At 44.2% G+C, this 138,487-nt stretch overlaps 1 protein-coding gene across 2 annotated transcripts; it reads right to left on the minus strand.

The window, feature by feature from the left end:
• Positions 1 to 5,728: 5,728 nt before the first annotated feature.
• On the minus strand, positions 5,729 to 80,781 carry LOC147627193 (succinate dehydrogenase subunit 7B, mitochondrial-like). 2 transcript variants are annotated; one of them, XM_086815817.1, is made up of 3 exons: positions 80,570 to 80,781; positions 6,315 to 6,417; positions 5,729 to 6,080 (listed from the first exon to the last, which is right to left on the minus strand). In XM_086815817.1, exons 1-3 carry the CDS (start codon positions 80,687 to 80,689, stop codon positions 6,073 to 6,075), a joined length of 231 nt encoding a protein of 76 aa, XP_086671943.1. In that variant the 5' UTR covers positions 80,690 to 80,781; the 3' UTR covers positions 5,729 to 6,072. The 2 variants fall into 2 exon arrangements, with proteins under 2 accessions (XP_086671943.1, XP_086671942.1); XM_086815816.1 differs by having other exon boundaries at positions 5,729 to 6,094; positions 80,570 to 80,779.
• Positions 80,782 to 138,487: the final 57,706 nt, after the last annotated feature.

Raw genomic sequence — 138,487 nt, forward strand, 5'->3', positions numbered from 1 at the left:
AGAGATATCCTCTGTGCGAAAACAATGAGATTGGTCCCGCACATCTCTCTTTTTCTATTTGGATCTGTTGCATCGCTTCCTGCGCTTCGTTTTAGCCTCGAGATCTCCTCTCCTGGGTTAAGGTATTCTTGTAGTTTCTTTAGAAGGGTTTCGTCATATTTAGGTCTTGGCTTGTAACATCCTTTCCACTGCTACCTTCTTGGACATTTCCAAGAGTAAATCAGTTCTATCCATCAGGATTAATCCATCTCAATGCTTTTTGTACTCGTCGTTCCTTGTCAAGAGTGTTTCAAATTGGAGGTTTTGAAATGGCTTCAATTTCGATGTAACTCAAATCATCACTTGGGTCCTTGGTTTGCTGCATATCACTATGACCTTGTGAAGATTTATGGGCTTTCTCCCTAAGTTCTTCACTTATGTCTATTAGGATTGGCCTATCGAGGTTATAGTGATTTGAGTGGAGGAATCTAAACATCCTCGATCTTAAAATACCTCGGAAGAACCTTTGGATGCTTCTCTTTTGTTTCTTCTCTCCCTTGGGACTTTGAGAAGTCCTTGATTTGATTAGTTTAATTAGTTCAATTGGGGGCTCAATTGGAAACGATGTTGCCTTCCCTTTGCTACGATCCCTATTTCTTCTTTTCCATTTTTTCCTATTAGAAGATTCTGATGTTGAAGATTTCACGGACAAGGTTGTCCAATCTTGTAATTGCTTTGGCACGACCTTCAAACTAAACTTTCTTTTATTTTTCCAAAGAAGATGACAGAAAAGTAACACTAATAATTCCCAACCCTATGGTGGCGGGTGATGATATATTCATTATAGGATAAGGACATAAAAACTTAGAAGCTCCATGTGCTCTGGTCATTAAAATAATGAATGCATCCCTTTTTATAGACTTGTATTGTTTTATTTCCAAATTGGATAGATCTTTATTTCATTTATTGACGTATAAGAAGAACCCCTCGTTTTCTTGAGAGTCTCAAGAAAATCTTGATAGATCTTATTGACCTATAGTCTCAAGTCTTGCCTCAACAATAATATATTATGGGAAGGCCATTTCCAACAACTTTTTAGGCCATTTCTAGCTCATTTCATTGCATAAATTGGCATTTCTTTCTAATATGCTACACTTTTACTTAATACCAACTAATGTTGCCATCACTTCAGCTTGCACTACCTGATTTACTTAGACCAACTAATGATGACAGAGTGATGACATTACTTAAGCTTCCATAGACTTTATGGACCTCATGGATATCCTCACTTTGCTCTTTACCTTCTTTTTGGAACATGTCTATAGGCATGAGTGGACACGTTTCATTTCAATTATAGATTAGCATCGTGGTACCTAGTCTATTGGCATTTTTCACTCATTTGAATTTGTGGAATATTTTTTCTGCTCCATGTATAGACTCTTTTATCTGGCCACAAAGTAGATTTAGTTTAACCCGACTCATGTACTTATTTGTATCCAACCCTTCCTAGATTGATTCCCTACCTTAATATGTACACCTGGCCTTCCCTCCCCCCCACCTAGAGGTGTTTCCATCTACATGTATGTGCTACTTCACCCAGTAGGAAGGTTGGTACCTAAGAAGGAGGGGCTCAAGATCATGTTAGAAAACTAAGTCATGCCACCTTTTAAGATGCATTTCACATGCTCCTAGCATGGTTTTTGGGGGGCCTAGTATAAATCAATATAAAGAAAGGAAAGAAGAGAATTCTTGGTGGGTGCCTTGAATTAGTGGACTAGTTAATCCTTGTTACCTTGAATTAGTGAACTATGGAGGAAAATACATCACTAGAAGTCGAAAGAATGCTTAATAACTGGATGATCATTCCGAATGGGAGGCTGGCTCCTGCAGAGAGCGGAAGCCCAACTAGGTCATTCTGTTTCAATAAGCTAAACGGGCGCCCAAACGAATATTTTTCAGAGAGCCGACAAGAAGTTCCTTTAATAACTGGCCGTTTCGATTCGGGGATGCAGTACCGCCACTCGGCACTCACCCAGACAATACCCGGAGTTTCATTCCCAATCAAACATAATTTTAAAGAGAGGAAGACCTATATAAACAATCAAGCATGATTTTAAGGATAGGAAGACCTATATAAACAATCAATCATGATTTTAAAGAGAGAGAGAGAGAGAGAGAGAGAGAGAGAGAAAAGAGTCATGTAGCTTGGAGTGGAAGAATTATATGAGGGATGGTACAAGGAGCACAAATAATTTTTGATTGTAACACCGCTAGTTGAGTAGGACATGCCAACTATAGCAAAGCTCGGCCAAAGTGGCAATCATGCAATTATCACCTACAACATTAGTCCTGATAATGATTGGAAGAAGTCACACTAGTAATCTAAGATATTGAAGGGCACAATAATTATGGATTATGTAGGAGCTCACCCTGACATAAGTGAAGCAAAAAAGGACTAAGCATTAGTGCTAATAATGATTGGAGGAAGTCGCTAGTAATCTAAGATATTGAAGGGCACAATAATTATGGATTATGTAGGAGCTCACCCTAGCACAAGTGAAGCAAAAAAAGCACTAAACTAGCTAAAGTTTGAGCAGCTTGGAAAGAAGAAAAATGGGCACAATAATTATGGATTATGTAGGAGATCACCCTTGACACAAGTGAAGCAAAAAAGCACCAAACTAGCTAAAGTTTGAGCAGCTTGGAAAGACGACCGGCACAAGACTCATGTTTCGCAAAGATGCAAAGCTGTAGCAAAGGGATTAAGGACAAAGGTGTTGGGTGATTAATGTGGACAGGCACCCAAGAGGTGTACACACTACAAAAGGTGTTGGGTGATTAATGTGGTGGTTCAAGCTAGATTACAAGGCTGCATCAACAAAAAATGTGTTCTCAACCCCCCAAGGATGGCATAAAGGGAAGCCTTTTTTGGCTCGAAGCTTCATTAAAACGGGTCTTTGAAATGTTAGATACTCGAGATGGCATTGCAGTATGCCCAAAGGTTGTGCGTATGCCCATATTTGTTGTATTCAAAGTTAAAAATAAGGCGTTAGAGGATAGAGTAAGTTATAAATGGGTTACAGGCTATGGACAAGTGTTGCACGGCCATAACTTAACTTACTTATGGACAAGTGTTGCACGGCCATAACTTATGGGCATGTATATAACTCGATTTCTCTAATTTAATGGACCTTGACATGATCTTGTGAGGTACATTTTCCCTCTTTCCTTTGTGTGGATGCTTCATGCACTTCTTTTATTGTATTTTTTCTCTCACTACATAATGCTTGTGAGTATGTGGGTCTTGTTTGTGACTTTCGCTAAGAGGAAGAGGTTTATATGAGTGTGGAAAGCTTGTGTAAAGTGCCCTTGAGCGGGTGAGCACTCCTTGGCCTAAAACACATAGTTGAGTGGAGTGTTGCCTAGGTATTGAAAGTAAATGGAGCTACAGACATGAAAGGAAGGAGTGCATAAGAGAGGAAGAGGAAATAGCAAAAAGAAGTGGGGAGTAGAGGAGGGTGAAGGTTGTGAATGTTGTCACACGGTAGAGCAATTTTGCATGGTGCTTACTTTTGAGTAGATTTTTATATGAGTATCATGTCCCATGAGAGAGAAGGAAGAAGGAGTTGGACAATAACAAGCTTGAGTGAACAGACTATCTCACACAGCATTTCCCACTTCTCACGTCCTATTTTCCACCACCTATTTCCCACTGCCCACTTTCCATTTTGCGCTTCTCATTACCCATTCCCCACTTCCCAATATACCCACTATACACTACTTACTTCCTACTCACTTCTAACCACATCACCTCACCTCTGAAGACAAGAACGTGCAGCTTGAACCCTGGATTCACCCTAAAGACACGAGGACTTGAGTTGGAAGACCAATTGGAAGACTTCAAGCAAGCATATTAAAAGACTAGCCAAGATATCCTCCATTGTTCATATAATCAAACTTTTAGAGAAATTCTCTTTGGTGACGGTTTTGTGGCATAACACACGAGCCAAGGTTAGACACCGGATCAAAAAAAGTGATTCTAATAGCTCAATTCACACCAAAGCACACTAACTTTCACCAAGCATATGGAGAAAATATAGAGGGCATGTAGATGCACTTAACTACCAACAACATTTTGAACCCTTCCTTTTTCACTTTGTTTTTTAAACAAGGTTACTTAAGATGATTATCATTATCGACCTTCTGCACTCTCATATACAGCACACGTCCCTCTGTAGGATACATTCTATCACTCCAAAGCTTCCAACATTTTAGATTTGACCTAGTGGCAGGCTTCTCAAGTTGAGAACCAGCATGGACTATTGTTGCTACTCGTGCATAGTTCGCATTGAATGTGTAACCTTCTAGGATTCGTATCTATATGTGTGTGACATATAATTTTCACAGAAATAGTAGTTCAATTGCTAGCAATTGAGTGCTCTCTTGGCGACGGAGAAATGCCATGAATTCCAAATCTCAATCGAGATAGTTCAAGATTTTGGTGATTTCATCATTTTCAATGAAGAAAAATTGGAGCATTACTCCGAAGGCATGTAGAAAAGAGAAGAAACCTCTTTTGAAAGGCCTACATGAAGACTTGGAGAGAGAGAGAGAGAGAGAGAGAGAGATATTAAGCGTCTACTAAAGACCCAATGGGCCTATGAGACCAAAGTGATACAATAATCTCCATGGCATATCTCATCATGGAATGGAAAATAAAACAAAAAGAAAACATAAATATAGCTATCTCAATGGGGTGATACAAAACTGTCCATGGAAACTCGTCATAGAATACTAAGAACATAAAAACATGGGAGCAAGGTATACCACTCACCAAAATGTCAAGCATGGGGCTGACAAGTATGACCAAGAGGTCTCCCTCAGCTATGTCACGTTGAATGTGAGTGAGAGAGAGAGAGAGAGAGAGAGAGAGAGAGAGCTTAATTACAAGTGTAGCACAAAACACCAGTTGAAAGTGACAACAGTCTCTTAATCTCTCTTGGTAGTATGCAAACATGTTGCAAACATTTAGGGAAGTTGACTAAAACTTACCCCGTCTTAGTTCTGCACAAAGGGCAGAGTAAGAAGGTTCATGCTCAGCTCTCAGCTTACGCTTTCAGCATTTGTCTTGTATGTTTTTTCTCATATCAAAAGAGGCAATGACTCCAAAGAGGAAAGGAGAGGGAGGAGGCTGGAGATTGAGACATAGTTATAGGAGAGAGATGAGACAGTGTGTTAGGACAGTCCTCTTGTCACTTTTGTGACTGTTCTTCTCAGTATTTAGAACTTCTATTTCTGTCTAAATGACTGAGAACATAGCATCTTGATGGAGTACTAAATGCTTCCACCCTCGTACCTGATATGTTTGTTCTTGCTATTACTTGCCCTTCAGAGTGCAAAAATGAAAATGCATGCATACAGTTGCTTTTTGGGGTGCCTTCGAGAAGCGTCCACATATCAAGCAAGTTGCTTTTGGAGGGCTGCAGATATGTTGAGCTGTCTTGGATGGGTGATGGCTTTACACACTTCCCTGGACATTGTTAAAACATGCTAAGGTTTGAAACACTTTGACCTTCCAAATAATTTTCCCTTCATCAATACATGCATCACAATGGAGAGTCCAAGGAATCTACACAAAAAAGAAAAAGGAACTTTGACATCATAGGTTCTATCAAGAAAGTATCTAGATGCCCACCATTAACTTTATCTTCAAAGACCATCAATTTCATCAAGTGTAACAACTGTCAACTTTATCTTCAAATACCCTCGATTTCATCATCACGTAAGTGGTTAGACTGCAACCCTAATCATGTCAGTCCCAAAGTATATCACTATTAAAACAAGTGCATGAAAGAACAACAAAACAAGTGCACATCTTATGGCTTCCTGTTAAACAAGTGCAGGATAGAATAATAAAAAAGTGCACATCTTATGGCCTCCTGCTCGAATTCCTTTATCAATGCCTACTGATGAAAGTGTACTGAGCCGCCATTGGAAGTCCAGAAGAGCCTACATTTCATGGCATCCACAGTGCACACTGGCCCCTAATCCTGCCTGTTGTCTAGCCTTTCAGCTCTCCGTTTCTGAGTCACATCATATATCTGGTAGATACAGCCTACAAAATCCAAAAAAATCCCTTATCATGCAGATAATTTTATGTGATGAAGCATCAAAAGCGTTTCAGACAAATGACTCCTAACGACTTGTAACACCCAGAGATCTTTTAAGTCCACATAACCACCACCTCATCCAAGTCCCTGCATATGAGTCATTTGATTGCGATCACAGTTCTTTGAAGTGCAGATATTAACAACTGCAAAACACTCTATGCTTACCAGCACTGACGATAATGACAAGTACGTCTCCAAACCTCTTGACTAGACGTGCAGTATCCTTGCTTGACTTGTAATGTTTTAAAGCAGGATCTTCCTCTAGAAGCTGCATAAAAAACCTTGATTTCAATGATCTGTTACCTCTTCTTAGAAAAAATTAGATGTTACTAACCAGGCAACAATGAAAGAAGCCTCTCTCTCTCTCTCTCTCTCTCTCTCTCTCTCTCTCTCTCCACAATGGCCTACATAGATGCATGATCCTCTGGCTCCACGTACATGGAGTGTCACAAGCAAGCATGTCCTCATCTCTCCACCCGGCAGCTACAGTTCCAAGATATCCTTCAACGATATGGTAAGTTCCGTCACAAAGGGGGGATCCTTTAGCTGCTTTGCGTTCTATTCTGGAGGAGGATGGTATAAGTGTATGATCACGCATTGTCATCATGTAGCATCACACGGATACTTTAGCTTATGTAGCTAGTTTCACAGTCTCTTTCTCTTTTCCATGGTTCAGTATTTATCATGCATACACTGTACTACCTTTTCGGTCTCATAGATGGGGATCGATCTTTTGAAGACGTTAATATCTCTTTCCTTGTTTGTTTCTCAGGATTGCAAAGGATTAACCGCAATGCAACTGAAGCAAAAGAATGTAAGGTCAGAGCAGCTCTGAAAGAAAGCAAGCAGGCAGTTTATTGCGAGGGAAAAGCTCTCATTGAAGATTTTTGCGAATCCAAACCAAAACCCAAAACAGAAACCAAACCTAGATGACTAGTGATTGTACTTGATACTTGGCATCGTAAATCAACTATAGAAAGAAAAAAAAAATGTATTCAGATGGCCAAAAATGGCCTATGAGACCAAATACACTATGAAGACAATGGTGGTCTTAAGCCAAATATCTTGTCCAACAAAAGAAAAAAAAAGTCCTCCTAATCATCTAATAAAGCTATGATGCCAGCCATCAAATACATTCACCTCAACTCAAAGTTGGGTCTAATTTTTGGGTTTGGTTTGGATTTATGGAAATCTTCAATAATGGCTCTACCCTCGCGGTAGACTGCCCACTTTCCTTCTTTGCGAGCTGCTTGAATATTGGTTAATTCTATAGGCTCCTGCTTGAGTTGCATTGGGGTCATTTCTTTTGTGATCCATATCTTGATGTGTGTAAGTGGGGTTTGATGGTTTGGGATTCTCAATCTTCTCAAGTTTGGAACGCCATTTGACTATTGCATAATAGCTTTGTCGTTGTAGGCATATGCTCACTTATGGTAGTGCTATGTGTGAACAGGGCTTAACCAAGGGCACTTTTTCCCATGTGGTTTTTCCACTTGGACATCAAGTGTGAAAGGACACTCTAACATATAATATTTTGTACTTCTATATTATATGGATGTGGCACACATGCAAGGGTTGACTTGCATTTTGTGGATACCACACTTTTGGCTCTGCCTCTCTCTCTCTCTCATTTCTGTGTGTGAGCTTCTCTACCCTGCACCTAACCCTAATGTGCAGGTTTGTGTGTGTGGGTGTGTGAGTCCAACACCCAACAATTGGTATCAGAGCTGGGAGCTGGCCCTGAAATTATGCTGCTGGAAGAAAACCCGGCGAAATTCCGACCATTTCTGAGCTCTGGGGCGTTCACTGGTTTTCGCCGCCCAGCTCCGCCGCTTTCGCTCCTCTACTCGCCGTCGCCGCCAGCCGCGCCAACGCTTCTACTGCATAGGGAGCCGCCAGCACCCAGCCCAGCCGGCGGCAGTAGTGCGCATGCGACCACCTCCGCCCCTGCCTCGGCGGCGCTACTGCTCCCGTCGCCACCGCCGCCCCTCCCAACCGGCGCCTCTGCTGGTCCGCCACCACCCAGAGCCGGCATCCGCCTGCCTCGTCAGCTGCGTGCGCTCTCCTGGACACCTGCAGCTCTAGCAACCTCTGCACACCTCCACCTGGCTGCCACGTACATGCACCCGCCTGCAGCTCCAAGTGGTACCTAAGCCCCGTATGCAGCTTTGTGCTCCTCCTCGACAACATCTGCACGCCTGGCTGCAGGCCCCTCAACTGTGTGCAACTACGAGGTATTCCTAGTACACATTTTTTGTCAAACCCAAATACAAAATTTGCAACCATTTCAGTGCAGGTCATATGCAGATTTTGCACACACTTCTGTGCAAGTCAGATTCAAAGGAAAATTACAGGTGCAATTTGGGGGATTTCTCAATTTGAGGCAAAATTGAAAATTGCAATTTGGGGGTTTTTAAAATTGAGGTGAAAATCAGCAAATTGAACCTCTTTCATTTGCAGAAATTTGGGGCTTTTGTGAAAATTGGCCAATTAGATGCACATTGAAGCGATTGGAGTGCATAAAAATTGGGGATTTTCAGATTGGAGCATGTAATTGGACATTACAGCTGCGATTTGTCGCGTATGTATACACATTGTGTGTAATTGGACAATTTGGTGCAGGTTTACACTTGCTTTGGTTTGCAGGCATATATTTGCACAGGACATTTGGTTGCCTCGCAGTGCACATTGGTGCTTGGTTTGCTTGCACGTATATTTTGTTGACATGGCACAGAATGCTACAAATGTATTTGGTGTGCTCACCCAGGAGGATAAGCTGGATGGATCTAACTACTCCCTCTAGAGTTTCATGATCCGTAATTTGCTAGTAGCCAAAGGGCTTTGGGGCATCGTGTGTGGTGATGACACACGCCCACTTACCATACAGCCAGCCACGCCTCAAAGGGGAGGTGCTCAAAGACCTCCTGATGTAGAACCTGCTCTCACACGAGCAGAAGAGATGGGACTCTAGAGATGCACAGGCCATGTCATTGATAGCCCTTTCAGTGAAAAGAACTATTATTCCGCACATTCGTTCTTGCAAGACATCGAAGCTTGCATGGGACACATTGGAAGCAATGTATCAAGTACGCAACGAGGCAAGAGTTGCCTACTTGAAAAGGCAATTGGATCTTCTTTCTATGGATGAGGGTGACTCCATGGCAGATCATCTCACCAAAGTGAAAGATTTGCAGGAACAATTGCTCAACATTGATGAGGTTATCCCAGACAGACAGATGGTCACCAACACTCTTCATTCTTTACCGCCTTCCTACTTGGGCTTTCACACCTCTCTCAACCTCTCAATGAGAGGAGGTGCTGATCCCGTCACTTTTGAAGAGCTCGTGGGTTTACTCTTGCAGGAAGAGCAAACAAGAGCAAACTTATCGAGCAATCGTGGTGGAGACAAGGCATTTACAGCCAAGGATAAGGGTAAAGCAAAGAGCTTTAGGCATGGGGAACAACAGTCTAGCAAGGCTGGTCATGGACAGCCCTCTTCTGGTGGTGAAAAGTCTGACAAAGGAGATGCAAACAAGCCCAAAAAGAAGGGCAAATGTCACTACTGCCATAAGCCTGGACACTACATCAGTGAATGTAGGAAGCGGATTGCAAAAGAGAAAAGGAAAGCAGCAGGTAATGCAGTAGCAGACTCTTCTGATGACAAAGCACAGCAATCAGCTAATGTAATCCAGGAAGAGTACACTTTTTTGGTCACATGCACTAGTGACACACCAAGTGCTTCAGACACTGATATGTCTTGCATTGCATCTGACAGACAAAATGCATCATGGTATTTTGATAGTGGTGCTTCGAGCCACATCACTTCATGCAAAGATGTATTTCAGCACTTGGTTTATGCTTCAAATGGCCGCACTGTATCATGTGCAGATCATAACACATATCCAGTAAAGGGAATTGGCAATGTCATACTTATTGCAGCCAATGGTGCCAATATATGTATGAAAAATGTATTGTATGTTCCAGGGATAAAGAAAAATCTGCTCTCCGTCTCAGCCATAAACGACCAAGGTTTAAAGGTTGAATTTGAAGATGGGAAGTGTTTGGTAAAAGACCCATCAAAGGAAATAGTCACTTCTGGAACACGATACAAAGGCTTGTATAAGCTGGACAGCTATGACAAGCGTACTTATGATGCAAATACAGTGGCTGCCCACACTCCTGCTATGCATGATGCAGAGCTATGGGCATGCTCGTTTTGGGCATGTAAATTTTCAGAGTTCGATGCTTTTGCAGAAGCATCATATGGTTGATAATATGCCGCCTCTTGAGTCTCCACCAAGACATGTATGTGAGGGCTGTATTTTGGGAAAGATGCAACGAAAACCATTTCCCAAAGATGGAGCTGTTAGAGCTGAAAGTAAATTACAGCTCATACATAGTGATGTATGTGGTCCAATGCGGACACCATCCATAGGGGAGCATCTTTACTTCGTCACATTCATTGATGACTACTCCAGGTTTGCTTGGACTTACCCCTTGAAAGCGAAAGCAGATGTGTTTACATGCTTTCGACACTTTGTAGCAATGGCTGAAAATATGTGTGGATGTAAAGTCCAAACACTCCGCTCAGATTATATGCTTCAAAAGGGCATCAAACACCAATGTACTGTGCCTTATACACCGCAGCAGAATGGTGTAGCTGAAAGGAAAAATAGATCTCTCATGGAGATGGCAAGATGCATGGTGAAAGCACAAAAGTTGCCTCGCAAATTTTGGATGGAAGCTATAATGTGTGAAACTCATGTGTTGAACAGGTGTCCAACAAAAGCTTTGAAAACCATAACACCATTTGAGGCTTGGTATAGCCGAAAGCCAACAGTGGATTATATGCGTACATTTGGGTGTGTGGCATATGCCATTCAGCCCCCTTCTATGGAAGAAGTGGAAGATCTTGTCAGGGAAGAGCAAACAGCCATAGACACAGCCAAGTCAGTGCCAAGATGGTTGCTGAAAACTTTGCAAGAAAGCAAACTTGCAGCTCCACTCACAGGTAGAACAAGGGCTAGTTCCAGCCATGCTTTGAATATACATCGTGGGGAGTCTGCATTAGCAATGGGTGGTCTCTTTGATTCAGAAGAGCCTTCTTCTTACGAAGAAGCACATGAGAATGAGCATTGGTTGCAAGCTATGCAAGCTGAAATTTCTTCTATCATGAAGAACAATACATGGGATCTTGTGGAATTGCCTAAAGGCAAGCATGTAATTGGAACAAAGTGGGTGTACAAAGTCAAAAGAAAGTCTGATGGTACTATTGACAAGTACAAAGCAAGACTTGTGGCTAAAGGCTACTCCCAGAAAAAGGGAATAGATTATGAAGAGACTTTTGCTCCTACTTCGAGAATGACCACAATAAGATCAGTGATTGCATTGGCTGCACATAAAGGATGGAAAGTGCATCAATTGGACATCAAAACTGCATTCTTAAATGGGGATTTATAGGAGGAAGTATATGTAAATCAGCCCATTGGTTTCGTCCAAGAGCTTGGTATGACGCTCATCTAACCAGCCAAGGTTATGAGAATAGTCCAGCTGAAAGCACATTGTATGTGAAGAAAACCGATGCCGATATTCTCATAGTCATCTTGTATGTAGATGACATGCTCATTACACGTACTAGCAAAGCACAAATTTCAGATTTCAAAGCTAATTTGAAAGCTGAATTTGATATGTCAAATTTGGGGCCTTTACACTACTATCTCGGCATACATTTTATGCATACAGATGATGGCATTGTTATGCAACAAACTAAGTACATAAAAAGTTTGCTAAAAAGGTTTCACATGGATGAATGAAAGCCCATTTCTACTCCGGTAGAACCAGGTGTACGGCTTACTATGCATGATATTGGAGAACCTTTTGAGGCCGGCATTTACAGCCAGGCAGTGGGATGCCTCATTTACTTGTGTAACACAAGGCCACACATATCTTTTGGGGTGTCACACTTCCACTACAGGGGGGATTTGTAGGTAGTGCTATGTGTGAACAGGGCTTAACCAAGGGCACTTTTTCCCATGTGTGAACAGGGCTTAACCAAGGGCACTTTTTCCCATGTGGTTTTTCACCTTGGACATCAAGTGTAAAAGGACACTCTAACATATAATATTTTGTACTTCTATATTATATGGATGTGGCACACATGCAAGGGTTGACTTGCATTTTGTGGATACCACACTTTTGGCTCTCCCTCTCTCTCTCTCATTTCTGTGTGTGAGCTTCTCTACCCTGCACCTAACCCTAATGTGCAGGTTTGTGTGTGTGAGCGTGTGAGTCCAACACCCAACAGTCGTGAAACTTTAGCATAAAAGTGATTCCAGTGTATCATTGGCATGGCTTCCGCTACTTGCTGATCTAAAAATCCCTCCTCTCCATCCATATGCCATCCTTGAGGTAAACCGCCCACGCGGATCTGAGGGGCCTTTTGACTGCCTTAGTTGCTTTTCCTCGAGTACAGCTGTGACTTCTGATTTGGGGTGCTCTTACAAATCTTCTTGGATTCCCATCTTGATGTTTCTCACCGTCTCTTGAGGGTCTTCCTTCATCTCTTCCTTTACTTTGGTGATGATTTCTTCTTGTGTTTCAATTTCTAGTCTTGAATAGTTCTCCATGGTTGGGAGGCGAACGTATATACCCTTGGACCTCTTGCAGACATTTAATCTCTCTCTCTCTCAAAATAGATGCCGCCTCCCACGATTGGCTCTAGATAATTGACACACGAGAGTCATTACAATTGGCTTTGAGATGGGACCCCCCCCCCCCCCCCCAAAAAAAAAAAACACCTCCCACCTTTGCATGCAGCCTGGACTCCCCCTTTCTTGATCTCTCACAATAGGAAATCAATCACATCATCACTTTGGATTTGACTCAACTTTGTACAGAACGGACATGGATATCCACGGTCGAGCTTTCCTCGATGCTCCAATCCTACAAAGAGCATTTCTTGAGGATCAGTAGGGATGGATTCATTAAGAGGCCCACTTATCTCCATAGACACTACTGCGTACCTAACACTAATCCAACAAGGTTAGATGAGCCCTAGGATTAGGAAAAGCAAGTGGATTCAGGTGGCTAAGTTTCAGATTTAATAAATCCAAGGTTATTGGGTATTTATGATTGGACTATTATTTATAGGAACAATAAGCACTATATAAGTGAGTCTTGGGTTATTATTGATTCATTGTGGGTATTTATTGGGTCATTGTTATTTATTGGGTATTTATGATTGCATTGTTATTTATAGCAACAATAAGCACTATATAAGCGAGTCTTTGGTCATTATTGATTCATTGTCGTCTGGACCTAGACCGAGAGGTTTACTTCTTCCATGGAGTCTTGCCGAGGGCCCCTCTAGGTAAGCACTCGTGGTATGGGACGCCAAGACTAACTGGCATGGACTCGTGGGAGTAGAACCTTAGCCCCTAGCTTGGGGGAGGTTTGCGTATGCGAACGCTTGCTTGCACCCTTCTTTGTTTGTACTAATCTTGTTTATGCCTATGTATTAGGTGATCCTTGGGAGGAGTCCCTTATAAACACATGGCTCACGCCATGACGATTGCAATTGGTCAGCTGAGGGTGTTGTCACACCCCATAATTACGGCATAGGCAGTGCCGCTTGGCACATGGGCCTGTACATGCTATCCTTTGTGTAGTAACAAGGCACGACAATCCTAGCTCGGGGGAGGTTTGCGTACGCGAACCTATGGTTGGGTGGTGAGCTTGCTTGCACCCTTCTTTGTTTGTACTAATCTTGTTTATCCCTATGTATTAGGTGATCCTTGGGAGGAGTCCCTTATAAACACATGGCTCACGCCATGAGGATTGCAATTGTTCAGCTGAGGGTGTTGTCACACCCCATAATTACAGCATAGGTAGTGCCGCTTGGCACATGGGCCTGTACATGCTATCCTTTGTGTGGTAACAAAGGCAAGACAATCCGTTCGTTGATCAAAGTCTTGAGCAATTGGGGGGTTCAACTGAAATTTCGCTTGAACTGGGAGACACCTAAAGGGCAATCATACAAAAATAGTTCACATCAAAACAGTTTCAAGCGCGCAAACATGTGTGCACGTGCAACTTTGCCATGGAAAACCCTCCCTTTCATGGAACTTGTAAAGCACAAGCATTTCATGGCACAAATCGGGCTCTCCAGAAAGCACGAGTCGTGGATCCCGAGCACTTGCATCCACACACTCACCACTTGCATCCACACACTCACCACAATACGAGTGGCACGAGCCATGCGTAGCCTCCCATAAACGAGAGAGGAACATTGGGTGGTCAAATGGTGACATTGGGCTACTCGCCTATCTCTTGGCTTAGCAAGAAACAACCCATTGTGGCTACATCCTCATGTGAAGCTAAGTACATGGCAGTCTTCACAACCACCGTAGAATGCATATGGTTGAGGAGAATGTTCGCATACATGGAGAATAGGCATGTAACATGCCGAAGTTTACACACACGATTATACTTTGTTTGATAATGAATATTCGGCACCTTGGTTCATGACGATTGCACAATGTAGCGGAGATAAGAGTGTAAGAGAGGGGGGGAGAGAGAGAGAGTGCGAGTGCTCCCTGGGTTCCTTGCATCTGGCTACAAGCCTATCAATGCCCGAAACACCTGTGTCATCGTTCCAAAGGGTGAATCATACATAGTATGGACTAGCACTCCTCCATGTGCGGGACTTGCTCTCTTCTCTCATCTCTCTCTCCCTCTCTCTTGCACTCTCATCTCCGCTACATTGTGCAATCGTCAGGAACCAAGATGCTAAATATTCAATATCTAAAGATAATCCTGTTCTGTAAGCTTCCACATGTTACACTTGTCCATAAGCTTCTGTGTGTTACACTTGTAACCCACAAGGGGTCATTTGAATCCGTTGCCTCCGAGTCTTGACACCTTTAAGCAGATTAGTGAGAGCTGCCGAGACGTCAAAAAGCTTGTCGATGAGGGTGGAATAAACTTGGCAAATGCCCACAAATAACCGAATGTCATCAGTAGTTTCTGAAATCTCTGAATTAAGGAATTTTGCCACTTATCGGATGCCTTCGGCACTGATTATATATCCGAAGTAATGAACCTCGTAGAGATAAAAGTCCAATTTTTTCTCATTGACAAAAAGCTCATTGCTTTCTAGCAATTTCATTACTTTTTCTACCTCAATGTCGTGCTGCTCTTCTATAGCTAAAAAAATCAGTATGTCATCCAAAAAGATGAAGACACACTTGTTGATCAAGTCCCTGAAAACCACATCATCATATGCGGTTAAATGTAGCTGGGATGTTTGTTAGATTGAAGGGCATGACCACGGACTCGTAGTGGGCCCATGACGAAGTGCCAAACAATGAAAGAGAACTGAAGTTCACAAATACAAGATGCCCAGGAACTGAAGGAAGATCATATACACCAAAAGGTGGTTACAAAGCTAGAGTAGGCAGCACGAGGCACACCGTAGGTGTAGCCAATATCCAGAATATGCGAAAAAATGAGATGATACAACTGAGGGCAAAGCCCATGCTTATATAGCACCTAGAGAGCCCAGTCGGCTAGCATAAAGCACGCCAATTGGGCCATAATGTGGAATATACCAGAAAAGGTGCCAAAAAATGTGGAAAAAGATCCAAAAAAATATGGGAAAATTTCCCAAGCTGGGGGGAGGTCCTCCAGAGGTGCAGGAACAACGGGGAAGCACCAAGAACAGTGGAGATGACCCCTCCAAGACCTCCTCTTCAGCTCCACTAAAGAGGACTGATACCAGCGCGTGGAAGTAAGTGATCCAAAGTTCATCTAGAAAGCGCCTTGGTGAAGATGTCCGCCACATTGTCCCTGGTAAGACAGTACTCCAGTGTTAAGGTACCGAGCGCCAAGTAGTCACGAACCATATGACAATGAATGGCAATGTGCTTGGACTTCAAATAGAAGACCGGGTTCCGTGCAAGAGCCATGGAACTCTGACGGTCGGAGTAGAGAACGGTAGGCATCAAAGGAGGGACATGAAGATGATCAAGCAGCTGATGAAGCCACGAAAGCTAGAAGCTGTTTGACTGAGATGTAAAACTGAGTACAACAAAGGCAGCCAAGAGAATAAACCTGTATGTCCAATCTAGCAGCCCTCAAGACCTCTTAGCACAGAGGATTCAAACACAGATCTGTGTCCCACAAAAGCAACACACTGTGCTTCCCTCTGATCAACCAAGACCATTCAGCAGGGCAGCCTTGAGCACACATCTGGCATATTCCATGAGCATGGTTCCACAACTCAATTCACATATACATCCACTGTCCAGTCTCTGTTTCCACCCTTCAAACTGCCATAACCCTCCTCTCACAAGGGGCCAGTTAACACAACTCTGCAGAGCAGACATAAGCCAGTGGAAAGAAAGAAAGATGGACAAGTTCAGAGCTTACCAATTCAATGCGTGGTTCTGCACCCGTGGAATTGAATGTACCAATCTGTATTGAAGATGTCCACACATCATTCCCTTTGTCCGGGCACCCCAAATATGAATCATTTAATATTTATTTTGCTCAGCAACCACCATGCCCACACTTGTGCTGTTCCATTTTCACACGGTCATGACATACCCCCCTCTTGAAAAATGGCAAGCGTCCTCGATTGCAATCTGGTGATATAACAAAATATCCAAAGTGAAATATACAATATGTCAAGATCAGCGTCCCAATCTCTCTAAGCCATGCACATGTAACAACATTCACTGCAAACTAATGGCGTAGTGGTAGTCCAAGTTGTATACCACTGTGAACCATACACAACCACAACATCCAATGTGACTAGTACACATATATCATAGAAGTCCCATAAACAGCTCAGCCATCAGTACCTTCGGGTGAGACAAAAACTGCACCAAGCGACCTCTAGATGTCATCTAAGCCTGTCTGTATCAAGGGAGTGGAGGTGCTACCCCCCTCTTGAGCATCAGGCAATGCTCCAAACCCATGCTCTGCTGAACCTGAATGAGCCGTAACAAGAGTCGGCTCCAACTCAAAGGCATCGAGATAAAGTTGCAAAACTTGAGGTGAATCTGTTAAGTCACCTTCCTCCATCCACTTCGCATCCATCGGTGAATAGTTCTTGAACTTCACAGGATAGCGACGGGAAACTTTACCTCGTACCTTTCTTTCCTTATGTGCCAGTATTTGCTCTGGAATAAGAACCTCATCAAGTTCCTCAACTTCCGGCTGAGCCTCATCTGATACATCCTCAGGCACATCCCCACGGAAAGGTCTTGAACTTCACAAGATAGCGACAGGAAACTTTACCTCGTACCTTTCTTTCCTTATGTGCCAGTATCTGCTCTGGAATAAGAACCTCATCAAGTTCCTCAACTTCCGGCTGAGCCTCATCTGATACATCCTCAGGCACATCCCCACGGAAAGGTTTAGCTAAGGAGACTCACATGAAATGCATTGTGAATCCTCCAGTGATCTGGTAGCTTCAAACGATAGGCCACCTCACCAATCTTTTCCAGTACCTGAAAAGGCCCATAATAGCGCATGCTCAACTTCGGGAATAAGCGCTCTTTACCCTTCATCTTCTTAAGCCTAGCCTTTTCAAATCGCAAAAGAACCCAATCACCCAATGCAAACTCTAAAGCACGTCTGTGACGGTCTGCTGCTTTCTTTTGCTTTTGCTGAGATTTCTGGAGTGCCAACTTAACTCTCCGATAAGCTTCATCCATATTCTCCACATACTGATCAGCCTCAAAGATCTTATCCTTTGTGTGCAAAATGGGTGGTACCTTCTTCCCCCCTTCCACAATCTCAAAAGGCGCCTTGCCCGTCGAGGTATGGACAGTGTTGTTATATGCAAACTCCACCAAAGGAAGATACTTTTCCCATTGTTGCTTGTGCTCTGACACATAACACTTAAGAAGATCTAACACTGTAGAGTTAGCCTCTTCCGATTGACCATCTGTTTGTGGATGAAATGAAGATGAAAACTTAAGAGTTGTACCCATGTTGTAACACTTAAGAAGATCGAACACTGTAGAGTTAGCCTCTTCCGATTGACCATCTGTTTGTGGATGAAATGAAGATGAAAACTTAAGAGTTGTACCCATGTTGTCAAACAACCCTCTCTAGAATAAACTCGTCATCCGTGGATCACGGTCACTAATGATAGACGTAGGCAAGCCATGATACTTGAAGATGTTCGCCATGAACAACTTCACCATATGATCAACTTTGATCGTCTTACGCACGGGAATAAAATGAGCCTGCTTAATGAACCTGCATATGATAGTCCAAATGCCGTCATTCCCCGTTTGTGTACGTGGAAGATCAAGTATAAAATCCATGGCAATGCTCTCCCAAGGTCTATCTGGAATAGGTAAAGGCTGTAGTAACCCTGGTGTCTTTTGACGGTCAAACTTTACCTTCTGACATACGATGCATTGCCTAACAAAAGCATCAACATCTCTTCTCAAGGTTGGCCAATAAAAGAAAGTCTCCACTGCTTTTACCGTGGCGTCAATACCTCTATGACCTGCATACGGTGGACCATGACTTTCAATCATAACCTTGAGGCGCAATTGCCTGGTAACACACAGTCTACCATGCATCATCAAAAACCCATCTCTCAGAGTATAATGCTCATGCCGCTGACCCTCAGACATCTAATCATACAACCTTTCAAAGTCCTCATCATGGGCATACTGCTCTTTCATTTCATCAAGCTCATGATGATAAGCAAGTGAAACTGCTGAGACATGTGGCTTGCGTGACAAAGCATATGCCACAACATTCTTTTTGCCTTCCACATGTACAATCTGGAACTGGAACATAGACAAAAAGTTTGCCCATCGCATATGCTTCTCTGAAAGCTTAGTTTGCGTGAGGAAATAACGCAAGGTCTGATGATCTGTCTGCACAGTAAAATCAGCCCCAAGCAAATAGTGTTTCCATGAAGAAAGAGCATGAATTACAGCCAACATCTCTTTCTCATAAACCTGTAAATGCTTCTCGGCATCCTGCAATATTCTACTCTCATAGGCTATCACATGTCCTTCCTGCATGAGAACTGCCCCAATGCTGTTTCCACATGCATCACACTGGACAATAAAAGCCTTTCGGAGGTCCGGTAATACCAATACTGGATCCGAAGTAAGCTTTTCTTTAAGCTTTTTAAAGGCTATAATTTCCTGATCAACCCATCTAAACGGAGTTGCCTTCTTTGTTAAGGCATGAAGGGGCGAAGCAATTTCAGCAAAATACCGTATGTACCGCCTGTAATAGGAACATAATCCCAAAAAGCTGCGTACATCATGCATGGTCCTCAAATCTAGCCAATTAAGAATTGCTTCCACCTTCGATGGATCCATACGAACTCCATGCTTAGACACAATATGTCCCAAGAAGTGTATCTCTTGCAAGAAGAACTCACTCTTCTTGCCATTAATAACCAGCCTATGGTTCCGAAGTTCTGCAAACACAATGGCCAAATGTCTTCTATGCTTCTCCTCAGTGTATGAATGCACAATCATATCATGAAAGAATGTGCCCATAAACGCTCTCTGAGGCCGGAAAATCATGTCCATCATTCTGTTAAATGTGGCAGGTGCATTTGTCAAACCAAAGGGCATAACCAAAAACTCATATAACCCAAACGTGGTTCGAAATGCTGTCTTATGCACATCCTCGGGTCTAATACGTATCTGATGATACCAGCTTTTCAAGTCAATCCGACTAAAGACTGTGGAGTCCTGTAAGCGGTCCAAAATGTCATCGATCCCCGGAATGGGGAATCGATTCTTGATGGTATTCTTGTTCAGCGCCCTATAATCAATACACATGCGCCAAGAACCATCCTTCTTTTGCACTAAGAGTACAGGTGAGCAAAAGGGTGATGAGCTAGGCTATATCAACCCTTTATTCAAAAGCTCCTATACCTGACTCATAATTTCTTCTTGTTGGGCTGCACTAACACGGTACGACGGTCTATTTGGTGGAGTACTACCCGGAATTAGATCAATGGCATGATCTTCTGGCCTCTCCGGAGGAAGTTCTCCTGGCAATGACTCGGAAAAACAATCTTGGAACTCACATAAGAAATCAGTCCTGTCCTTATCTAACATAGACAAATTAGACTTAGACTCATCATCTGTTGCATCCTTTACATAAATCAAGTACGCGGAAAGATGCTTTTTCATTACTGATGAAATTTCCGAAGCTGATACAATAGGAACACATTCCCCTTTAAGTTTTACATCCAAAACATGTTCTTTCCCTCTATGAGTCAAAGTGATCTTCCTATTGTATGTATCCACCACCGCATGTACTCTGTGGCGCCATGGCATTCCCAACAAAACATCACATCCATCAAGTGGCATGATGAAAAACTCTTCGCTGTCCACATAACCCTGCAAATGAAGCCTGAGCTTCCCAATAATAGGAGTGACGAGTTCTGCATACCCAGGACAAGCCATGTTAGCGTCATGTAAAGGCCCCATCTCCTCTGCACGGATCCCCAATCGGCCACTCCCGTGAAATAAAGTTGGCTCTAGCACCTGTGTCAAAGAATATCAAGGCATTTTGATCTCTCACTTTGTCCCATGCCCTACACAATGTTGGGTTTTATGCTGTGTATGCACCCAGAGGAGTGCTAGTGATCATCAGTAGGTTACCGGGGCACTTTTTACTTCAGTTAGTGGAGGTTTTTTCCCCCAGTTTTAACTTAGTTCCACTTATAATAGTTTATAAGTGATTTGGTCCACCTGGCACACTTTATGGCCGGACCATGTGAACACACCTTTTAGGTCACTTCTTTATGTGGCTATTGTACTTCATTTTATTACTACTGAATACAAGAGAAGTCGTGTTCCTCTCTCTGTCACTCACGTTTCTTGCTGAAGTACCTTCCCAACCCTAACCCTAACAGCTGAGCTCCTTCATTTGGTATCAGAGCTCCCAAGTTGGCCTGCCCTGCCCATACTGCTCCACGCGCCCTGCCCGTACTGCTCCACGCCAACAGTGTCCGTACAGATAGTCGCCTTCAGTTGCAGCCGCGTACAGACAGTCGCCTTCAGCCGTACACTCCGTACAGGCGCCTGTCCTGTTCCGTACATTGGTTGACCAGCCTGCCAATTCGTCGACTAGCTGTCCGTACTAGTCCCCGCCACCAGCTGCACCAAACGTACAGGCTCTTCGCCTGTTCTATACTGTACCCGTCAGCTGCACGTACAGTCCCTCTACTCCGTACAGGCGCCTGATTTGCTTCGTACACAGTCGCCCAGCCCCGTACAGTACCTGCAGGCGACCTACACTCGCCGTCAGCTGTTCGCCCAGTTCCGTACAGCACCCTGTTCTGTACAGTAGCCGTACAATCAACTGTACCTGCTCCGTACAGCAAACTTGTACCTGTTGCGCCTGCTTCGAACTGTTGTTTCATATAGCAAACAGTCTTCTTGTAGGTACCTGCAAAGTCACATTTGTGGTAAGCTTTACAAGCTTTGAAATTTGGGCATTTTCTCTATGAAAATTTTCTAACATATACAGGCAGATTTTCTAGCAAAGAAATCTCTACAGGTTTTTTGCAAGGTCTTGGGTGCAGTAACTTTGGGCATTTTTGGGCATTTTGATACTGTGTAAGCCATTTTTGCTACTCTACTCAGTCAGTGGTGCATTGTGTTGCACATTCAGAGGATTGAGAGTGCAGGCATATTTGGGTTAGCTGTATTCAGTGGAGTACAGTTGCTTTCAGGGTTGTTGCTATTGGGTTTTTTGATACACAGGTACAACATTGTGCATTGGCATAATGGCAAATCAACAGCAGAGTGATGTATTCACGTATTTGTCTAAGGAAGACAAGTTGGACGGCATGAACTACTCCTTGTGGAGTTTTATGCTGAGAAATGTGCTCGCGGCCAAAGGTCTTTGGGATTTTGTTAGTGGTGATGAACCGCGTCCAGGTCCATTGGCTCCAGAGACTCCTCCCCAAGGGGCGCTCGTGGACGAGGAGGACAAGTACAGGCACCAGGTCAGTCATTGCTTGTTCAAAGAACAAAAGCTTTTTAAAGGCTGTAATTTCCTGATCAACCCATCTAAACGGAGTTGCCTTCTTTGTTAAGGCATGAAGGGACGAAGCAATTTCAGCAAAATACCGTATGTACCATCTGTAATAGGAACATAATCCCAAAAAGCTACGTACATCATGCATGGTCCTCAAATCTAGCCAATTAAGAATTGCTTCCACCTTCGATGGATCCATACTGACTCCATGCTTACACACAATATGTCCCAAGAAGTGTATCTCTTGCAAGAAGAACTCACTCTTCTTGCCATTAATAACCAGCCTATGGTTCCGGAGTTCTGCAAACACAATGGCCAAATGCCTTCTATGCTCCTCCTCAGTGTGTGAATGCACAATCATATCATCAAAGAATGTGCCCATAAACGCTCTCTGAGGCCGGAAAATCATGACCATCATTCTGTTAAATGTGGCAGGTGCATTTGTCAAACCAAAGGGCATAACCAAAAACTCATATAACCCAAACGTGGTTCGAAATGCTGTCTTATGCACATCCTCGGGTCTAATACGTATCTGATGATACCCGCTTTTCAAGTCAATCCGACTAAAGACTGTGGAGCCCTGTAAGCAGGCCAAAATGTCATCGATCCTCGGAATGGGGAATCGATTCTTGATGGTATTCTTGTTCAGCGCCCTGTAATCAATACACATGCGCCAAGAACCATCCTTCTTTTGCACTAAGAGTACAGGTGAGCAAAAGGGTGATGAGCTAGGCTGTATCAACCCTTTATTCAAAAGCTCCTATACCTGACTCATAATTTCTTCTTGTTGGGCTGCACTAACACGGTACGGCGGTCTATTTGGTGGAGTTTTACCCGGAATTAGATCAATGGCATGATCTTCTGGCCTCTCCGGAGGAAGTTCTCCTGGCAATGACTCGGAAAAACAATCTTGGAACTCACATAAGAAATCAGTCTTGTCCTTATCTAACATAGACAAATTAGACTTAGACTCATCATCTGTTGCATCCTTTACATAAATCAAGTACGCGGAAAGATGCTTTTTCATTACTGATGAAATTGCCGAAGCTGATACAATAGGAACACATTCCCCTTTAAGTTTTACATCCAAAACATGTTCTTTCCCTCTATGAGTCAAAGTGATCTTCCTATTGTATGTATCCACCACCGCATGTACTCTGTGGCACCATGGCATTCCCAACAAAACATCACATCCATCAAGTGGCATGATGAAAAACTCTTCGCTGTCCACATAACCCTGCAAATGAAGCCTGAGCTTCCCAATAATAGGAGTGACGGGTTCTGCATACCCAGGACAAGCCATGTTAGCCTCATATAAAGGCCCCATCTCCTCTGCATGGATCCCCAATCGGCCACTCCCGTGAAATAAAGTTGGCTCTAGCACCTGTGTCAAAGAATATCAAGGCATTTTGATCTCTCACTTTGCCCCATGCCCTGCACAATGTTGAGTTTTATGCTGTGTATGCACCCAGAGGAGTGCTAGTGATCATCAGTAGGTTACTGGGGCACTTTTTACTTCAGCTAGTGGAGGTTTTTTCCCCCAGTTTTAACTTAGTTCCACTTATAATAGTTTATAAGTGATTTGGTCCACCTGGCACACTTTATGGCCGGACCATGTGAACACACCTTTTAGGTCACTTCTTTATGTGGCTATTGTACTTCATTTTATTACTACTGAATACAAGAGAAGTCGTGTTCCTCTCTCTGTCACTCACGTTTCTTGCTGAAGTACCTTCCAAACCCTAACCCTAACAGCTGAGCTCCTTCATTTGGTATCAGAGCTCCCAAGTTGGCCTGCCCTGCCCATACTGCTCCACGCGTCCTGCCCGTACTGCTCCACGCCAACAGTGTCCGTACATATAGTCGCCTTCAGTTGCAGCCGCGTACAGACAGTCGCCTTCAGCCGTACACTCCGTACAGGCGCCTGTCCTGTTCCGTACTCTGCTCCGTACATTGGTTGACCAGCCTGCCAGTTCGTCGACTAGCTGTCCGTACTGGTGCCCGCCACCAGCTGCACCAAACGTACTGGTCCCCGCCACCAGCTGCACCAAACGTACAGGCTCTTCGCCTGTTCTATACTGTACCCGTCAGCTGCACGTACAGTCCCTCTACTCCGTACAGGCGCCTGCTTTGCTTCGTACACAGTCGCCCAGCCCCATACAGTACCTGCAGGCGACCTACACTCGCCGTCAGCTGTTCGCCCAGTTCCGTACAGCACCCTGTTCTGTAGAGTAGCCGTACAATCGACTGTACCTGCTCCGTACAGCAAACTTGTACCTGCTGCGCCTGCTTCGAACTGTTGTTTCATACAGCAAACAGTCGACTTGTATCTGCAAAGTCACATTTGTGGTAAGCTTTACAAGCTTTGAAATTTGGGCATTTTCTCTATGAAAATTTTCTAACATATACAGGCAGATTTTCTTGCAAAGAAATCTCTACAGGTTTTTTGCAAGGTCTTGGGTGCAGTAACTTTGGGCATTTTTGGGCATTTTGGCACTGTGTAAGCCATTTTTGCTGCTCTACTCAGTCAGTGGTGCATTGTGTTGCACATTCAGAGGATTGAGAGTGCAGGCATATTTAGGTTAGCTGTATTCAGTGGAGTACAGTTGCTTTCAGGGTTGTTGCTATTGGGTTTTTTGATACACAGGTACAACATTGTGCATTGGCATAATGGCAAATCAACAGCAAAGTGATGTATTCACGTATTTGTCTAAGGAAGACAAGTTGGACGGCATGAACTACTCCTTGTGGAGTTTTATGCTGAGAAATGTGCTCGTGGCAAAAGGTCTTTGGGATTTTGTTAGTGGTGATGAACCACGTCCAGGTCCATTGGCTCCAGAGACTCCTCCCCAAGGGGCGCTCGTGGACGAGGAGGACAAGTACAGGCACCAGGTCAGCCATTGCCTGTTCAAAGAACAAATGCTCAGAAGACATGGGATGCCAGAGATGCACAAGCCTTGTCACATATTGCATTGTCAGTACAGAGGTCTATTATACCTCATATTCGTTCAGCTGGCTCTTCACGGAATGCATGGGTGACTTTAGAGCAGATGTATGCTGCTTGTAATGAGGCTCGGATCTCGTTTTTGAAAAGAGAGCTGGATAATCAGAAAATGCATGAAGGAGATGATATGTCTAGCCACTTGAACAAGCTGCAGGATTTGAGAGCGCAACTCATCAATGTGGATGAGATTATTCCTGAGACACAGCTTGTGTCCACCATCTTGAACTCTTTGCCAAGATCTTACTTGGCTTTTCATACCTCTTTGAACCTCAGCATGAGGAATGCTGTTGAACCCCTTAAGTATCAGGAACTTGTTGCTCTCTTGCTACAAGAAGAGCAAATCAGGAAGAACGTGAATATGAACACAAGTGCTGAACAAGCATTTATTACAGGTCAAAAAGGTAAAGGCAAATCTCAGCCAAAGCCCCACTTGTTATTGTACCGGATCTTGTGTATATAGCATAGTTTATACAGCTTCTCTCTCTCTCTCTCTCTCTCTCTCTCTCTCTCTACACTCCTGCGTTTTCTTCTCACAACAGTTGTCTCATTTTCCGATATGCATTCCGACAATTTTGTCATATGCCATGACTCCTTTGTGGGCCCCAGTCCAAGACATGTCAGGCATGAGCTACGTAGGTCAGTCTCCCAACCATAGAGGTCAATGTCAAGTCAGTCCTTAACCCACTGTGGAGAATTCAGCAAGTGTTCATCATATAGGTGCATGTAGATGTCAGCCATAGCAGTAGTAAGCATCATAGAAGCATTCAGTTGCATGCAAGTAGTGGGGCCAGCCCCAAGGCAGCCCTAACCATGGGCAAGCCTTGCAAGGGGTAGCTGACACCCTAGCCACTCAATAAGACCAGGCAGCAGCCCTTATGGACTGTACTTGCAGTCGGCCAAGACCTTTAAGGCCTGGACAGCAGTCAGCCAGTGCTAGACTGCTGTCGGCCAGGTCATGCAGCCAGCCGGCCAGCAACCGACCAGCCCACCCAGCCGACCAGCATTAAATGCTGCAAATAAACAAGTCATGGGCATTATCTGCAGGCCGATAGGCTATTCAGGCAGCCTACTAGCACCCTGGCATCATATAAAAAGACAAGACTCTTTCAGTCCCAAAAATCATCAGATAAAATCAAAGATTATCAAGCAAAGTCAGTCAAGCATGTGTGCATAGGCTCCAGCCTTTGCATACTACAGCCACTCTTGTGCTTTCAGCCCAAGGCAAAGAAGCTCAACCTCTTCAAGAGTATTTAGCACACCAACCCTCAGTCTCGTGCCGGTCTATCCTCTCGAAGATAGCTTCACAGTCGCCTACAGCTTATGCACACTTCTACCCAACGTTTGGTCGCCTTGTCCTTGCGTTTGGTGGTCAATAAGTCAGTTTGTCTGCTCAGTCTTGTGGACACAGTTCAGCTTGTATACAGTTCTCCAGAAGAAGAAATAAAGCAAATACTCTTGCTTGCGGGGGGGAAGGGGGGAGGGGCGGGCAAGCTTCAGTGGGTAATTCAAGACCCCATCTGGTGTCGTCTCTACTACATCTCTTTCAGATCCATGTATGCTGTTTTAAAGGATTGCTAAACACTCACTAAACTCAGGTTTAAAGAAGGCTTCGTTGTTACCCGGTCCTAGCTCGGTGTAACACGCGGAAGCTCTGAGAGTCTTCTCTCAGCCTAACCACCACTTAGAACATGCTGATGCAAAAACGCAGACAGAAGGGAGAGAGAGAGAGAGAGAGAGAGAGAGAGAGAGAGATGGAAATTCAATATATTCATATGGTACAAAAAAGGTACCCTAAGTCTACAGCCATAGGCTCCCTCCATGAAATGGTGTATTCACCCCAAAACAGTCCTACACTAAGGACCCACTCCATAAGGGAGTGAATCACTAAATCATTGGAATGCTGGTCGGCCAGCCGACTGGCATTATTCTCCATAAACATTGATGTGCTTGCAGCCGCCTCCTATCTGGTTAAGCCGACAGCCCCCTGTGTGCAGCCGACAGCACCCCTTCCTTGTCTTCCATGCCCTGCTCCAAGTCCAACACTGCCACTTCTGCACTTCATGCTCCAAGTCTTGGTTCTAATCATCTTTTCCTTGGCTGCCCCTTCTAGACTAGCTCCAAAGAATGTCCATGGCAATTCTTGTACATGACATCCCCCTCTGCTAAACTTGATGACGGGATTCCAACCTGTTCTTGGATGACTGCCATCATCCCATTCTATTCCCGAAGTCCCCATGTCATCCATCCATCTCTGGCAACCCTTTTCACTGAAAACCCGGCCCGGTCTCCAAAACCACTCTGACTCTGAATAAAATCTATGCATCTGTTCCATCCAGTCCCCAATCCGTTCCTACCCTGACTCTGAACACTGTCTTGGTCTTCATTCCTAAGAAAGAGTCTGTCCTTGTTTTCCATGCCCTGCTTCAAGTCGAACACTGCCACTTCTGCACTTTATGCTCCAAGTCTTGGTTCTAATCATCTTTTCCTTAGCTTCCCCTTCTGGACTAGCTCCAGAGAATGTCCATGGCAATTCTTGCACATGACACTCGGCGCATGCTACAAGAGAATAAAACAACGTGTAGACAGTAGACTGCACATGATCAAGAACCTGAATACGATTGAAGGTACAACACGAGGGAGGCCTGTGAGTGCTAGTATGTACAAATCAGGGCTAAAAAGGGAGATAATAATGAAGAGGACTAAGGATCCTATTATATAGGTCCTCTAGAGCTGGTCTGCGAGGTCCTCCTGGCCAACCAGGACAAAAGACAATAAAATGCTTTAAAAAAGGCTCCCAAAAATGGTGCAAAAATAGCAAAAAAAATATGCAGTGCAAGGCCTTATAAGTGGGCCAGACACAAGCATGCAAGGAGTCCATCTGGGGATGAACAATATTTCCAACACTTGACTCTTGACCTTCAAGTTCACCTTGCTTGGGTTCTCCTGTGGTGGCTGTCCTTTGGCCCTCAGATACCTTCAGCACTTTGTGAATTATGAGATGGTGAAAACCTAGACAAGCCTATGCTTTTATAGTTCCCAAAAGGGCTGGTCGGTTTGCTGAAAGGGAGTCGGCCTCTTTAATCAAACTCCACGACTTGTTTATTCAACCAAGCTAGCGCCTTTTTCATACGTGGCCACTCAAGTGCTGGTCGCCTTGCTGCCCAAGCTTGGTAGGGCTGGCCAACTGGCTGTGTTGGCCCTTCATGGGTTGGGTAACAGCCTGCCCATGCCCCTAGGGACTGGCCAACTGGGCCCTTGCCCAAAAAATAGGCATAAATGCCATAAAATAGGGTGGGCAGCCCACAACAAAGGCCTAAAAATAGGGAAAAAATATGGGAAAATATGGGAAAAATATGGGGGATACCTGAGCACGAAAAGGACCACCATAGACACCAAAATAGCCACCAACAAGAGATGATATATGCTAACACCCCCTCTCGGTCCTAGGGGTGGCCCAAGACTCAAGGAGCTGCCATGAAAGACGATAGCTGACTGAGATAATCCTTTGGTGAATAAGTCTGCAATGTTGTCCTGAGTAGAACAATATTCAAGGATAATGTCTCCCGCCAAGATCTACTCACTCAAAGTGGTACTAGATCTCTATATGCTTGGTCCGCGCATGAAATACCGGATTCTTAGCAATAGCCAAGAAACTCTCGTTGTCGCCTGAGATAAGGGTAGGCTCTTGCTACTATCAAAAACCAATATCCTCACGTAGCCGCCGCAACCAAATCACCTCACAAGCAACCGAACAGGCCGCTCGATACTCCGCCTCATTTGATGAAAGCGCCACCATAGGCTATGTGAAATTGCTCTAGATCCAAGAGTAAAGCAATAACCTGTAGTAGATTGTCAAGAATCCGCATCTCTAGCCCAGTCGGAATTGCTCAAGCCACTTATATTTTCCCCCTCTCCATAGAAAATGCCAAAATCCTTCCTACCTTTCAAGTACCGCAACACGCAAAGAAGTGTATCTTCCCACCGTTGGATCCGATCCAGAAAAGGAGAGTTTGATGCCAAGATCCATGGGGGAAGTGATGGGCTTACAATCTGTCATCCTCAAGGCCTCTAGCAGCTCTGTAACATACCGCTGCTAAGAAATGAATATGCCATCTGAGCGCTGAAAAAATCTCCAATCCAAGAAAAAAGTGAAGCAATCCAAGATCTAGCATCTCAAATTCCTTATTGAGGGCAACCTTTGGTTGAGCAATGTGCATTGTATGGCTGCCTGTAATAATCAAGTCATTTGAGCAATGTGCATTGTATAGCTGCATGTGATAATCAAGTCGTCCACATAGCGAATGATGAAGAGTATACAACCCTTTCTCAAGATAGATGTAGATATTTGGATCAACTGCCGATCACTTGAAACCCTTTTGTTGAAAGAACGCATCAATCTTCTCATACTAAGCCTTGGGGACTTGTCTCAAACCACATAAGGCCTTTTTCAGCCTGTAGACCATACCTTTGGAGCCAAGAACCTGAAATCCCAGGGACTATTCCACATAAACTTCCTTATTTAGTTTTCCGTTGAGGAATGCCGACTTGACATCCATCTGAAAAATGGGCCAATAAGAGTGTGCAACAAGAGCAAGAACTGTGTGTATCATCGCCATCTAAGCAGTCTCAATGCAAAGGTATCATCAATCCAAGTCAACTTTCTGACAATAGCTTGCCTGGCCTTGTGCTTATCCAGAGTCTCATCCAATTTGTATCTTGGTCTTATTATAAGACCCATTTGACACCAATCACCTTCCGCTTTGCCGGTCTAGGAACCAGCTCCTAAGTCTGATTCCATTCAATACAATCAAGCTCTGCTTCCATGGCCTACTTCCACGTCGGTTTCGAAAGAGCCCCCCAATAAGAGTAGGTTCTGAGTCCTTCCGGATGTGAGACATCAGTGCATAATTAATGCACATGTTCTCTTGAGATGATGTCGTGGTACGCAACCACTCCGATCGATAGGGAACCCTGCTAGAGGTGAAGGCAACCGTTTGAGTCTCACAATGCCTTGTACACCTACAGGTTCTTGCATGTACAAAATTTCAAATATATACTGTATAAAATATGTAAAAATAACACTAAATGCATAGAATACATGGAAACATCAATTTGAAGCCTATAGTCTTTGAATCACAAATAACAAAAATCATATAATCATCCATCATTCCATGCCACAAAAAAAAAAACCATACATGACACTACATAAAAAACTTTGTCAAAAGAGTCGCACAAATTTCAACGTTAGATTTGGGGCAAAAAAAAAAGGTTAAAAATTTTGCTTGAAAAAAACGTGTTTCCTACAAGGAAATGTTTTGGAAACGTTTCCAAGTTTCCTTCCCTATAGGAAATGCGTTTCCTAACTACTATGAGTCCGATACTCCCTATCCAGTGGGCTTTTCCTTCTTGTTCCCACTGTCCTCATTGGATTTTGGGCAACGGTGCCACATGGCACATGACTTATCGCAAGGATTGGCTTGATGAACTGCAACAACACCACGGCAGAGTTGCCATAGGAGATAACACTACTGTCCCCATTCTTGGCGAGGGACACTGCCCTATTACAAGTCATCTCCTGTCTAGTTTTATACACCAGGGCCTTTGTTGTGGGTGTGCCCGCCTTATGAGGTGTTTTCTCATTTTTCCCCACTCTCCGTATTTTTCCCCTATTTTTCCCATTTTTTCTGTGGCTTGGGAGGCAACCCTGAGTTGCCAAGAGGATCCATTTGCTGGCCGAATGCATCAGCATGTGTGTACTGCAGCTGGCCGACTGTACTAGACAAGTCGTGGACCCTCAGTGCTGGCCGACTGGCTGCATATGCTGGTCGTGGAGATTCAGGACCAGTCGGCTGCCTGTAGCACAGGCCGACTGGTATATGGGGCATATATATAGGCCCCCAGCCCCCATACCACTTTTGTATCATACTCCGGGATCTTCTTATGTATATAGAGCAGAGTTACACGCCTATATCTCTCTCTCTTGTGCTGTATTTTTTTCTGCATGCGTTTTGCTCGTGTTTCCAAATCTGGTCATCATCTCCGCTGCGTATTCTGACATGGTATCAGAGCCTAGGCTCTAGATAGTTCTTAGGATTTGTGTGAGCAAGAGGGGGACTGTTGTGTGGTTGATTGGTGGACTGTTTTGGACTGTTCGGGAAGAGGAGAAGCAAGAGGACAGCGGGCTGATTTGCTGGACAGCCACTTGCAGGTATTAGTTCTTCTTTGTTCCCACCCACCCACCGTTTTCAGAGTACATCCCCGCAATGGCAGATTTGTTTGAGATGGCTGAGAGGCATGTGAAGATCCCGACACTCCCCACGTTCCCGGTGGACCGTCAGTTGGACGGGAGCAACTACGGCATATGGAAGGTTATGATGGAATCTATTATGGAGTCTTACGACCTCACTGATTTCGTCGTTGTTGGGGTTCCACGGTCGGAAGTAGAGGAAGGGGAGTTACCGTCGATCCGTAAGGACCGGGAGGCTCAGACACAGATGTGGGATCATGTCAACGCCAAGGTCCGTTCGTTTATCTTTCTCAATTGCACACCGCAGGTAATCAATCATGTAAAGCATATGACGCTGGCCAGAGGTATATGGCAGCATTTGGCCTCTCTTTACAACAGGGTATCACCCATAAAGAGGATTTCCTTGGAAGTACAGATGCGGGTTATGAGCCCTGCAAAGTCGTCAACGATGCGGGAGCATATTAACAAGCTGCAGGCTCTTCAGCAGGAAGTTCTTCAGGCTGGGAAGGAGATATCGTCAGAGGACATGGCCATAACGTTGCTATCACACTTGCCTTCTCAATACTCAACATTTTACTCGTCTTTGATTACCAGTGGTAGGCTCAGCACCATCACGTGGGAGGAGCTTGTGCCCATGGTCCTGGACCAAGAGGAACGATTCACGAACCCTCCTCAGGGTGGAGGTTCGGAGACCTTAACTGGCCAACGATCAAAAGGCCGTAACACGGGCAAAGGGAAGGCTTCGTCGGAGAAGTCTTCTGAGAAGAAGTCCGTTACTGACCGTGAGAAACTAAAGGCAGAGAGGACCTGTAATGATTGTGGCGAGAAAGGCCACTATTGGAGGCAGTGTCCCAAGCGGAAGACCGAGAAGGGTGAAGATTCCTCAGCAGCCATCATGAAGACTCCGGCCTTTGTGCACCTGGAGGTGGTGGACACCGCTGTTTCATTTTCTTCAGGCAGGGAGAAGATCGGAGGACTCTCCGCAACGGATACCCGGGAGTGGATTCTAGATAGTGGTGCTTCCAAGCACATGACTCCTTCCTGTTCCGGTTTACAGGATCTCTGCAGGCTTTCTGGTCACATTCTTACTGGGGATACATCCACTATCCCAGTTCACAGTGAGGGCAGGATGGAGATCGTTCCCGATGGCAGAGGGGGGAAGCATTCCTCCCAAGTGTTGTATGTTCCGGCACTTGGTTTTCATCTGTTGTCAGTGCATCAGGTTTGCAAGACTGGCGTACGGGTGGAGTTTGATGAGCATTTTGTTGCTCTCCGGGACAAAGCAACAGGCCAAGTGGTTTGGGAAGGCGGAGTGGAGAATGGAGTTTACAAGCTTTCAGCACTCTCTCTCCCAGGTCCTCAGGTTTGTGATAAGTGGCAGTCTGGTAATGGCCACTTAAGTGTGGATACTCTGCAGGTGCAGGCTTTCCGGGACCAGATGGTGGATAGCTTGCCAGTAGATGGCAGCAGTTGGCAGGAACTCTCCAGTACTCATGTTGGTAGTTCTTGTGTTCGTCAGTCAGAGGAAACTGAACAGGTAACTTATGCTCTGATGTCTCGTAGCATTCGGGACAAAGAACCTCCAGTAGTTGAGGATGTTCTTTCCACGGGGACCTTTCGGAAAGCCAAGCAGGTGGCAGTTGATTACTTGCAGAAGGAGGTGCATAGTCCAGGCTTTGTGGTTCCGGATTCAGAGGGGGTGGTTGACAGATTTCAGAAGGCCTTGCGTGGTCTTCAGCAGGTTTCCAGGACTTGTTTTTGCATCGTAACATGTGTTGATCCTTGTGAGCAGTGTGATGCCTCTTTGACTCAGAAGCAGAATGGTTCATTGATATGGTTGATGGACACCAGATTGGACGTGAGCTTCCTGATGAGGCAGTTGAGCTCATGGTTGCGGATGACTCTTTGGGAGGCAGGATTGCGTTTCCTGTGGTTTCTGCAGCATGCGAAGGATCATGGACTCTTGTACACAGGAGGGGGATTGTTGGATGGAGTCCGACTCCATGGTTGGAGTGACTCAGTTTGGGGAGGAGATCTACTTCAGGCCCAGGAGCAGTTTTACGGAGCAGTAAGAAGCAGTCATCTTTTGTCTTGTCGATGACAGAGGCAAAGTACCGGGCTGCTTGTGATGCTGCTTGTGAGGTGGTGAGGATGCAGAGGTTGCATTGCAGGTTTGGGCTTCCACTGGAGGAACCCATGGTCATCCAGAGGCACTTTGTTCGGGAACAGATCGTTGCTGATGACATCTTGCTAGAGTTCTGTTCGACGGAGGACAGTACGGTGGACCTCTTCACGAAGTCGCTATCTCAGGATTTGCTTAGGCGGCACCCCAGCTCCATGTGGTTGGTTTCACAGCCAAGAACTGAGAGGGGGTGTTAGAAGTCATCTCCTGTCTAGTTTTATACACCAGGGCCTTTGTTGTGGGTGTGCCCGCCCGTATGAGGTGTTTTCTCATTTTTCCCCACTCTCCGTATTTTTCCCATTTTTTCTGTGGCTTGGGAGGCAACCCTGAGTTGCCAGGAGGATCCATTTGCTGGCCGACTGCATCAGCATGTGTGTACTGGAGCTGGCCGACTGTACTAGACAAGTCGTGGACACTCAATGCTGGCCGACTGGCTGCATATGCTGGTCGTGGAGATTCAGGACCAGTCGGCTGCCTGTAGCACAGGCCGACTGGTATATGGGGCATATATATAGGCCCCCAGCCCCCATACCACTTTTGTATCATACTCCGGGATCTTCTTGTGTATATAGAGCAGAGTTACACGCCTATATCTCTCTCTCTTGTGCTGTATTCTTTTCCGCATGCGTTTTGCTCGTGTTCCCAGATCTGGTCATCGTCTCCACTGCGTATTCTGACAGCCCCTCATTCCGGATGGCAATGGAGAAAAGTACACCTCGAGAGTGCTATATGTGCCAGATTTAGGATTTTATCTCCTTTCTTTTTTTTTCCGAGAAAAGATCCTTTCATTAGTTATATAATAAAAAACGCCCGTAGGGCTACAACAGATCTCTCCTGCTCATAAGAGAAACAGAGCAGTGAATACAGCATGGCAGCCCGGGAGACTCTCCCTAGGTGCTGCAAAATACAAGCATCAGTACAAAGGACTGAGAGGCTAAATCATACAATAGGGGGGGGGAAGAGCCAAACAGGTGGCCTGTAGTGCCAACGGGGGGATCCCGTGTGTAAGGTGTAGAAGGGGCCACAACGCCAAGTAGTGTGAAAGGCCTGGCGCCGCAAGATCGCCTCATCCGAGTCTCCCCGGATGCGGTCGTGCTGTCCTCGCAGGGTGTGGATCAACTCCTGCCAAATCCCCCGTACAGTCTCTGCTAGTGGCTCCAATCTCCCCTCAAAGGCCGTAAAGCACCGGGCCCTCCAGGTGAACCAGATGGTGAGGCTGCTGAGTAGCTCCCATCGTAAATCCCGCTCCTGTGTCCAACTGGCGGACGAGAAATCCGGTGCCGGAACCAGGCGAGGCTGGCCCCTAATAAATCTGATGGCCTGACTGCCCTGCTCCATCTCATAGCCCATAGCACGCCCTGACGAAGTCGACCAAGCAGCGGCACCCCACGTAAACATACCCTCTGGAGAGAGGGGAGCCAGAATACGCAGCATCCGCAGCCAGATCTGCTGCGCCTGAGGGCAATCCCAAAGGCAATGTCTCTATGTCTCCATAGGGTGGCCGCATCGGACGCAGGCCGCCGGAAGACCGCTGTAAACAAGCCAAGTGCCAACTACTGAGCCCCTGTGGACGACCAGCCACTGAAAAGTCGAGATCCTGCGGGCCTGTCGACTAGCCCAGAGCCGAGCCCAAAAATCCTCCAGGAACTCCTGTGAGAGCCCCTGTAGCCGCCAATGCCCCGCTGCCACTGGAGAGACCGTCCTCCTCGCCGTCAAAATATGCCGCCCCAGCCGAACAGTATACTGGAAAAGGGTAATCTCTGTGGCCTCGAGGGATGCATAAGGATCGTGCCACTCGTACTCCCCGGGGTCCCACTGTAGCCGGGCCAAGGGACGCGCTGCATATGCCCATATACGCCAATCCGGGAGCACATCAGCAAGATCGGGGTCTATATGCCACTTCCGAGAAGCGGCGGCCACTACCCTAATCCTCTGAAAGGTGCACTCTGCAACCAAAGGCGACTCCACATCCACTCGCTGGAGTTTGCCCTCATCCTGAATCTCATAGTAGAGGCAACTGCCATCCTCAGTGCAAGCTCTGACAGCAATCAGGATCTCCAACTGTGTAAAGGCTCCCATCCACCGTGGGGTCACTGGCTCGAGAGGCGTGAACCACTCCTCTGTGAGTGCCTCCTGAATATCACCTCTCATAATCAACCCCCCTCTGAAGTGACTCAGCCTCTCCACCTGGATCTCCTCTGGGAGACTGCAAAAGGCCTGCCAGTCTCCAAAACTACGAGTTGGGCCTGCCGCTAGAGGCCCCCAGGCTAAACGAGGCCGAGAACCCAGCATATGACCCTGCTCTGTGCGAACCGCTGGGCTCCAGATGAGCGGCTGTCTGGCCCGCTCCTCAACACAAGAAGGAGGTCGCTGAGAGAGCCCCGGTCTCAGCAGCTCCCAAGCTCTCAAGATACTCAAAGCAAATCTGCCCTCCCATCCTCTACTGAGGCCTGTCCTCCTCATCTCTATGAAGATCCAGCGAATCTCTGGTGCCCAAGTGCCCCCTGCTAGGGGCGCCCGAGCCTGCAGCAGCCGCTGCAAAGGGAGCTCTTTCCAAGGCTCTGCGCCTGGAAGCAGCCCCCGAACAATAAGCTTCCCCAATAAGGCTCTGCTCTGATCGACTGGATCTATAATGCCCAAACCTCCCTGAGCCAGCGGAAGTGAAATAACTGCCCATGCAACCTTTGCCCGAGCTGGCTGACCGTCCCGCCCAGACCACAGAAAGTTCCTGATCAGCCTCTGTACCTGGCTGATGCAAGAGCTCGAGAAGATCCAGCAAGACGTAATGTACCACATGGTCGCTAACAGCACCTGATTTGCCACCACCACCCTCCCAGCCAAGGATAGTCGAGCTGTACTCCAATACAAAAGCTTCTTCCGAATGCTCAGAAGAAGCGGGGCAATCTGCTGCTCAGGTGACAAATCTAGTCCAATCTGGCATCCCAAATACCGCACTGCTGTGCCTGGAGGAATCCATCTAAAACTGGGGTCCATACATGAGATTTGCAAATTGGGCACTAAGGTTGAATTTATGGAGAACCTCGTGATCATTCGGGACCCTCTTGTTAGACATCATCTTCTTGTTGCTGGCTTCCTATTTGGTGTCCTATTTTAGCCTCTAGGACTGACCATGTTAGCTAGAGGGACTGGTCACCCCTCACATATGTTTTCCCATATTATTCCCTATTTTATGGAGTCTTGGGCTTTTTTCCCTAGTCGTGGAGGACCTTTTTCCCTAGTCGGCTGCCTTCATATGGGCATATATATAGCTGGCTTGCCTCCCTCATTCTTCACTGCTTGCTTAGCATTGTCTGTTGTAGTCCCTCACATACGAGGTTTTCTCCCCTCTTGCTCGAGACATGTATTCCTTTGGATGATGATATTGAGAGCAAGTTCTCACCTGTGTTTCCTCTCCATCTCTCTCTCTCACTCTCTCTCCTGTGTTTCCACTTTCCCTTCTTCCGCTGCACATTCTATCGCGCTGGTGATGATCAGTGTTGGTTGTAGTCCCTCACATACGAGGTTCTCCCCTCTTGCTCGAGACATGTATTCCTTTGGATGATGATATTGAGAGCAAGTTCTCACCTGTGTTTCCTCTCCAACTCTCTCTCTCACTCTCTCTCTTGTGTTTCCACTTTCCCTTCTTCCGCTGCACATTCTATCGCGCTGGTGATGATCAGTGTTGGATGCTCCCTCCTCTCCCTCCTCAGGTGGTCAGATCTGCATTTTTCTGCAGATGGACAGATCTGCGTTTTTTCTTTTCAGGTTTGCTGCTAGTCGCCTGCCTCTTCCAGGCGCTTCTCCATTGCAGCCCGAGGTCATCCTTTACAGGTTTGACCCCTAAGATCCCTTCTTCACCTGTCCGCTGCTCTGTTTTCAGGGCAGCAGCACCTAGAGTGCTGCGTTTTTCTACAGGTAGTTGTCTACAGCAGTTTTGCAGCAAGTCTTCAGTACTCAGCAGCATCTACCCCCCCTAAGTGCTGGCCGCCTATTCTGTGCAGGACAGCAGCAGCCTACATATTGCGTTTTTTCTCCTACAGGTTTTCTGATGCTGATTTGCTGATCTGAGGCTTGGGTGTACCCATTTCTTCTGCGTTTCCAGAGTTTGCCCTTTCTACTGCCCCGAATACCTCTGCGTTTTCAGATTTGCCGCCATGGTTGCTGCGTTTTTCTGAACTGATCTTGCTGGTAGCTCTACCTTCACCTGGGCTTCATTTGTTGGACCCGAAGGTACCTTCTCTTCAGCGTTTTTCCTCATAGGAGGTGTGGACACTGGTTGGCCTGAATTTTCAGGCTGCGTTTTCTTCTCTAGTGGACTCCAATCACTTGGAGGGGGGGTTTCTTGTTTGGATTGTGGCTTTGGAGGCAGTTTGGTACTTGAGGAGGATACTGAATTTCTGATTTCAGTCAGCGTTTTGCTGATTTTGGAGCATCTATACCTGTGTTTTGTTCCTGGCCTACACAATTTCCGGGTTTCTTCATGTTCCTTGCCTTTTGTTGGCGGTGAAGTGCTGTTCCTTGCTAGACAGCAGTGTTTTTCGTTGCGTTTTGCTTCCCAAAGGAGTTTTCTACACTCAGAGGGGGCCTATCTCCAGCTACTTCACTTGAGGATCAGTTTCGAGAGCTGTTTTGATTCTATGGAGACTTTCTTCTATGACAGGAGTTTATAGATTTTGGAGGAGAGTACTTGAGGCAATTTGGTATTTGAGAAGGATACTGAATTTTTTATTTCAGTCAATATTTTGCTGATTTTGGAGCATCTATACCTGTGTTTTGTTCTTGGCCTACACAGTTTTCAGGTTTCTTCATGTTCCTTGCCTTTTGTTGGCGGTGAAGTGCTGTTCTTTGCTAGACAGCAGTGTTTTTCGTTGCATTTTGCTTCCCACAGGAGTTTTCTACACTCAGAGGGGGCCTATCTCCAGCTACTTCAGTTGAGGATCAGTTTCGGGAGCTGTTTTGATTCTATGGAGACTTTCTTCTATGACAGGAGTTTATAGATTTTGGAGGAGAGTACTTGAGGCAATTTGGTACTTGAGAAGGATAATGAATTTTTTATTTCAGTCAATATTTTGCTGATTTTGGAGCATCTATACCTGTGTTTTGTTCTTGGCCTACACAGTTTCCAGGTTTCTTCATGTTCCTCGCCTTCTGTTGGCGGTGGAGTGCTGTTCTTTGCTGGACAGCAGTGTTTTGGCTGCGTTTTGCTTCCCACATGAGTTTTCTACACTCAAAGGGGGCCTATCTCCAGCCACTTCACTTGAGGATCAGTTTCGAGAGCTGTTTTGTTTCTGCGGAGGGTGACAGGAGTTTACAAATTTTGGAGGAGAGTAGTGATCTTTTCAGAGATCTTGAGCAGAGTTTATTTTGTCCGAGCCTATGTTCTTTGCAGTGTTTGCAGAACAAGGAAGGTGTTTTGCCTGTGAGGTCTGGAACCATTATTTGGAGTGTAATGTGCGGAAGCTATAGGAGTCTTCTTTCAGCCCTAAACACTCTTGGAACCCATTTGATGCAAAACGCAGATATAGAGAGAGAGAGAGAGATATGTTGGAAATTCAGTATATTGCTTTAGTACAAAAAGGTACTCTTACACATAGCCCTAGGCTGCCTTGAAGAAAAGGTGATAACACCCAAAATTCTGTCCCCTATGGGACATCCTAGTGACCCAAACCCCTAGAGGGTTGAATGAATCCAACAATGAGCCTCCTAGCCTATTTATAGACTTATTTATTCCTTGGAGAACTGGCCGACCAGCAGTCCTGGCATTAAATCCATAAAACGCAGATCCCCTCTTGGTTGGTCAACCGCCTTGTCTTCTTGATGCGCTTCAGTCCCTTGCTCTCTGGAATCAGCCGACAGCTCCTAGAACCAGCCGACGGCTCCTCTTTCATGACCTCCATGCCTTGCTCCAAGTCCACACCAGTTTCTGTACCTGAGACTCCTAAATTCTGGTCCTATTGATCTTTTACTCGCTGCCCCCTTCTGGATTAGCCCTGAGAAGGTACATGGCATTGATCATGCACATGACAGTGAGGGACTGTAGCAAACAATGCTAAGCAAGCAGTGAAGAATGAGGGAGGCAAGCCATATATATGCCCATATGTAGGCAGTCGACTAGGGAAAAAAGTCCTCCACGACTAGGGAAAAAAGCCCAAGACTCCATAAAATGTGGAATAATATGGGAAAACATGTGAGGGGTGACCAACCCCTCTAGCTAACATGGTCAGCCCTAGAGGCTAAAATAGGATACCAAACAGGAAGCCAGCAACAAGGAGATGATGTCTAACACCCCCTCTCAGCACCGGATGCTGAGTGAACTCCAAGAAGCCAAAGGCGCCGTCCTCGATCATAGATGAAAGATTGCAGAAACAGGTACCAGGAAAGCTCCACAGGCAACCTCCTCAGCAACTTAGCTACAAAAGCAACCGAACAAGCTGCTAGGTACACCACTCCTCTGGAGGAAAAACGGCTAGAAAAGGATTGTTTGTAATCTAAGGATTAAGAAATTGTCCAATTGTGAATTGACACGTATACAAAAGTATGGCACTCTTGTCTCCTCTAAATGTCTTCTTAACGGTTCTATTTTAGTGACGAACGGCTAAAACGGCTTAATTTAGACGTTTACGATGGCTAACATTAAAGTTTGGGTCCAAAATAGTGACATCTTGTTTCATTTTATATTTCAAAAAATCAAGCAGAAAGATACGAAATCTTCTCTTTTCAGGCCTTGAAAACAACGCTATTAATGACAAATCACCAAATTTTTTCAAACGTCTACTTTCCACCTTCTCTCCATTTTGGTATGGCTCATTCCCTTTTCCACCTTCCCTCCATTTTGGCATATGGCTTATTCTCCTTTCTTTGCATTTTCAAAAGACTCGCTATTTTTCTCTCATCTGTGAGCTTCTATGGCGTTCTCACGTCGTCCTTCTCATAATATAACTTCTTGTGATTTTCATAACACCAGAAAGGATGGTGTTTGGAAACCCATGTCTTTTCGTGTGAATGATTGGGTAACAATGCTTCCCTCTTGCAAAGGTGCCCACAGGGTGAAAAGAACCAAGCGAAATGAAGTGAAATCCCATTGGAAAGATCGCGTTCTTGCCTTCAAAGTGACCGACAATGGCTGGCTTGCAAAAGTTCAACATGTCTACATGGCCAAAGACATGGTGTTGAACTTGGATGAACATCCAATTCTCCATTCTTACTGTAATTTAACAAAACTTTATCTATTTGATACAACACAATATTTCTCCTTCTGATATATTTGTTGTTTGTTTAATTTCAGTTATCTTTCCATCAACAGCTGTGGAGTGATAGCCTGTTGAGAGCTTAAGTGGCACATTCAAAGCAATTCACAAGGAGATTGCAGATGTAATGTATGCAGACAAACCACCTTCATTTTACAAATCAGTGGATATATTTGTGTATTTTACAGAATACAGGGTTCCATCAAGAGAAGGTGTTCATGGAGAATTATATGACATACCTATTCTCACATTAATGTCACTCGAATGGGAAGTTCCTGATCCAAATACCATAACAAGCTTCAAATCCAAAATCAAAGATGATATTCTTAAGGCTATGTCTCCTGGAAGGATTTCAAGAAGGATAAAAATTCAATGGTTCTTGCCTATACATGTCTTTGTGGCATGTTTCAATGCAATGGAATTGGAGAGGACAAGAACGATGTGGCTTAATAGAAGACTATCTACAACTGATCTAGACACTGTACTTGGAGAAGGATGGAGTACCAAGGAAACTTTTCATATTGGCGACAATATCAGTTGTAGAGTAAGCCCAAATTCTATGTCTATCTCATACCAACTATGGCGTCAATCCCTAGTTTTGGGCTATGACTATAGGAGATGGAAAAGCAAGCTTGGTAGTTGGGTCCCTTTGGATTCTGAAGAGAATTGTCCAGAGTTTGAATTTAACATCATAGTCCATCCATTCATAGATCCTAGGAACCTTATAGTAACATCAAACTGGAGACTACAACATGTAAGAGAGTCGCTTGAGTTTCTGGACGAAACATCACCTGAATATAGATTCAAAGTAGATGATATTGTTGTCAGTACAAGGATGGAGAGTGTAACCTCATGCATCACATGTCTTCTCCCAAAAAAAGTTGTATTTGAGCCACTTGCAAGGGCAAGTTTGTTAAGCTGAAAAGGATTTCTCCAATAATGTAATCAATATATTCTACTAAATTTCGTCTTGACTTCTTCACAAAAATGGTCAACATATTGTTCGCAACACAAAATAAGGTTTAACAGTTGAATATCAAATTGTTGATACTGAATTTAAGTACAGAATATAGTCCCAAAAAGAGTGTGTTCATATGGACAAAATGAACAAAACAAAAGCCAATTTGTGGAATCACTCAACAAAATCAACTTTTCTTTTGGCATGGGATGACCCTGGATCTTTAGAGAATCTTTCTCTCTTCTGTTTGCTTCGATCAAATTTGGCTGATTGAGGTTCAAGTTCCGGTGTTTTGAGCTCTTGAGGTGTTGGAAAGGAAGACTTTGCAGTGGATTCCTCAACTGGTGGTAAGTTTGACAAAGCTTTGGAACCCATTCCAAGTCAAGATATGAGAGCTTTTGAAATTCTAAATATTCCTCCAGCAAGACAACCCAAACAATCAGTTGTTATTGAAGATGTTTCGCATACTTATAGTACAAGAAAAGCTCACGATATTAAAGAAGAAGTGGAGAAAGAGAGAGAGCAGGAGAAGAACATTCTTTCTCAGCAAGCTGAAATTCTTCATGCATCCAATTCAGAACTTTATCAGAATGTTACAGGTCAAATGGTAGTAGATGTCTCCATGCATGGAGAGGATGAGGTTTATTGTGACATTGCCCCTGAAGACACAAGTAGGCTTGTGAATCACAATATTGAGATATGTGACACAGTCCTCTTTATCTGTCTAAGGTTTGTGTGGATTTTCTTTTGCTTTCTTGATGAATTTCTCAGATTCCATATTTTATTGATATGTTTTGTTTATGTCTCCAGATGTCTTATGAGGGATCTTCCTGACTCAATGGCTATGCAAGTGACCATTCTTGATTCCCTTGTTACACAGTGTCTTTTCAATCAATTGTTTGGTTGACCCTCAATATTTTATGCTTGCAGTGCTGTCAAACTTATCTTGAGTTTCCTAGGTTCCACCTATGAAGACTACAAACTTGAAGATTTTAAGTACTACAATCAGAAAGTTCCTTTGCAGAAAGACTCAACATCTTGTGGATGGATGGTGCTTGCTAATGCTTGGAGATATCTTGAGTCAAGATTTAGAATGACAACACTTACTGTAAGTTCATGTAATGATAGCATTGATTGATTGGGTCAATACATTTAGTGACTTTCTCATATTAAGAAATTTTATCATTTTCTTTTGTCTTAGTTGCATGAATATCCAGATTCTTGGGTAAGTTGGGTAAGGGAGAAGGCAGTGTCTATGGTTTTGGAAAGATCTATCAATCCAGTTGATCCTGATTCCCCCCTTTCCACCTGAGAAAGAAGCTAAGGGTACAACTTCAAAGAAAAGAAAAAAGGAGGAGAAGAAAAGCCATGTCAAGGATGACTCATCCAAAAAGAAAAAGACCTCTGCCAAAGAGAAGAAGGAAAGAAAGAAGAGCCCTACTAAGAGCAGATCTTCCAAGGGGAAAAGAGCACTACTAAGGAGAAGACCCATTCTAAAGGGAAGTTCCCTCAGGCTACAGAGAAGAGCCCTAGCCCTCCTGCTAAAGAGAAGACCCCTAGCCCTCCTGCTAGAGAGAAGAGCTCTTCACCAGCTCAAGAGAAGACTCTTTGATTGGGGTCTTCTCTTTGATTGGGGTCTTCTCTTGAGCTAGTGAAGAGCTCTTCTCTTTAGCAGGAGGGCTAGGGCTCTTCTCTTTAGCAGGAGGGCTAGGGTCTTCTCTTTAGTAGTGCTCTTTTTTCCCTTGGAAGATCTACTCTTAGTAGGGCTCTTCTTTCTTTCCTTCTTCTCTTTGGCAAAGGTCTTTCTCCACTTCTTCTTTAATATCGTGAGCTTTTCTTGTACTATAAGTATGCGAAACATCTTCAATAACAACTGATTGTTTGGGTTGTCTTGCTGGAGGAATATTTAGAATTTCAAAAGCCCTCATATCTTGACTTGGAATGGGTTCCAAAGCTTTGTCAAACTTACCACCAGTTGAGGAATCCACTGCAAAGTCTTCCTTTCCAACACCTCAAGAGCTCAAAACACCGGAACTTGAACCTCAATCAGCCAAATTTGATCGAAGCAAACAGAAGAGAGAAAGATTCTCTAAAGATCCAGGGTCATCCCATGCCAAAAGAAAAGTTGATTTTGTTGAGTGATTCCACAAATTGGCTTTTGTTTTGTTCATTTTGTCCATATGAACACACTCTTTTTGGGACTATATTCTGTACTTAAATTCAGTATCAACAATTTGATATTCAACTGTTAAACCTTATTTTGTGTTGCGAACAATATGTTGACCATTTTTGTGAAGAAGTCAAGACGAAATTTAGCAGAATATATTGATTACATTATTGGAGAAATCCTTTTCAGCTTAACAAACTTGCCCTTGCAAGTGGCTCAAATACAACTTTTTTTGGGAGAAGACATGTGATGCATGAGGTTACACTCTCCATCCTTGTACTGACAACAATATCATCTACTTTGAATCTATATTCAGGTGATGTTTCGTCCAGAAACTCAAGCGACTCTCTTACATGTTGTAGTCTCCAGTTTGATGTTACTATAAGGTTCCTAGGATCTATGAATGGATGGACTATGATGTTAAATTCAAACTCTGGACAATTCTCTTCAGAATCCAAAGGGACCCAACTACCAAGCTTGCTTTTCCATCTCCTATAGTCATAGCCCAAAACTAGGGATTGACGCCATAGTTGGTATGAGATAGACATAGAATTTGGGCTTACTCTACAACTGATATTGTCGCCAATATGAAAAGTTTCCTTGGTACTCCATCCTTCTCCAAGTACAGTGTCCAAATCAGTCGTAGATAGTCTTCTATTAAGCCACATCGTTCTTGTCCTCTCCAATTCCATTGTATTGAAACATGCCACAAAGACATGTATAGGCAAGAACCATTGAATTTTTATCCTTCTTGAAATCCTTCCAAGAGACATAGCCTTAAGAATATCATCTTTGATTTTGGATTTGAAGCTTGTTATGGTATTTGGATCAGGAACTTCCCATTCGAGTGACATTAATGTGAGAATAGGTATGTCATATAATTCTCCATGAACACCTTCTCTTGATGGAACCCTGTATTCTGTAAAATACACAAATATATCCACTGATTTGTAAAATGAAGGTGGTTTGTCTGCATACATTACATCTGCAATCTCCTTGTGAATTGCTTTGAATGTGCCACTTAAGCTCTCAACAGGCTGCCACTCCACAGCTGTTGATGGAAAGATAACTGAAATTAAACAAACAACAAATATATCAGAAGGAGAAATATTGTGTTGTATCAAATAGATAAAGTTTTGTTAAATTACAGTAAGAATGGAGAATTGGATGTTCATCCAAGTTCAACACCATGTCTTTGGCCATGTAGACATGTTGAACTTTTGCAAGCCAACCATTGTCGATCACTTTGAAGGCAAGAACGCGACCTTTCCAATGGGATTTCACTTCATTTCGCTTGGTTCTTTTCACCCTGTGGGCACCTTTGCAAGAGGGAAGCATTGTTACCTAATCATTCACACGAAAAGACATGGGTTTCCAAACACCATCCTCTCTGGTGTTATGAAAATCACAAGAAGTTATATTATGAGAAGGACGACGTGAGGACGCCATAGAAGCTCACAGATGAGAGAAAAATAGTGAGTCTTTTGAAAATGCAAAGAAAGGAGAATAAGCCATATGCCAAAATGGAGGGAAGGTGGAAAAGGAAATGAGCCATACCAAAATGGAGAGAAGGTGGAAAGTAGACGTTTGAAAAAATTTGGTGATTTGTCATTAATAGCGTTGTTTTCAGAGCCTGAAAAGAGAAGATTTCGTATCTTCTTGCTTGATTTTTTGAAATATAAAATGGAACAAGATGTCACTATTTTGGACCCAAACTTTAATGTTAGCCATCGTAAACGTCTAAATTAAGCCGTTTTAGCCGTTCGCCACTAAAATAGAACCGTTAAGAAGACATTTAGAGGAGACAAGAATGCCATACTTTTGTATACATGTCAATTCACAATTGGACAATTTCTTAATCCTTGGATTAACAAACAGCCCTTTTCTAGCCGTTTTTGACCCTAATGCTATGTAATGATATAACAAAATATCCAAAGTGAAATATACAATATAGCAAGATCAGCGTCCCAATCTCTCTAAGCCATGCACATGTAACAACATTCACTGCAAACTAATGGCGTAGTAGTAGTCCAAGTTGTATACCACTGTGAACCATACACAACCACAACATCCAATGTGACTAGTACACATATATCATAGAAGTCCCATAAACAGATGTACTGTCAGCCGGCTATCAGTACCTTCGGGTGAGACAAAAACTGCACCAAGCGACCTCTAAATGTCATCTGAGCCTGTCTGTATCAAGGGAGTGGAGGTGCTACCCCCCTCTTGAGCATCAGGCAATGCTCCAAACCCATGCTCTGCTGAACCTGAATGAGCCGTAACAAGAGTCGGCTCCAACTCAAAGGCATCGAGATAAAGCTGCAAAACCTGAGGTAAATCTGTTAAGTCACCTTCTGTAAACCGGCCTTCAGAAAGCAAAGGGCGGTGAAACAAACACTCTCACATAAAACACTTCAACACCATTGAGGACCTAGAAAAGGAAAACAAACAGGGGGAGCTAGAGTGCTCCTGCAAACAGTACACGGACACCGATTGGCCCCAAATCGCAGTGGCGCCCCTTGCGGTATTTCTTTAATTGAATATAAGAGCTTTGATTACAATATAAGGCTGGTAATTCAGCCGTCCCAGTAGAACTCCTGAAGCCTGCAAAGAACCTGCATCTGGCTTCTTGTCCACACGGCATCCACAAATAAATCCACCCATTGTTCATATCAAAAGACTCTCTCACATTGAGTCTGCATACAGAAGCTTTCTCCCATGATCAAGGCTGCCACAACCATCCATAGCCTCTCACACTATGAACAGCATCACACCCTGACACATCCAGTGCTTCTGCATCACAACACAGACTCCCAAACTCTCTCAAAAGAGTATCACAGCACAGCATACCATACAGTCGACACACCTGTACAAACCCTCTCTACCTTCCAAGGGTACTATCCATCTCTGTCATGGATTCCCTGTCCCCTGTCCTATCAGTAGCAAGGTTGTACCAAACATGTGTCCACTCCTGTACCTTCTGCCTGCATGTGACCTATCTCTTGGAGAAACCCAAAAACATGTTTCTTTGAGAAAACCTACGACCTGTTTCCACAAGAAACCCTTAGGCCTGTTTCCCTTTGAAACTTCTGTCCTGTTTCCCATACATCTAGTTACCTGTTCCCACATGAAACATCTGGCAACATAGAGATGCCCATAACTGTAGGTCCCACTGTTCCTTTCTAGCAGGAAGAAAACAATCTGCTCCATGAGCACGCAGCCATGCGAGCTTGCTTCACTTCCATGCCAAGAAACATAACCACAAGACCTGTACTTGCAGTCAAAAACCCAAGCACATTGCTGAATTTGCAACCAAGCAAAAACAGCCCATAAACTGTTCCCAAAACAGTCCTGAACCCAAAGCAAAGAGAAGCGGGAAGTTCCTTCAGATGAACGCCATCGATGAGATGCCATGCGAGCTTGCTTCACTTCCATGCCAAGAAACATAACCACAAGACCTGTACTTGTGGTCAAAAACCCAAGCACATTGCTGAATTTGCAACCAAGCAAAAACAGCCCATAAACTGTTCCCAAAACAATCCCGAACCCAAAGCAAAGAGAAGCGGGAAGTTCCTTCAGATGAACGCCATCGATGAGATGTCTATGTTCATGAAAAACCAGCCCCTCCTTTCTGTATCAGCTGTCGTACAGTAGCCGTCTATATCAGCTGTACCCGTCCGTACAAATATGCCTGCAGCAACTCTGTTCAAGGCAACTTCTGTCAGCCCTGTCCGTACGCTGTACGGCTGTCGTACAGGGCTGTACGGCCTGTACTTGGACCTGCAGCCACCTGTTAGCTCTGCGCCACCTGTACTTAGCAATACCTGCAGTCGTACAGCACTGTACGGCTGCTGTACGGCCTGTTACAGCACTCAGCTTACAGAAAACAGCCACAACCAGTCTTCAGCAGCAACCGCCAGTAGCCTCTGTATCTCTTGCCCCGCCCTTCACACGAGCATGAGAGAGGATGCTCAGCGTGCAGCTCTGTGCGCCCAGCCAAGAAGCCCGCTTTCCAACGAAAAAGCCAGCCCATGGGTCTACAGGCGACCAGCCCTTCTCCGCGAAAAAGCACAGCCCTCCACAAGAGTTAGGCGCCTCCTTTGCCTGGCAGCCCCTCCTTTCCCCAAAAAGCACACGTGGCCCCAAAATAGCATAAGGGCCACGTTTTTCTTTAATGAAGGGCTTTTTAAAACTTTTGAAGGTTTTTAAACCTTTTAAGCTAAAATCTCTTTGCCCCCTTTCACACATGGGGTTATCCACACATGGGCTTCCATCTTCACTCCCACTTGATGCCATTCACACTGTCCACCATGTCCCCGTGCACATCTGCATCTTGTCTAGAGAAAAACACAGGGTCATGACATACCCCCCTCTTGAAAAATGGCAAGCGTCCTCGATTGCACTCAATGGCACAGTAAAGCATCTTATGAGCAAAGACTCCCCATATGACAAAAGCAATGGCCCTCCAATGCATCTGAGTGATAAAACAATCATCCTGCACAATAGGCCACACTGTCACGCCAAAGTGACAAACACCTCTTGCTTGTTCCTTCAGAACCTACAGCAAAAGTCTAAAACCAAATGGAAAGAAGTTAACTGTGTTAGCCAAAAACAAAACCATGCATCATTCTACATATGGCACACATATGCATGACACACATATGCATTCGCAAACAATACCTACTCCAAAGTAACAGTCTAAGGGCTGCTCGCAAGCCTTACGCCCATGGGCATCCCGCACGACCCACGACTGATGGTACAACATGAGCATATGAAAGCACTTCAATGCATCCAAACACTACATCTACCAAGTACTTTCCCACATATGTCTCATGGCCATCCCGCAAGAGTCACATCCATGAACATAATAAAGCACTTGATGTATCATACCAACATACATGCAGCACATGACACAATGCAGAGTATTTCCCAATGTATTCTCAATGGTACCAAGATCCAATGGCACCAGAATACAAAAATACCTCTACCTCAAAAAGTGTATGCATACATGCACAAATAGAGTTCGATCCATATTTCCATGAACCAAACCAACTCTAGGACTGCTCGCAAGACTTATGCCCTCCATAGAGTTATCCATAGTTGCAGTTAGAGTTCCAGGTGCGCGCGACTGTGAACCATACCCAGCTTTACCATCATCTCATGTGTCTAGAACACAAAATCATAGAAGTCCCATAAGCAGATGTATCGTCAGCCTCAGTACCTTCGGGTGAATACAAAGATGTCACCAAGCGACTCCTAGATAACAAATGAGCCTGTCTGTAACAAGGGAGCGGAGGTGCTACCCCCCTCTTGAGCATCAGGCAATGCTCCAGACCTATGCTCTGCTGAACCTGAATGAGCCGTAACAAGAGTCGACTCCAACTCATAGGCATCAAGATAAAGCTGCAACTCCTGAGGTGAATCTGCTAAGTCACCCTCCTCCATCCATTTCGCATCCATCAGTGAACCTCCTCCATTCACTTCGCATCCATCAGTGAACAGCTCTTGAACTTCACAGGATAGCGAGGGGAAACCTTATCCTGTACCTTTCTTTCCTTTATGTGCCAGTATATGCTCAGGAATAAGAACCTCGTCAAGTTCCTCCACTTCCATCTGAGCCTCATCTGATACATCCTCAGGCACCCAAAACCTGCTTGCACTCCACCCAAGTGATAAGCACAAGTCCTCGATGAAGCATAGTAGATCACCACTACTAAACATAGAAAGAAACTGTCTTCCGAACCCATGAAGCCTCTATGAAGATACCACCGGTGACAAACTGTCGAAAGCCATAGCCTTCAACGCATCTCCTGCACCATAACACTTCAACTGCTTCTTGTTCCTGGCCGACTACTTCTTGTCCTTGGTGTCTTTTCTCCTGAGCTTCATCTTCAGCTCTTGCTCTTCACCTCATATAGGCAAAGACACAAAATCCTGTACTGTGTCCTGCACTTCCTTTTCACTTTCCTCATGTTGAAGCTTTTGATGTGACTCTCATGAGACAACCACGAGCTCGCCCCCTTAGGAAAGTTGGCGATTGTCCCGACCAAAGCAACCACGGACTCGCCTCCTTGAGAAAGTCGACGATGTGTCCCGGCAAACGGAACCTTGTAAACCGGCCTTCAGAAAGCAAAGGGCGGTGAAACAAACACTCGCACATAAAACACTTCAACACCATTGAGGACCTAGAAAAGGAAAACAAACAGGGGGAGCTAGAGTGCTCCTGCAAACAGTACACGGACACCGATTGGCCCCAAATCGCAGTGGCGCCCCTTGCGGTATTTCTTTAATTGAATATAAGAGCTTTGATTACAATATAAGGCTGGTAATTCAGCCGTCCCAGTAGAACTCCTGAAGCCTGCAAAGAACCTGCATCTGGCTTCTTGTCCACACGGCATCCACAAATAAATCCAACCATTGTTCATATCAAAAGACTCTCTCACATTGAGTCTGCATACAGAAGCTTTCTCCCATGATCAAGGCTGCCACAACCATCCATAGCCTCTCACACTATGAACAGCATCACACCCTGACACATCCAGTGCTTCTGCATCACAACACAGACTCCCAAACTGTCTCTCAAAAGAGTATCACAGCACAGCATACCATACAGTCGACACACCTGTACAAACCCTCTCTACCTTCCAAGGGTACTATCCATCTCTGTCATGGATTCCCCGTCCCCTGTCCTATCAGTAGCAAGGCTGTACCAAACATGTGTCCACTCCTGTACCTTCTGCCTGCATGTGACCTATCTCTTGGAGAAACCCAAAAACATGTTTCTTTGAGAAAACCTACGACCTGTTTCCACAAGAGACCCTTAGGCCTGTTTCCCTTTGAAACTTCTGTCCTGTTTCCCATACATCTAGTTACCTGTTCCCACATGAAACATCTGGCAACATAGAGATGCCCATAACTGTAGGTCCCACTGTTCCTTTCTAGCAGGAAGAAAACAATCAGCTCCATGAGCACGCAGCCATGCGAGCTTGCTTCACTTCCATGCCAAGAAACATAACCACAAGACCTGTACTTGCAGTCAAAAACCCAAGCACATTGCTGAATTTGCAACCAAGCAAAAACAGCCCATAAACTGTTCACAAAACAGTCCCGAACCCAAAGCAAAGAGAAGCGGGAAGTTCCTTCAGATGAAGGCCATCGATGAGATGTCTATGTTCATGAAAAACCAGCCCCTCCTTTCTGTATCAGCTGTCGTACAGTAGCCGTCTATATCAGCTGTACCCGTCCGTACAAATATGCCTGCAGCAACTCTGTTCAAGGCAACTTCTGTCAGCCCTGTCCGTACACTGTACGGCTGTCGTACAGGGCTGTACGGCCTGTACCTGGACCTGCAGCCACCTGTTGACAGTCGCCTGCTATGGCTGCCTCTGTCCCACAGCTCTGCGCCACCTGTACTCAGCAATACCTGCAGTCGTACAGCACTGTACGGCTGCTGTACGGCCTGTTACAGCACTCAGCTTACAGAAAACAGCCACAACCAGTCTTCAGCAGCAACCGCCAGTAGCCTCTGTATCTCCTGCCCCGCCCTTCACATGAGCATGAGAGAGGATGCTCAGCGTGCAGCTCTGTGCGCCCAGCCAAGCAGCCCGCTTTCCAACGAAAAAGCCAGCCCATGGGTCTACAGGCGACCAGCCCTTCTCCGCGAAAAAGCACAGCCCTCCACAAGAGTTAGGCGCCTCCTTTGCCTGGCAGCCCCTCCTTTTCCCCAAAAAGCACACGTGGCCCCAAAATAGCATAAGGGCCACGTTTTTCTTTAATGAAGGGCTTTTTAAAACTTTTGAAGGTTTTTAAACCTTTTAAGCTAAAATCTCTTTGCCCCCTTTCACACATGGGGTTATCCACACATGGGCTTCCATCTTCACTCCCACCTGATGCCATTCACACTGTCCACCATGTCCCCGTGCACATCTGCATCTTGTCCAGAGAAAAACACAGGGTCATGACACCTTCCTCCACTTCGCATCCATCAGTGAATAGTTCTTGAACTTCACAAGATAGCGACGGGAAACTTTACCTCGTACCTTTCTTTCCTTATGTGCCAGTATCTGCTCTGGAATAAGAACCTCATCAAGTTCCTCAACTTCCGGCTGAGCCTCATCTGATACATCCTCAGGCACATCCCCACGGAAAGGTCTAAGGAGACTCACATGAAAGAAATTGTGAATCCTCCAGTGATCTGGTAGCTTCAAACGATAGGCCACCTCACCAATCTTTTCCAGTATCTGAAAAGGCCCATAAAAGCGCATGCTCAACTTCGGGAATAAGCGCTCTTTACCCTTCATCTTCTTGAGCCTAGCCTTTTCAAATCGCAAAAGAACCCAATCACCCAATGCAAACTCTAAAGCACGTCTGTGACGGTCTGCTGCTTTCTTTTGCTTTTGCTGAGTTTTCTGGAGTGCCAACTTAACTCTCCGATAAACTTCATCCATATTCTCCACATACTGATCAGCCTCAAAGATCTTATCCTTTGTGTGCAAAATGGGTGGTACCTTCTGTCCCCCTTCCACAATCTCAAAAGGCGCCTTGCCCGTCGAGGTATGGACAGTGTTGTTATATGCAAACTCCACCAAAGGAAGATACTTTTCCCATTGTTGCTTGTGCTCTGACACATAACACTTAAGAAGATCTAACACTGTAGAGTTAGCCTCTTCCGATTGACCATCTGTTTGTGGATGAAATGAAGATGAAAACTTAAGAGTTGTACCCATGTTGTCAAACAACCCTCTCTAGAATAAACTCGTCATCCGTGGATCACGGTCACTAATGATAGACGTAGGCAAGCCATGATACTTGAAGATGTTCGCCATGAACAACTTCACCATATGATCAACTTTGATCGTCTTACGCACGGGAATAAAATGAGCCTACTTACTGAACCTGCATATGATAGTCCAAATGCCGTCATTCCCCGTTTGTGTACGTGGAAGATCAAGTATAAAATCCATGGCAATGCTCTCCCAAGGTCTATCTGGAATAGGTAAAGGCTATAGTAATCCTGGTGTCTTTTGACGGTCAAACTTTACCTTCTGACATACGATGCATTGCCTAACAAAAGCATCAACATCTTTTCTCAAGGTTGGCCAATAAAAGAAAGTCTCCACTGCTTTTACCCTGGCGTCAATACCTCTATGACCTGCATACGGTGGAGCATGACTTTCAATCATAACCTTGAGGCGCAATTGCCTGGTAACACACAGTCTACCATGCATCATCAAAAACCCATCTCTCAGAGTATAATGCTCATGCCGCTGACCCTCAGACATCTGATCATACAACCTTTCAAAGTCCTCATCATGGGCATACTGCTCTTTCATTTCATCAAGCTCATGATGATAAGCAAGTGAAACTGCTGAGACCTGTGGCTTGCATGACAAAGCATATGCCACAACATTCTTTTTGCCTTCCACATGTATAATCTAAAAGTGGAACATAGACAAAAAGTTTGCCCATCGCATATGCTTCTTTGAAAGCTTAGTTTGCGTGAGGAAATAACGCAAGGTCTGATGATCTGTCTGCACAGTAAAATCAGCCCCAAGCAAATAGTGTTTCCATGTAGAAAGAGCATGAATTACAGCCAACATCTCTTTCTCATAAACCTGTAAATGCTTCTCGGCATCCTGCAATATTCTACTCTCATAGGCTATCACATGTCCTTCCTGCATGAGAACTGCCCCAATGCTGTTTCCACATGCATCACACTGGACAACAAAAGCCTTTCGGAGGTCCGGTAATATCAATACTGGATCCGAAGTAAGCTTTTCTTTAAACTTTTTAAAGGCTGTAATTTCCTGATCAACAACCCATCTAAACGGAGTTGCCTTCTTTGTTAAGGCATGAAGGGACGAAGCAATTTCAGCAAAATATCGTATGTACCGTCTGTAATAGGAACATAATCCCAAAAAGCTGCGTACATCATTCATGGTCCTCAAATCTAGCCAATTAAGAATTGCTTCCACCTTCGATGGATCCATACGGACTCCATGCTTACACACAATATGTCCCAAAAAGTGTATCTCTTGCAAGAAGAACTCACTCTTCTTGCCATTAATAACCAGCCTATGGTTCCGCAGTTCTGCAAACACAATGGCCAAATGCCTTCTATGCTCCTCCTCAGTGTGTGAATGCACAATCATATCATCAAAGAATGTGCCCATAAACGCTCTCTGAGGCCGGAAAATCATGTCCATCATTCTGTTAAATGTGGCAGGTGCATTTGTCAAACCAAAGGGCATAACCAAAAACTCATATAACCCAAACGTGGTTCGAAATGCTGTCTTATGCACATCCTCGGGTCTAATACGTATCTGATGATACCCGCTTTTCAAGTCAATCCGACTAAAGACTGTGGAGCCCTGTAAGCGGTCCAAAATGTCATCGATCCTCGGAATGGGGAATCGATTCTTGATGGTATTCTTGTTCAGCGCCCTGTAATCAATACACATGCGCCAAGAACCATCCTTCTTTTGCACTAAGAGTACAGGTGAGCAAAAGGGTGATGAGCTAGGCTGTATCAACCCTTTATTCAAAAGCTCCTATACCTGACTCATAATTTCTTCTTGTTGGGCTGCACTAACACGGTACGGCGGTCTATTTGGTGGAGTTCTACCCGGAATTAGATCAATGGCATGATCTTCTGGCCTCTCCGGAGGAAGTTCTCCTGGCAATGACTCGGAAAAACAATCTTGGAACTCACATAAGAAATCGGTCTTGTCCTTATCTAACATAGACAAATTAGACTTAGACTCATCATTTGTTGCATCCTTTACATAAATCAAGTACGCGGAAAGATGCTTTTTCATTACTGATGAAATTGCCGAAGCTGATACAATAGGAACACATTCCCCTTTAAGTTTTACATCCAAAACATGTTCTTTCCCTCTATGAGTCAAAGTGATCTTCCTATTGTATGTATCCACCACCGCATGTACTCTGTGGCACCATGGCATTCCCAACAAAACATCACATCCATCAAGTGGCATGATGAAAAACTCTTCGCTGTCCACATAACCCTGCAAATGAAGCCTGAGCTTCCCAATAATAGGAGTGACGGGTTCTGCATACCCAGGACAAGCCATGTTAGCCTCATATAAAGGCCCCATCTCCTCTGCATGGATCCCCAATCGGCCACTCCCGTGAAATAAAGTTGGCTCTAGCACCTATGTCAAAGAATATCAAGGCATTTTGATCTCTCACTTTGCCCCATGCCCTACACAATGTTGGGTTTTATGCTGTGTATGCACCCAGAGGAGTGCTAGTGATCATCAGTAGGTTACTGGGGCACTTTTTACTTCAGCTAGTGGAGGTTTTTTTCCCCAGTTTTAACTTAGTTCCACTTATAATAGTTTATAAGTGATTTGGTCCACCTGGCACACTTTATGGCCGGACCATGTGAACACACCTTTTAGGTCACTTCTTTATGTGGCTATTGTACTTCATTTTATTACTACTGAATACAAGAGAAGTCGTGTTCCTCTCTCTGTCACTCACGTTTCTTGCTGAAGTACCTTCCAAATCCTAACCCTAACAGCTGAGCTCCTTCATTTGGTATCAGAGCTCCCAGGTTGGCCTGCCCTGCCCATACTGCTCCACGCGTCCTGCCCGTACTGCTCCACGCCAACAGTGTCCGTACATATAGTCGCCTTCAGTTGCAGCCGCGTACAGACAGTCGCCTTCAGCCGTACACTCCGTACAGGCGCCTGTCCTGTTCCGTACTCTGCTCCGTACATTGGTTGACCAGCCTGCCAGTTCGTCGACTAGCTGTCCGTACTGGTCCCCGCCACCAGCTGCACCAAACGTACTGGTCCCCGCCACCAACTGCACCAAACGTACAGGCTCTTCGCCTGTTCTATACTGTACCCGTCAGCTGCACGTACAGTCCCTCTACTCCGTACAGGCGCCTGCTTTGCTTCGTACACAGTCGCCCAGCCCCATACAGTACCTGCAGGCGACCTACACTCGCCGCGTCAGCTGTTCGCCCAGTTCCGTACAGCACCCTGTTCTGTAGAGTAGCCGTACAATCGACTGTACCTGCTCCGTACAGCAAACTTGTACCTGCTGCGCTTGCTTCGAACTGTTGTTTCATACAGCAAACAGTCGACTTGTACCTGCAAAGTCACATTTGTGGTAAGCTTTACAAGCTTTGAAATTTGGGCATTTTCTCTATGAAAATTTTCTAACATATACAGGCAGATTTTCTTGCAAAGAAATCTCTACAGGTTTTTTGCAAGGTCTTGGGTGCAGTAACTCTGGGCATTTTTGGGCATTTTGATACTGTGTAAGCCATTTTTGCTGCTCTACTCAGTCAGTGGTGCATTGTGTTGCACATTCAGAGGATTGAGAGTGCAGGCATATTTAGGTTAGCTGTATTCAGTGGAGTACAGTTGCTTTCAGGGTTGTTGCTATTGGGTTTTTTGATACACAGGTACAACATTGTGCATTGGCATAATGGCAAATCAACAGCAGAGTGATGTATTCACGTATTTGTCTAAGGAAGACAAGTTGGACGGCATGAACTACTCCTTGTGGAGTTTTATGCTGAGAAATGTGCTCGTGGCAAAAGGTCTTTGGGATTTTGTTAGTGGTGATGAACCGCGTCCAAGTCCATTGGCTCCAGAGACTCCTCCCCAAGGCGCGCTCGTGGACGAGGACAACAAGTACAGGCACCAGGTCAGCCATTGCCTGTTCAAAGAACAAATGCTCAGAAGACATGGGATGCCAGAGATGCACAAGCCTTGTCACTTATTGCATTGTCAGTACAGAGGTCTATTATACCTCATATTCGTTCAGCTGGCTCTTCACGGAATGCATGGGTGACTTTGGAGCAGATGTATGTTGCTCGTAATGAGGCTCGGATCTCGTTTTTGAAAAGAGAGCTGGATAATCAGAAAATGCATGAAGGAGATGATATGTCTAGCCACTTGAACAAGCTGCAGGATTTGAGAGAGCAACTCATCAATGTGGATGAGATTATTCCCGAGACACAGCTTGTGTCCACCATCTTTTTTCTTTTCCGAGAAAAGATCCTTTCATTAGTTATATAAAAACGCCCGTAGGGCTACAAAAGATCTCTCCTGCTCCTAAGAGAGAGAAGAGCAGCGAATACATCATGGCAGCACGGGAGACTCTCCCTAGGTGCTGCAAAATACAAGCATCAGTATAAAGAACTGAGCGGCTAAATCATACAATAGGGGGGGGAAAGAGCCAAACACGTGGCCTGTAGTGCCAACGGGGGGATCCCGTGTGTAAGGTGTAGAACGGGCCACAGCGCCAGGTGGTGTGAAAGGCCTGGCGCCGTAAGATCGCCTCATCCGAGTCTCCCCGGATGCGGTCGTACTGTCCTCGCAGGGTGTGGATCAACTCCTGCCAAATCCCCCGTACAGTCTCTGCCGGTGGCTCCAATCTCCCCTCAAAGGCCGTAAAGCACCGGGCCCTCCAGGTGAACCAGATGGTGACGCTGCTGAGGAGCTCCCATCGTAAATCCCTCTCCTGTGTCCAGCTGGCGAACGAGAAATCCGGTGCCGGAACCAGGCGAGGCTGGCCCCTAATAAATCTGATGGCCTGACTGCCCTGCTCCATCTCATAGCCCATAGCAGGCCCTGACGAAGTCGACCAAGCAGCGGCACCCCACGTAAACATACCCTCTGAAGAGAGGGGGGCCAGAATACGCAGCATCCGCAGCCAAATCTGTTGTGCCTGAGGGCAGTCCTAAAGGCAATGTCTTTGTGTCTCCATAGGGTGGCCGCATCGGACGCAGACCGCCGGAAGACCGCTGTAAACAAGCCAAGTGCCAACTGCTGAGCCCTTGTGGGCGACCAGCCCCACTGAAAAGCCGAGATCCTGCGGGCCTGCCGACTAGCCCAGAGCCGAGCCCAGAAATGTCCCTGCAATCGCCAATGCCCCGCTACCGCTGGAGAAACCGTCCTCCTCGCCGTCAAAATATGCCGTCCCAGCCGAACAGTATACTGGAAAAAGGTGATCTCTGTGGCCTCAAGGGATGCATAAGGATCATGCCACTCGTACTCCCCGGGGTCCCACTGTAGCCGGGCCAAGGGGCACGCTGCATATGCCCATATGCGCCAATCCGGGAGCACATCAGCAGGGTCGGGGTCAATATGCCACTTCCGAGAAGCGGCAGCCACTACCGGAATCCTCTGAAAGGTGCACTCTGCAACCAAAGGCGACTCCACCTCCACTCTCTGGAGTCTGCCCTCATCCTGAATCTCATAGTAGAGGCATCTGCCATCCTCAGTGCTAGCTCTGACAGCAATCAGGATCTCCAACTGTGTAAAGGCTCCCATCCACCGTGGGGCCACTGGCTCGAGAGGTGTGAACCACTCCTCTATGAGTGCCTCCTGTATATCATCCCTCATAATCAACCCCCCTCTGAAGTGACTCAGCCTCTCCACCTGGATCTCCTCTGGTAGACTGCAGAAAGCCTGCCAGTCTCCAAAACTACGAGCTGGGCCTGCCGCTAAAGGTCCCCAGGCTAGACGAGGCCGAGAACCCAGCATATGACCCTGCTCCGTACGAACCGCTGGGCTCCAGATGAGCGGCTACCTGGCCCGCTCCTCAACACAAGAAGGAGGCCGCTGAGAGAGCCCCGGTCTCAGCAGCTCCCAAGCTCTCAGGATACTCAAAGCAAATCTGTCCTCCCATCCTCTACTAAGGCCTGTCCTCCTCATCTCTATGAAGATCCAGCGAATCTCTGGTGCCCAAGCACCCCCTGCAGGGGGCGCCCGAGCCTGCAGTCGCTGCAAGAGGAGCTCTTTCCAAGGCTCAGCGCCTGGAAGCAACCCCCGAACAATAAGCTTTCCCAATAAGGCTCTACTCTGATCGACTGGATCTATAATGCCCAAACCGCCCTGAGCCAGCGGAAGTGTAATAACTGCCCATGCAACCTTTGCTCGAGCTGGCTGACCGTCCCGCCCAGACCACAGAAAGTTCCTGATCAGCCTCTGTACTTGGCTGATGCAAGAGCTCGAGAAGATCCAGCAAGACGTAATGTACCACATGGTCGCTAACAGCACCTGATTTGCCACCACCACCCTCCCAGCCAAGGATAGTCGAGCTGTACTCCAATACAATAGCTTCTTCCGAATGCTCAGAAGAAGCGGGGCAATCTGCTGCTCAGCACCTGGCTGCGAGCTGTGGAATACAGAGCTGCCACCCCTCTGATCCATCCTGGCTCAAAGCCCAGGCGAAGCATAGTGCCCTCTAAGAATCCCCAATCAACTCTATCGTATGCCTTCTCAAAATCGAGAAGCATAAGTCCTCTCCAAGAAATCTGGCTCGGGCCGTCGCCTCCCAGAAAGTAAAGATGTTGTCAAGGATACTGCGCTCCTTGACAAATCCTGTCTGAGTAGCATGAATCAACTCCCCCAGGAAGGGCTGGATCCTCAAACTCAAGGCCTTTGCCAAGACCTTGTAGACAGTATTGAGGATCGTAATAGGCCTCCAATGCCGAATGTCATCTGATACTCCCTCCCCCTTGGGGATAAGATAGATCAAGCCCTCTGAAAAGCTCTGCGGCATCACCCCAGTGTCCAAAACATGCTGAAAGCCCCTGCGGAGGCCTGGCCCCAAAAGGTCCCAATAGCGCATAAAAAAGGCCGGCGTCAGTCCGTCCTCCCCTGGGCAACTATGTCGCGGCAGGACCCTCAAGGCCTCGGCAAGCTCAATCTCTGACAGAGGCGCACCTAGAACTGTACGCATATGGTCTGTGACCCTCCTCTGCACATGGGCCCACACAGTCTGTCTGCAAACATCTCGATCCTCAGTGGCAAGCTCCGCTGAAAGTAGGTCACTATAAAATGCAGTGGCAATGGCTCTGATCTCCCCGAGCTCAGTAGCTACCGATCCATCCGGTCTACCAAGCTGGCGGACTCCTGCTCGCGCATGACGGGGTCCAGTGATCTCAAAAAACTCCCCAGTCACTCTATCACCAAGCTGCGTCCACTGAGAGGCCTGACGACGATAGTAAAACTCATGTCTCTGCTCCTCTACCTCTCTAACCTCCTGGCGTGCCTGGCTCAGCTGGGACGCCACCCACTCACATGCAGGCTGCTGCTCCTGAAGGCGCTGTAGCGAAGCAAGGCTGCGTCTCAGCCGTTGCTCCCGCTCGCGAATCTCTCCCAGTCGTGTCAAAGCTGCAGCGTGTAGAAAAGAGCTAAGATCAATGAGTCCCTGGGCACACTGGCCCGCTGCATCCTGGTCAGAGCACTGACTATCATGCCAGATCCTCTCAATGTCCTCAGCGAGACTGGGATCTGCAAGTACCCTCTCTGGGATCCTCAACTGCAAGCTGGGCTCCCGTGTCCCCTCCTCCAATGTCAATATAACTGGCGCATGATCTGAAAATGAGGTGCCAGCGAGAATGCCGACGGAGCCCCCTCGCTCCCCTAACCAGTCGCCCACATAAAAAAGATCAATCCGTGATAGATTAGTCTCTCCCTGCCGGCGATCCGACCGAGAGAAACTAAGACTGTCCTGAGACCGGGAGAAAGCCCCATGCTGCCATGCATCAGTGATCCTCAATGACATGCAAAACCGGTCCCAAGCTGCAAGCTCCGTGCCGTGCACTGTAACATGACTGCCTCCCACCCTATCTGCCGGGTCCTCAAGCATGTTGAAGTCTCCCCCAACACACCAATGTGCGGCCTCTGGCAATGCATCTGTAACCTGAGTCCAGAACTCTGCTCTGGCACTAGCATGATTGGGCGCATAGATGTTGAGCACACCCAATAGCTCATCATGCATCCTCAGAATGACATACTGTGCTCTACCAGGCACAATGATCCCTCAATCCACAATGGCCTGCCGCCATACATCTGCAATAACCATGCATACTCCTCCCTGTCCACCCAAAGGACCAAACCCTGCAGACCAAAAAGTGTCCCATCTACCAGGCATCACCGAACCATATCTCCGGATCCTGCTCTCACCCAAGTGGTGCTCCTGCATCATCAAAATGTCAATGCTGCCACCAACCAGGCATCTCTGAAGCTCCTGCCTCAAGCAACCTCGATAGCGTATAAAGTGTGCTCCGCCAAGGCCCTGTACATTCCATGAGATGATCCTCATGGATGCCCTGCTGAGGTGGATGCTGTCTCAGCCGTACGGCGGGCCTTCGCAAGCGGCTTGGATGGAGAGTAGTCCCCATCCGAACGGCTGCGAATCTGCCCACCCGGTGTACTGCAAGAATCCCGGATCAGGCGCCAGTGGCTGTGGCCCATGGCGACTGCCTCCTGCTCTGACAGAGAAACCTCGTGTATACTCACATATCCAGGGTCGCGTGCCAAGTCTGCCACTATGCGCACGACCAAATGCCGAATCCCTGAGGTATCCACACTCCCGGGATCCAAGAAAAAATGAGCCAACTCCCAAAGTCGGCCTATCACATCTGTCACCTCCAGATCGCTGTGGTGAGAAAACTCAACTGCCTGAGTCTTCAAAGTGCTGAGAGCGAGCTCAAGAGTCTACTCCCGATCACAAGGTCCACAAAGAGGGAACGAGAAGGCCACCGCTGAGTCTAGTGCCTCCTCCCCGCGGGCCGGAGGTATCACTACATGAACTCGAATGGGTGCTGGCTCATGGGGACCCTCTGCTCCAAAAAACCGTGTGAAGGTATAATCAAAGGCCTCCGAGCGCTGTCTAATGCCAAGGCAACTCAGCCGACTGCGGATAGATGAAATCCGTGAGGCCCTAATCGGCATAGGTCTCCTCTGTGATGCTCGAGCGAGGTCAGTGCTCAGCGCTCTCCGGACTGCAGGTGAGCGCCAGGGAACTGCCAGGGTCTCCCGGGAAGGTGAGGCGGGCGGAGGGGGAGGAGGGGGAGGTGGAGAGGGAGCCGCTGCCGAAACCGGAGCGGGGGCGGAAGGAGGCGATGGTGGAAGCGAGGCGGTGGGAGGGGACGGGGGTGGGGGGGGTGAAGGAGGGGGAGCTGGCATCTCCTGGTCCTCGGTCGCTGCAGGGGTCTCCTCCTGAAGGGGAGCAAAGCTGTTCCTCACGGGAACCCAGTGAGGCTGAGACTGTGGCTGCTGCTGCAGCGGTCTCTGGGCGTGCTGCTGTGGCTGTCTCCCTCGGCGGCGCCCCTGTCCAGGCTGCCACTCCGAGGTCTCTGTGGCCTGAGCAGGTGTCCCTGAGGCAGCCTGCCGAGCCGAATCTGTGGGCGGGCCATCAGTGGCCTGCTGCTGAGGTGAGGGTCGAGGTCTCCTGCGAGGGCAGGCCTTGGCCAGATGACCGACCTGCCTGCAAATGAAGCACTAGTTCGGGAGCCCCGAGAACTCCACTCTCTGATCTATCCACCCCCCCCCTATCCTAGGTAGCTGAATGACCTTAGGAAGGGAGGAGATGTCAGACACCAACACTCTGACCGAAGGTAGCCCAGCTGCTCTGGCCACCACTGAAGCTGCTGAGGGGCCCGTCTCTAGTACCGAGCCCACCAATGCTACGAGCCCGGAGAGGAGCGGAAGATACTCCCGGCGGAGACCAGGGAAAAAAACTGTAATATGGAAGAGGCGCTCTCCCTGCTCCGCCGCTGCTGGGTCAAATCCATGCTGCCAAGGTCTGAAGAAAGCCCGAGCACCCCTGATGTCCAGAGGATTCATGGCAAGGACCTTGGCAACACTCTGGGCGGCCTCGAACTCGATCTGATAATGGCATCGGCCCAGGAGCTGTACATCCAGGATCTTGCCCACATCTGCAAGAAGGCGAGCCTGAAGAAGATCCCTGATCTCCCCTCTGCTGGGGCGAGTGCCGACTATACGGCAGATGGTGGAATAAGCTTGGAGGCGTTCCACCTCTGCGGTGAGGCTCGCTTCCTCTTCCGGCGAAAGAGAAAGCCTGATGGGGATGTCCTCGGGGGCGGGCGAGGGAGCTGCGGATGAGTCCCTCTGAGGCGAGGCGGGAGGAGTCTCCATCAGAGTCTGAAGCTCAGGCGAAGGCGAGGCGAAAGCGGAAAACCTGCAAGAAACGGGCTGCACACAAAGAGGTGGAAGACCGGATGAAAATGAAGAAAAAAACAAAAGGTACTCAACCAATACATACATGGGTTCTCTATAGTGTGAACCCAACTAAATGAGCTGGCCCTCTGGGGGTGAAAATCAGCACGAAAGAGGAGGGAGGGGGCGAAAAAAGAAGGAGAAGCCCTGAGGGGGGGGCGGCAACAATGCGAAAGGGAGGGGGGGCGGGGCGCTGATGAGGGGAGGCGGGCGCGAACAGGAGAAGAGGTGGGGGGGCGAACAGGCGACAAAGGGAGGGGGGGCGAACAGGCGAAGAGGGGGGGGGGGGGAGCGAACAGACGAAGAGGCTAGGCGGGGGGGACGAGATGGCGAGGAGGAGGGAGGCGCAGCAGCGAGGAAGGAGGGGGCGCAACGGCGAGCAGAAGGGAGCGATGGCAGGCCGGGGGTGGAAGGAAGGGACGCGCAGTTCAAGGTGGAGGCGGGAGCTTCAGCGAGCTACGAAAAACAGCTATTTGTGTCCACCATCTTGAACTCTTTGCCAAGATCTTACTTGGCTTTTCATACCTCTTTGAACCTCAACATGAGGAATGCTGTTGAACCCCTTAAGTATCAGGAACTTGTTGCTCTCATGCTACAAGAAAAGCAAATCAGGAAGAACATGAATATGAACACAAGTGCTGAACAAGCATTTACTACAGGTCAAAAAGGTAAAGGCAAATCTCAGCCAAAGCCCCACTTGTTATTGTACCGGATCTTGTGTATATAGCATAGTTTATACAGCTTCTCTCTCTCTCTCTCTCTCTCTCTCTCTCTCTCTCTCTCTCTCTACACTCCTGCGTTTTCTTTCTCACAATAGTTGTCTCATTTTCCGCTCTGCATTCCGACAATTTTGTCATATGCCATGACTCCTTTGTGGGCCCCAGTCCAAGACATGTCAGGCACAAGCTACGTAGGTTAGACTCCCAACCATAGAGGTCAATGTCAAGTCAGTCTTCTTAACCCACTGTGGAGAATTCAGCAAGTGTTCATCATATAGGTGCATGTAGATGTCAGCCATAGCAGTAGTAAGCATCATAGAAGCATTCAGTTGCATGCAAGTAGTGGGGCCAGCCCCAAGGCAGCCCTAACCATGGGCAAGCCTTGCAAGGGGTAGCTGACACCCTAGCCACTCAATAAGACCAGGCAGCAGCCCTTATGGACTGTACTTGCAGTCGGCCAAGACCTTTAAGGCCTGGACAGCAGTCAGCCAGTGCTAGACTGCTGTCGGCCAGGTCATGCAGCCAGCCGGCCAGCAACCGACCAGCCCACCCAGCCGACCAGCATTAAATGCTGCAAATAAACAAGTCATGGGCATTATCTGCAGGCCGATAGGCTATTCAGGCAGCCTACTAGCACCCTGGCATCATATAAAAAGACAAGACTCTTTCAGTCCCAAAAATCATCAGATAAAATCAAAGATTATCAAGCAAAGTCAGTCAAGCATGTGTGCATAGGCTCCAGCCTTTGCATACTACAGCCACTCTTGTGCTTTCAGCCCAAGGCAAAGAAGCTCAACCTCTTCAAGAGTATTTAGCACACCAACCCTCAGTCTCGTGCCGGTCTAGCCTCTCGAAGATAGCTTCACAGTCGCCTACAGCTTATGCACACTTCTACCCAACGTTTGGTCGCCTTGTCCTTGCGTTTGGTGGTCAATAAGTCAGTTTGTCTGCTCAGTCTTGTGGACACAGTTCAGCTTGTATACAGTTCTCCAGAAGAAGAAATAAAGCAAATACTCTTGCTTGCGGGGGGGAAGGGGGGAGGGGGGGGCAAGCTTCAGTGGGTAATTCAAGACCCCATCTGGTGTCGTCTCTACTACATCTCTTTCAGATTCATGTATGCTGTTTTAAAGGATTGCTAAACACTCACTAAACTCAAGTTTAAAGAAGGCTTCGTTGTTACACGGTCCTAGCTCGGTGTAACACGCGGAAGCTCTGAGAGTCTTCTTTCAGCCCTAAACACCACTTAGAACATGCTGATGCATAAACGCAGACAGAAGGGAGAGTAGAGAGAGAGAGAGAGCTGGAAATTCAATATATTCATATGGTACAAAAAAGGTACCCTAAGTCTACAGCCATAGGCTCCCTCCATGAAATGGTGTATTCACCCCAAAACAGTCCTACACTAAGGACCCACTCCATAAGGGAGTGAATCACTAACTCAATGAGCACATGTGCCTTTTATAGGCCTCTTAAATCATTGGAGTGCTAGTCGGCCAGCCGACTGGCATTATTCTCCATAAACATTGATGTGCCTGCAGCCGCCTTCTATCTGGTTAAGCCGACAGCCCCCTGTGTGCAGCCGACAGCACCCCTTCCTTGTCTTCCATGCCCTGCTCCAAGTCCAACACTGCCACTTCTGCACTTCATGCTCCAAGTCTTGATTCTAATCATCTTTTCCTTGGCTGCCCCTTCTAGACTAGCTCCAAAGAATGTCCATGGCAATTCTTGTACATGACATCCCCCTCTGCTAAACTTGATGACGGGATTCCAACCTGTTCTTGGATGACTGCCATCATCCCATTCTATTCCCGAAGTCCCCATGTCATCCATCCATCTCTGGCAACCCTTTTCACTGAAAACCCGGCCCGGTCTCCAAAACCACTCTGACTCTCAATAAAATCTATGCATCTGTTCCATCCAGTCCCCAATCCGTTCCTACCCTGACTCTGAACACTGTCTTGGTCTTCATTCCTAAGAAAGAGTCTGTCCTTGTTTTCCATGCCCTGCTTCAAGTCGAACACTGCCACTTCTGCACTTTATGCTCCAAGTCTTGGTTCTAATCATCTTTTCCTTAGCTTCCCCTTCTGGACTAGCTCCAGAGAATGTCCATGGCAATTCTTGCACATGACACTCGGCGCATGCTACAAGAGAATAAAACAACGTGTAGACAGTAGACTGCACATGATCAAGAACCTGAATACGATTGAAGGTACAACACGAGGGAGGCCTGTGAGTGCTAGTATGTACAAATCAGGGCTAAAAAGGGAGATAATAATGAAGAGGACTAAGGATCCTACTATATAGGTCCTCTAAAGCTGGTCTGCGAGGTCCTCCTGGCCAACCAGGACAAAAGACAATAAAATGCTTTAAAAAAGGCTCCCAAAAATGGTGCAAAAATAGCAAAAAAAATATGCAGTGCAAGGCCTTATAAGTGGGCCAGACACAAGCATGCAAGGAGTCCATCTGGGGATGAACAATATTTCCAACACTTGACTCTTGACCTTCAAGTTCACCTTGCTTGGGTTCTCCTGTGGTGGCTGTCCTTTAGCCCTCAGATACCTTCAGCACTTTGTGAATTATGAGATGGTGAAAACCTAGACAAGCCTATGCTTTTATAGTTCCCAAAAGGGCTGGTCGGTTTGCTGAAAGCTGGTCGGTTTGCTGAAAGGGAGTCGGCCTCTTTAATCAAACTCCACGACTTGTTTATTCAACCAAGCTAGCGCCTTTTTCATACGTGGCCACTCAAGTGCTGGTCGCCTTGCTGCCCAAGCTTGGTAGGGCTGGCCAACTGGCTGTGTTGGCCCTTCATGGGTTGGGTAACAGCCTGCCCATGCCCCTAGGGACTGGCCAACTGGGCCCTTGCCCAAAAAATAGGCATAAATGCCATAAAATAGGGTGGGCAGCCCACAACAAAGGCCTAAAAATAGGGAAAAAATATGGGAAAATATGGGAAAAAATATGGGGGATACCTGAGCACGAAAAGGACCACCATAGACACCAAAATAGCCACCAACAAGAGATGATATATGCTAACACCCCCTCTCGGTCCTAGGGGTGGCCCAAGACTCAAGGAGCTGCCATGAAAGACGATAGCTGACTGAGATAATCCTTTGGTGAATAAGTCTGCAATGTTGTCCTGAGTAGAACAATATTCAAGGATAATGTCTCCCGCCAAGATCTACTCTCACTCAAAGTGGTACTAGATCTCTATATGCTTGGTCCGCGCATGAAATACCAGATTCTTAGCAATAGCCAAGAAACACTGGTTGTCGCCTGAGATAAGGGTAGGCTCTTGCTACTATCAAAAACCAATATCCTCACGTAGCCGCCGCAACCAAATCACCTCACAAGCAACCGAACAGGCCACTCGATACTCCGCCTCATTTGATGAAAGCGCCACCATAGGCTATGTGAAATTGCTTTAGATCCAAGAGTAAAGCAATAACCTGTAGTAGATTGTCAGGAATCCGCATCTCTAGCCCAGTCGGAATTGCTCAAGCCACGTAAAGTGACCCCCTCTCCATAGAAAATGCCAAAATCCTTCCTACCTTTCAAGTACCGCAACACGCAAAGAAGTGTATCTTCCCACCGTTGGATCCGATCCAGAAAAGGAGAGTTTGATGCCAAGATCCATGGGGGAAGTGATGGGCTTACAATCTGTCATCCTCAAGGCCTCTAGCAGCTCTGTAACATACCGCTGCTCAGAAATGAATATGCCATCTGAGCGCTGAAAAAATCTCCAATCCAAGAAAAAAGTGAAGCAATCCAAGATCTAGCATCTCAAATTCCTTATTGAGGGCAACCTTTGGTTGAGCAATGTGCATTGTATGGCTGCCTGTAATAATCAAGTCATTTGAGCAATGTGCATTGTATAGCTGCATGTGATAATCAAGTCGTCCACATAGCGAATGATGAAGAGTATACAACCCTTTCTCAAGATAGATGTAGAGATTTGGATCAACTGCCGATCGCTTGAAACCCTTTTGTTGAAAGAACGCATCAATCTTCTCATACTAAGCCTTGGGGACTTGTCTCAAACCACATAAGGCCTTTTTCAGCCTGTAGACCATACCTTTGGAGCCAAGAACCTGAAATCCCAGGGACTATTCCACATAAACTTCCTTATTTAGTTTTTCGTTGAGGAATGCCGACTTGACATCCATTTGAAAAATGGGCCAATAAGAGTGTGCAACAAGAGCAAGAACTGTCTATATCGTCACCATCTAAGCAGTCTCAATGCAAAGGTATCATCAAAATCCAAGTCAACTTTCTGACAATAGCCTGCCTGGCCTTGTGCTTATCCAGAGTCTCATCCAATTTGTATCTTGGTCTTATTATAAGACCCATTTGACACCAATCACCTTCCGCTTTGCCGGTCTAGGAACCAGCTCCCAAGTCTGATTCCATTCAATACAATCAAGCTCTGCTTCCATGGCCTACTTCCACATCGGTTTCGAAAGAGCCCCCCAATAAGAGTAAGGTTCTGAGTCCTTCCGGATGTGAGACATCAGTGCATAATTAATGCACATGTTCTCTTGAGATGATATCGTGGTACGCAACCACTCCGATCGATAGGGAACCCTGCTAGAGGTGAAGGCAACCGTTTGAGTCTCACAATGCCTTGTACACCTACAAGTTCTTGCATGTACAAAATTTCAAATATATACTATATAAAATATGTAAAAATAACACTAAATGCATAGAATACATGGAAACATCAATTTGAAGCCTATAGTCTTTGAATCACAAATAACAAAAATCATATAATCATCCATCATTCCATGCCACAAAAAAAAAACCATACATGACACTACATAAAAAACTTTGTCAAAAGAGTCGCACAAATTTCAACGTTAGATTTGGGGCAAAAAAAAAAGGTTAAAATTTTTGCTTGAAAAAAACGTGTTTCCTACAAGGAAATGTTTTGGAAACGTTTCCAAGTTTCCTTCCCTATAGGAAATGCATTTCCTAACTACTATGAGTCCGATACTCCCTATCCAGTGGGCTTTTCCTTCTTGTTCCCACTGTCCTCATTGGAATTTGGGCAACGGTGCCACATGGCACATGACTTATCGCAAGGACTGGCTTGATGAACTGCAACAACACCACGGCAGAGTTGCCATAGGAGATAACACTACTGTCCCCATTCTTGGCGAGGGACACTGCCCTATTAGAAGTCATCTCCTGTCTAGTTTTATACACCAGGGCCTTTGTTGTGGGTGTGCCCGCCCTTATGAGGTGTTTTCTCATTTTTCCCCACTCTCCGTATTTTTCCCCTATTTTTCTCATTTTTCCTGTGGCTTGGGAGGCAACCCTGAGTTGCCAAGAGGATCCATTTGCTGGCCGACTGCATCAGCATGTGTGTACTGCAGCTGGCCGACTGTACTAGACAAGTCGTGGACCCTCAGTGCTGGCCGACTGGCTGCATATGCAGGTCGTGGAGATTCAGGACCAGTCGGCTGCCTCCTGTGGCACAGGCCGACTGGTATATGGGGCATATATATAGGCCCCCAGCCCCCATACCACTTTTCTATCATACTCCGGGATCTTCTTGTGTATATAGAGCAGAGTTACACGCCTATATCTCTCTCTCTTGTGCTGTATTTTTTTCTGCATGCGTTTTGCTCTTGTGTTCCCAAATCTGGTCATCATCTCCGCTGCGTATTCTGACATGGTATCAGAGCCTAGGCTCTAGATAGTTCCTGGGATTTGTGTGAGCAAGAGGGGGGCTGTTGTGTGGCTGATTGGTGGACTGTTTTGGACTGTTCGGGAAGAGGAGAAGCAAGAGGACAGCGGGCTGATTTGCTGGACAGCCACTTGCAGGTATTAGTTCTTCTTTGTTCCCACCCACCCACCCTTTTCAAAGTACATCCCCGCAATGGCAGATCTGTTTGAGATGGCTGAGAGGCATGTGAAGATCCCGACACTCCCCACGTTCCCGGTGGACCGTCAGTTGGACGGGAGCAACTACGGCATATGGAAGGTTATGATGGAATCTGTTATGGAGTCTTACGACCTCGCTGATTTCGTCGTTGTTGGGATTCCACGGCCGGAAGTAGAGGAAGGGGAGTTACCGTCGATCCGTAAGGACCGGGAGGCTCAGACACAGATGTGGGATCGTGTCAACGCCAAGGTCCGTTCGTTTATCTTTCTCAATTGCACACCGCAGGTAATCAATCATGTAAAGCATATGACGCTGGCCAGAGGTATATGGCAGCATTTGGCCTCTCTTTACAACAGGGTATCGCCCATAAAGAGGATTTCCTTGGAAGTACAGATGCGGGTTATGAGCCCTGCAAAGTCGTCAACGATGCGGGAGCATATTAACAAGCTGAAGGCTCTTCAGCAGGAACTTCTTCAGGCTGGGAAGGAGATATCGTCAGAGGACATGGCCATAACGTTGCTGTCACACTTGCCTTCTCAGTACTCAGCATTTTACTCGTCTTTGATTACCAGTGGTAGGCTCAGCACCATCACGTGGGAGGAGCTTGTGCCCATGGTCCTGGACCAGGAGGAACGATTCACGAACCCTCCTCAGGGTGGAGGTTCGGAGGCCTTAACTGGCCAACGGTCAAAAGGCCGTAACACGGGCAAAGGGAAGGCTTCGTCGGAGAAGTCTTCTGAGAAGAAGTCCGTTACTGACCGCGAGAAACTAAAGGCAGAGAGGACCTGTAATGATTGTGGCGAGAAAGGCCACTATTGGAGGCAGTGTCCCAAGCGGAAGACCGAGAAGGGTGAAGATTCCTCTGCAGCAATCATGAAGACTCCGGCTTTTGTGCACCTGGAGGTGGTGGACACCGCTGTTTCATTTTCTTCAGGCAGGGAGGAGATTGGAGGACTCTCCGCAACGGATACTCGGGAGTGGATTCTAGATAGTGTATAAGCCCATACTTGGGCAACATGTCCAAGCCATATAGCCTGTGTAACAATAAAATGCCATGAGGAGATCTCACCACCTTTATGCCCAAGAAATACCACAGGAGCCCACCCAAATCCTTCATCTCAAACTTACACTTCAAAAGCCTCCTGATAGCCTGTATGCTAGTATCACTATCACTAGTGATAATCAAGTCATACACATAAATGACTAATAACATGATCCCTTTATCTGTCATTTTTACATAAAGTGAAAAATTTGCATTGGATATTTGAAAATCAAACTCCCTGATCTTGTTTGACCATGCTCTAGGCGCCTGCTTCAAGCCATACAAGGCTTTACAAAACCTACACACAAAATTTGGGTATGTATCACTCTCATAACCCGATGGCTACATCATGTATACTTCTTCTTGCAAATCACTATGCAAGAAAGGATTATTTACATGCATCTGATATAAAGAATGCTTCTTTACATCCATCTGATGTTAAGACTAACCCCTTGCTATAACCATAGCAATGATAGCTCTTGCGTTGCCATTCTTACAATCGGGCTAAATGTCTCCACATAGTCAATGCCATTGGTATGTGCATAACCCTTGGCATAACCAATCTTTCCTTATACCTACTCATCATTGATCCATTTGACTTATGCTTTACTTTATATACCCACTTACATCTAATTGTCTTCTTTTCCTTAGGCAAAGGCAAGCACATGACTCCTTCCTGTTCCGGTTTACAGGATCTCTGCAAGCTTTCTGGTCACATTCTTACTGGGGATACATCCACTAGCCCAGTTCACAGTGAGGGCAGGATGGAGATCGTTCCCGATGGCAGAGGGGGGAAGCATTCCTCCCAGGTGTTGTATGTTCCGGCACTTGGTTTTCATCTGTTGTCAGTGCATCAGGTTTGCAAGACTGGCGTACGGGTGGAGTTTGATGAGCATTTTGTTGCTCTCCGAGACAAAGCAACAGGCCAAGTGGTTTGGGAAGGCGGAGTGGAGAATGGAGTTTACAAGCTTTCAGCACTCTCTCTCCCAGGTCCTCAGGTTTGTGATAAGTGGCAGTCTGGTAATGGCCACTTAAGTGTGGATACTCTGCAGGTGCAGGCTTTCCGGGACCAGATGGTGGATAGCTTGCCAGTAGATGGCAGCAGTTGGCAGGAACTCTCCAGTACTCATGTTGGTAGTTCTTGTGTTCGTCAATCAGAGGAAACTGAACAGGTAACTTATGCTCTGATGTCTCGTAGCATTCGGGACAAAGAACCTCCAGTAGTTGAGGATGTTCTTTCCACGGGGACCTTTCGGAAAGCCAAGCAGGTGGCAGTTGATTACTTGCAGAAGGAGGTGCATACTCCAGGCTTTGTGGTTTCGGATTCAGAGGGGGTGGTTGACAGGTTTCAGAAGGCCTTGCGTGGTCTTCAGCAGGTTTCCAGGACTTGTTTTTGCATCGTAACATGTGTTGATCCTTGTGAGCAGTGTGATGCCTCTTTGACTCAGAAGCAGAATGGTTCATTGATCTAGTTGATGGACACCAGATTGGACGTGAGCTTCCTGATGAGGCAGTTGAGCTCATGGTTGCGGATGACTCTTTGGGAGGCAGGATTGCGTTTCCTGTGGTTTCTGCGGCATGCGAAGGATCATGGACTCTTGTACACAGGAGGGGGATTGTTGGATGGAGTCCGACTCCACGGTTGGAGTGACTCAGTTTGGGGAGGATATCTACTTCAGGCCCAGGAGCAGTTTTACGGAGCAGTAAGAAGCAGTCATTTTTTGTCTTGTCGATGACAGAGGCAAAGTACCGGGCTGCTTGTGATGCTGCTTGTGAGGTGGTGAGGATGCAGAGGTTGCATTGCAGGTTTGGGCTTCCACTGGAGGAACCCATGGTCATCCAGAGGCACTTTGTTCGGGAACAGATCGTTGCTGATGACATCTTGCTAGAGTTCTGTTCGACGGAGGACAGTACGGTGGACCTCTTCACGAAGTCGCTATCTCAGGATTTGCTCAAGCGGCACCCCAGCTCCATGTGGTTGGTTTCACAGCCAGGAACTGAGAGGGGGTGTTAGAAGTCATCTCTTGTCTAGTTTTATACACCAGGGCCTTTGTTGTGGGTGTGCCCGCCCGTATGAGGTGTTTTCTCATTTTTCCCCACTCTCCGTATTTTTTCCATTTTTTCTGTGGCTTGGGAGGCAACCCTGAGTTGCCAGGAGGATCCATTTGCTGGCCAACTGCATTAGCATGTGTGTACTGGAGCTGGCCGACTGTACTAGACAAGTCGTGGACACTCAATGTTGGCCGACTGGCTGCATATGCTGGTCGTGGAGATTCAGGACCAGTCGGCTGCCTGTAGCACAGGCCGACTAGTATATGGGGCATATATATAGGCCCCCAGCCCCCATACCACTTTTGTATCATACTCCGGGATCTTCTTGTGTATATAGAGCAGAGTTACACGCCTATATCTCTCTCTCTTGTGCTGTTTTTTTTTGCATGCGTTTTGCTCGTGTTCCCAGATCTGGTCATCATCTCCACTGCGTATTCTGACAGCCTCTCATTCCGGATGGCAATGGAGAAAAGTACACCTCGAGAGTGCTATATGTGCCAGATTTAGGATTTGCAAATTGGGCACTAAGGTTGAATTTATGGAGAACCTCGTGATCATTCGGGACCCTCTTGTTAGACATCATCTCCTTGTTGCTGGCTTCCTGTTTGGTGTCCTATTTTAGCCTCTAGGACTGACCATGTTAGCTAGAGGGGCTGGTCACCCCTCACATATGTTTTCCCATATTATTCCCTATTTTATGGAGTCTTGGGCTTTTTTCCCTAGTCGGATGCCTTCATATGGGCATATATATAGCTGGCTTGCCTCCCTCATTCTTCACTGCTTGCTTAGCATTGTTTGTTGTAGTCCCTCACATACGAGGTTTTCTCCCCTCTTGCTCGAGACATGTATTCCTTTGGATGATGATATTGAGAGCAAGTTCTCGCCTGTGTTTCCTCTCCATCTCTCTCTCTCTCTCTCTCTCTCTCTCTCTCTCTCTCTCTCTCTCCTGTGTTTCCACTTTCCCTTCTTCCGCTGCACATTCTATCGCGCTGGTGATGATCAGTGTTGGATGCTCCCTCCTCTCCCTCCTCAGGTGGTCAGATCTGAATTTTTCTGCAGATGGACAGATCTGCGTTTTTTCTTTTCAGGTTTGCTCCTAGTCGCCTGCCTCTTCCAGGCGCTTCTCCATTGCAGCCCGAGGTCATCCTTTACAGGTTTGACCCCTAAGATCCCTTCTTCACCTGTCCACTGCACTGTTTTCAGGGCAGCAGCACCTAGACTGCTGTGTTTTTCTACAGGTAGTTGTCTACAGTAGTTTTGCAACAGCAAGTTTTCAGTACTCAGCAGCATCTACCCCCCCTAAGTGCTGGCCGCCTATTCTGTGCAGGACAGCAGCAGCCTACATATTGCGTTTTTTCTCCTACAAGTTTTCTGATGCTGATTTGCTGATCTGAGGCTTGGGTGTACCCATTTCTTCTGCGTTTCCAGAGTTTGCCCTTTCTACTGCCCCGAATACCTCTGCGTTTTCAGATTTGCCGCCATGGTTGCTGCGTTTTTCTGAACTGATCTTGCTGGTAGCTCTAACTTCACCTGGGCTTCATCTGTTGGACCCGAAGGTACCTAGGTTCTCTTCAGCGTTTTTCCTCATAGGAGGTGTGGACACTGGTTGGCCTGAATTTTCAGGCTGCGTTTTCTTCTCTAGTGGACTCCAATCACTTGGAGGGGGGGTTTCTTGTTTGGATTGTGGCTTTGGAGGCAGTTTGGTACTTGAGGAGGATACTGAATTTCTGATTTCAGTCAGCGTTTTGCTGATTTTGGAGCATCTATACCTGTGTTTTGTTCCTGGCCTACACAATTTCCCGGTTTCTTCATGTTCCTTGCCTTTTGTTGGCGGTGAAGTGCTATTCTTTGCTAGACAGCAGTGTTTTTCGTTGCGTTTTGCTTCCCACAGGAGTTTTCTACACTCAGAGGGGGCCTATCTCCAGCTACTTCACTTGAGGATCAGTTTCGGGAGCTGTTTTGATTCTATGGAGACTTTCTTCTATGACAGGAGTTTATAGATTTTGGAGGAGAGTACTTGAGGCAATTTGGTACTTGAGAAGGATACTGAATTTTTTATTTCAGTCAATATTTTGCTGATTTTGGAGCATCTATACCTGTGTTTTGTTCTTGGCCTACACAGTTTCCAGGTTTCTTCGTGTTCCTCGCCTTCTGTTGGCGGTGGAGTGCTGTTCTTTGCTGGACAGCAATGTTTTGGCTGCGTTTTGCTTCCCACATGAGTTTTCTACACTCAAAGAGGGCCTATCTCCAGCTACTTCACTTGAGGATCAATTTCGAGAGCTGTTTTGTTTCTGCGGAGGGTGACAGGAGTTTACAAATTTTGGAGGAGAGTAGTGATCTTTTCAGAGATCTTGAGCAGAGTTTATTTTGTCTGAGCCTATGTTCTTTGCAGTGTTTGCAGAACAAGGAAGGTGTTTTGCCTGTGAGGTCTGGAACCATTATTTGGAGTGTAATGTGCGGAAGCTATAGGAGTCTTCTTTCAGCCCTAAACACTCTTGGAAACCATTTGATGCAAAACGCAGATATAGAGAGAGAGATATGTTGGAAATTCAATATATTGCTATAGTACAAAAAGGTACTCTTACACATAGCCCTAGGCTGCCTTGAAGAAAAGGTGATAACACCCAAAATTCTGTCCCCTATGGGACATCCTGGTGACCCAAACCCCTAGAGGGTTGAATGAATCCAACAATGAGCCTCCTAGCCTATTTATAGGCTTATTTATTCCTTGGAGAACTGGTCGACCAGCAGTCCTGGCATTAAATCCATAAAACGCAGATCCCCTCTTGGTTGGTCAGCCGCCTTGTCTTCTTGATGCGCTTCAGTCCCTTGCTCTCTGGAATCAGCCGACAGCTCCTAGAACCAGCCGACAGCTCCTCTTTCATGACCTCCATGCCTTGCTCCAAGTCCACACCAGTTTCTGTACCTGAGGCTCCTAAATTCTGGTCCTATTGATCTTTTACTGGCTGCCCCCTTCTGGATTAGCCCTGAGAAGGTACATGGCATTGATCATGCACATGACAGTGAGGGACTGTAGCAAACAATGCTAAGCAAGCAGTGAAGAATGAGGGAGGCAAGCCATATATATGCCCATATGAAGGCAGCCAACTAGGGAAAAAGGTCCTCCACGACTAGGGAAAAAAGCCCAAGACTCCATAAAATGTGGAATAATATGGGAAAACATGTGAGGGGTGACCAGCCCCTCTAGCTAACATGGTCAGCCCTAGAGGCTAAAATAGGATACCAAACAGGAAGCCAACAACAAGGAGATGATGTCTAACACCCCCTCTCAGCACCGGATGCTGAGTGAACTCCAAGAAGCCAAAGGCACCGTCCTCGATCATAGATGAAAGATTGCAGAAACAAGTACCAGGAAAGCTCCACAGGCAATCTCCTCAGCAACTTAGCTACAAAAGCAACAGAACAAGCTGCCAAGTACACACCACTCCTCTGGAGGAAAACAACCAATTATTTGGAGCAGCATATCGCAGCCTAATTGGTTGTTTTCCTCCAGAGGAGTGGTGTACCTAGCAGCTTGTTCTGTTGCTTTTGTAGCTAAGTTGCTGAGGAGATTGCCTGTGGAGCTTTCCTGGTACCTGTTTCTGCAATCTTTCATCTATGATCGAGGACGGCGCCTTTGGCTTCTTGGAGTTCACTCAGCATCCGGTGCTGAGAGGGGGTGTTAGACATCATCTCCTTGTTGCTGGCTTCCTGTTTGGTATCCTATTTTAGCCTCTAGGGCTGACCATGTTAGCTAGAGGGGCTGGTCACCCCTCACATGTTTTCCCATATTATTCCACATTTTATGGAGTCTTGGGCTTTTTTCCCTGGTCGTGGAGGACCTTTTTCCCTAGTCGGCTACCTTCATATGGGCATATATATGGCTTGCCTCCCTCATTCTTCACTGCTTGCTTAGCATTGTTTGCTACAGTCCCTCACTGTCATGTGCATGATCAATGCCATGTACCTTCTCAGGGCTAATCCAGAAGGGGGCAGCCAGTAAAAGATCAATAGGACCAGAATTTAGGAGCCTCAGGTACAGAAACTGGTGTGGACTTGGAGCAAGGCATGGAGGTCATGAAAGAGGAGCTGTCGGCTGGTTCTAGGAGCTGTCGGCTGATTCCAGAGAGCAAGGGACTGAAGCGCATCAAGAAGACAAGGCGGCTGACCAACCAAGAGGGGATCTGCGTTTTATGGATTTAATGCCAGGACTGCTTGTCGGCCAGTTCTCCAAGGAATAAGTAAGCCTATAAATAGGCTAGGAGGCTCATTGTTGGATTCATTCAACCCTCTAGGGGTTTGGGTCACTAGGATGTCCCATAGGGGACAGAATTTTGGGTGTTATCACCTTTTCTTCAAGGCAGCCTAGGGCTATGTGTAAGAGTACCTTTTTGTACTATAGCAATATACTGAATTTTCAACATCTCTCTCTCTCTCTCTACTCTCTCTCTATATCTGCGGGAATGACTCCAGTTTGTTGATGTGATCCCGCATGGAAGTAGAATCAATAGGTGAAAGCTTCAACATTTGAAGCTCTAGGGAAACTCTCTTCATGGGTGTCTTCCAATCGTAGATGTCAGGGAGTCTCTTTTTCCAGGCAACATGTGCATAGGTATCCCATTTGATGTGAGCGATGACTGAGAGTTGAGAGTTCGAAAGGATGGATGACCAAGCACGGGCATTAAGCCGATCCCATACAGCAGCTTCGTACGTAAGGGCATCCCTCGTATCCTCATCCTCTACGGTGTCGAGGTTAGGCCAGAGGACCGGTCAAGTGATGAACTCCAAAAGATCGGAAATCTCCAAGATTGCTTCCACCATGACTTTCCAGATATCGTAGTTTGTGCCATCCAACTTGGCATCCGAAGGAAAAGTCGGAAGAGTGGGTATTTGAACCGCCCGAGGTTGGATGAGTGCCATGATGTACCTCCTTTTTGAAAAACGCACCCACCACAACCACCCAACAGCTGCTCTCTACACTTGTAGGGAGGGTGGGCAAAGCAATTGGTTGTTGCAAAACTAGCAAGAAGTCGGGCCTCCTCACTTGAAACCATATATATATATACCTAAATGAATCCAGGAACATGTCCAAATTCACCTTTTAGGAACGTGCATGTTATCCAGCAAGTGCCTCTTCATGTATGCCCACAATGGGTAATTAGTCCCATCCAATTCGTCCTTAGTTGTAAGCATGCCGAATACGTCCATTTTAACCTGCAAAAGACTCTGACCCACTCCAAACTGCACTTCACCAATACACTACAAAGGCAATGTCCACTGAATGCAACCTGTATGGCTACGAGGCGGCCCATTGGTGGTTGTAAACCTGCAAATGTAATGAAAATACGCATATAGGGATAGAGATTCCTGGTCAAATGTCAAAAATTGAGTTTTTGGTGGCTGATTTTTCGAAAAGCCCAAATTGTACGCATCAATGGCAATTCAATTGTTCAATTTTTTCCAAAATTCACAAAAGCCCCAAATTGATTTTTGTTGCCGTAAAGTCCAATTTGTGCAGTTTCTCTAAAATTTTGAAAAGCCCCAATTTGTTGTTAGATGCAGAATGTGGACGGCAACTTGGAGACTACAAGAGCTACATGAGCAACGGGAAGCGTTGTTGTGCAAAGTAGTTGGCCGTGCCAAGCGACGCTAGCGGCAATTGCTGTTGTAGCAAGCGGGTGGCGCGAGTGGATGCTAGCCGCTCTGGTCAAGCTACGTCCGCTAAGCCAATGGGCTAGGCGAAGTGGCTGGCAGTGGCCGGAGCAATAAAGCGTGCTGCAACAGTTGCAAAAGAGCAACCCGACAATAATGAAGACAGCACAGCTGGGCTGCTATACAAAATGGGCGCCGAAAAACCTGCTTTGTACAAAAGGACGAACGTCGCCCTACTTTGATACCAAAATTTGGGATTAGTGTTAGGGTTTGCAGCAATGCACACACACACACAATGATGCAGTCATGAGGAATAGAGGCACAATAATCGATCATCATTGAGTGTACCACAATGCTAGTACAAAAATGATGAGTGAGAGTGCCCTAAAGTACAAAAGTCACTTCTTCACACTCTCCCAAAAGTGAGATAGAGTGTGTTCCATTGCATGGGAAAAAACCTTCTAGACTGCCCATGACATAGATGTGTCTATAGCTACAAGTGATGACGTTGTCACACATGATTGGCAATAAGCCATCAATACCACATGATATTATACATACAGAGTTTGAGATGGCCTCATTGGTTACCGATGCTCTCTTTCAAACCATCACTTACATTCAGCATGTATACACTCTTGACAAAGACCACCTCCCATGCCTAGCACTAAAGCCTTCTATGTAGTTACATCAAGAGAGGGAGAGGAAACCGATCAAACCGGCTGAATTAGCCCTCCTCCTCATTGACAAGACCAACCACCACCATTACCTACACGTGCATGGCATTCGGAGGTAGTTCAATGGTTTCATGCACATGGCATAGAGATTGAACAATCTCACCACATTTTAGCACACCCTAGATTCCCCCTACCTCGACCTAGGAGATCAACCGGATCATCTGGTTAGTTCTACTCGAACTACACATGCATCGGACGTGCATGTCCCCATCAAAGATCGGTAAGAAATGTAACTTCCACAAATATCACTTCTTGAGACTCTTAAGAAGAATTCTTTGACATCCCAAGATACATTCAGATCCACGTGTCACATGCTATAAGCATCGCAATTGGTGAGCTCAGGGTATCCTCCTGGTGCCTCAAGGTGGGGGTAGACTGGCCGAGCTGAGGATCTCTCACGAGAGGAGAGGACATGCACAATATGTACCACAAGAGCAATGGAGGATGAAGCACATTGTACGTTTAGCTACGCGGCCTTTTATGAGATACAAGGGAGATTCCGTTGCCTTTTCTGGGTGTGATTTGGCCCACTTGCATAGGTGATAAGAGTTAGAGATGCTTGGGCATGTACTTATCGAGATCAGACAACAAACTGAGGCAACATGTTGGGGGACAAGCCCAGCCTCGATAGGACGCCTCTCCGAGAGCATCACAAATTTTTTCACCGTATAGGCATCCACATCCGAGCCCATAATGCTCCAATATCAGAGCACACCACCCATGCCAGCACATTGGCTCCGCACCCTAGAGGAGTTCTCAACGAGTGGGCCTAATCTATCATAACCCTCTATACAACAGAGGCAAATCTAGGAGATTCTCTGCCATATTATATGCTCCCATCACAGAGCCCTAACATTCCCTCCACCATCAGATTATTTCTAGCCAAGGCTGGTATCGTCATTATCTCATTACCGCATATCTCACAAAAGGACCATCTATCATGTGCATACACTAGTGTTAGATGTTTTCTTTTTACTTTTTCGTATATCCATGGTACCACAGTCTCATGGACCCATGAGGTCTTTTCGTAGAAGTTAATAATCCTCTCTCTCTCTCTCTCTCTCTCTCTCTCTCTCTCTCTCTCTCTCTCTCAACATGTGTGTGTGTGTGAGAGAGAGAGAGAGAGAGAGGTCTCCACATCAGTGACAATCTGCGAACTTGTAAAGAGCATACACGGCAGAAACTAACAAAAATATGGTTTGAGCTCAAAAGTACGCTGATCGCTAAAATCAGCCTTCACTTACTGAAAGCAGAAGAACGCTTTGCAGCAGGACTTTCAACAGAGAAAAACAGAATAAACTAAGATGCTCTAATCAGTCGACACAAGAAACATGCTGAAGACATCAAATAGTTAAGAGAAAAACGGTCCAAGACAGCATTGACCGTGCCGTGAAAAGATCTTCGCAAAAAGGCACTCGAAGACATCCGAGATCTTGAACATGGAACAAAAGAAGGGGTCTACGTACAGCTTTTTCCCGTTCTCCAGGGGCGATGGAGATACCCCGACGTTGGAGGGCGCGTGAGGAAGGCGGGGTTGGAGCGAAAACTCCTACACGACCACATAGCATCCGCAAACGTTGCGCCATCTCTCTCTCTCTCTCTCTCTCTCTCTCTCTCTCTGCTCTTCTCGGTACTGATTTTCGCCCTCAAATGGCAACGTCTCCATGCCCCCTGAAAGTCCACGTGTAAAAGGCTCAAAACGTATTTTTAGATTTTAATTTTGCTTTATAAGGTGGTATTTCAAGTCTCAATTTTGGTAATATATCTCGATTAATTAATAGCAAGGAAGAATTTACACGGCTAACACCGACCCTCCACGTGGCATAAAGTTTTGAGACTTTATGCCATGCAATCCCTTTATCATCGCCGCCCCGCAGGTTGCAGAGCTGTCACCTCCTTCAATCCCTCTCATGCTCTCTGTCAGACTCCACCCCTCTTACGCTCTCTGTTAGCCGCAGGTTGTAGGGCAGGTGCTGCATGGAGCCGCCGCCTCCTTCAATGTGGGGCATTTCAAATCGATAATGGAGGTGTGTGTTCCATGTTTCTGTGTGCGGCTGGTAAGCTTCTCCCCTCGCTCTCTTTCTCTCTCACAGTTTATTTTCTCTTCTCTAATAATATGTTTGTTGTGCAAGTGTGTTTGGACGTCACCTCTCCTCGGTCTACTATAGCGCGTCCCCTCCTCGCACTGTATTGCAAGCGCACCTCTCCTCCTTTTGGTCGAGGTAAGCTCACCTCCCCTCTTTGCACTATATTGCATGCAGCCTTGGTCTGCCCGGCTCCCCTCCTTGCACTGTATTGCATGCATGCATGTAGCTGACTGGTCTGCATGCACTATATTGCATGCAGCCTTGGTCTGCCCGGCTCCCCTCCTTGCACTGTATTGCATGCATGTAGCTGACTGGTCTGCGTCCACCTCCCCTCAACGGTGTCCTGCAGCACAGCTGACTAGTCATGGTCGTCGCCTGTCGTCCCCGTCACCTCCCTCCCCTCCTCGATGGGTCATGCAAGGTCTTATAAGTGGCCTTTAGCCGCGTTGGTCTGCGCGCGCCTCCCCTCCTTGCATGCAGCTACGTCGTGGGTTATATAAACATGTTGATTGACCTCCCATCCCCATCACCTCCCTCCCCTCCTCGACGGGTCATGCAAGGTCTTGGAAGGGGCCACATCAGTCTACGCCCGTTTCCCCTCCTTGCATGCAGCCGCGTCGTGGGTTATATTAACATGTTGATTTGCCATCACCTCCCTCCCCTCCTTAATGGGTCATGCAAGGTCTTGCAATAGGGTTGTAGCCGCGTTGGTCTGCGCTTACCTCCCCTCCTTGCATGCAGCCGCATAGTGGGTTATATTGAAGTTGAAAGTTTTTTTTTTTAAGTGAAGAGTTAGTGCGTGCGTGTGTGTGTGTGTGTGTGTGTGTTGCTTGAGAGTTTTTGAAATTACGTGCGTGCGTGCATGCGTGCGTGCGTGTGCGTGTGTGTGTGTGGTTGTGTGTATTTTATGGGTGTGTGTGTGGGTTTTTAAATATGTTGAAAGTTTTTTAAAAAGTTTTATTAATTTTAATAGCAAGTGTGTGGGGGGGGGGGGTTGTGTGTGAATGATTTAGTTATGAATAGTGTGGGTGTGTGTATGTGTGTGTTGTTTGAGGGTTTTTGAAATAGCATGTGTGTGTGTGTGTGTGTGTGTGTGTGTGTGTGTGTGTGAGAGAGAGAGAGAGAGAGAGAGAGAGAGAGAGAGAGAGAGTGGTTGTGTGTATTTTGTGGTTGTGTGTATTTTGTGGGTGTGTGTGTGGGTTTTTAAATATATTGAAAGTTTTTTTTGTTTATTAATTTTAATAGCAAGTGTGTGTGTGTGTGTGTGTGAATGATTTAGTTGTGAATAGTTAGTGAATAGTGTGTGTGTGTGTGTGTGTGTGTGTTAGAGAGAGAGAGAGAGAGAGAGAGAGAGTGAGTGAGTGAGTGAGTGGGTGTGGTTGTGTGTATTTTGTGGGTGTGTGTGTGTGTGTGAGAGAGAGAGAGAGAGAGTGTGTGTGTGGTGGTGTGTATTTTGTGGGTGTGGGTGTGGGTTTTTAAAAGTTTTATTAATTTTAATAGCGAGTGTGTGTGTGTGTGTGGGGGAATGATTTAGTTGTGAATAGTTAGTGTGTGTGTGTGTGTGTGTGTGGGTTCGTGTGTTAATGATTTAGTTGTGAATAGTTAGTGAATAATTAGTGTGTGTTGTTTGAGAGTTTTTGAAATAGTGTGCGCACGTGCATGTGCGTGTGTGTGTGTGTGTGTGTGTGTGTGAGAGAGAGAGAGAGAGAGAGAGAGGTGTGCGTGGGGGGGTGAGATTTTTTTGAAATGTTTAGTTTTTTTTTTAATGTTTTATTAATACACACACTTTGAAATTGTGTGTATGTGTGTATGTGTGTGTGTGTGTGTGTGTGTGTGTGTGAGAGAGAGAGAGAGAGAGAGAGAGAGAGAGAGAGTGTGTGGGGGGGGTGGGTGTGAGATTTTTTTTGAAATGTTGAGTTTTTTTTTAATGTTTTATTAATACACACATACTTTGAAATAGCGCACGCGCACGTGTGTGTGTGTGTGTGTGTGTGTGTGTGTGTGTGAGAGAGAGAGAGAGAGAGTGCAACCGTTTAATATTATTTTTCTTTTGTTTAAGTGTGTGTGTGTCTGTGTATGTGTGTGTTGGTTGAGAGATTCGAAACAGCATGTGTGTGTGGTTGTGTGTGTGGGGTTTTTTTAATATGTTGAAAGTTTTTTTAAATGTTGAGTTTTTTTTAGATAAACACACACCCGCCCCCACACACACACACATTCACTTTGTGCGTGTGTGTGTGTGTGTGTGTGTGTATGTGTGTTGGTTGAGAGATCATCTACAACGGGATCTAATGTACACATCAGAATGTGGCTATTGCAAGCTACATGCTTAGAGACATTTTAAAAGGTTGTACTATGTGTGTGTGTGTTTGAGAGAGAGAGAAAATTAAAGGTTAGAGACATTTTAACAGGTTGTACTATGCTTTATATTTTCCACGCAAGTAACAATTAATAGTTTTATATTGACCCTAAGGACTAAAGGAGTGTAGATGCACTTGATTTATTTTTTAAATGTTGAAAGTTTTCATGTTTTTTTTTCAATTTAGGTAGCGCGTGTGTGTGGGTGTGTGTGTTGGATTCTTAAAAATGTTGAGTTTTTTTTTAAATGTTTTATTGATACACACACACTCACCCACCCACCCACACACATTCACTTTATGAGTGTGTAATGTACACATCAGAATGTGGCTATTGCAAGCTACATTCTTAGAGACATTTTAAAAGGTTGTACTATGTGTGTGTGTGTTTGAGAGAGAGAGAGAGAGAGAGAGAGAGAGAGAGAGAGAGAGAGAGAGAGAGAGAGAATTAAAGGTTAGAGACATTTTTACAGGTTATACTATGCTTTATATTTTCCATGTAAGCAACAATTAATATTTTTGTATTGACCCTAAGGACTAAAGGACTGTAGATGCACTTGAGATTTTTTTTTAAATGTTGAAAGTTTTCATGTTTTTTTTTTAAATTTGGATAGCGCGTGTGTGTGGGTGTGCGTGTTGGATTCTTAAAAATGTTAAAAGTTTTTTAAAATGTGTGTGTATGTGTTTGTGTGTGTGTGTGTATGTGTGTGTGTGTGTTTGTGTGTGCGCGCGCGCGTGAAGGGTGTGTGTGTGTGCGAGAGAGAGAGAGAGAGAGAGAGAGAGAGAGAGAGAGAGAGAGCCATGTGTGTGTTAAGTTCGTATTTTGGTTGAGAGACTTTTGAATAGATATTGAAAGTTTTTGGTGCCAAATTTTTTATTTGGATAGCATGTGGGGGCGTGTGTGTGTATGTGCGTGTTGGATTTTTAAAAATGTTGATAGTTTTTTAAGATGTTTATTAATTTGAAAAGTAAGTGTGTGTGTGTGTGTGTGTGTTTTTGTGTGTTAGTTGAGAGTTGTTTTTTTTATGTGTACTTTAAAAAAAACTGAATGTTATTAATTTGAAACAGCATATGTGTGTGTTTGTATGTGTGGGTGAGAGAGAGTGAGAGAGAGAGTGTGTGTGTTAAGGGCGAGATAAATATTTTAGTTTTGAGAATAGGAAAAGTGGGTGTGTGTGTGTGTAAGAGAAAGGTAGGGTTATTTTTGAGTGTCTTAAGTTTTTTTTGTTCGTTGAGAGGATTTTTGTGCGTTAACTTTGTAGAATACATTGTGCCATATGTTTTGTATAGTAGGTTTATAAGAATCCAAGTTGCACTTACACTTAGGGAGAATGCATTAATAAGCGAAACTTCTTATGTACTCACACACACACTCACACAGCAAGAAAAAGGGTGTGTACTAATGTGTCTTTAATTAAACACACATGTACACACACAAAGGGTAAGCACCCAAATGTACACACACAAAGGGTAAGCACCCAAATGTACAGTTTCAAACATCCATGTACACACACAATGTAATCGCATTATTATTTTTGACACCCATCGACGCATATAGTATTCATGTATCTACTTACTTATATAATTGTATGTATGATTGACAAATGGAAGAGGTGACTTGCAATTTTTTTGAGCACTTGAGGAGCACTCTTTCTTTTGAGGAAAGGGTGAATTGGGTTGTTGCAGAGTTTGAGCGCCGTTATTTTCATAGTCCAAGTTGGTCTGGGCCATGGCTAGTTTATGCTGGTAATTGGAAGGATGTTTTTCAAATTACTATACGATTAGATTCAAAAATATTAGATGAAAATATTACGCTCATGATTATTCAAGAAAGCCTAGGCTTGATTGATCGTTATGAAATAGACTAAAATGGCCATGGTGGTAGGGATCAAGTACGACAAGTATTTGATGAGGTTATTAAATGTATCACAAAGCATAAGCTCCTTCGAAAATAAATATGGTTGTGTTTTTCTTTAGTGACCATTGGTGCTAGATTGCTTTTAGTATTTTTCATTCTTTCTTACTATCTCTAAATATTAAAAAGATCATGATTGTTATTAATATATAATTTTATTATGTTTCATGCATAGACATGTCATTTAATATCTTGAACTTGACCTATGACAATAACAAATTGTTGGATATGATCTTCTTTGAGGAGATGCCACAATTGGGCTTTTTGGATACCATCTCGTAGCCCAAAATGGGAAGTTCTTGGCTTTGATGAGTGGGATGATATTAATCCTCGATATATTTATATAGTCTTAGACCCTTATAGTCTGGTTGACAATCTCAAGCTCCTCTTAATCAAAGAGGCATTGGGATTATTAGATGGCTTTTACATTGTGGGTAGTAGATGTAGGAGCTCCGAGGAAAAGCACTTCATTTTATAGGAAATATTGAAGTGCAATCCGTTAAGAAAGTTGGTAAAGATAATGTAATAAGATTTAAGATTATTGATGGATAGGTCTTCTCTCTCTCTCTCTCTCTCTCTCTCTCTCTCTCTCTCTCTCTATATATATATATATATATATATATATATATGTTTGATTGTCTGTCTGTCTCTCTCTGTCTCTCTTTCATAGACACACACACATGAAATACACCAATAGTTATTCTTGCTCTTTATTTTGTATTTGGTGTGAAATGTAGTTAGGACAGGGTGACAAAAATAGAGAGATCATAAGTTTGTTATTTTTTTGGGCCTCTGTATGTGATTGTGTAAAAGCAAGCACAAGGACGATCGAATAAAAGTTGGTGCTTTCGAGTACAATTCTCTCTTCAACTTGAGGTTAGTTCTTTTGATGCCATTTCTATCTCTCTCAATTTTTGTGTTAAAAAGGGATGCATAAATAAAGGATTTTTTTTTTGGTCGTATGTTTGGTTAGCTAGAGAGAGAGAGAGAGAGAGAGAGAGAGAGAGAGAGAGAGGGGATTGTATGTAAAGATACTCTTTTTATCTCTTTCTATCTTATGAGTGTTTTATTGTTGATAATTTGTATGGCAAATATTTGTATAATATTGATATGCTAGAAACCTTTCATTTTTTAGACTTCTCCCTTTGAGATTGTACAGAATATATAGAATATACAAACTATAGTAGCCTTGGAGAATATATGCATGTAGTCGTCTTATATTAATTGACAAACGTTCTTAAAAAAGCAAAAAACCTTTTCATAGACCTTGGAGAATATATGCATGTAGTAGTCTTATATTAACTAACAAATGTTCTTATGTTAACTGACAAACGTTCTTAAAAAAGCAAAAAACCTTTTCATAGACAGTTATATGTATCACTATGTACTTTTTTTAAAAATCGCGATATATATGTAGGTTGTTACGAGGGTTAGTTATATGTTGGCAAAGATACATAGAGATAATCATAGAGCCTGAAGATATTAATTTTTGGTTTCAACAAATGGAGATTCAAAATGATAACAACCGCTCTAAAGCTGTAGTGGCTGTGAATGATTCTTCCAATGAAGACGTAGCTTTGTCTACCCCGCTTGAGTTGATTCGAGCTGCAAAACACCTTGCCCGGTCAAGGTCTCCATCTGGACAAACAAGCTCTAAACGTAAACAAACTATTGCATATATATGTGAGCGTACTAAGAAAAATTCGGTTGCTTTGCAAGGAGTACTTAGATGCCCTTTGGGATGAGATTTGTGGAAGTGGCAGCCAAAGGGATATACATTAAGAGATGAGTTGACTCATCATCTCCATCACATCCATGATAATAGTGGTCGCATGGAGGCAAACCAACTAGACATGATTTCTTTCATAGAGAACATGCATGTTGAAATTGGGGAATGTCTACGTGGATATATTGGGCAATGTAAAGAACAAGTTGATTCTCTAAAAGAGTAAGTGTGTACATTAGTCTTGGAGGTATTGAGTCTAAAGATATTTGTTAATCGACTCAATGCAAGTATACTCTTCACTCATTATTAGGAGCCCTTTTATAAGTGGCATTTTTGTGGTGCGGAAATGTGAGGCATCAAGAAATCTTAGACAATATGTGGGCAAACACTATTGTGGAAGTGGGAAGGTCTCTTTACTACCTTTGGAAAAATCTACCTCCTGCAACGGTTGAGTTGTTACTTGGTAATGATAATGCAAGTAAGGAATACATAAAGAATATACGCTCTTATAATAATGCCTTGGCATTCGTTTCACTGGGTGCTCACTCGGATAGTCAGTTCACTAGGGGGGAGAAGTATTCAATTTTCTAATCCATGGTACCACCTATCATCGTGTTGGTTTTGTAATACCTGATGAAACACAAGATGCGGCTCCTCAATTTTCTCATCTTTATGTGTATGATACAGAGCATAAATTAGAGAATAGACTTCATGGAATGCCCTCTTTAAATCATAACATTCTTAAAAGGTTGCAAACAATGATGTATGTACATAATCCGTACGTCCATGCACTTCGTTCAATGAGAGAAATGTTGCTATCAAGTCCACGTGCAGATTTGAGAATGGTCATCCACCACTGAAGCGTGATCAACCTTAAGGAAATACTTGGTTCCTACAAGAAGTGAGGTAGCAACTATCATGCCGAGTCAAGGAGATGATTTTCATGTGGGGCATAGATGTTAAGATATCGAGCTCATCTAGTAAGGCGGTGGACACTGATGACCCGCCTGGGGGATAAGCCCCACACTTACACCACTGGCATGGTTGGTGAGATCATGGGTGATATGCGGCCAGTGAGATGACAGGCTGTGTGACAGCCATTCTAGAGATTAGCATAGTTATAGAGCCAGCTCAATTTAGTTGGGTTCACACGATAGAGAACCCTAGTATGTATTTGGTTGAGTACCTTTTCATATGTGTGTACCCTTATCTTTGTATATGGTGTGTTGAGTGTTGACTGAAGAAGAAAAAGATTTTCAGCCTCTCACCTTGTGTGTTCTCTATTAGGGTTTTGTGAGTGTGTGTGTGCTTGCAAGAGCTCAAGCTCTCTTCTCCCCTGCATCTTTTCATGGTATCAGAGCCTGGTTCATGCTAAGAGCTGAGCTGCAAGCAAGAGAAGCACAGGAAGCGGTACGAGGGTAAGAGCTTCAACTACTCTTTCCTATTTGTGTTGGTGACTATACCCTTGTCGGGAGGCTCTACGGGAGGCACCGGCAAACGATCTCTGATTGAGGAGCTTTCTTCGCCACGGGAGTAAAGCTATAGGGCAACTATCTTATCCTATCGGGCTATGTTTTTTTAGGCCGAAAACGCATTTCGGACACGTCAGGACCTCCGTACAGTACCGCAGCAGAAAATACAACAGTTTGTGCAGGACTGTGCGCTTTTGCCGCACAGGTCGTAGCTGGGGACTTGCCGGACACCGTATGCGAGCCACGAATGGCTGCAAGCATACAACCAGGGAAGGAAGCTCTAACAGAATGCCAAAGGGTGTGTCACTCACCGCTCAACCGCTGCCTTGAAGGATTCCTGTGTCGCAGCCGTGAAGGAGGAGCCGCCGCGCCGCTCTACCGCCTCTCCGCCGCCGTGCCGCTACACAATGCTCGATCGCTCTCTCACTCTCTCTCTCTCTCTCTCTCACACGCAGGAGAAGGAAACCAAAGAGATAAGGCAAGAGCACTCTTGTATTCACAACACATGAGAATGAGGATTTTAGGGTTACATTTGACTCATATAGGTGACTTGGCCGTTCACACTTGGGCGCCCATACATGGCCGGCCGACCTTAACCCTTATCCTACTGATATCCAAGGTGCGCCTCTCATCGGCGATCACCCAATCCCTTTATCCTTAACATATGGTGCCGACAAGCCCGGCCCATGACTCAGAATATTTAAATTAATGACGTAAAACATAGTGCGTCCGCCATGGGTTAACATGCCCCCCTTCCTGATGTAGATTCCGTCCTCGGAAGCTATGGTATGGTAAGCTCGAGAGGGTTGTTGTGGTAGACCGTCTGCAAAATAGGGAAGTAGAGTGAAAGTATGCTAGAATTCAAAAGATATAAAGTGTAGAAATTCAAGCATGCTAGAACACAATGGATGATGAGAACTTAGTTTAAGGGTCACATGAATGAGCTAGTGTAGTAAATTAACAGGAGTTTAAAATTATTGAAAGTAAATCAAGAGTTAGCATGGTGTCAAAGGTTAATCAAGGTTTATAACTGGCCTAAGTCAAGGAAAAGAACCAAGCTTAATAAATAAACAGATGACCACACTATGTCTACTCTAAGAACAAGTTTATACCACGAGCTTAGGGACACAAGAAACATTAGAGTTACAGGAGCTTTTTGCCTTTATTTCTTCACACACGTGACAATTTTTATACACAATGGCGACCTTCCTAAGGCAAAACTAACATCGATCCTGGTACCATGTTTAACACAAGGCATTATCCAGGAATCTATTAGCTCACTTTAGGCAAGGCTACCCCCTACCAACCAAGGCATCGGTCTGGAGTAGAATACTCCTCGCCTACCAAGTATCAATAAGGCGATAGGCCAACATTAAAGCACATCATAGACTTGTATTGCCATTTATTGTAGGCTTGTTTTTTTTTTTTAATAAAGTTTCTTTTGATCTTCGCTCCTGAACTAAAATGTGTTCTTACATCCTTTCAACAAGGGGTAAAAGCTATGTCCTAGAGGTCAACACACACACAGCCAGGTGTTCAAACATTAAGATGGTTTGACCTTAGACCTAAGACAATCGTATTCCAAGGTTAACTAAAGACGTCATGCTGCCTAGGAATATTTCCAATAAAGTTAAGCTCATTAATGATTTACACTAGCATGCAAGCAACTTCAAAAACTAAGTAGTACATTGACAATTTCCATGTGGTCATGCCTTATAGTTTATGAAATTAATTGAACAGTAAAAACGAAAGAGAGTGGGTATGGAAGAATTACACCTGTAATTGGAGATCTCCTTGATTTGACGAGACAGCTTGCAATTTGATGTAGATATATTTTGATGAACGTTGCGGCAGTCTCAGGACTTGAAAGCGAACCCACCTCAAACCTTTTAACCTGTACAATCAACTAACAAGCACTATACCTCGAGAGGCACATCAGTGTGGAAAATTTCAAGACTCGTTTAAGGAATCTAAACTAGAAAAAACTTGAAAACACTAACCTACCTACTAGTCACCACACTACTACTGAGGATACGGTAAGAGGATGTTGTAGAGTCCTGGCTCTAGCCCTAAGGCTAAGCCTCTATCCGCATCATCCAAATAAATAAAATCAACCTCAGTAGTGCCATGAGTTTCATCCGTCCATTCATCATTGTCAGATATTTCCTTTTCATTTTCCCATCCACATAGACTCATCAAGAATGTAACCATGCGAGGATAGTCGTCTTGTGGAAAAGGAAAGCATTGGGCTATCGGGGATATGTCCTCTACGGAGTAGGGGTCAGTCATGGTCAATAGGCGAATTAGCCATTCTAATTCCTCAACATTTTCCTCATTGGCTAGTACATCTATATGATCCCATTCAGTTTCAATTACAGGATAGCACATGTGGAATATCTGAGAAAGGTACATATGATACCCCTCACCAAAGGTAGGAGTGGATGAAGTGTATGATGATCGTGCATCTGCCATATCTGCAAACACAGATATAGCATCAGTAGGCTTATGACAGGACAATCTAGTTCTTGATTGTATACGGATATTTCTCTTGTTTTTGTGCTCTTGCTCTTTTTACTATTTTTTGTTTTTCTTTTCTTTGTTTTTTTTTAAAAAATGTATGAAGCTATATATATACATCCCCTTGAATTTGGCAATTACATGGTCAGGGGAGAAGGTTATATGTGTTTCGGGCCGCTGGACTAATTGGACCTACAAAGTCTAAACCCCACTTTTCAAATGGTTGGTTTACTTTGATCGGATGTAGGGGCATCTGATCTTTCCTCTGGGGTTTCTTATATCGTTGGCATTCATCGCAACCCTTCACAAAGAGTGATGCATCCTGGAACATAGTGGGCCACCAATACCCTGATTGTAAGATCTTTCGCGCAGTTAAGTCTCCTGAGAAGTGACCACCGGCTACGCCCATATGTGCCTCTTGCAAAATGTATAGATACTCATCCTCTCGGGCACAACGCCTAAGAACGTCATCCTTTCCTCTTTTATAAAGAGTCCCGGCTATCAGGCAATAGGGTTCGCATTCTTTGATTAGCTTTCGAGCTAGATCTTTACGAAGCTCCTTGGGTGGAAAGCCATTAACCAAAAAGTTAACAATCTTCTCACTCCATTCAGGCATTGTCTCCACCATGAACAGGAAAGTGTCAGGTAAGTCATCATCAACTCCCGTAGGAGCTTCACCATTAGGTATGCGAGACAAATGATCAGCCATAACATGTTTTTTGCCAGGTCTCACAACAACAGTGAAATCAAACTCAAGAAGAATCAATAGCCATCGTGTGATTCTTCCTATGGAGCATGGTTTGTTTACCAGATACAACAATGCTTGATGATCCACATAGAAAACAAACTTGGTGGCAAGGAGGTAATAACGAAATTTCCTTACTGCATATATCATTGCCAACCCTTCTCGCTCCGTAGTGGTGTAGTTCATCTCAGCATCGTTCAACTGGCGGGCAAAGCTAATGGGGTAGTCTAGCTTGTGTTCTCCAGGTTGGGTTAACACACACCCAATAGCAAAATTTGATGCATCAATATGCACATGGAAGAGTAAATCCCAGTTAGGCATTCTCAAGATTGGAGCACTCGCCAAGGCCTTCTTTAATAGCTCATAGGCACGGTCACATTCTTCGGTCCAAATAAACTCGATGAGAAGCTTATACAATGGTCGAGCTATCTCGGCGAAGAAGAGAATAAACCTTCGATAATAACCAACGTGGCCCATAAAGCGTTGGACTCCCTTGTAGTTGGTGGGTGGGGGTAATTCCAGAATGACCTTGATTTTACTTTCGTCAGTGGAAATCCCATTTTTGGACACTATATGCCCTAAGATAACTCCGTGTTTAACCCAGAATTGGCATTTGAAAGGATTCAAGGAGATGCGATATAATCTACACCTTTCAAATATTTTTCGTAAACACATCAAGTGCTCGTCCCAAGAGGAATGAACACAAAGATCATCTAAGAAAGCTTCACAGAAGTCCCTTAGATATTCCTTAAAGGCCGTGTTTATCAATCGTTGGAATGTTGCAGGTGCATTGGTCAAGCCAAAGGCCATGACCCGAAAAGCAAACACTCCAAACTCCGTGATAAATGCTGTTTTAGCTTGGTCCTCGACTGCAATTGTGATCTGATTGTAACCCGAGTACCCATCTAAAAAGCTATATGCCTCCTTGCCTGCCACTCTTTCAAGCACATGTTCAGAATATGGCAAGGGGTAATGATCCCTTCTGGTGGCTGCATTAACCTTTTTGAGATCAACGCACACTCTGAGTTTCCCATTCTTCTTTGGTACGATGACTATCGGAGAAACCCATTCTGAGTGCTCAATAGGGTATATGAATCCACATTTTACAAGCTTTTCAATTTCCTCTTGTACAATCTTTGCGTACTTAGGATTCATTGGGTAGGGACGTTGCTGGACTGGTTTAGCAGTGCTAATCATTGGAATCGTGTGTTGCACCACCGAGGGTGGAACACCCTTCATATCATGATATGTCCAAGCAAATATGTCCTTGAATTCTTTAAGAAGCTTCGTAAGTGCAGCTTCTTCCGCCTTGGTGAGGTCTTGAGCAATATAAACTGGTTTAGACTCCTCACCCGGATCTGCTAAGTCTATCTCCTTAACTACTGCAAGGCCATCGTAGACACCGCTACTCCCATTGGTAGGCATTCGTTGGGCTTTTGTGTAGACCACTTTACGTTCCCCTGTGGTGAATGATTTGAAATGCTCGGGTGCGGGGTGTAAGTCTACTGGTTCTTGTTGTGCCAAGCTTTTTTCTTTCAATTCCGCTTCCTTTTGTTGCTGAGCCAACTCTTGGTTTTGCCGCCTTCTTGCAGTACGACTTAGTTTCGGCTTCTCTTCGATTTCTAATTGGGCGACGTCATGAGGTTGCGGAATACACCACATGACACTTTGGAGATATTGTCCCCAATTATTAGCTATCTTTCGATGAGCATCAATGGCTCCTACATAACTGAGCCATTCTGCAGTGGATCTTTCCTTGTTTATTGCAGTGCGTACATTAGCTCGATAGCGTTGGCGCTTATATCTCGTTTTCTTCTTACCAAGTTTTTGATTTTTGTTTCTATCAGATTCGGACTCACTTGGTCGATCTTCACTTTCGGATGAACTGCAGGAGGCCACTGTCCTAGGCCTTGAGCACCTTGCTTCCACATTTGGGTGAATATTTGATTCATTTTTCCCATCAAGCTCAGGGTCCGTTTCTTCTTGAGATTCATACTCAGAGTTGCATTGGTCAGAGTCTTCGCTACTTTCAGTGTCAGTGGAGTTTGCCACGTTCTCGCCATCAGGAGTCAAGTGCATAACACTTATCATGTTTATTGGCACTAACGGTGGCATATCTTGCCCCTCAGGTGTTACCCAACTTGTGCCTCTATTTCCCCATGTGTCTATGGTTGCCGCTAGGTGTACCCAATCCACGTTATCCGACTCAGTCATACCCGATAGGACATCCATGTAAGGAGAATCTTTCCATCATCAGTCTCTTTTTTGCATGTATAGCAATATCTTAATGGGGCAGAGTGAATAGTGGTATCCGATCGATTATCAATGATAACCTTGCTTCCTAAAGGATGCGCACGACCATTCTCAAGATCAACTCGAATGACAGAGTCCTGGAATTGTAGATAGACATGGGTTTTCGACCAGTCATGCACCATTTGTGCTTCCCTCATGAAAGGACGTCCTAAGATCATTTGATATGACATAGGATGCTTGGAGAAATCCATTACAATGAAGGTATGTCGTACCTTGTATCCCAGAACCTTGATCTTAAGGTCCCTTAACATTCCAATAGGTTTAGCTATGGTTCCGTTTGCCATCTTAACCACTATGTTTGTGACTTCGAGGTGAGGCCTTCCCATAGATTCCCAACAGTTTTTAGTCACAATGCTCACTCCAGCACTACCATCAAGGATTCCCTTTAGAGTTAATCCCTTGGTAGTAATGGGGAGGGTGGCATTAGATTCGTCCCCTTCAAAGTACTGACCCAACTTGTTCACAGGTATTTCCACGACCGAATCTTCATCAAATTTGGGTTGTAGATCCCAATGCTCCCCTTCATCTTGAAGTGTGTCAGGTCTATCCATATTTGCAAATTGTGGTAGCCCCGCCTTTAGTTCTCCATTGAGAAATGCCCGAAGAGCTAAGAATAGCTCAGGATCTCCGTATAATTTGGATATGATCGTGGTTCTGATCTCAGAGGACATGAAATCCATTAGCTTGGACACATTCAATGGTACTTTTCGAGATATCGCTCCTTGACTAGGAACTGGTGAAGATGGAATCACTTCCTCTTCAATGGGGTCAGGCATTCCCTCACTAAACATTCTTTCCAGCAAGAAGGGTGTTTGCCCACTTCCGGATGTCTTATCCTCACTTTCTTCCCGAATGATACTAGGTATAGCTAACGGTTTATGGTTCCGGTGAGGCTGAACTTGCGTAGGAAACACTGTGTCTGGAATTTTGATTTTTCTCGGGTTTGGCTCCAGTTCTCTTTGTGTTTCTTCCACCAAACCCCTTAAGTGTTGCACTTGTTCAATCTCCTCAACTGGGTTTGGGTAAGTTCCAATCTTTTTCTTAAGGGTTTTTGGTCCACGTGGCTTGTCTTGAGGAGTCTCAGTCAGTTTGGGTGGTCGAGAGGGCATTGACTGACTTGGTTGTGGGACCGAGGAAGTTTCCTTTTGTTTTCCCTTATTTATGTACTCGCTTGATTCTCCTTCATTGAGCTCCCGAGTGGGTTCCTCCTTTAAGGTAGTGGCTTTGGTCCCCATGGTTTCTATTGAATCAGAATCATCTTCAGGATCATTCATATACACGGGGTCGTCTCCTGTCCCTATGTTAGTCTTTGAACTGGGCTTGGAGCTCGTGGCATTAAGCGATCTCTTTCGTCGTGTTTTCTTTTTCCTTGCCTGAGCGATTGATGCAGTATCCCTCTCTTCAAGAATGTAGTTTTGATTTTGAAGCATTGACCGTGTAACTACATTCACGGGTACAATGGGTGTGGTTCCTCGTGCTTGGTTGGTGACCTCAACCAAATTCAATGGCGTAATCTTGGGTGCATTAGGATTATGTGGACATTGAGCGATCAAATGATCTATGCCACAACGATTACATGTAAGTACTGGCATTCCCGATGTGCTCCCTTGATTTGGTTGCATTTGAGTAGCGATCTTCTGTAGCCTATTAGGGCACTCCGCTACACGATGCGGTCCACCACACTCATAGCATTGAAGAGGTGGTCTCCTTGCCATGGTATTAAGGTTTTGCCCTCTTGTGGCAAGAGCAGCCGCTTGATATACAGGCTTGACTTGCCCGAAATGATCCTCCATGTAGTACTGGGGAATCATTTCAAACGTATCAATCCCGTATGGAGCAGTAGGGTCTATCTCCTCTTCATAATCCCCACATGCACTATGTGACTCACAACCCATCTGGTTTATTGGGGTAATCCTTGGATGTGGAGGTTGTGGTCCTAGCACTGGCGGTGGTAACGGCATAGACTGGACTACATTCGGATTCCTTGGAACTATGTGCTGTGACGGTTGCTCGATAGGTTGTGCAGGCATTAGCGCGGGTACTTGAGGTATGTTTGACCAAGCTAGTGGTGCCTGGTTTGCCAACATTCGCTTAAGTGTTAGGCAATCTTTAGATTGATGGCCATACTTACCACATGCATTGCAATTCCCATTGAATTTGACTCTGAATGTGGGACATTCACTCGTGCTATGTGGTCCTAAGCACACCGAACACCATTGTTGCTCTCTCCTTGGGTACATATGGCTATTCTGAGGAGCTCGATTACCCCTGAAGTATTCTTGGAGAGCCTTAGTAAGGTCGGTCACAGACATTTCAGATATCTTGGGCTCCTTGGCAATTGGTTTTACCGTCATTGGCGCGTGCCCAGATATTTGCGAACTAACGGATCTTGTTTCCGAAGACACCTTTTTACCTGCAATCATCAAGTTGTCTTCTAACTGGATTGCATTGGCAGTGACTGCTTCCCACGTTGTAAGACCTCTAATGACTAGGCCATTGTAAATGTCCTCGTGGCGCAATCCTCGGATGAATCTATCGAGGAGTTGGTTGTTATTGAAGCGCTCATCGGGAGTGCAGCGAGAATTTAGATGCTTCAATCGACTTATAAAGTCTCTCACTGACTCCCCTTCCTCGCGTTCAGCTTTTTGGAGTTGAGATGCTATCCCCCACCAAAGCACACCCTCGCGTATGTATTCTTTCAAGAACAATCTCTTGAGAGTGGGGTAGTGAGTGCGCTCTTCAACCCTTAAGGTTCGATACCAATCTCCGGCCTTCCCACTCAAGGTTAAGCCTAAGGCTTTACACTTGTGCAGCTCATTGTGCTCTTCCAAGGAATCACACACGTGTTCAAAGACTTCAATGTGCTTCCTTACATCCTCGTTACCACTGAAGTTTTGAGTAAGCTTAGCCACTTGTACTGCCTTGCTTCTAGGTTCTCTCTCAGGCATACCCCGCATGTTTTCTGCAATGGATCGTTCGATCGTCTGCGCAAATGCTGCGAGATCACCTAAGTGAGCAGGCATAGTTGGTGGAGGCACTTCTGGGATAGCCTGGCTGATAGGAGTTGGCGTTGGTCTGAGTAGGTTGGCAAATGACGTAGGATATGATATGTGACTAGGCCTAGCTCCCCTTGGATAATGGTTATGATAAGGCAGTCTTGGAGCATACGCCATTGGCATACTAGGAGGCATAGGAGCTACATGGGCATGAGTAGCAATAGGTACATAAGGCCGATAGGCACTACCATGCACTGTTGTAGGTACTGTTCCACTAGGTAGCGGTGTCGTACTAACTACAGCGGTAACAGTTGCACTTTCAGCTATGCTCATCATTGGGGTAGGCATTGCGGATTCCTTAATGGAAAGTTGAGCCAAGGTTGGAAAACTAAAGTTACTGCTCGTGGGCTCAACCTGCATTGAGACTCTCGGCGAAACAACATACGAAGGGTCTATGGGACTCACCGAGGGAGTCTCCAATTGTGATAGGGTTGGTTGTTTAGCCTTGCCCGTATCCAAAAACCTCATAGGGCCAGTGGAAACTAGGTCCACTCCCCTATTTTGCCTCTCAATTTGGATAATTCTATGAATCATCTCACATATCATGTGTTGTTGCTCCTCTAGATTAGTGGCGCTAGATGTAGATCGTAGGACTTCTAACCAACCTACATGGTATGTGTAACCCGTGTATAGGTCCGTTAGAGTCTCTGTGTGTAGATCATATTCCCAATTTTCATTGAGAAATATCCCATCTAGACTTGGTGTGCCAAACGGTTCTCTTGAAGTGGACGCAATGTCACTTCTTATGGATTGGCTTCTAGGGACCTCTACTTTAGGAAGAGCATCGGAATGTGGTAGCTCAGTAGGGCCCTCATTAAACGAAGTGGGTAGAATATCCACATGGACACTCTTTGGGAGAGTAGGGTCTACATAAGATGTGAATGGCGAATCTACTACCCCTCCTTCCTCATTTACTTCGCTTGTCGCATGTTCAGAGCGTGTAGCTCTGCTAAAGGTCTCTATTAGACGACTAAACATGCTAGATCCAGGTTGTGGGGCCCACACTGGCATGTTTTGGCTTGTCTCCTCAGGGTTCTTGGTAGGGTGTCCTTCCATGGCTTCTGAGTCAGAGGACGAGTCACTATCCACTATTCGTGGATCTTGGGTTGCACTCCCTTGGGTTCCAGCCGAAGGCCAAGATGCCAACGTGAAGGGATGGTGTGAGCCAGCGTAGACTGAAACGCTTTCTAGTGGTTCAGGCTCTAGCACCCGACCAGAGCGTAGATGCATGTGACGTGGGTACCCTACGTGCGTTGGTAACTACCCTTGAAACTCACACAAGTGGTTTCTTAGGTGTTTCGCACCCCGTTTTTACTTGTTTTTGTGTTGTTTTTAACCCGTTTTTGACCCCCTTACTTACGGTCGAACTTGGACTAAAGCGTGTGATAGCTCGAAACGAGCGTATCGTTTAAAGGGTCCTAGTGTGCTTTACAGCACCGTGTTCGCCTATCCAGAGCTCCTGTAGTCCTCAAAACAGTCCGTTTCCTTTGGGGGAAAGGGGCAAAAGCCTATTTGCTTGTGGAGGAAAGGGTGAGGGCTTTATCCCACATGCTCACTTTACTCCTTGGGGAGTGGGCTACATATAGGGCACAACTTCCCATAAGCTCTCACTTGAAAGAAAGCTATGGAGGCTCACTCTCCCATATATATATATATCAAAAGACCGAGACCGAGACCGGGACCGGGGTCGTGGGTCAATTGGGGTTCTTTCTTTTCAAAATTTTTTTATGTTTGGTTCTTTCTTTGAAAATAAAATTTAATTTTTTATTTTTTATAATTTTTTTATTTTTTATTTTCTGTTTTTTTTTGTGAGATAAGTTTTTTAGGGTTTCCTTAGGGTTCAGCCTTGGCCGCGGTGCAGTTCGCACACACAGCGCAGATCTGGGGATTCAGAAATCCCTCTCACACGCAGAAACCAGATAACAGAACGCACGCCCACACGCGGAGCGACAATATAACAAAAGAAACAGAAATGCAACACAGAAACACCTTAACAACAAACACACAGTCGCTTTCCTACAGTGTAGATTAAACTTCACGCAACAGCCGAGCTGCAAACTGGAGCTTGGTGCAGGGCAACTCCCCGGTAGCGGCGCCAAAAATGTGCGCTTTTGCCGCACAGGTCGTAGCTGGGGACTTGCCGGACACCGTATGCGAGCCACGAATGGCTGCAAGCATACAACCAGGGAAGGAAGCTCTAACAGAATGCCAAAGGGTGTGTCACTCACCGCTCAACCGCTGCCTTGAAGGATTCCCATGTCGCAGCCATGAAGGAGGAGCCGCCGCGCCGCTCTACCGCCTCTCCGCCGCCGTGCCGCTACACAATGCTCGATCGCTCTCTCACTCTCTCTCTCTCTCTCTCTCACACGCAGGAGAAGGAAACCAAAGAGATAAGGCAAGAGCACTCTTGTATTCACAACATATGAGAATGAGGATTTTAGGGTTACATTTGACTCATATAGGTGACTTGGCCGTTCACACTTGGGCACCCATACATGGCCGGCCGACCTTAACCCTTATCCTACTGATATCCAAGGTGCGCCTCTCATCGGCGATCACCCAATCCCTTTATCCTTAACATATGGTGCCGACAAGCCCGGCCCATGACTCAGAATATTTAAATTAATGACGTAAAACATAGTGCGTCCGCCACATGGGTTAACAAGGACAAACCAGAGTGCTGTTTCTGGTAAATTTGTATGTTTGGCAAGATGTCAAATGATGGCATAAACTAGATTGTTGCTGAGAAGCTTGATAAGAACAACTTTCATGATTGCAGGTTTAGGTTGACAAATTTCCTGATGGGAAAGGGTTATTGGGACTACATAGAAGGTGAGCATGAAGAGGCATCGGAGATACCGGAGATCAATCTGACTGCTGCAGATGTGAAAGAGTTCAAGGATTGGAACCAAGGAGCCAGAAAAGTTATGTATTGGCTCTCTATGAGTATACAAGACACCATGATTGGGCACATACAGGATGCCAAGTCTCCAAGGAGGCGTGGGACACCTTGGTAAAACTCTATGAAACAAATACCAAGGCATGCAAGATACAGTTGAAGAATGAACTTCATACTGTGGAGAAAAAGAGTATGTCTGTGAATGACTATGCATTGAAGATAAAGGGTATTGTGCAATCCCTTGCATCTATTGGTGTTTCAATAGATGATGATGAAAAGGTGGAAGTCTGTCCACGTGGTCTCGGGCCACAATACAAGGCGTTCAACACGTTTATTCAGACTTGGGAAAACATTCCCGATTTCACAAATTTGGTGTCTATGTTGATTATAGAAGAGAAGAGCTTGGGTGAAGACCAACAATCTTCACAAAACAAAAACAGTTCAGAGCAACATGCCTTCTACACAAGTTCAGGAAGAGGACGAGGTAGAGGAGGCCGTGGACGCGGTCAAGGAGGTGGCCGAACAGGTAATCAGAATTATGGCCAGTAGTAGCAGCAACAACAACAGTCCCAGAATTCACAACAACAACAACACGTAGGTGGAAGAGGCCAATTCAGAGGCAAGGGGAGTCAAAGAGGTCGTGGAAATTGGCAAAGGCAGTATAATGATACACGTGGATGCTTTTATTGTGGTAAGCCTGGACATGTGCAGGCAGATTGTTATAAGAAGCAGGCTGACATGCAAAATGGGAAATTGCAGAGCAAAACAACTATGCATCCTCGAGCAGAAACAATGAGGATAATGAGAGGTTGTTTGTTATGCAGTGTTAATGCCATGTCTGAAAATGTAGAAGCAGCACATAAAGATGATGTATGGTACGTTGATTTAGGTACTTCGAACCACATGACAAGTCATGGGGAGTGGTTCAAGGAGATGAAGCACCTTGAAAGACCAGGTTTTGTGGAAACAAGGGATGACACTGCTCATCCAATAGGATGGCGAAGTGAAGTACCTTCTTGCAAATGTACTTCATGTTCCGAACAAAACAAAGAATCTGGTTTCAGTTGGCCAGATGATTGAGCAGGGTTTGCAGGTTTGATTTATCCCTGATGGTTGTTATGTTGAAGACTTTAAAGACAAGTGCAGGTTGGTTTGCAAAAGGCAACAGAGTGGGCATAATGTTTACGTAAACATGCCTGAAGTGAGTGCTGCGATGATGGTTCAGGAATTGTTGCAGACATAGACATTTGGCATAAAAGGATTGGACATGTGAATGTGCAGAGAATGAAGTCTATGCAGACTAAAGGAATCGTGACAAGGCTGCCAAAGTTTAAAGTTGAAGGTATGCAGAAAATATGTGAATCACGAAAGTGTGGGTATACTTTATGAAGGAGAAAAGGGTGAGGTGTTCACTCACTTTCAAAATTTCAGAGTTATGGTTGAAAAGAAAACAGGGAAATATGTAAAGTACCTAAGGTCAGATGGAGGGGGAGAGTACTTCTCCAATGAGTTCTCTGAATTTTTGAAGAAAAATGGTATTCGGAGACAGTTTACATGCAGATACACTCCGCAACAAAATGGAGTTGTTGAGCGAAAAAACAAGCACATTGCTAAGATTGCACGAGCATTGATGGAAGAGAAGAATATGTCGCATAGCTATTGGGCTGAGGCTATTTCTACAGCAGTTTACATCATGAACAGGACACTGCAGCCATACATGATGTAACTCCAGAGGAGAGGTTTACTGGTAGAAAACCTGATTTGTCTCTATCTAAAAGTTTTTGGATGCATTACATATGTGCATGTGCCAGATGAGCTGAGAACTAAGTTGGATTCAAAAGCTGAAAAATGTGTGTTTATTGAATTTTCCCTTGAGCAAAAGGGATACAGGTGTTATAACCCTGCTACACGTGAGTTGAGGGTAAGCAGGGATGTTGTTTTGAGATGAGCAGCTGGTATGCTGCTGAAAAAGAAGCTGTTGGGGCTGATGTGAGTGGAAATGTGGTTGCACAAAATGAAAGTCAATAATCACATTCTTTGAGTGGACCAGGAGAGTCCTCATCTAGTGGTTCAGTTGTGATAGACCATGGAGTGGCAGGCTGCGTCATAATACCGGTCCTGCAAATGTGATTAGTACATCACATAAAGGCAAAGAGAAAGTGGTTGAGCCCCTTAGTATGCCTGACATTTCTCCAGGGCATTCTCATGTTGATGGAGAGTCTAGTGGCTCAGAGATGAGCCTTGATGAGGAGCTTGGGATACCAACTATGAGAACACCTGGTGTAAAGAAGGCTATGGAAGCCATGAATGCAAAACTGCAAAGATCTGGGAGAGTGAAGAACCCAGTGCATAGGTTTACCTATGATGGTTATGTGGCACATCACTATGCATACATGGCAAAGGTTGTGCAGGTTGTAGATCCCACATGCATTGATGAGGCTGTTGGAAATGTGTGTTGGGAGAAAGATATGGATGAGGAGATGGATGCACTATATGGAAATGAGACTTGGGATTTAGTGCAATTACCTGAAGGCAAGAAAGCCATTGGATGCAAGTGGGTGTACAAAGTAAAACATAACAGTGATGGAAGCATAAACATGTACAAGGCTAGATTGGTAGCCAAAGGATATGCGCAGACATATGCCATTGATTATGAGGAAACTTTCAGTCCAGTTGCCAAGATGGCAACAGTGAGAGTTGTGATAGCAGTGGCTGCGCCAAAGCAATGGTCTTTACATCAGATGGATGTAAAGAATGCATTCTTGCATGGGGATTTGCAGAAAGAGGTGTATATGTTGCAGCCACTTGGTTATGAGGATGTGAGTCACCCCGAGCATGTTTGCAGGTTGAAGAAAGCCTTGTATGGCTTAAAACAAGCACCAAGAGCATGGTCTGACAAGATTTCTGAATATCTTGTCACTATTGGCTTTCATGTAGCCAATGCAGATTTCTCGCTGTATGTGAGACATGGTGATAGAGGGGTTGTGCTTGTTGTCATCTATGTAGATGACTTGATCATTTACGGGGGACCATGATGCAGAGATCTTTGATGTAAAGATCTTGCTTAGATAGAAGTTTGAGATGAAGGACTGGGGGAGCTAAGATATCTCTTAGGCATTGAGGTGATTAGGTCACCACATGGTATTGGATTACTGCAGAGACAGTATGGCTTGGACATGTTATCCATGTATGGTATGACAGGCTGTAAGCCTATCTCAAAGCCATTGGATCAGAATGGCAAGTTGAGTGCAGATTCAGGAGAGATTTTGGAGGATCCTACTATGTATAGGCGCATAGTAGGAAGCTTGATCTACATGACGATCACACCAAGCCAGATTTGAGCTATGCTGTTAGGTTGGTGAGTTAGTTTATGCAGGTTTCTCGAAAGCCACATTTGGATGCATTGAGACGCATACTGAGGTATGTGAGGTCTACTTTGCATTGTGGACTATTTTATGAAACTGGGACAGAGATATGTGTACATGGGTACACAGATGCTGATTGGGCTGGTAGTATCTCAGATAGAAGATCTACTAGTGGCTTTATGTTTTCTTTGTGAAGTGCTGCTGTGACTTGGAGCAGGAAACAGCCTACGGTTGCTCTATCCAGTATAGAGGCCGAGTATAGAGGTGCTGCTATGGCAGCATGTGAGGTAGCTTGGTTGAAAAAGCTACTTGCAGATTTGGGTCTATCAGTGGATAGACAAGTTGTCATTTTCTGTGACAACATTAGACATAAAGATGATGTATGGTACGTTGATTCAGGTACTTCGAACCACATGACAAGTCATGGGGAGTGGTTCAAGGAGATGAAGAACCTTGAAAGACCAGGTTTTGTGGATGACAGTTGTACTTCGTGTTTCGAACAAAACAAAGAATCTGGTTTCAGCTGGCCAGATGATTGAGCAGGGTTTGCAGGTTCCATTTATACCTGATGGTTGTTATGTTAAAGACTTTAAAGACAAGTGCTGGTTGCTTGCAAAAGGCAACAGAGTGGGCATAATGTTTACATTGAATGTAAACATGCCTGAAGTGAGTGCTGCGATGTTTGCAAATGGTTCAGGAATTGTTGGAGACATAGACATTTGGCATAAAAGGATTGGACATGTGAATGTGTAGAGAATGAAGTCTATGCAGACTAAAGGAATCGTGACAGGGCTGCCAAAGTTTAAAGTTGAAGGTATGCAGAAAATATGTGAATCATGCAAATTTGGAAAGCAAACAAAGCATGTATTTCCACGTAGCAGATATGTGAGCAGAAATGCACTAGATGTTGTGCATTAAGATGTATGGGGTTCTACAAAGACCATGTCTATGGGAGGCTACAGGTATTATGTGACATTTATTGATGACCACATAAGAAAAGTGTGGGTATACTTCATGAAGGGGAAGGGTGAGGTGTTCACTCACTTTTAGAATTTCAGAGTTATGGTTGAAAAGCAAACAGGGAAATAGTTAAAGTGCCTAAGGTCAAATGAAGGGGGAGAGTACTTCTCCAATGAGCTCTCTGAATTTTTGAAGAAAAATGGTATTCGGAGACAGTTTACATGCAGATACACTCCGCAACAAAATGGAGTTGTTGAGCGAAAAAACAGGCACATTCCTGAGATTGCACCAGCATTGATGGAAGAGAAGAATATGCCGCATACCTATTGGGCTGAGGCTATTTCTACAGATGTTTACATCATGAAAACAGGACACTACAGCCATACATGATGTAACTCCAGAAGAGATGATCTAAAAGTTTTTGGATGCATTGCATATGTGCATGTGCCAGATGAGCTGAGAACTAAGCTAGATCCAAAAGCTAAAAAATGTGTGTTTATTGGATATTTCCTTGAGCAAAAGGGATACAGGTGTTATAACCCTGCTACACCTGAGAGGGTAAGCAAGGATGTTGTTTTTGATGAGTTGAGCAGCTGGTATGCTGCTCAAAAGAAGCTGTTGGGGTTGATGTGAGTGGAAATGTGGTTGCATGAAATGCAAGTCGGCAATCACAGTCTTTGAGTGGACCAGGAGAGTCCTCATCTAGTGGTTCAGTTGTGATAGACCATGGAGTGGCAGGCTGCGTTATAATACCGGTCCTGCAAATGTGATTAGTACATCACATAAAGGCAAAGAGAAAGTGGTTAAGCCCCTTAGTATGCGTGACATTTCTCCAGGGCATTCTCATGTTGATGGAGAGTCTAGTGGCTCAGAGATGAGCCTTGATGAGGAGCTTGGGATACCAACTATGAGAACACCTGGTGTAAAGAAGGCTATGGAAGCCATGAATGCAAAACTGCGAAGATCTGGGAGAGTGAAGAACCCTGTGTAGAGGTTTACCTATGATGGTTATGTGGCACATCACTATGCATACATGGCAAAGGTTGTGCAGGTTGTAGATCCCACATGCATTGATGAGGCTGTTGGAAATGTGTGTTGGGAGAAAGATATGGATGAGGAGATGGATGCACTATATGGAAATGAGACTTGGGATTTAGTGCAATTACCTGAAGGCAAGAAAGCCATTGGATGCAAGTGGGTGTACAAAGTAAAACATAACAGTGATGGAAGCATAAACAGGTGTACAAGGCTAGATTGGTAGCCAAAGGATATGCGCAGAAATATGGCATTGATTATGAGAAAACTTTCAGCCCAGTTGCCAAGATGGCAATAGTGAGAGTTGTGATAGCAGTGGTGGTGGCTGCGTCAAAGCAATGGTCTTTACATCAGATGGATGTAAAGAATGCATTCTTGCATGGGGATTTGCAGAAAGAGGTGTATATGTTGCAGCCACTTGGTTATGAGGATGTGAGTCACCCCGAGCATGTTTGCAAGTTGAAGAAAGCCTTGTATGGCTTAAAACAAGCACCAAGAGCATGGTCTGACAAGATTTCTGAATATCTTGTCACTATTGGCTTTCATGTAGCCAATGCAGATTTCTCGCTTTATGTGAGACACGGTGATAGAGGGGTTGTGCTTGTTGTCATCTATGTAGATGACTTGATCATTTACGGGGGACCATGATGCAGAGATCTTTGATGTAAAGATCTTGCTTAGACAGAAGTTTGAGATGAAGGATCTGGGGGAGCTAAGATATCTCTTGGGCATTGAGGTGATTAGATCACCACATGGTATTGGATTACTGCAGAGACAGTATGGCTTGGACATGTTGTCCATGTATGGTATGACAGGCTGTAAGCCTATCTCAGAGCCATTGGATCAGAATGACAAGTTGAGTGCAGATTCAGGAGAGATTTTGGAGGATCCTACTATGTATAGGCGCATAGTAGGAAGCTTGATCTACATGACGATCACACCAGGCCAGATTTGAGCTATGCTGTTGGGTTGGTGAGTTAGTTTATGCAGGTTTCTCGAAAGCCACATTTGGATGCATTGAGACGCATACTGAGGTATGTGAGGTCTACTTTGCATTGTGGACTATTTTATGAAACTGGGACAGAGATATGTGTACATGGGTACACAGATGCTGATTGGGCTGGTAGTATCTCAGATAGAAGATCTACTAGTGGCTTTATGTTTTCTTTGTGAAGTGCTGCTGTGACTTGGAGCAGCAAGAAACAGCCTACGGTTGCTCTATCCAGTATAGAGGCCGAGTATAGAGGTGCTGCTATGGTGGCAGCATGTGAGGTAGCTTGGTTGAAAAAGCTACTTGCAGATTTGGGTCTATCAGTGGATAGACAAGTTGTCATTTTCTGTGACAACATTAGCAGTATACAGTTAGCCAGGAACCCAGTTTTTTATGCTCACACGAAGCATATAGAGGTCCACTACCATTTTGTCATAGACAAGGTCTTGGCAGGAGACGTTGACCTTGTTTATGTCAGCACCACAAAGGATTAGGTAGCTGACATCTTCACCAAAGCATTGGGTACAGAGAAGCTCCGCATATTCAGGGCTTCGCTTGGTGTACATGAGATGGAGTTGAGCTCGAGGGGGAGTGTTGAGATATCGAGCTCATCTAGTGAGGCGGTGGACACTGAGACCCGCCTGGGGGATAGGCCCCACACTTACACCACTGGCATGGTTGGTGAGATCATGGGTGATATGAGACCAGTGGGATGACAGGCTGTGTGACAGCCATTCTAGAGACTGGCATAGTTATAGCGCCAGCTCATTTAGTTGGGTTCACACTATAGAGAACCCTAGTATGTATTTGGTTGAGTACCTTTTCATATGTGTGTACTCTTATCTTTATATATGGTGTGTTAAGTGTTGAGTGAAGAAGAATAAGATTTTCAGCCTCTCACCTTATGTGTTCTCTATTAGGGTTTTGTGAGTGTGTGTGTGTTTGCAAGAGCTCAAGCTCTCTTCTCCCCTGCCTGGGAGATAGGCCCCACACTTACACCACACTGGCATGGTCGATGAGATCATGGATGATATGCGGACAGTGGGATGACAAGCTGTGTGACAGCCATTCTAGAGACTGGCATAGTTATAGCGCCAACTCATTTAGTTGGGTTCACACTATAGAGAACCCTAGTATGTATTTGGTTGAGTACCTTTTCATATGTGTGTACTCTTATCTTTGTATATGGTGTGTTGAGTGTTGAGTGAAGAAGAAGAAGATTTTCAGCCTCTCACCTTGTGTGTTCTCTATTAGGGTTTTGTGAGTGTGTGTGTGCTTGTAAGAGCTCAAGCTCTCTTCTCCTTTGCATCTTTTCAATAGAGACATTCAAATAATGTCACCCACGTGCTATAAAAAAATATCTAACTTGGATCGCTCATATATGGCTTTGTTATATGTTCTTCTATTTCCTCGAGGAGAGGATGGCTGGCATGTTGGAATTCCACTCAATGGTAGGAATAGAGAAGGTTCAAATGAGGAGACAAAGACCGTAACTCAACGACAATCTTCTGCATATAGATTACAGATAAGGGAAGATACAAATGCATGCCTTCTACGCGGTGGTCGTCTTTTGCAACAGTACATTGTTGATACATATAGTAGAATGGAAGAATCCAAATTAGTATGGATATGCAATAAACCAGAAAGCATTGCGTACTGAAGTATACCAAGGTCTTGTAGATATGGTAAATTTAAGCGATGGGGTCAGTAGAGTCTCTGTAGGCATTGCTGGACGTAGGGTAGTACTCCCATCTACATATACTAAGGGGCCTAGATATATGCATCAATTGTACCACGATTCAATGACTATTGTTAGGAAGATGGGTAAACCTGACCTATTTATTACCTTTACTTGCAATCCTAAGTGAGATGAAATAACCAATGCTTTTTTGCCGGGTAAGGTTGCCCAAGATCGACCCAACTTGACTGCACGGGTCTTTTATTAGAAGCATAAGGACATGATGCACTTATTGGTGAAAAAATCAATATTTGAAAGGATATCGAGATTTGTTTCTGTTATTGAATTTCAAAAAAGAGACATGCCACATGCACATATATTATTGATATTAGAGAGTGGATGTAAACCGATTGAATGATATGTTGGTATGTGTTGAACTTCCTGACAAGGTGATGTTTCCTAAGCTGCACAGCATAATTAGTCATTGTAATGTCCATGGACCATGTGGTGAACTAAATATGCGCTCTCCTTGCATGGTTAACGGGAGTTTTAGACATCGGTACCCTCGGAATTTTTGCGAGACTACTAGCATTGATGACAATGGGTATCCACCAACTTACATGCGGTGAGACGATGGTAGTTTCATCCAGGTAAAGGATCATAGGGTGGATAGTTGATGTTCCATATAACACTTTTCTCTCTCTGAGGTACAAAGCCCATATTAACATAGAAGTATGCTCTACCATTACAGCCGCCGTAAAGTATTTGTATAAGTATGTATACAAAGGACATGATAGAGCTACTATAGAGTTGTAAACCATAAATGGGGTTATTGATGAGGTTAGTCAATATCTGGATGCACAGTACATGTCTGCCACGCCGCCGTCAGAGGCATGCTGGTGCATATATCAATATGATTTACACAATGAAAAGCCTGATATATAAAGGGTACATGTTCATCTCAAGATGCACAATAATGTGCTTTTCAATGACCATGATGACTTGCGTGATGTGATTAGTTGTGACAGAATCTAAAGAGCATCTCTCACTGAATGGTTCAAAGCCAATCAATTGTATGCAGATGCAAATAGCTTACTATATGTTGATTTCCCTTGCAAGTGGGTGTGAAATTCGGCTCTTCGCTCATGAAGTAAAAGGAAAAGGGGAAATATGATCGGACGTATGTATAATGTTAGTTCGAGTGCAAGTGAGCAATATTACTTACGCATGCTACTCACAGTGTGCAAAGGATGTAAATGTTTTGAGGATTTGTGAACAGTGAATGGACATTTGTATCCATGTTTTAAGGCTCCATGTGAAGCCAAAGGTATGCTGGAGAGTGATGAGGAGTGGTATATGTGTCTCTAAGAAGCTGCAATTTAGAATACAAGATTCTAACTGTGTCAATTGTTTGTCATTAGAATGATTTTTTGTGAGCCTATATACCCTGGATAGCTTTGGGACAAATTCTCCACGGAACTTTAGAAGATTTTTTCCATTCCTAACAGCAGAGAGGGTGTATCGATGTTGGTGTTTGTCATTCTATAGCAAAGAATCAGGCTTTTTTGCACATGCAAGGTCTCTTACAACAGTATGGAAAGCGGCTAGCTGATTTTGAAGGGTTTCCTATTCCAGATAGATCAAGTGTTGCCACTGTCAACAATGGTTTGTTGATGGAAGAGATGATGTTTGATTCTATTTAGCAGGCTGATTTGTTTGTTTCCATGGAAAGGAGTCTTAATAGTTGTCAAGAGCATTTGATAATATCCTTAGAGTTATTTCTTTGAACTAGGGTGGTGTTTTTTTCCTTGATGGACCAGGTGGATTAGGCAAAACCTATCTTTACAATGCCTTACTATCTCGATTGCATGGAGAGAACAAGTTGCCTTGGCATGTGCATCGTCTGGAATAGTTGCATTGTTACTCTCAAATGGTCGTACAGCTCACTCACGTTTCAAAATCCCATTAGTGTTCAATGCTTCTAGCACATGTGTAATAAAAGCTAATAGCCCATTGGCTAAGGTATTGAAGCTTGCAAGGTTAATAATTAAGGACAAGGCTCCAATAATGCATTAGTACGCATATGAAGCAGTGGACAGGACACTGAAAGACATTATGCAAAGTGATACAGTGTTTGGTGAAAAAGTTATGCTCTTTGGTGGTGACTTCAGGCAAATCTTACTAGTTGTGCCAAAGGGATCGTGTGAGGATATTGTTGATGTAATGTTTTGTCGGTCACATATTTGGAGATATGTGAGTGTTTTAAAGCTCACCCAAAACATGCGGGTTAGACAGAGTGATTATAATTGTATAGAACATGAATTTGTCAAATGGACATTACAAATTGGAGATGGCTCTATAGGTAGCCAAACAATGAAGGTAGAGTGGTAATTCCACCACAAATGTTGATCCATGGCAACTCTATTTTCAGTTTGGTAGAATGGGTATACAAAAATCTTTAGAGAGTGGAGAATTATGCATGCTTCTTCAAAGACCGTGCTATTCTTGCACCACAAAATATAGAGGTTTATGAGATCAATGAACGAGCCTTGAGTTCGTTGCCCGGTCTTGAAAGAGAATACCTCAGTGCAGATTCGGGTGTTTCTTGCAAGAATGATGCAATATTGTATCCAATTGAGTACTTGAATAGTTTGAACTTAGGTGGTGGTTACCCTCCTCACTACTTACTTGAATAGTTTGAACTTAGGTGGTGGTTACCCTCCTCACCACTTACTTCTAAAGATTAATGCTCCTATCATGCTGCTCCGCAATTTGGACCCTCGATGGGGACTTTGTAATGGTATCAGATTGATATGCAAGCAATTAACTCAAAGGTGATAGAAGTAGAAATTATTACAGGTATAAACATTGGAGACACGGTCTTTATTCCCAGGATAACATTTATATCTACTATGCTTCAATTGCCTTTTGACATGAGAAGGAGATAATTTCTTGTCAGGTTAGCTTTTGGTATGTCAATAAATAAGTCCTAAGGACAAACATTGAGTGTATTGGGACTTTATCTGGCCACACAAGTATTCACACATGGGCAACTGTACATTGCTATGTCACGTGTTAGATCATCCGATGCAATGAAAGTGTGTGTAAAGCATATTGTGGAATACAAAAGCGGCACATAAGGTTCATGTTGAAATTAGAGCAATGTGATGAGCTATGGTGGATCAAATACTAGAATCAACATCATTAACAAAGTGAATTGTAAATAATTAAGACGTAATTAGTGAGTAATTAGCAAATAGCTTAATGTAGGCATGGATAATAAAAAACTAGCAAATTCTCATTAGGCCAATGCCTCAATTTATAGAGTTTACATCCAAGCATCTAATCCCACTGATTTCTCCTTGATTCTCTCCACCTCTTCACTTTTCCTAGAATATCTCCTAGAATATCTCCACACTTCCTAAATATTCTCATGCTACCCTTTATTCTCTCCCAGTAGATTCTTCTCACCTTTTCACAGGTTCTTTCACATTTACACATCCTCTTTTACAGCCTCTAACCAAGGGCTTGTTCCCGCACACACCCTATTCACTTGTATATTTCAACACCTCCCCTCAAGTGAATACTCCTAGCACACCTAGGCGACCAGTGCCTTAAGTCCCTAAACTCATAGTCCTTGACACTCTCTCTCTCTCTCTCTATGTGTCTAAGGCTTACTACAAGTGCCCGCGACCTTGACTAAAGTGCTCACACATACATCTACCACGTGGCCTACATCATTGGTGGCTCAGAGGTGGTTTTACTTTGTTGGGGCAGGTTACATTGGGTTGTGGGGTCTCTCTCTCTCTCTCTCTCTCTCTCTCTCTCTCTCACAGAAAAGATGATCCGACTCTACTTCCTTTGGAGCCTCCATGAAGTTTGCCGATGTCGTTCCTTCTCCACTGGGTTTGCTGTAGCAGTCTCTTGCCATGTGTCTTGGCTTTCCACAGTTGTGGCAAGTGAAGGTCCTTCCTCCTACTCTGCCTCGTCCTCGTCCTCATCCTCGAGAGAATCCTCCTCGGGTGAAGAATGCTTTTTCTTCTCCTGCTTCTGCTGCTGTTGATTCGAGCCATTTCTTCTCTTTGTCTCTGCTCTCTTGCTCTAGTAGAGCTACTTCTATCTCGTGTAGCTTCAATAAAGTCACCTGCAGATTTGATGAAGAGCTTGGATCTCACTTTAGACTTGATCAAATTGAATTCTATCTTCACCAACTTGTAGAGCATGCTTGAAAACCCTCGGGACTATGAGGAATTAGACCAATTTTATTTGGAGCAGCTGCAATGTCAAATTTTCTCAGAAAAAGTGCGCTGAAGAAAAACGCGATTTCTCCCAGCTCCATCGGCGGTTTGCGCTTCTGTTTCGACTGGGTGGAGTAGCAATGGGTTAGCTAACTTGGGCTAGAAGGGTTTGGGCAATGGTTGAGTGTGCAAAGAGCTAGAGCTCCTCCACCAGCTGGGGGTACAGAGGTGAGTTAAAAAATAACTAAAAAATTGATTAATTTCTAATTATCTACTAATCCTAATTAATTAGATAATGGGCTCATAAACCTGATGGATTCTAGGCATGGCTCTGATACCATGTTGAAATTAGAGGAATGTGATGAGCTATGGTGGATCAAATACTAGAATCAACATCATTAACAAAGTGATTAGTAAATAATTGAGACGTAATTAGCAAATAATTGAGATGTAATTAGTGAGTAATTAGCAAATAGCTTAATGTAGGCATGGATAATCAAAAACCAGCAAATTCTCATTAGGCCAATGCCTCAATTTATAGAGTTTACATCCAAGCATCTAATCCCACTGATTTCTCCTTGATTCACTCCACCTCTCCCAGAATATCTCCACCTCTTCTGCTTGATTCTCTCCACCTCTTCACTTTTCCCAGAATATCTCCCAGAATATCTTCACACTTCCTAAATCTTCTCATGCTACCCTTTATTCTCTCCCCGTAGATTCTTCTCACCTTTTCACAGGTTCTTTCACATTTACACATCCTCTTTTACAGCCTCTAACCAAGGGCTTGTTCCCGCACACACCCTATTCACTTGTATATTTCAACAGTTCAAACGAAGTCTTCACAACCAATGTTGTCTACAAGGAGGTTTTGCAAATGGCATGCAGAAGAATGTAAATGTAAATGGCAGCTTAAAAATGTTGGAGACTACATTTATACATATCTATGTACAATGAAGAGAGCATTCGAATGGAGAATGTTTACAAAGATGTGACATGTGCAATCTTTGTTTGCTTTTAGATTGCTTTTATATACAGTGCCATTATATTATTCCTTGCTTGGCTCAAGCTACTGAACACACACACACACACACACACACACACACACACACACACACACACACACATATACATAAAGAGAGAGAGAGAGAGAGAGAGAGAGAGAGAGAGAGAGAGAGAGAGAGAGAGTGTTATATTTGATATCAGGGGTATATTGCTTAGGATGGATGTGGCAAGGAGATCATTTTCATTTGTTTATGGTGATGGACAAGATATTGAAGGTAAATTTTTTAGACAGTTGCTATAATATAGGTATTATTGTTTTTCAAATCCTATTTAATATTCATGGGCTGAATTGTAGGCCCTCCATTTTGGGAAGGACAAGCAACAACATCTCTAATTATCAAACTATTAGAGAGCACTGATGTTTTACGGTATATATAGAAACTTCCTTTTTATGTGGCTTTTACGTTTTATTTGATAAATTTATATTGTTATAGATACATTCTTTTTGCAACAGGAAATATCTTTATTTTTTAGAGCCCAGATTATTGTTAGGTTTGTATGGTCAAGACACTTACAACGAGAGCTTTGGGCTCCTTGGAATTTACAATCTAAGATTGCACAAGATTGTGGATCAGCTTCATGTACATGTACGTGTAATGTTTGTGGACTATGAAAAGCCTGATAAGTTAGATTTTCGGTGCATAGGTACTGGACAATACATAATTTTTTGATTTGCTGTTTACAAGCCTGTTCAGACGCCGTTCGCCTCAAATATTGATCCAGCAAATGAGTTTTGTAAGGTTTTATCGCTATCCTTCTTTTTTTCCTTGAGAATTATATCTTCAATAGCTAATGTTTTTATCTTGAATATATTTTGCCAGATGGAGGCGAGGAGTATAGGCTTCCAAGGAGAGATAATCTAGCTGTCCGAAGATTGTTTTAAACCCGTTTTCAGGGGTGTTAAGATTGTCAACATTTTATTGGGTTGGAATGCTAGATGTATATTTATATGCCAAGTTTGGTGCTTTAGGAGCTTCTATATGGATATATATGGCAAACATGATGTGTTTATATATAAGGTTGGCAAGTTGAGGACCATGAAGTCCATCATGGGCTTTAAATATAAGGCTTATCTCTACTCACCCTCCTAGGATATGCATTTTTTTCAAATATATGGAATTGGTTGGAATTAGGAAGTGCAACACAACATACACACCCATGCGTGCCATTGCTTGCACAATGGGGACTTGAACCCGTGCCCTTGGGATGCTTGGGCAACAATCTCTCTCCATTGTACTAATTGGAGGTTGACAAGGACGAGCCGTCTATTTTATACATGCAAGATTACTCTTGCTCGTAAGGGGCGGGTCATGCCACTAGTAGAGGTGAAAGTGGTGCATGCCCCTCAAAGTCTACGTGTAAAAAGCTCAAAACATATTTTTAGATTTTAATTTTGCTTTATAAGGTGGTATTTCAAGTCTCAATTTTGGTAATATATCTCGATTAATTAATAGTAGCAAGGAAGAATTTGGGACCCATATCTTGATCAAATCTTCTTCTTTTTTTGGGAATAAATGTGTATATAACGTCAAAGTTTACATCAAAATTTACATCAAAATTTACATCAGTATAAGCTGTCAAGTTACCCCTTCATCAGTCCATACATCAATAGCAAGTTACCCCTTCATCAATTCATACATCAGTAATACTAGCAAAACACTTCAATGCTAGATTTTGTAGGATAAGTATAAACACTATATAGAATTGTTAAGAGCCTGACATATGAAGTTTCACATATTATCCTCCCAGAATTGTTAAGAGGCTGACATATGAAGTTCCACATATCATCCTCCAAGAAAAATGATGATTGCTCCCAACTTATGTAATATCCAATCTGTATCTCAACCAGTAAACATAGACTTTGTGGTCGTGCTCTAAGGTGTGTATTCATCTAGCACATCCTCATTAACCCAAACTTTGACATCAGCCATAGCAGGGTACTCCATGAGAGAAAAGAAAATGTAGACTTGGTCTTTCTATACCATCTCTAGGTTTCAGGACGACTGACTACTTGGCCTTTCTATACCATCTCTGGGTTTTAGGACTAAACTTGGGCAAAGAGTTTTTGACTTGTAACTTCCCTTTGCACCTTTGGAGGAGGACCTGAGAATCTGGAAAAGGAGGTAGATGTGAGTGTGTCCCACACCACATTTGATTAGATAGCTAGTTCTCTTCGTTGCTTTTACAATAGATCAAAGAATTCTCCATTATTCAAAAAGTTGCACTTTACAAATGAAGAATAAATTACCCTACATAAAATTTTAATATGTTCACAATCCAACCCTTAAGTAAAACTCTTGCATTTTTGGAAATCCAAAATTCCCACAAGCATGTATATCTGATCAGACTGATTATCAATGTGATCTCCTCAAGCACCAAACTTGATGGGTATAGTGGGGCTCTCACTGTTGTTCACAATTCTTTAAGTCCATATGTGATTGCCAATCACCCTAATGGTAGGATCATGGTGGTAGAAATCTGGGTTGATGAGGACAAGTTATGGATAGTCAATATATGTGGGGACCATAACCACAAGATCTTAGTTGAAATGTGGGACTAGATTAAAAATCCAAATGGTCAATGCCCTTGCATCCTTGCTCTAGGGAATTTAATATTGTGGAGAAGTACATGGACAGGAAAGGGGGAGAGCCACCATACTTATGGGTAAGGAAAAGAGCATGTGGGAAAGTTTAAAGGCCTCCTTTGGCTTGGTTGATGGAAGGGACTTGGGGGACTAGGGATCAGAACCTAGGCATACCTACTTTAGCCTACAATACCTTAATTATTCTTCTAGACTTGATAGAGTTTTCTTTAGTTAATCAAGGAAATTGGGTCCCTCTCATACCATCAAGATTAGAATCTATATATCCTCAACTTTTCTAGATCACATGCCTTTGACTTGGAATTGGTAAAAATATCTCAATGTGGGGATGAGGCTTTGAGAAGCTCTCCTAAAAGAAAGTTGATAGTTAATAATTCTCTACTTAAAGATCCCCTTTTTGTGGAATTGGAATTGAAAGCTATAGAATTGCTCAATCAAAGGGCCCCAATTGAAGGAACATGGAGGAGATTTTCTCAGCAAATGCAAGAAATTATAAGGCATGTTGCAAAGTTGAGGACAAAGGAAAGGAGGCAAGATAGGGACAACCTAGAGAATAAGTGGGGGGATTTACAAAGGAAGATAGGAAACTTGTCTCAAGAGGAAAGATAAGAATACTAGGATTGTCAAGTTAAGCTTGCTAGTCTAGATGAAAAGTTAAGCTACCTAGTCTAGATGAAAAGTTAGGTGTTGGGGGGTTATGCTACCAAACATAACTACTACAAAAGCTCAAAAGGGATTTCTAAAACCTCCTTCATGTCCCTAAGAAGGGGCAACAATAAAAATGTGATAGGACTAATCAAGGATAACTGTGGCAAGTGGTTGGAGGACCCTCTTGCAATAGTTGATAAATGGGTATCCTTTATGGGCACTACCCTTAAGTCTGAAAGAGGACACATCAAGCACGAGATTTTGTGCTAAAGACATATTGCTCAAATTGACCCATAAAGGAGCCCCCCATGACAAAGATGCTTGGCTAGAAATGCCTCTTGGCCAAGATAAATGCTAGGTTTCCCAAAATAAGCTAGGGAAGGAAAAGGCCTCTAGAGGATGGGATGGACTCTCAGTTGAGTTTTTCATTGCTTTTTGGACCCCTATGAAGGGATTCCTGGTATAAACTTATATGTATAGCTTCCTTCATAAGGACTTGAAATTGGGGATAATCAAACAAATTCCCAAACAATTTGCCTGTGAAACCTTTTCTCACTAGAGGCCAATCTCTTTACTATCTGTTGTTTACAAAATTCTAGCTAAGCCCATTACTACTGGGCTTTCCCCCATTTTGCATGGAGTAATCTCAATAGACAACATGGTTTCATAAAAGGTAGGTCCATCTATGACAATATATTTATAGTCCTACTAGGTAAGGAAGTGACCATCAACTCCAAGCAAAATTGCATCTTGATGCAATTGGATCTTAAGAAAGATTATGAAAGAGTGCATTGGTCATTTATTGCAAGGGGAATGGAGAAATTGGGATTTGGGAAAAGGATGGGTACTTGCATCTACTCCTTTGGGGTTTCTTCCCATTTGCTAAATGGTCATTTGGTGGGAAGTTTTGAAACTATACAGGTCAGTTAGACAAGGATGTCCTTGTTGGATGAGGGAGAAGATGCTCTGCACACTCACACAAACACGCACGCATACACAATCATACAGGAGCTCAGAGAGTGAGAGAGACAAAACACAATAGCTAGAAGTAATTGATGATAATGATATGAAATGAGTGGAGTATAAGAGTATAAATAGCCCAAGCCCTGGGCTGGTGTGGGTAACACACAAGAGTGTGTTCACATGGGGAAAAAAAACCTGCCTAACCAGCACAAGGTAAAAAGTGCCATTATGTAGGGCTAGCCATTCACACCAAGGATTTCCAAGGCTAACAAATCCCCTTGAAGTGTTGTGAATGTGTACAAGGTGTAGCAGACTATCCTAGAAAGAGACTTGGTAAGCCCATCTGCTACATTTTCCTATGTCGAGGACTTCCAAGGCTAACAAATCCTCGTGAAGTGAATGGTGTGAACGTGTATAGCGTGTAGCAAACTACCCTGGAAAGAGACTTGGTAAGCCCATCTGCTACATTGTCATGTGTCGGCACATAGGTCAAGGCAATCTCTCCTGCACATGGAGCCTTTCCTGACATAGTGATAATGCACCTAAATGTGTTATGTCCACACATGAAAAAAATGGATTCCGTGCGACTGCACATGCGCTCTTAATGTTAGTGAAAAATGGTGGTAGAAGATGACTGTCTAATACCAAGACCTGCCCCACCAATAGACGGCGGAGCCATACACATTCCTCAATAGCTATGAATGCTATGCTATAGTCAGCTTCACAATGTGAAGTGGCTACTATCAGAAACATTTACCACAGTTGGACACCTTAGTGTCAGAACATCATGCCCAATAGCAGTTAGTGTAGGTGGACAAGCATAAAGAACACGCATAGTTGCTTCACTACTTGCCAATGTCGAAGTTGGGGCAATGCTGAAATTTGCTCAACTGTGTGACAAGATGGGTATTGCATAGAGATAAAAGGCATCCGACAGTTCGCTTAGAAGGGGCATCATCAAAAGCTTCTTTGAGATAGCAAGATGCCCCCCTCATGTGGTATAAACTGGATACCCAAATAGTAATGCAAAGGCCCAATGTCTACAACTCCGAATGCATGTTGTACGCCATGAAGAAAATCATCAAGGCTAATTTATATTGCATCTGCTGAATGCCGGCAGCAACAATAGAAGGCAGAACGCTTGATGGAACCCAATTATTATCCTCCGATGCATAAAAACGAAAAGGTGGCTCCTCATGTAATGCAGAAGCAATAAGGGCAGTATCAATAAAATGAGATGCATGTCCAAAGGCAGCACATGTCCGACTACTGTCGGTAGGAAATCACAATGGTTGTATTCTCTTCAATTAATGCGTCACCCATGGCATTAGAGCAATATGGGAAAGTTGGGCTGTTGACTGGACTGATGGTTATTAGTAGCAACATATTACTGATTCAGAGCCAAAGCCGACTCAATTGAGTCAGCAAATAAGCAAAAGATGTAAGCTCTGTAGACAATAGCAATGTATTAGTTTTCAGGGTCCACTGAATGCTAATACATCAAAAAAATAACATGTGTCAATGGTCAAGGCAACAAGGTGAAATCAATCGGGTCAAATTAAGCTAATTTAGTAAATCGAACCAAAAAAACGTTGATATAACAATTTAGTAAACCCAGCCAAAAAAGTGCTGATATAACAATCTCTCAAGTGAGGGCAGTAGCAAGGCATACATCCAGCCACACAATGAGATTATAAAGCAACCTCTCAGTATGAAAATATACAAGAGATGTGTGATCCCACACATATTACTATAAAGAATCCCTGAATTATGCATAGTGACAAGGCAATCAAGCTAAGGACAATGTAACAGCCTGATTCCATTAGCATCCATGTAAATGACCTACAAAGGTGAGGCAACTGGAACAAGGAGCGAGGAAAGAAAGCAATACATCTCAGGAGCAGTAAACATCATTGCATACAGGTATGTCTCCAAGACATAGCACAACTAAGAGGTTAAATGCATAAGTGACCATAGACATCACCCCATCAGCAATGCATACGTGTCCCCCCTTAAATGTATCAGTCATAGAGACAACTCTGCTAACAATTGCTATAAAGTATAATCAGCTAAGGATAGATCATCAGCAAGATCAATGTCATGCCTAACACCAACTGACAATCCGGATTCAGAGTATAATCAACATTCGATAGTCATAGACAAGAGGCAGCCAGATCACTGCATGTGACTGTTAAATCATGTGCGAAATCAGCTTCCTCTGCTTTGTCATTGTTAGCTATGGTGGCAGCAAGACCTTGTTGCTTCTTCTTCTGCTCACTCTTTTTCAACTTCTGGCAATCCTCAAGTATATGACTAGGTTTCCGACAATAGTTGCATCTCTTCTTCTCAGATTTCTCCCCTTTAGACTTAGGAGGATATGAATGGGCTTGTGCTTTGCCCTTAGGTTTAGCACTAGAAGCAGCCCCATATTTTCCTCTACCATGATGAGAGGCATCAAAATCCTGATCCTAAGCAAGCATGTTGTTCCTATTGGAATGAAATTGCTCTTCCTATAGTAACATGAGAGCTACCAACTCATCAAATGTGTATACATTTTAACACAACAAAGAAATGGGCAAACTAAAGTATATTTGACACAAGCAGTACCTTCAAGGGACTCAAAGTACCTTAAATGTTTACTCGATGCATGTGCAAGCTTACCAAATCAGCAATCTACAAGTGGAATCGACGAGCGCAGAATGTCGAAATCAGCAAGTCGGAAGTTGATATGGAATTAGCAGGTTAAAAGCTAACGTGGCATCATCAAGTTGGACGCTGACTTGGAATCAGGTAGGAGGTTGAAGGCAGAGTTGTCAAGTCAGAATCAATAGAGCAGCAGAGCTGGCTAATGGACGTGGAACCAACTATTGGATGGTATTTGAAATAGCTAATGGACAGACGCTGAATCAGCTGAATGAATCAGTTGTCGGGAAGATGAAAGCCAGATGTCGAAGGCAGAAGTCTAAAATCCGAATGCCGAATTTAGTAAACTCGGCCACATGTTGAAAGGCTTACTGCTAAAGTGGAAGCTATAGTCAAATGCCAAACATAGAGTGCTGAAGTGAAAGGCCAAAGTTAGTAAACCCAGCCAAGGGAGTAAACCCGGCCAACTGTGCTAAAGGCAGATAGCCAAAGCACCGAATGTTGAAAGATGAAAGCCTAAAGCCGAATGGCTAAATGTGGAAAGCTGATCCTAAAAAAGTAAACCCAACCGAGATTGAAAGCTGAGTTGCTAACATGGAAGCCGCAATCAAATACCAAATGGCTAAATGCTAAGTGTGAATGGTTGAATGGGAAAAGTGAACCGCTAAAAGCTGAAGGTGGAAAGTCAAAGTCAAATGCTTTAATGTAGAATGCCTGAAGCCGAATGGCTGAATGAGAAAAACTAAAAGCTGAGAACGGCTGATCAAGCAAAGCCTACTAATGCAACTGATGGATGAGGAAGTCCGATGTTGAAAGCTGAAAGTCGACGATTCAAGGGCTAATAGGGAAAACCCAACGGATGAAGCTAAATGGTAGATCGAGCACAACCTTTTGGTGAATACTGTATGTGCAAATGCTAACTGAGGAAAGCCAAAGGGTGATCTGTTGACCAGGCAAAGCTGAATGGCTGATTGAGCAAAATTGGCGGACATAGAAGTCCAATGTCAAAAGGAATGCTGAATGGTTGATCGGGCAGAATTGACGGACTCAAAAGTCCAATGATGAAAGGAATGAAAGCTATTATTCAGGCAACAACACAACGCAACAACAATTGATACTAAAATCTGATGCCGAAAGCTTATAAAAGCTATAGTGCTAGTGTGCGGGGTTGCTGAGAGTTTACGATAACATAAAGAAAAGCTGACCAATGTATGATTGAGACAAAAACCCTAGATCCGTGGAAAGTGGAAAGTGCAAAGTGCAAGAGCTTACCCAGGCTTAAGGCGAAAAAAATGAACGGATGTACAACGACGAAGATGAAGAACACCATCAATGTACACCTAGCTTCACTGCTTCTTTAGAGACTAATGGCGAGGAGCTATTGTCTCCACAACCAAGCTTCAAAACCATCTTTGAAAAGTACAATAGGAGGCCACACCAAATGAGGAAAAAGGCATCAAGGCCAATAGCATGATGTTGAGGCAAGAGCAGAAGTGAACGTCAATGGCAGGTGTACCGACAATCAAATATAGACACAGGCTTTGAAACCAAGATACTAAAAACCAAGGCTATGAACCAAAGCTCTGATACCAATGTTGGATGAGGGAGAATATGCTCTGCACACACACACACACACAGAGAGTCATATAGGAGCTCAGAGAGCGAGAGAGATAAGACACGATAGCTGGAAGTACTCGATGATAATGATATGAAATGAGTGGAGTAAGAATACAAATAGCCCTAGCCCTAGGGATGATGTGGCTAACACATAAGAGTGTGTTCACATGGTGAAAAAACCCCTGCTAGCACAACATAAAAAGTGCCCATGTGTAGGGTTGCTCACACTAGGGACTTCAAGGCTAACAGTCCTCTGGCTCCTCTACTATTTGCTATTGCAACCCATCCTCTAATCTGTCCTAGAAGATGCTATGATCAAGGGACATATCAAGGGGCTTAGTCTCCATAATGGGGGATAGATGGTTATTCAATGTTTTGCTGATGATTCCTTGTTATTCCTCCATGTTGACAATGATAATATAAGGAAGGCCCTTTCTTTAGTTCAATTGTTTGCTGATGATGCAGCTGGTTCTAGAGGAAGACTCTTTTGACATGACTAGATGTGGATGCTAGATCATTAATAACGGGGAGATATTGAGACACTTGGGAGCTCCCATTGGAGTGTAACCTATTGATCAACTGGGCTCTTGACAAGGCTATCAATCGACACTTTGGAGCTCCCATTGGAGTGTTCGTGTAACCTATTGATCAACTGGGCTCTTAACAAGGTTATCAATTGACAAGATATTTAGACACTTTGGAGCTCCCATTGGAGATCAACTAGGCTCTTAACAAGGCTATTGATTGACAAGATTATTAGGTGGTAAGGGATCATGCTTCCCTTCCATTCTAGAATTGAGGTAATTAATTCCATACTGAATGCATACATCATGTTTTGCTACCCCATTCTGGACTTCAAGAAAGCTTAAATGAAGCTATTTACATCGCATGTCAAAATATTTCTTTTGAAAAATAAGGACCTCAAAAGATACTCTACATGGCTAGCCTGGGATAAAGTTTTTCCTAAATAATTAGGGAGTTTGGGTTTCTTATTTATGCCTATTCATGCCAAAGCTAGAATTCTCACCTTTCTTCCTAGATTCCTACTTCAAAAATTTGTTTGGACCAGGTTACTCACTCAAATAGTGAATCGATCTTGGGTAAGATATAAAGGGATTTGGAAGAGCATGACCTGATAAGGTCTTTTCTCATGCCCCTCTCAAGGTTTAAGCTACTTTTAGTAGCTTCTTGATAGTTCATGAGCCATTTTTGGAAGAGTGTCTTTGATTCCATGAGGACTACACTCACCCCAAGTACAGCCTATCATCCACAAATGGATGGCCAAACCGCGAGGGTGAACAAGTGGCTTGAAATCTATTTGAGATAGTATTGTTATGACACCCAATCTTCATGGGATAAATGGCTGCACTTAGCTGAATTTTGCCATAACAATACCTATCACATGAGTATTGGTATGTCTCCATTTGAAGCCATGTATGGGTATAAGGTGCATGTACCTTCCATTGCATTCAATGAGGAAAAGGTGAATCCTCAAGCCAAAGAGGAGATCGAGAAGATGTGTGAAATATTGCAAAGGTGCAAGGATAACATGGCTTAGGCACAAAATCAAATGTGTGATGAAGTTATAGGGATATGTATCAGATACCCAATGGTTAATTTAAACCCTTAATTGCACCAAAATACAATGATTAGTACTGATTAATAACTGATTAACAAATTAATCCTCTATTTTGTGTGCAAAAAACAGAGTATGCGAGGAGTCCAGATCTGGGGCCTTAGAGTTCAAATAAGCTCAAATCCTTTCAAGGCTATCAATAGCAATTAGTCAGTCTAGTAGAGGATTAAGCCAAGAAATATAAGATTTGACCAAACATTGAATGTTTAATCTCTGTTTTACCAAAGTCACCTGCAGATTTGATGAAGAGCTTGGATCTCATTGTAGACTTGATCAAATCAAAAATTGTCTTCACCATCTTGTAGAGCACCCTTGAAAACCCCTAGGGCCAAGAGGAATTAGAGCCATTTCATTTGGTGCAATCAAGAACTCCAATTCTCTTCAAAAAAAAGGCACAAGCGATTTAGTGAAAATCTACAGCTCCAGTAGGCAGTTTGACAAATTGCTTGAATGGGCTGGAGCATGAGGCTTGTGGCTATGTGTGGCTAAAATCTTGGAGGCTATTGTTAAGCTTGGAGGGAGATCAAGCCCCTCCACTAGCTGGGGGTGCAGAGAGCTTGTTGAAAAAGAGGTAAAAATCTTTAACAACCCTCTCATTTTCATGGTTGTGAAGTTGATGTCAATATGTCAATGCCGAGGCTCCTCTTAATCTTCCCAGTAATTAGAGAAAGCTCCCATCTAAATAACTATGCTCCAAATCTCCAAATGAGTAGAACTCCATGTCCTCCTCTAGTACAATCTTCTAATACCTCGATCAACAACTTCTCTCAGTGGTTATTGATTTGTAACTCCCGATAAATATATCTTAGAACTTATAGAAGAAGGGAAAAAACCATGTAAGCAATAAGATGCTTTAGAAGTGACACACATCATCCTCTAACTTCAACTTTGAGTTATTTGCATCTGACCAACTACCTAGGTTGTGATGAACAACTCTCATCCTCTGAATATCATTTTCGCATGGACTTTCATTGAGGACAAACTTGTATTGTTTAGTCTAGGAATAATCCAATCCATACGTATAGTAACCTGAGGTCATCCCCATCTAGCCACTCTAGAGATGTCACCACCTCCCATATGCCTAGCCATGGGCATGCATTACCACCTTGCGAGTGTGAAAAAAAAATATATCAACAAATTTGTAAAGATATGTACCAACAAGGACTCATAGTCCCCCTCTGGATCTTAAATCTTAACACACCTATCAATGATAACGTTCGTCTCTGGGACCACCATGATCTGATATGCCGAACCTCAAGAGACACTTCCCCTCTATCTGAGCAAATAACAAGCAATCTAGTTCATGTACATAAAGCCTGCATATTCCCACATCTCAAAGTCTACAACAACTTGCTCTTGTATTATAACCTCAATAGCTCTAATCACACTCAAAATTATCTACACACCACCATAAACTCCATGTAACATGGTTACTCTTATTTTGTATATACTTATAGGGATGGGACATGAATAATGGGTGTGGAAATAAGGCTAAGGGCCAAGGCCACAAGGGTGGATATTAAGAATGTAATGTGGAAATAGGGCTAAGGGGCCAAGGCCACAAGGGTGGATATTAAGAATGTAATGTGGAAATAGGGCTAAGGGGCCAAGGCCACAAGGGTGGATATTAAGAATGTAGTGTGTGTAATGGAGCCCTAGTGTAAAAGATAACCATGAGCTTAATGATGTAACTAATCACTTTATTCATCAAAGATAAATATGAGCTTAATGATGTAACTAATCACTTTATTAATCAAAGATTAACCATCTTCTTATTTCATGCAAGCTTCCATGGTGTCCTTCTCCCATATGAGATTGTACATGTGGTACTACATTTAATGAGTGTATCCCCTATAAGGAGCTTTTGCTACATTCATCAAGATTTTGCATAAACTCAAGCATGGCCATGGGGCATCATGGATTTATCACAAAAGGGGGCTTCTATCAGCTACTGATGTGAGAAGCTTTCTTGAAACTATTTTGTATCAATTTGAATATTTAGCAATAAAAGAGGTTTATGTAATACTTTGAGGCTAGTTTTGGCCAAATCTAAGAAGTTGATTCAGTCATATATGCTCTGAACTGAACCTAATTTGATCAGACGCTTGGAAAGGCTATGTTGAGGGATTTCTAACAAGCTACCAACCACCTGATTTTGATGTATTTTGGTAGTCAAATTGCTAAAATTTGGCTGGACGGGTACCAAATAGAGAGTAAAAGGGATGGATTGAACCTAAATTGATTGTACCATTTTGTTCCTCACTCCATTACCTCTCCAACAAGCTAAAGAAAATTTTCTCCCATTTTGTTCCTCACTCCGTTACCTTTCCAACAAGCTAAAGACATTTTGTTCCCTACTCCATTACCTCTCCAACAAGATAAAGGCATCTCAAATTAGACTTTTGGTGAAGGAGATACGGTCAATTTTGTGTTGCCAAGTACCAAAAACAAAATGTAAACAGAGCTTTGTAAACAATCCTTGGATCTTTGTAAAGCTTATCTTAAGAGCTTTGCAAGGAGCTATTGGGCACTACAATTAGAGGTCATTTTCTTGGTGAAATTGTATATTTACCATGCCAAAAGGTACAAGGAATATGCCTCTTTTTCCCCATCACTTGGGAAAGAGGGAACGAGCAAAGGCAGAAGATGAGCCCATAAATGATACATCATTGGACAATACACAAGGATACAATAACAATTTGAAGGATCAAAGTGAGGTGGCACATATGGAACAAGATCAAGTGAATGCTTTAGATGTTAATGAGGGCATTACAAATGTGCCTAATGTTTAATTGAGTATTAAGATGCAATATGTTGCAAATGTGCCTACTGAATTGAGCAATGAGATACAATATGTTGCAATGATGTTTAGGTCAATGATGGATATTTTTTCTAACTCTCAAAGACTATGATGGAGAGTTTCCAAATTAATTAAAGAGAGATGCTCAAAAAGATCAAAGGTGAATTTTCTTCACTTGGGGAAAAGATTGAGGGTCATGTGGAAGAGAGGAAGAAATTACACATTGATGAGTCTTCAAAATTACCAAATGGCAAATTGAAGTCAACCAATACTACCTATTTATGGATGATGATGAAGAGGACTATGACATTGAAGATGGTCATGACATTGTGAATAAGGAGGATCAACCTCCTCAATGGAGATTTGGACCTTCATCTAGAGATTTTGGAAGAGGCAAACACATGGTATTTGATAACATGCATGTAAATGTGAGGTTTGGTAGAGGGCATGTTGGCAATTCTCATGAGAACAATGATGAGTTCAAGGGTATCAAGGATAAAGTGGTGTTTACAAAGTTCAAGGGAGATAACACTAACACCAATAATGAGGAGTTTGAAGAATGGGAAAATAAGCTTGAGTTGTACTTTGAGCTCAACCCTAGAAGAAAGCATGATAAGGTGTACTTTGCTACTCTATTGGTGGAAGGGTATGCACACATGTGGTGGCGGAATGTACAAGAAGATGGCTATGATATCACCACTTGGTTGGAATTCAAGATAAAATGAGAGATGATTTTGTTTCCAAATTGCATGGTGCCCAAAAGATTAGTGAGTGGGATGATAGGAAGTGTGAGAGATTACTATACTTTATGTCAAAGGTCTTAGTGATGATTTCAAGGCAGTCAAGTACATCAAAGGGCTTGTGAAGAACATAAGGGCTGATGTTAATGCTCAAAGGCCTATCACTCTTTGAAGAAGCTATGATGTTGGTGGAGATATACGAAGAAAAGTTTTCTTTGAAGGGTGGTTATAATAGATTCAAGTGGATTGAAGTTCCCTCACCTTCTTATGTGAGACCCACAAGCAATGCTCCTTCAAATGTGACCATTCTTAGGTACCCTACCATCTATGGAAGGGATGGAAACATAAAATACAGATTTGGTAGTGGTGCTTCAAAGGCTTCCAGCAAGGATGGAAAAGCGTTTAATGGCAGAAGAAAGACAAAGTATGCCAAACAGGGCCGGCTTAATGAGATAAGGAGCAAAGGATTGTGTTTCAAATTGTTGAGATATCAAGCTCATCTAGTGAGGTGGTGGACACTAATGACCCGCCTGGGGGATAGGCCCCACACTTACACCACTGGCATGGTTGGTGAGATCATGGGTTATATGCGGCCAGTGGGATGACAGGTTATGTGTGACAGCCATTCTAGAGACTAGCATAGTTATAGCGCCAGCTCATTTAGTTAGGTTCACACTATAGAGAACCCTAGTATGTATTTGGTTGAGTACCTTTTTATATTGTGTGTACTCTTTTGGGGTTTTGTGTGAGTGTATGTGTGCTTGCAAGAGCTCAAGCTCCCTTCTCCCCTGCATCTTTTCATGGTATCAGAGCCTGGTTCATGCTAAGGGGCAAGCAAGAGAAGCATAGGAAGTGGTATGAGGGTAAGAGCTTCATCTACTCTTCCCTATTTGTGTTGGTGACTACACCCTTGTTGGGAGCTCTACGGGAGGCACCGGCAAACGATCTCTCATTGAGGAGCTTTCTTCGCAGGGGTAAAGCTATAGGGCAACTATATTGTCCTATCAGACTGAATTTTTTGGGCCTAAAACGCGTTTCGGACGCGTTACGACCTCTGTTTTCGAAAAGCAGGCGATTTCGAGCCTTGCGGGTAAGTCATCGATTCTATGCAGAACTTTGTTTTAAGAACTGTAGGAAGACAGATTGGTTGTGCAGACATTGTGTGTGCTGCAAGGAGGCAAACAGTTGCCATTGGGTGTATGTATGCACGTTGAGGTCACTGGTTGTGACATTTGAGTGTAGTACAGTTTTTCGAGTCTGAATAGACGTCTTGAATGCCTTATATTATGGCCCGAGACCACGTAGATAGACTTCCACCTTATCATCATCATCTACTGAAACGCCAATAGATGCAAGGGATTCCATAATACCCTTGATCTTCAATGCATAGTCATTCACAGGCATACTCTTTTTCTCCACAGTAGTATGAAGTTCATTCTTCAACTGTATCTTTCGTGCCTTGGTATTTGTTTCATAGAGTTTTACCAAGGTGTCCCACGCCTCCTTGGGGGACTTGGCATCCTGTATGTGCCCAATCATGGTGTCCCGTATACTGATAGAGAGCCAATACATAACTTTTCTGGCTCCTTGGTTCCAATCCTTGAACTCTTTCACATCTGCAGTAGTCAGATTGATCTCCGGTATCTCCGGTGCCTCTTCTCATGCTCACCTTCTATGTAGTCCCAGTAATCCTTTCCCATCAGGAAATTTGTTAACTTGAACCTCCAAGCATGGAAGTTGTTCTTGTCAAGCTTCTCAACAAACAACAATCTGGTTATGCCATCATTTGACATCTTGCCAGACACACAAAATTACCAGAAACAGCACTCTGGTTTGATATAAAAGAGAAGAGCTTGGGTGAAGACCAACAGTCTTTACAAAACAAAAACAGTTCAGAGCAACATGCCTTCTACACAAGTTCAAGAAGAGGACGAGGTAGAGAAGGCCGTGGACGCGGCCAAGGAGGTGGTCGAATAGGTAATCAGAATTATGGCCAGCCCAGCAACAACAACAGTCCCAGAATTCACAACAACAACATGCAGGTGGAAGAGGCCAATTCAGAGGCAGGGGGAGTCAAAGAGGTCGTGGAAATTGGCAAAGGCAGTATAATGATACACGTGGATGCTTTTATTGTGGTAAGCCTAGACATGTGCAGGCAGATTGTTATAAGAAGCAGGCTGACATGCAAAATGGAAAATTGCAGCAAAACAACTATGCATCCTCGAGCACAAACAATGAGGATAATGAAAGGTTGTTTGTTATGCAGCATGTCGTTAATGCCATGTCTGAAAATGTTGAAGCAGCACGTAAAGATGATGTATGGCACGTTGATTCAGGTGCTTCGAACCACATGACAAGTCATGGGGAGTGGTTCAAGGAGATGAAAAACCTTGAAAGACCAGGTTTTGTGGAAACAGGGGACGACATTGCTCATCCAATTGCCCATGTTGGAGATGTGCCATTGTCTATGCAGGATGGCAAAGTGAAGTATCTTGCAGATGTACTTCATGTTCCGAGCATAACAAAGAATCTGGTTTCAGTTGGCCAAATGATTGAGCAGGGTTTGCAGGTTCGGTTTAACCCTGATGGTTGTATGTTGAAGATATTAAAGACAAGTGCAGGTTGGTTGCAAAAGGCAATAGAGTGGGCACAATGTTTACATTGAATTTAAACATGCTTGAAGTGAGTGCTGCGATGTTTGCAAATGGTTCAGGAATTGTTGCAGACACAGACATTTGGCATAAAAGAATTGGACATGTGAATGTGCAGAGAATGAAGTCTATGCAGACTAAAGGAATTGTGATGACAGGGCTGCCAAAGTTTAAAGTTGAAGGTATGCAGAAAATATGTGAAGCATGCCAATTTGGAAAACAAACAAAGCATGTATTTTCACATGACAAAAATGTGAGCAGAAATGCACTAGATGTTGTGCATTCAGATGTATGGGGTCCTACGAAGACCATGTCTATGGGAGGCTGTAGGTATTATGTGACATTTATTGATGACCACACAAGGAAAGTGTGGGTATACTTCATGAAGGAGAAGAGTGAGGTGTTCACTCATTTTCAGAATTTGAGAGTTATGGTTGAAAAGCAAACAGGGAAACATGTAAAGTGCCTAAGGCCAGATGGAGGGGGAGAGTACTTCTCCAATGAGTTATGGTTGAAAAGCAAACAGGGAAACATGTAAAGTGCCTAAGGCCAGATGGAGGGGGAGAGTACTTCTCCAATGAGTTCTCTGAATTTTTGAAGAAGAATGGTATTCAAAGACAGTTTACATGCAGATACACTCCGCAGAAAAATGGAGTTACTGAGCGAAAAAACAGGCACATTGCTGAGATTGCACGAGCATTGATGGGAGAGAAGAATATGCCGCATAGCTATTGGGCTGAGGCTGTTTTTACAGCAGTTTACATCATGAACAGGACTCCAACTACAACCATACATGATGTAACTCCAGAGGAGAGATTTACTGGCAGAAAACCTGATTTGTCTCATCTGAAAGTCTTTGGATGCATTGCATATGTGCATGTGCCAGATGAGCTGAGAACTAAGCTGGATCCAAAAGCTAAAAAATGTGTTTATTGGGTATTCCCTTGAGCAAAAGGGATACAGGTGTTATAACCCTGCTACACGTGAGTTGAGGGTAAGCAAGGATGTTGTTTTTGATGAGATCAGCATCTGGTATGCTGCTCTGAAAAAGAAGCTATTGGGGCTGATGTGAGTGGAAATGTGGTTGCACAGAATGCAAGTCAGCAAATCACAGTCTTTGAGTGGACTAGGAGAGTCCTCATCTAGTGGTTCAGTTAGACCATGGAGTGTGGCAGGCTGCGTCATAATACTAATCTTGCAAATGTGATTAGTACATCACATAAAGGCAAAGAGAAAGTGGTTGAGCCTCTTAGTATGCTTGACATTTCTGCAGGGCATTCTCATGTTGATGGAGAGTCTAGTGGCTCAAAGATAAGCCTTGATGAGGATCTTGGGATACCAGCTATGAGAACACCTCGTGTAAAGAAGGCTATGGAAGCCATGAATGCAAAGCTGCGAAGATCTGGGAGAGTGAAGAATCCTGTGCTTTTACCTATGATGGTTATGTGGCACATCACTATGCATACATGGCAAAAGTTGTACAGGTTGTAGAGCCCACATGCATTGATGAGACTGTTGGAAATGTGGGTTGGGAGAAAGCTATGGATGAGGAGATGGATGCACTATATGGAAATGAGACTTGGGATTTAGTGCAATTGCCTGAAGGCAAGAAAGCCATTGGATGATGCAAGTGGGTGTACAAAGTAAAACATAACAATGGTGGAAGCATAAGCATGTACAAGGCTAGATTGGTAGCCAGAGGATATGCCCAGACATATGGCATTGATTATGAGGAAACTTTCCGCCCAGTTGCCAAGATGGCAACAATGAGAGTTGTGATAGCAGTGGGCTGCGTCAAAGCAATGGTCTTTACATCAGATGGATGTAAAGAATGCATTCTTGCATGGAGATTTGCAGGAAGAGGTGTATATGTTGCAGCCACCTGGTTATGAGAATGAGTCACCCCGAGCATGTTTACAAGTTGAAGAAAGCCTTCTATGGCTTAAAACAAGCACCAAGAGCATGGTCTGACAAGATTTTTGAATATCTTGTCACTATTGGCTTTCATATAGCCAATGTAGATTTCTCACTGTATGTGAGACACGGTGATAGAGGGGTTGTGCTTGTTGTCATCTATGTAGATGACCTGATCATTACGGGGAGGACCATGATATGCAGAGATCTTTGATGTAAAGATCTTGCTTAGACAGAAGTTTGAGATGAAGGATCTGGGGGAGCTCAGATATTTCTTGGGCATTGAGGTGATTAGGTCACCACATGGTATTGGATTACTGCAGAGACAGTATGGCTTGGACATGTTGTCCAAGTATGGTATGACAGGCTCTAAGCCTATCTCAGTGCCATTGGATCAGAATGGCAAGTTGAGTGCAGATTCAGGAGAGATTTTGGAGGATCCTACTATGTATAGGCGCATAGTAGGAAGCTTGATCTACATGACGATCACCAGGCCAGATTTGAGCTATGCTATTGGGTTGGTGAGTCAGTTTATGCAGGTTCCTCGTGGAAGCCGCATTTGGATGCATTGAGACGCATACTGAGGTATGTGAGGTCTACTTTGCATTGTGGACTATTTTATGAAACTGGGACAGAGATATGTGTACATGGGTACACAGATGCTGATTGGGCTGGTAGTATCTCAGATAGAAGATTTACTAGTGGCTTCATGTTTTCTTTGGGGAGTGCTGCTGTGACTTGGAGCAGCAAGAAGCAGCCTACGGTTGCTCTATCCAGTACTACAGAGGCCGAGTACAGAGGTGCTGCTATGGCATGTGAGGTAGCTTGGTTCAGAAAGCTACTTTGCAGATTTGGGTCTATCAGTGGATAGACAAGTTGTCATTTTTTGTGACAACATTAGCAGTATACAGCTGGCCAAGAACCCAGTTTTTCATGCTCGCACAAAACATATAGAGGTACACTACCATTTTGTCAGAGAGAAGGTTTTGGCAGGAGACGTTAACCTTGTTTATGTCAGCACCACACAGGATCAGGTCATTGACATCTTCACCAAAGCATTGGGTACAGAGAAGCTCCGCAAATTCAGGGCTTCACTTGGTGTACATGAGATGGAGTTGAGCTTGACGGCGGGGAGTGTTGAGATATCGAGCTCATCTAGTGAGGCGGTGGACACTGATGACCCGCCTGGGAGATAGGCCCCACACTTACACAACTGGCATGGTTGGTGAGATCATGGGTGATATGCGGCCAATGGGACATCCATTCTAGAGACTGGCATAGTTATAGCGCCAGCTCATTTAGTTGGGTTCACACTATAGAGAACCCTAGTATGTATTTGGTTGAGTACCTTTTTATATTGTGTGTACTCTTATCTTTGTATATGGTGTGTTGAGTGTTGTGTGTGAAGAAGAAGAAGATTTTCAGCCTCTCACCTTGTGTGTTCTCTTTTAGGGTTTTATGAGTGTGTGTGTGTGTGCTTGCAAGAGCTCAAGCTCCCTTCTCCCCTGCATCTTTTCACAAATGTGGTGAGAAGTAGCATTAAAATCGTGTAGTCATACAAGGCTAGAAATGCTACTCGCAATGCCATACTTAGGAAGATGGATGGGGAAGAGCATGGGAAACAAATGGATGAGTTTGTGTAATGCATTGAATCATGGGGAGAAGAGGAAGATCATGTAATTTCCTTTTGATCCTAGTGGTTCTTGTGGTAAAGATTTGGAGAATTATGATGATGGATTCCCATCCTTGTTCACGTTGGATGATTCATGCAAGGATGCCACTTTGTGTACATTATTGTATGATGCTTACGTGGGGTGCAAAAATGCTCAAACTTTGAATCTTAAAGCTTACATCAAGGGTAGAGTGGCACATCCTTGTGGATAGTGGGAGTACACATAGTTTGGTCAACTTTAAACCCTTGCAAAACCTAAAATTATAGCCTACATCTTTGGACTCTGCTGGTGCAAGCGGTCAATGGGTCAACGTCATGTCAAAATGTGGGGCTGATGTTTGACAAGGATTATGCATGAAAATCTGAATTGTTGGTCATGGGTATGGGTATAATTGATATTATCTTGGGTTATGATTGGTTGGCCACTCTTGGCTCATTAACCGCGAATATATAACAAGGGTTTATGTCATGTATGCATGGTGAGAAGATGGTTACACCTTAAGAGGTTAATGAGGATCAAAGATGGTATTGGATAAATGCCATGGAACTCAAGAGGGAGATGAGAAAGGCGGGCCAAATCTTTGTATTATAGCTTTGTATAACGATGAAGGCAATCAATGAAGAAGATAAGAAGGTTTTACATAAGGATATGGTAAAGCTTTTAGAGGAATACAAAGTTATATTCAACATGCCAAAGTTTGTACCACCAAAGAGAAAAGTAGATTATACTATTGAGTTGGATCCAAATGCCAAGGTAGTCAATAAACCTCCATATGATGAAGTGGCTAAACAAGTCCAAGAGTTGATTGACATGAGTTGAGTCAAGCCAAGTCATTCTCCATTTTCTTCACCCCCTTCTACTTGATGTGTGTGGATTTTAGGGATGGGAGAGTTGATTGACATAGGTTAAGATCCACCCTAATACCTGTTGAGAGATGTAATCGTGGTGTTGTGTGTATGTGGGAAAGCACCCTAGAGGTGCAAGATATTGTGGTGAGATAGGAATGCCACATGTAATATTGAATGGTGTGTGAGTGTTGGCCAAAAGAGTGAAAAATGGAGTGCCACATGGATGATGATGTGTAAAGTGGGATAAGGCTAGAGGGCCTATATCATTGTATGGTTCATTGTGATATGCAATAAAAGAGATCAAGTGTTGAGTGTGCAATCTCTCTCTCTCTCTCTCTCTCTCATGGAGTTTTTAGTGTGGTTTAATCCACCTTAATTATGTTGCTTAATCATTATCTATCACCATGATCAATCCCATTTTTGCATTGTTAACATGGTATCAGAGCTTGGGTGGGCTCTTGGTCATGGTGAATATTTATGTATAGTTTTTCTTGGTTATGAGTTCTTTGATTAAGCATTATTTTCAGTTTATTATGAAAAAAAATTTAGCACACTCATTGTCATTAATATTGCATTTAGAGAGAGATTATGTTCATGGAGATTTGGAGATCATAGAAGCTGCCCAACAAGAGAGTTGCAAATGGGATTTTTGCAACATGAAAAGCCTGCCCATCATCATGGAAGCTGAAAATGGAGATTTCAGCATTATGAAGGCTATGGAGTCTTCATCATCGTCAAGGAGAAGTTGCCAAGAAGAGATTTGTGAAGGTATTTTGGATTTTGCCTCATTAATTTTTTGGTTTAAGCATGGAAGAATGCTCAATGTAAAGAAGGGTTGCTGATTTATGGGATGAGTGAACCCCATAGCTCTTGCAAGTTGGCAAAGATCATATGTGGAGGTGAAAGGCTTGTACAAGCAATGGGAAAGCATTGTGGGCAAGAAAAGGAGCCCATGAATGTGCACATCAAATGGAGGGATGTGCTGATTTGCTCATAAAAGATGAGGAATGTTTGGTGGAAGCAAGAGGAAGCTTTCACAAGGTATATCATGTAAGATTTCTTGTGAGAAATCTTGCATATAGAAGCACCCTTGGAAATGGATGCATGCAAAGAAGGGCATGCATATTGGAGCTCAATGGTGAGCTCATGTGGCCATGATGATGGCTATGGAGAAACCTCTACTTGGAGGTTCAAGGAGGCAAAGATCAAAAGCATGTAGTGTAGAGCTCATGTGGAGAGCTCATAATGGTCACATCAGCAATTGCAAGAAACTTGGAAGAAAAGGCTACCTACAAGATAGCATGCATTTTGCAGTTTGTGTGGAGAAGCTCATAATACAAGAAGAGGTCTTGGCTGAAAGAGAACAAGTTAGGCATGCAAGAGAAGAAGCTTTAGGAGCAACTGCTAAACTAGAGAAGCTAACACCTCGATTAAGAGGGGGTGTTGAGAGATGTAATCGTGGTGTTGTGTGTATGTGGGAAAGCACCCTAGAGGTGCAAGATATTGTGGTGAGATAGGAATGCCACATGTAATATTGAATGGTGTGTGAGTGTTGACCAAAAGAGTGGAAAAGGGAGTGCCACATGTAATATTGAATGGTGTGTGAGTGTTGACCAAAAGAGTGGAAAATGGAGTGCCACATGGATGATGATGTGTAAAGTGGGATAAGGCTAGAGGACCTATATCATTGGATGGTTCATTGTGATATGCAATAGAAGAGATCAAGTGTTGAGTGTGCAATCTCTCTCTCTCTCTCTCTCTCATGGAGTTTTTAGTGTGGTTTAATCCACCTTAATTATGTTGCTTCATCATTGTCTATCACCATGATCAATCCCGTTTTTGGATTGTTAACAATACCATCCTTGCCAACATTTGCTCTCTTTGGCATATAATTGATTGGCCCTTAAAGCTTCCAAAACTTCATGTACCTGCTTCACATGCTCTTCTTCACTCTTGCTATATATCAATATATCACCAAAGAATACCAACACCAATTTGAATAGATAGGGCTCAAGCATCTGATTCATCAAATCTTGGAAGATAGCAGGAGCATTACATGAAGGCATCGCCATGTAGTGAAATAGATATATCTTGGTTGTAAATGTAGCACCCACCTCTAGTTTTGTTTTGAATATATCTTGCACATATAAGGATGTGATTTTGGTATCATCCAACCATGCAAACCTTATGTAATTCAATCATCCAATCATGGAAACCTTGTGCCAAGCTTCTATGAAAAAGTACATCATCCTTGAGATATGGATTGGCTTTGTTTTGCCCAACTTTTAGCCTCCAAGTGCTATGTTTGTGGCAATTGCTCTTCCCATATGAAAATGTCATCCTAAGCATGTCTTCTCCAAATTGGCGACAGTGGAACATAAGGGAATGGTTGCACAAACTCCTCTATTTTACAGTTTGAGTTTTCTAGCTCCCTATGGGGTTGGGTTATGTAGTTTCCAAGGACACTGGCCCTACGAAGCAGCTTGGTTTTAGGACTGCAGCCTACAAGAGACAGTTGTAGCCTAAGAACACATTGTGTGAATGCCCTTGTGGATTGATCCCTTGGGTTTGAGGTAGTCTTGAACATTGGCTCTTTACCTTTCCCCATGTTCCTTATTCCTCTTTTTCCAAATGGACAGGAACTAAAGAAGCTTCTATGATGGCTTCTTGGTAGAACTCCTACTTGTGCTGTGTGTGCTTGCTATTGGGTGTTTTACCCTAATGGTGGCACGACAAAAGAGATAGTCCCACTTTGTCATACTTGTAGTTAGTCTACTTGGTCGTAGTCATCTTGGGATAAATCTAGCTCAAATCGACACCAAATGTTTGAGACATTATAGCGTCTGACATGGTTTTGACAACTTCCTGAGAGAGTGAACCTTGAGGTTCCTCACTCCTTCACAAGAGTTTCCCCCAAAGATATGGTGGGTTAATGTCCTTTTCATGAAGTTTACAGTGCTGTTTATAGAATGAATTGGTGAGTCTGGGACTCAGAGAACCAAGGCGACTTCTGTTTTTCCTAGTGTTCCGCTCATGTCTGCATTTAATTAGCTCATTTCTTTCATAAGCTTCTCGCTTGCTGTGGAACATAGGAGTCTAGCCTTCTTAATAAGGAAACACTCTATTGAGTGACAATCGTTTGCTGGAACTCAAGTATGGGTGGGTTTGAGAGGAAGTGTGGTTCGATGCACTATAGTTGATTACATTGTTGATTCCAATAATTATTCCAGATCAGGTTTGCATTAAAGATTTCACTATAATGAAACAAACTTTAGAGCTTCTTGAAGCAAGTATGAAACTGATTTCAAACGTCTCTAGGTTCATGCCCGTAGACTCATGTATACAAGCTCACGAGTCTCTCACATCTATAGACTCAAGCCTCTAGACTCTCATATGTAAACTCAACCCTTTTTTGTATGAAATAGAATCATGTAGATCTAGTGAGCTAGACTCCTATCACACTTGGTGAAATCATGCTTGTAGGCTCACTTCTCTAGATTCACACTGTTAGACTCACATCTCTAGGCTCATGGACGTAGGCTCACACATGTAGACTCGCATCTTTTTTACATGAACTAAGCTCATGGATTTTATTTTTATAAAATAAGCTCATGTTCGTTGACTCACGCCTCTAGAATCATATCTGTAGGCTCACTTCTTTTTTGTATGAAATAGGCTCATGCAAGTCTACGTCTTGCCTACTAGGGCATGCATGTAAGCCCACTTCTCTAGGTTCACACCTCTCTCACTCATGTCTATAGGCTCACACATGTAGACTCTCGTCTCTTTTGCGTAAACTAAGCATAAAATAGGCTTACTTGGATACGAACTTTTATAAAATAAGACTGGCAAGATTGGTGTGCAATTATTACGCAATAATTATGCTTTAATGTCCTAATAATTACAAAGAATAAAAATTTTCTTTACAAATTGTAGCTAGTATAAGCTCAACGTAAGACCGCTTTATATGTTCCGACGCCATCTTACAAAAGATAAGTGCCCATTTAAGTGAGTAAGATGGCAAAGCGTCTTTTACTAAGTCCAACGGGTGAAACCATGTTAATGTACGAAATGGTTAACATGCTCTTCAAGATAACAAATAAAGCAATGAATAAGTATGCCCAATAGATCTTCTCACGACAAACACCACCACAACAATGTAGCTGCTTCCATTGACTAGTCACTTACCCTCAGGAAAGACACTTGTGGTGCCTACAATGACCTAGTTAATAG

The sequence above is a fragment of the Cibotium barometz genome, chromosome 21 (assembly GCF_041138505.1).
Source record: "Cibotium barometz isolate CiBa-2024 chromosome 21, ASM4113850v1, whole genome shotgun sequence".
NCBI lineage: Eukaryota > Viridiplantae > Streptophyta > Polypodiopsida > Cyatheales > Cibotiaceae > Cibotium > Cibotium barometz.

Coding starts and splice junctions, on each gene's coding strand:
- LOC147627193 (XM_086815816.1), bottom strand. CDS start 80,689: ATGGCGCAACGTTTGCGGATGCTATGTGGTCGTGTAGGAGTTTTCGCT. Junction 6,418..80,569: donor CTGGAGAACGGGAAAAAGCT/GTACGTAGACCC, acceptor TTTTTTATGCAG/CTTCTAGAGGAAGATCCTGC. Junction 6,095..6,314: donor TGTCATTATCGTCAGTGCTG/GTAAGCATAGAG, acceptor TGGATTTTGTAG/GCTGTATCTACCAGATATAT.